At 54.9% G+C, this 123,143-nt stretch overlaps 5 protein-coding genes across 5 annotated transcripts; 2 read left to right on the top strand and 3 right to left on the bottom strand.

Annotated features, from left to right (window-relative positions):
• Nucleotides 1–4,757: 4,757 nt before the first annotated feature.
• GPR32 (G protein-coupled receptor 32) lies at nt 4,758–32,570 on the bottom strand. The gene is given in 6 exon segments (XM_088829959.1): nt 4,758–4,976; nt 4,978–5,403; nt 5,406–5,581; nt 5,584–5,771; nt 23,909–24,042; nt 32,538–32,570. Coding segments are annotated over 6 exon segments (1,176 nt in total).
• Nucleotides 32,571–32,689: 119 nt separating this feature from the next.
• On the bottom strand, nt 32,690–34,970 carry CLEC11A (C-type lectin domain containing 11A). Its single transcript, XM_055411473.2, has 4 exons — nt 34,682–34,970; nt 34,257–34,446; nt 33,741–33,932; nt 32,690–33,379 (listed from the first exon to the last, which is right to left on the bottom strand). Exons 1-4 carry the CDS (start codon nt 34,826–34,828, stop codon nt 32,934–32,936), a joined length of 975 nt encoding a protein of 324 aa, XP_055267448.2. The 5' UTR covers nt 34,829–34,970; the 3' UTR covers nt 32,690–32,933.
• Nucleotides 34,971–41,362: 6,392 nt separating this feature from the next.
• On the top strand, nt 41,363–86,851 carry SHANK1 (SH3 and multiple ankyrin repeat domains 1). Its single transcript, XM_055411366.2, has 22 exons — nt 41,363–41,709; nt 41,959–42,162; nt 42,876–42,947; nt 44,528–44,636; nt 44,740–44,891; nt 47,538–47,705; nt 48,089–48,205; nt 53,958–54,035; nt 54,251–54,317; nt 54,528–54,858; nt 55,744–55,937; nt 60,200–60,313; nt 60,480–60,555; nt 68,708–68,790; nt 69,024–69,148; nt 69,723–69,858; nt 70,299–70,379; nt 71,152–71,220; nt 71,667–71,785; nt 78,850–78,946; nt 80,637–83,766; nt 85,669–86,851. The coding sequence occupies exons 1-22, from the start codon at nt 41,455–41,457 to the stop codon at nt 86,384–86,386; spliced, it is 6,495 nt and encodes a 2,164-aa protein (XP_055267341.2). The 5' UTR covers nt 41,363–41,454; the 3' UTR covers nt 86,387–86,851.
• A 1,838-nt stretch (nt 86,852–88,689) lies between these two features.
• Nucleotides 88,690–100,505, bottom strand: C22H19orf81 (chromosome 22 C19orf81 homolog). The gene is made up of 5 exons (XM_055411522.2): nt 99,968–100,505; nt 92,528–92,600; nt 92,304–92,424; nt 91,066–91,205; nt 88,690–89,286 (listed from the first exon to the last, which is right to left on the bottom strand). The coding sequence occupies exons 1-5, from the start codon at nt 100,503–100,505 to the stop codon at nt 89,091–89,093; spliced, it is 1,068 nt and encodes a 355-aa protein (XP_055267497.2). The 3' UTR covers nt 88,690–89,090.
• A 6,905-nt stretch (nt 100,506–107,410) lies between these two features.
• Nucleotides 107,411–121,468, top strand: SYT3 (synaptotagmin 3). The gene is made up of 10 exons (XM_055411422.2): nt 107,411–107,542; nt 108,951–109,116; nt 111,903–112,428; nt 114,559–114,946; nt 115,075–115,293; nt 117,577–117,697; nt 117,998–118,169; nt 118,589–118,721; nt 120,737–120,805; nt 120,973–121,468. Exons 2-9 carry the CDS (start codon nt 108,966–108,968, stop codon nt 120,800–120,802), a joined length of 1,776 nt encoding a protein of 591 aa, XP_055267397.2. The 5' UTR covers nt 107,411–107,542; nt 108,951–108,965; the 3' UTR covers nt 120,803–120,805; nt 120,973–121,468.
• Nucleotides 121,469–123,143: the final 1,675 nt, after the last annotated feature.

Genomic DNA, 123,143 nt, shown 5'->3' on the forward strand with positions numbered 1-123,143 from the left:
GAAGCTTCAGGGCCCAGAGCAGGCTGAGTGAGCACTATACCAGGAGTCCAGAGATACCCACCTCCTCATATGACCAGATGACTCATCCCTGAGCCCCAGTTTTCTCAGTTGAAAAAAAAGGTCCATAGACAATCGGGTAGTGAATAATAAGCACATCACAGGGACTTGCCTGGAGGCCCAGTGGTTAAGAATCTGCCTCCTGATGCAGGAGACGCAGGTTCGATCCCTAGTCAGAGAACTAAGATTCTATAAGCTGCACAGTGCAGCTGAAAAACCAAAAATTAATAATGGGCTTCCCTGGTGGCTCAGTGGTAAAGAATCTGCCTATTAATGCAGAGGACATGGGTTCGATCCCTGGTCTGGGAAGATCCCACATGCCCCGGAATAGCTAAGCCCATGCACCACAACTGCTGAGCCTGTGCTCGAGAGCTGCCACTACTGAGCCCACAGACCGCGACTGCTGAAGCCCGGTGCTCAAGAGCCTGTCCTGCACAACAAGAGAAGACACCGCGGTGAGAAACCTGCGCAGCCGCTGGAGATGGGCCCGTGCAGCAGCGAAGACCCAGCACGGACAAAAATAATTTAAAAAATTAATGATAGATGAAGATGCTACCTGCCGGCTTTGAAGACAGAGGAAAGACCCATGAGCCACGAAATGAGGGCAGCTCTGGGAGCTGGGAAAGAGAGAAAGTGGATTGTCCTCCAGGGCCTGGAGACACCCACCTCGGACCCCTGGCCTCCGGAATTGTGACATAGACGGATGCTGTTTTAAGCCACTAAGTAGGCATTTGTTACACTGACCGTAGGAAAATAATACCCTCCCTTTGTAGACCAGCCCCTGGAGGCTTGCTGAGGGCCACACAATCGCTGAGTAAGAGGGGGTAGGAAGTTGGGGAGAGGCCTGGAGGGGATGGTCAGGCTGTGGTGGGAGGGGTGGGGCTGGCCATGGGGAAGGAAGAATAAGCAGGAGGCAGGGAGGCTGGGTAGGGAGGTGGGGGTACCCTACTCTGCCAGGCTTCATCTTGTGGCTCCTGTGGGCTTCAAAGTGCCCAAGACTGGGAGTCGGGGTGAGAGGAGGAAGAGGAGGGGGTCTTGGATCAGAGCCCACTGCCAGCCTCTCCCTCCCTCCCGCCTCCGGCCCTGTCTGTCCTGACCCCTCCACCCTCTTCTCCATCCCCGCCAGCCGGTCCCTGCTCAGGCTGCCTCCTCCATCCCCGGACCTTCTCCCGGTTAGTGTCACGCCCACAGGACCCCAGATGGGCCTTTCTACACCCAGGGCTGGCCTCACCCCTCCCCTGCTCACCCTCTGTGGCTCCCCAGTGCCCCTGGACAAAGTCCCAGCCCCTCAGCCTGCTCTTCTCCCACTGTTGCCCATCAGAGCCTTCGGTTTCCCCACCCACGGCATCACCCTAAGCTCTGGGCACTGCTTCCCTGGTACCTGCTCTGTCACAGCCATGACCACCGCGGTCCCCACCGTCTGTGCCCATCTCTGCGGCGAGTCATCTCCCTGAGACCAAGGGCCCTGGCCTGACTCCTCCAGGGTCCCCAGCATCACCCGCCACAGGGGAAGCATATGAGAGGAGTGGGTCCCCATTTTCAAGTGAGCGAATCCTTTAACCCTCTATAGACCCAGGTCTAGGGCTTCCCTGGTGGCTCAGTGGTAAAGAATCCACCTGCCAGGGCAGGAGACGCAGGTTTGATCCCTGGGTGGGGAAGATCCCCTGGGGAAGGAAATGGCAACCCACTCCACTATTCTTGCCGGAGGAGCCTAGTGGGCTACAGTCCATGGGGTCGCAAAGAGTCAGACATTACTGAGCAACTAACACAACAACAAAAGCAGAGCCCAGGTCTCGGTCAGCGCGCGTCTGAGGTGGCGGGGAGGGGCAGCACAGCATCACAGACCACGTCCAGGCCTGGAGGACCCTGCTGCTGCTGCTGCTCAGTCGCTTCAGTTGTGTCCGACTCCATGTGACCCCATGGACTGCAGCCCCCCAGGCTCCTCTGTCCATGCGGAGTTGCCAGGCAAGAGTACTGGAGTGGGTTGCCATGCCCTCCTCCAGGGGATCTTCCTGACCCAGGGATCAAACTCGCATCTCTTCTGTCTCTTGCACTGGAAGTCAGGTTCTTCACCATTAGCGCCCACGGAGGACACAGGAACAGTGAAACAGACAAGGGTGTAAGACCGTCACGTTGTCGTCCCTTTGTTTTATTCCACACAAATGGGCGCCTGGAGACCCACAGCACGGCTCACCATGTCGCCCACGGTGCCGGGTTTGAAGCCGATCCTTGACATCCTGACCCCGGCTGGGGCCTCGGGCGAGGAAGTCTCTACCCCAGCCAGGCTGCACAAGGACTGGAAAGGATTCCGGCGCTCAGTCAACAGAACAGAACCTATGACTCTGCAGCCGCGGAGGGAAGGTTTCAGGTGTCAGGGGGTGAGGAGTCTCCTGACAGCTATTTTCCCACATGTGATGACAGTCTGCCTGTCTCCCACGGCTGGGAACATCTCAAACCAGGCCAGATCGGGGGCACCGCCTCCCATCTCTGGGTGCTGAGAGACACAGAGGTACTGATTAACAGCGTGCCGTGACTGCCTCCCTCCTGGCTGGGGGGTAAGCCTCTTTCTGTGCGATCCTACTATTCAGGCTTGTCTTTCCTAGGCTGGGAGCTGCGTGAGGGCAGAGGCTGCGGCCTTGGCAGCATACGCGAATCCCTGAGGATGCTAGAAATTTATACCTACTGTGCGCTTGCTCGGTACTTTGTAGGAACAGGGTATGGCATGGAAGTGGAGGCTGTGGGCTCTGAAGGGCGGAACCTTAGCCCCTCCCCTGGAGTGTTGGCCCCTCCCCTTTGAATGTCAGCCCCACTGCCTGCCCCCAGGAATACCTGTGCCTTCACAATTTAGGAAGAAAAAAAAATATTTATTTATTTGGCTGTACAGGGTCTTGGGCTTCCCAGGTGGCACTAATGGTTAAGAACCCACCTGCCAATGCAGGACATGTACGATTTGTTGGTTTGACCCCTGGGTCGGGAAGATCCCCTGGAGGAGGGTGTGGCAACCCTCCCCAGTATTCCTGCCTGGAGAATCCCCATGGACAGAGGAGCCAGACGGGCTACAGTCTGTAGGGTCGCAGAGTCAGACACGACTGAAGCGACTTAGCACACTCGCAGGTACGGGGTCTCAGTTGTGGCAGGTGGGATCTAGTTCCCCCACCAGGGGTCAAACCAGACCCCCCCCACTGGGCACAGAGCCTTAGCCCCTGGATGACCCGGAAAGTCCCTCTACTTCACCTTTTATTTTTAGTGCCTAGACCCACGCCCTTCATCTGACAGGCATTCAATAAACATAAGCCGGCGGACTCATGGAATCAGACGGCTCAAGTCTTGAGTGTCATTTACTTGCTGTGTGACCTCTGGTAGGTTACTTTACCTCTCTGAGCTTTGTTTCCTCATCAAGGGGCATAATCGTCCGACCACCCTCTAGGGCCAAGTCGCTGGAAATCTCTTGTTTGCAAAGCTCTTCACTAGGACCTCAACACCTGTGAGCTTGTACTTATGGCATGAATCAAGGGGTGAATCGCCTTCTTGGATCCTCATAGAAATCTTTTTAGCAGGATTTTCAGTCCCTGTTTGGCAGAGTGAGAATCCGAGGCTTGGGGCATCCTCCACTTCCCTCTGCCCTTCTTCACGGAGGCTGAACAAGGAAATGCCGATTCCTAAGCCGGGCCTCGCCCCCAAAACCTATCTCGCCCACCACGACGGGCTCTCCCGATCAAAGACAACAATCTCCCCAGGAGAGTCCTGCAGCTGCTGTGAAAACCGCAGCGTCTCCTCAGAAGACTGCTTAACCGATTTCATCAGGAAATCAATGCAAATTACAAACCGCGCCCGGATCCCACTATTCTCCTCTGAGAAGGCGGAGATCAAAGAGAAGCTCCAGGAAACCGCATTTCCGAGCGCCCGGTGGAGGAATCTTGCTAGCAACATCTAACACGCCCTCCGACCCTGCCCGTCCCCGAGGAAAGATCTAACAACAGATGACAAGATAGATGACAGCAAATAAGTCACACCCCCGCGGTGCCAGGCACAGACCTGAGCGCCTTACCCTCAGTAACGCGCCTAACCGACGCAGTGACTCTTTGAGGATGGTACTGTTCTATTCCCATTTCACATAGACAGAAACTGAGGCGTAGGGAGTGAAAGCGACTTGACGGGTGTCACCCAGCTATGATCAGCCCGTCCCTGGTGGCTCAGAGTAAAGCGTCTGACGGCGATGTGGGAGACCCGGGTTCGATCCCTGTGTCGGGAAGATCCCCTGGAGAAGGAAATGGCAACCCACTCCAGTATTCTTGCCTAGAAAATTCCATGGATGGAGGAGCCTGGTGGGCTACAGTCCATGGGGTATCGAAGAGTCGTACACGACTGAGCGACTTCACTCATGCCACTCTGCCTTCATGGAGCGTTCACCAACCTACACAGGTACGCGTGTAACAGGATGCTGTTGTAGGAGAAATAAAAAGAACCAATTTATTTATCAGTTCAGTTCACTTCAGTCGCTCAGTTGTGTCCAACTCTTGACCTTGTGATTAACCTGAAACAAGTAGGAGTCTCAGTATAAAGGAAGGTAAAATAGATACTAGGAGGGAAACTAAATGTTTCTAATGGAGAGATTTAGACAGATTGCTGGGAAGACTTCCTCAAAGAAGAGGCAGGATTTAGCAGAGTCTCGGAAGTCAGCCTGGGGAAGGGGCTGCAAGCTAAGCCGGAGGGCTTCCAGCTTGTATCTGAAGCTTCCCATCATCCTCTGGGGGCTTCACCTTGAGGACATACTGATTGAAAGACCCCTCCTCACCAAATGCCCGGGCCAAGACAGAAGGTCAAGACTGGAAAAACTTCTCTTGGAAATCTCTGCCAATGAAGACGTAGAGAAAAGGGTTGAGGCAGCTGTTGAAACAACCCAGAGAGAAGGCACCCAGAGGATAGGCCACAACTTAAATCTGGTTTGCCATTGCCACAGTCGGGCCACAGCACGGTGTTAAACAGGAACCAGAAGGCGAAAAAGGTGCTCACCGGCACGAGCAGCAACCTCTTTGGCCGGCGGGCATGGGCAGAGCCCTCCTGCCGAAGCCGGGTGCGGTCGAGGAGGGCACAGGTACCAATGATCGCCAAGGGTGCCACGAAGCCCAGCAGGACGTGAAAGAGGGTCTTAGTGACTCTCCTCTCCACAGCCTTGGAGTCACGCCTGGCCCTTGCGGTAACCTTGAAGCTGCAGTATTCACATCCCTTCTATTTCTCAACGTCTCGGAAAATCAAGTTTGGAGAGCAAGTGACAAGAGCCAGGAGCCATACACACACAGCCAGCCAGACTGCTCGCTGCACGGCGCGGTAGTTTCGGGACCAGACCAGGGGTACATGACAGAGATGCAACGGTCCAGGGAGATGAGGACCGGGAACCAGGTGCTGGTGAAGAAGCTGGTGGCCAAGAAGGCCATGTAGAGCTTGCAGGCTGCAGCTGTGAGGGGCCACTGGCCAGGGACCATGCTGTATATGGTGATCGGCAAGGGCAGTAAGGCCATGAATCTGCAAAGGCCAGGTGGGAGAACCAGATGGTGGTAGCAGCGCATGGCGTTCGGAAAGCCGTCATCCAGAGCACCAGCCCGCTGGCCACCACGTCGGCCGCAAAGGACATGCACAGCATGGCGACGGTCAGCTGGTGGAGGCCCTGGATCCTCTCAGGCTGGCACTCGGGCTCGGAGGTAGAATTCATCTTTCTGGAGGACAAAGGACCACACGTCAGAGCTACGAGTTACCTTTCACTGCTTTTCAGAGCCCCAGAGTCCCCTCGGAAACCCCTCCATTCATTTCTCTGATTCAATACATTTTTCAAAAATTTTTATTTATTTATTTAGGCTGTGCCAGGTCTTAGCTGTGGCATGTGGGCTCTAGTTCCCTGACCAGGGATCAAACCTGAGCCCAGTGCAGAGTTTTATCCCCTGGACTACCCTGGAAGTCACCCAATTCAATATGTATTTAATTGACTGCCTGTCATGTCACTTTGATACCAGTAGATATTGGAACTGAGTCACATGACAGAACAGACCATCATAGAACTTACATCCTAAAGGGGGTGTCAGAATGGAAACACGATACATAGACTAAAGAAATCCGTGATGTGCTACTTTAGAAGACTGCAAACCCTGTGGAAAAAAGGACTACAAAAGAAAAAAAAGAAGTGGCCCCTGACTTTCGGTTATGTCAGAGTAGCTTCGTCAGACAGTCTGACATTAAAAAATTATAACATCTCGCCAAAAACATTAAAACATCAGTCCATTGTTTGAAGACATTGGAGAGTGATCAAAATCAAGTATAAACTGGAGGAGAGTCTAACCCTTGATGGGGGAATCTGGGTGAGGTCCCCGATGTGAGTTTGCATCTTCTGGGTGTGAACCGTTTGTAATTGCTGCATCCTCGCTGGCTTCAGGTATGAGAGGAGAGAGTTGTAAGCCGGCAGATGAGTCGGAAAGTGAGAAGAGAGGGAACTGTGGAGGGAAGGGAGGCCCAGGGCAGGTAAAGTCCAAAATATGCGTATGACTCCATCCAAATCCTTGCCTGACTAAATTATTTAAGTTTGAGGGAGACCCCAGGATGCCTGGTGAGAAAGCAGGAGCTGGAATTTACCAGAATTAAGCAGAGATTTCAGGCGTTTGCGTTTGCAGTTTTGAGCAGAGGTTTGAAGGAGGCGAGGAAGAAAGCCGTGAGAATATCCAGACGAAGAATGTTGCAGGCAGCATTAACAGCTGTGTGGAGACCCTAAGGTAGGACCATGCCTTCTGAGTCCAAGGAGCAGTGGGAAGGCCAGTGAGCGATGGGGAGAGGGGTCGGAAGTGAGACGAGACGGGGTGGGGTCGGTTCATGCAGCACCCTGTGGGCCACGGGGGGAACTCCCCCAGCTTTTACTGGGAATTAGGTGGGAGCCACAGGAAGACTCTTGGCAAGTGGAGGGACTGGTTCTCAGTTAGATTTTAACAATTGCTGCAGCTTCTAAGTTGAGACTAGACTGAAGGGGGCTAGGATGGAAGCTAGAGGCCAGTGAGGAGGCGTCTGCAGAAATCGGGGTGAGCGATGGTGGTGACTGTGATCATGGCGAAGAACATCACAGGAGGTGTGTGTGTCTGTGTATGTGTGTGTGTGTCTGTGTACGCGGGCACTGTTTGCTACCTGAAAGAGTAGCCCAGTCTACAGTAGCCCACCAGGAATTTTCCAGGCAAGAATACCGGAGTGGGCCGCCATTGGCTACTTCAGAGGATCTTCCCGACCCAGGGATCGAACCTGTGTCTCTTGCGTCTCCTGCATTGCAGGCGATTCTTTACCACTGCGCCACCTGGGACGCCCGTCAGAGGAGGCAGGGAGAAGCTTATCTTGGATGCATCCTGAAGGCAGAGCTGACCAGATTTGCCAATGGGCTGGGTGTGCACAGTGAGAGGAAGAGCAGAGTCAGGGGTGACCGCAAGCCGGCTGAACAGCTGGAATCCCGAGCTCCATAACTGATGGGGAAGACATTGTTGAGTCGGGGCGGGGTGGCGTGGTGCAAGTTTAGGGTGAGACCAGGAGCTGAGTGTCGGACACCCTGAGTTGGCCTGTTGGACACCCAAATAGGCACTTAGATACTGGCAGTCAGATTACAGGAGACAGTTTCCAGCTAGAGATGTGTGGGCATCACTAAAATCTGTGTTCTTTTTTTAAATGCTTTTTATGATTTATTTAACTGAAGGATAATTACAATGTTGTGTTGGCTTCTGCGGCACATCACCATGGATCAGCCATATTGAATTTCTTGTTCAGCCGTGAGCCTGACTGTGAACATCAAGGGTTAGTGTAGAGAGAGCAGACATCTAAGTGCTGGAGAAAGCATGTGAGCTTAGACGCAGGACAGTCATAGGCTGAAATTCTGGTTGAGAGGCTGGCTGTGTGATCTTGGGCAAAGAGCTTTCCTTCTCTGAGCCTCAGTTTTGCTTATCTGAGAAAGGGGTATAGAATCCTCGAACACCTTTCCCTCTTCCCCTAACTCCTACTCACCACAAAGCCTGGTTGATTTTGCCTCCAAAAAGCCTCTTGTATCCGTACACTTCTTCCTGTCTCCCCAGCCCCTCCATTCAATGGAGGGCAGTGGATCCCCAGCATCTCCCACTTATTACCGATCTTTCTGCTCCTATACTTTGGTCCCCTGCAAGCCATTTGTCACAGTGCAGCCAGAATGATCCTTCAAAAGCCCAACTCAGGGACTTCCCCTTTGGCCCATCAGTTAAGACTCAGGGCACTTCCACTGCAGGGGATGTGCGTTCAGCCCCTGGTCAGAAAACTAAGATCCCACATGCCACGCAGTGCAGCCAAAAAGGAAAAAAAAAAAAAAGTCCAACTCAAAAGCTGTGCTTTGGGGCTTTCCTGGTGGCTCAGTGGTAAAGAATCCACCTGCCAATGCAAGAGACACGAGTTCGATCCCTAGTCCTGAAAGATCCCACACACCTCAGAGCAACTAAGCCCATTCGCCGCAAGTATTGAGCCTGTGCTCTAGAGCCCACAAGCTGCAACTACTGAAGCCCTCACACCCTACAGCCCATGCTCTGCAACAAGAGAAGCCCACACACTGCACCTGGAGAGTAGCACCTGCTCCCCGAAACCAGAGAAAACCCTGCTCTCTCATGCTTAGTCATGTCTGACTCTGCGACCCCACGGACTGTAGCCTGCCAGGCTCCTCTTTCCGTGGGGATTCTCCAGGCAAGAATACTGGAGTGGGTTGCCATGCCCTCCTCCAGGGGATCTTCCCAACCCAGGGATCGAACCCGTGTCTCCTGCATCTCCTGCATTGCAGATTCTTTACCTACTGAGCCGAATGACTGGCAGCAATCAGACCTGAGTTTGTGGGACTCTCTGATTTGCATCTGTCTCCCCCACAAGATTCTGAACTCCATAAAGGCAAGGCTAGTATGTGACTCATTCACGAGCCCCTCGCACATAGTAAGCACTCAATAAATAATTGAAAACTGATTGTCTAAGGAGGACAGTCTCTCCTTGTCCCCCAGAGGATGGAGTCATTCATTGAAAAGTCTACGCATTGAGCCCACAGTGTACGTCACACGCTCTAAGCACCAGGGGAGCAGCAGTGATGGAAACAGGTATCTCTCTCTTGGTGGAGCTGACATGAAAGGCACGAGAAAGCTCTTCACCTGGAGGAAGCATTTCAGAGCTTTTTGTCTCTTTTGCCGCCACCACCTCCTCGAACCCCGCTACTGCACTGCCCCTGTCCTCGCTGTCACACCTCCCACCCTCTGAGCTCCCTGAGGCTCCAAATACAAGTTCCACGTGACCATTTCCTGTGTCCAAGGGCAGGGGTGTTAGGCTGAGGAAACTCTGTCTGAACCCTCCATCTGTGCTGGGAAGTCTCCAGCCTTGAGCCTGTGTTGGAGTCAGGGGGCATATGGCCAGAAGACGGTCAGTGCATTTGGAGCAGATCAGATCCAGGAAACAGTCTTGAGCAAGAATTGTGGTGGCCCCAGAGATCGACATCAGAGTCCACAAAGCACCAGTAGCTGTGGGTCCTGATAGACCGTGGAGGCTGGGAGCTTGGTGGGACTAAGGGGAGAGGGGCTCCATACAGATCATTTTGCTGCACCACCCCAGTCACCCTCGTCTGTCCTTTCTAACACCCCAGCCCCCTACCCCATCTCAGGAAGAAAACTCAGCCTGCTTATCCCTACTTTGGGGAGCTCCAGTTGACCTTCTCTTAGGAAATAATAGCGGATGCAGTGATGGGTAAGGTTTTACCTTGTGGTTGTTCAGTCACTCAGTCATATCCGACTCTTAGCGACCCCATGGACTGTAGTACCCCAGGCTTCCCTGTCCTTCACTGTCTCTTGGAGTTTGCTCAAATTCATGTCCATTGAATAAGTGATGCTATCTATAACTATCTCATCCTCTGCCACCCCCTTCTCCTTTTGCCTTCCATCTCTCCCAGCATCAGAGTCTTTGCCAATGAGTTGACTTTCTTCGCATCAGGTGACCTTTAAAGTATTGGAGCTTCAGCATCAGTCCTAATGAATATGCGGGGTTGATTTCCTTGAGAATTGATTGGCTTGATCTCTTTGTAGTCCAAGGGACTCTCAAGAGTCTTCTCCAGCACCACAGTTTGAAAGCATCAGTTTTTCGGCGCTCAACCTTCTTTATGACCCAAATCTCACATCTGTCCATGACTACTCGAAAAGCCATAGCTTTGAACATACAGACCTTTGTTGGCAAAGTGATGTCTTTGCTTTTTAATACACTGTCTAGTTTTGTCTTAGCTTTCCTTCCAAGGAGCAAGCGTCTTTTGATTTCATGGCCACAGTCACCGTCCACAGTTGGCTTTGTGTAAGCCAACATAAAAAATACGTGTCCTTCCCCCTAATTTTCCTGATGCATGGGGTTGGTGGTCCATAGAATCCAAAACTCTAAGAGGAGTTCCCTAGATTCCTAGGGTCAATAGGGATTTGTAGCAAAGCCCAACACATCAGAACGTCCTACAGAACCATGAGCAGGAGACATGGTTGTTGTTTTAAGCCTCTAAGTTTTGGGGTGGTTTGTTTGGTGGTAAAACTAATTGATACACATGGGAAACAGCCCCCCTTCATTCAAACTTCACTGACTATGTGCTAAGCACCTGCTATGTGACAGGCACTGGGCTGGATGTTGGGGAGAACAGGATAGACACACAAATTCTGCCTCCAGGAAATTCTGAGTACTGAGAGAGAAAGAGACATGAAATAATACACTGACAACAAATGTATTTATTTACAGATGGGGTTAGAGTTCTGAAGAAACACTTGTTGGAGATGGTCTCAGGGCTGGAGGACTGATGAGGAAGTGACACTCAGGGTGCGATCTGAAAGCTGATAGGTTTTTGACAGCCATAGAGGGAGGGAGCAGTGTCCCAGAGAGTGGAAACAGCATGTGCAAAGGCCCTGGGAATGGCAGAACCTTTTCTCTTTTTTATCTTGCTGAGGTTTCTTTTATTAGCAGTTTGGGACAGCTGGAATTTCCAAAACCAAGCACCAAAATTGCCTTAGTTGAAAGTGCAAGAAAATAGCAGACCTATAAAGCTGAAGACATAACTATGGAAAAGAAACATGCAAAAGGGATTCTCAGCAAATAGAAGCATGAAATGTTTTCATCCACCCAGAAGAAAGTCAAGAAGTCAGCCTTGGGAAGGTCCAGTAGTTTAAAAAATCAATTGCCTTTCAGCAGAGAGAAATGTTGAATTGGGATAACCCCAGCCAACAACAAAACACATGAAACCTTGTCAGTCTGTCAAAAAAATAAATTCCATTGAGGTTTAATTTACATATAATAAAATTTCCCATTCCTAGCATACATTCTTTTTTTTTTTTTTTCCTAAATACCTGCATCCATGTGAAAGAGAAACTGTTAGTCATTCCATTGTGTCCCACTCTTTGCAACCCAATGGACTGTAGCCCACCAGGCTCCTCTGTCCATGGGATTCTCCAGGCAAGAATACTGGAGTGGGTTGCCATGCCCGCCTCCAGGGGATCTTCCTGACCCAGGGGTTGAACCCATGTTTCCCACATTACAGGCAAATTCTTACCGTCTGAGCCACCAGAGAAGTAACCAGCACTATAATTAAGATCTAGAACATTTTTGTTCCCCAAGTTCCTCCAGGCCCCAAGTGGCCACTAATCTGTTTTCTAATATTATAGATAATATCAGAAAACTTTTTCTAAGTTTCATATAAATATATAATCCTTTTAGTGTTTCCAAATTTAACAGGTGAAAATACAGGATGGCTCAGTTCAGTTCAGTTGCTCAGTCGTGACCGACTCTTTGCGACCCCATGAATCGCAGCACGCCAGGCCTCCCTGTCCATCACCAACTCCCGGAGTTCACTCAAACTCATGTCCATCGAGCTGGTGATGCCATCCAGCCATCTCATTCTCTGTCGTCCCCTTCTCCTCCCGCCCCCAATCCTTCCCAGCATCAGAGTCTTTTCGAGTGAGTCAACTCTTCTCATGAGGTAGCCAAAGTATTGGAGTTTCAGGTTTAGCATCAGTCCTTCCAATGAACACCCAGGATCGATCTCCTTCAGAATGGACTGGTTGGATCTCCTTGCAGTCCGAGGGACTCTCAAGAGTCTTCTCCAACACCACAGTTCAAAAGCATCAATTCTTCAGCGATTAGCTTTCTTCACAGTCCAACTCTCACATCCATACATGACCACTGGAAAAACCATAGCCTTGACTAGACGGACCTTTGTTGGCAAAGTAATGTCTTTGCTTTTTAATATACTATCAAGGTTGGTCATAACTTTCCTTCCTTACATTTTAATTTCAGGTAAGTAAAAATAATCTATTTAAAGATTTCATGGGACATGTTTTTTAACAAGTTGTTTATCTGAAATTCAACTTTAGCTGGACATTTTGTATTTTATCTGGCAATGCCTTTATCTTTATGGCCAGTTTCTTTCACTCAGTACAATGTTTTGAGGTTTACCCATGCTATGTATCAGGAAACGCTTCCTTTTTCATTGCTGAGTGGTATGCCATGTGTGGAGAAGGCGATGGCACCCCACTCCAGGACTCTTGCCTGGAAAACCCATGTATGAAGGAGCCTGGTAGGCTGCAGTCCATGTGGTCACTAAGAGTCAGACACGACTGAGCGGCTTCACTTTCACTTTTCACTTTCATGCATTGGAGGAGGAAATGGCAACCCACTCCAGTGTTCTTGCCTGGAGAATCCCAGGGACAGGGGAACCTGGTGGGCTGCCATCTATGGAGTCACACAGAGTCGGCCACAACTGACGTGACTTAGCAGCAGCAGCATTCCGCTATGTGGACGTAGCACAGTGTGTTTAGGCATTCTCTTGTCAGTGGATGTTTGAATTGTTTTCAGTTTGAGGCTTTCAATAGGCTGAGCATTTGTGTCCTCCCAATTTTCTTAAGGGCTTCCCAGGTGGTGGGAGCGGTAAAGGACCTGCCTGCCAGTGTAGGAGAGATAAGAGACGTGGGTTGGGTCCCTGGGTCGGGAAGATCCCCTGGAGGAGGGCATGGCAACCCACTCCAGTATTCTTGCCTGGAGAGTCCCAGGGACAGAGGAGCCTGGAGGGCTATGGTCCGTAGTGTGGCACAGAGTCGGACACAACTCATGCATTATTCTTATCTTGAAATCCTAGCCCCCAGCGCGATGGTATTAGGAGATGGTAAGGTCATGAAGGTAGCATGCTCATCAGTGGGATTAGTGCCCTTACAATAGAGACCACGGAGGGAGCCGCCCCCCCGGCCCCTTTCACCAAGGGAGGACACAGTGAGACAATGGCAGAGCGTGAACCAGGAGGAAGCGCTCACCAGACGCTGAATCTGCTGGCACCTTGATCTTAGACTCCCCAGACTCTGAAATTGTGAGAAATAGATTTCTATTGTTTATAAGCCCCCAGACTATGGTATTGTGGTACAGCAGTCCAAGCAGACTCAGCTCTGAATTCGGCTCTGAATATCCAAGCTCAATATTTAATATCTTTCCCCCGCCCCCCAGACGATGCTGGCGCCCTTGAACTTGTGGCGACCACAGACACAGGTTGTGGAGGACCTGGGTAATTGCAAAGACAGTGCCTAGAAAGTACACGTGTGACTGTTCTCCTGACAAGCTCGTCACTCCCTCTGGCAGGTGCGGCCCTCCCTCAGTCCTGCATCCGCTTTCCCCTGTCTCTGTGCTTCGCGGGGCTGTCCTGACCGTGAAATTAATTGCCTGCAGAGCGCTCGAACAGTGTCTGGCACACAGAAAGTGCTCAAAACTTGTCAGCTGTCATGATTCACACAAATGTGTCTTCTGCAGAACATTTCAGCAGCTCTAATAGAGATCATTTTTTTAAGGTTATACCATTTTACCAACTGGCCAGTTAGCTCAGTTGGTTAGAGCGAGATACTAAGAACCCATGGTCCAGGTTCGACCCTTTCTGAGCAGTCCAGGTGGTGCTGGCAGTAAAGAATCTGCCTGCCAATGCAGGAGGTGTAAGAGACATGGGTTCGATCCCTGGGTTGGGAAGACCCCCTGGAGTAGGAAATGGCAACCTACTCCACTATTCTTGCCTGGAGAATCCCATGGACAGAGGAGCCTGGTGGGCTGCAGTCCATGAGGTTACAAAGAACTGGACATGACTGAGCAAATGTTTCAGTTACAGGTACAGTTAGCTGGGCTCCATGAAGAATGAAAAGACATAGCCTGTAAAATAACAAACACAATGCTTCTTACCACCACCAGGGAAGCCCAGACTCAGAATGTTACTTTATATTTATTGAAAGATCTCTTCTAGATGAATTTCACACTTGCAAAGGAAAATATAAGAGAAATTAAGTGTTTGTAGTATTTCTTCCTGATTGTTTCTTTTGTTGTTTGAAAAATTTCAGACACATTAAAAGTAGTCAAAATAGTATAATGACCCTCGCATGTGCTGATCACTCAGCCTCAGCGATCTCGTTTCATCTGTATTCCTGTCCATTCTTCTCCAACCGGATTATTTGAAAGCAAATTCCAGATATACCATTTTACTACAAAAATTCCAACTTACATCTCTCAAAGGAAGAGCACCTTTAAAAATATGTAATTGCACCATCACACCTAAAAGTAACAAAAAACTCCTCAATATATACAAAATAAGTTCTTTCAGTGTTCACATTTCCAATTAGCTCCTAAATATTATAACATTTTTTTGAGGGGACTCAATTCTTCCGATGCGAAGAGCTTACTCATTGAAACGACCCTGATGCTGAAAAGGATTGAGGGCAAGAGGAGAAGGGAATGACAGAGGATGAGATTGTTGGACGGCATCATCAACTTAATGGACATGAGTTTGAGTAAACTCCGGGAGATGGTGAAGGACAGGGAAGCCTGGTGTGCTGCAGTCCATGGGGTCACAAAGGGTCGGACACAACTGAGCAACAACAACTCTTATGGATCACCAGAGTCAGTAATGTCCATATATTATAAACAACACCATCCTCTGTCTAGATTTGGTGAGGCAGTGTTTCTTTAAAGATGACCTGGGAAAACTTAAAAAAACCCGTTGCTACCGGGCTCTTGAGGCAGCTTTGCAATTACATATGTTGGCCCATTACTGATTTCTATTTCCAGGGCATTTCCAAACACGACTTGTTCATGACTGATCCCCCCACGCACACCCAGCTGGGTCCTGGGGGCTCAGAGTTGCCCTGCAGGACTTTCTTCCAGGCTTCAGACAGTCCTTCTGCAGGAGTTCGTGCCTTGCCAAGAGCGATCCTGCGGTGCCGGTCGTTGGAAGATGCCTCCCGGTTTCAGACGGGTCAAGATGTGAGGCAGTGTAATTCTTAGAATAGATCAAATACGATACCTTTCTGATGTTCTGCTTTATCAAAGCCAGTTCCTTTTCCCAAAGGGGAGCACTGCGGGCAGCTGGTAAGATGCTAATTGTCCTCACCAGGTTGCTCTCTGCCTGGATTAGGGACTGCTTCCTGCAGTGGTGAAATCCTGTATAATATATTCAAGTGGGTAACTTTGTTCTACATAAATGATTTCCAGAAGTAAGTGTTTCCCCCACTGCTATAGATGCTTCAACCTTAAAAAAAAAAAAAAATCAGAGTGTCCCATGCAGTGATGGTGACATTCTCACGCAATTCCATCCCAGCACAAATTCAAGTTTTTCTCCCTGTCCCTGCCCCTATACCACCATCACAGCCACACCATGGTTTGTTTTTCTTGGCCAGCCCTGCAGCTCGTGGGATCTTAGTTGCTCAACCAGGGATCAAGCCCGCAGCAGTCCTAACCACCGGACTGCCAGGGAACACCCAAACAAACATTTCCCCCCCCACAATGTGTTTTGCTCTTACAGATACTGCTGCAAACAACCTCTTCGGGGATAAAGCTTTTTCTCCATATTTAGGATTATTTCTTTGAATTCCCAGAAAGTGAAAGAGGCTCAGTCGCGTCCAACTCTTTGCGACGCTATGGACTACACAGTCCATGGAATTCTGCAGGCCAGAATACTGGAGTGGGTAGCCTTTCCCTTCTCCAGGGGGTCTTCCCAACCCAGGGATCGAATCCAGGTCTCCCACATTGCAGGCGGATTCTTTACAAGCTGAGCCACCAGAGAAGACCAACAATACTGGAGTGGGTAGCCTATCCCTTCTCCAGGGTATCTTCCCGACACAGGAATCGAACCAGGGTCTCCCTTATTGCAGGCAGATTCTTAACCAACTGAGCTATTAGGGAAGCCAGATTGCCCGCTAAGAAGAAAAGACCTCACCTTTGTTTTCCACAAGGATGGATGTACAATAGAGCAGACCTCTCCTACCTGCTCTGGGTCTTCTAGTTTTAACCCTGAGGGCTTGCTTCCCCGGTGGCTCTGTGGTTAAGAATCCACCTGCCAATGCAGGCGACTTGGGTCTGATCCCTGGTCAGCAAGGATCCCTCTAACTGCAACTACAGAGAAGCCCTCGCAGCAACTAAGACCCAGCACAGGAAAAAAATAAATAAAATTATTAAAAAAAAAAAAAACCTTTTTCCCTGGGTATTGACTTATTGGAATTTTTTAAGTTATTTGCTTGTTTTAAATTAATTATTTATTTGTGTTTGGTTGTGCTGGGTCTTCGTTTCTGCAAGCGGGCTTTCTAGTTGCTGTAAGCGGGCTTCTCTTTGCAGTGACTTCTCTTGTTGCAGAGCACAGGCTCTAGGGCTTAAGGGTTAAGCAGTTGCGGTACACGTGATCAGTTGCTTCATGTCACGTGGGATCCTCCTGGACCAGGGATCGAACCCGTGTCCCCTGCATTGGCAGGCGGGTTCTTAACCACTGGACCACCAGGGAAGTCCCCAGAATTTCTTGATTTCTTGTGTGATACACTGTCTTCCTGTAAGACTGGTTTACTGCCTATATATACTCTTTGAGGAACTGTTTCTTTATGTATTTTGCCCACTTGCATCCTGGAATCTAACTGTTGTGTTCCCTTTTTCTGTCACTTTGTATGATAAGATTATTAATGTTATTTCTGTCACATGTTATTTCTGTACAATTTTTTTCAAGTCTGTTTCTTCTCTTTTAATTTTAATGTGAGCTATTTTTTATACACAGAGCTTTTAAATTTAAGGTTGTCAAATCTGTATCCCTAATACGAGGAGGGGGGGAAGGAAAAAGTCTACTGTAAGTATTTTCATGAACTCCCTATTGCCAAATTCAGACTTAAATTGAAGAAAGTAGGGAAAACCACTAGACCATTCAGATATGACCTTAATCAAATTCCTTATGATTATACAGTGGAAGTGAGAAATAGATTTAAGGGACTAGATCTGATAGATAGAGTGCCTGATGAACTCTGGACGGAGGTTCGTGACATTGTACAGGAGACAGGGACCAAGTCCATCCCCATGGAAAAGAAATGCAAAAAAGCAAAATGGCTGTCTGAGGAGGCCTTACAAATAGCTGTGAAAAGAAGAGAAGCGAAAAGCAAAGGAGAAAAGGAAAGATATAAGCATCTGAATGCAGAGTTCCAAAGATTAGCAAGGAGAGATAAGAAAGCCTTCCTCAGTGATCAATGCAAAGAAATAGAGGAAAACAACAGAATAGGAAAAACAAGAGATCTCTTCAAGAAAATTAGAGATTCCAAGGGAACATTTCATGCAAAGATGGGCTCAATAAAGGACAGAAATGGTATGGACCTAACAGAAGCAGAAGATATTAAGAAGAGGTGGCAAAAATACACAGAAGAACTGTACAAAAAAGATCTTCATGACCAAGATAGTCACAATAACGTGATCACTGACCTAGAGCCAGACATCTTGGAATGTGAAGTCAAGTGGGCCTTAGAAAGCATCACTATGAACAAAGCTAGTGGAGGTGATGGAATTCCAGTGGAGCTATTTCAAATCTTGAAAGATGATACTGTGAAAGTGCTGCACTCAATATGCCAGCAAATTTAGAAAACAGCAGTGGCCACAGGACTGGAAAAGGTCAGTCTTCATTCCAATCCCAAAGAAAGGCAATGCCAAACAATGCTCAAACTACCGCACAATTGCACTCATCTCACACACTAGTAAAGTCATGCTCAAAATTCTCCAAACCAGGCTTCAGCAATATGTGAACTGTGAACTCCCAGATGTTAAAGCAGGTTTTAGAAAAGGCAGAAGCACCAGAGATCAAATTGCCAACATCCGCTGGATCATGGAGAAAGCAAGAAAGTTCCAGGAAAACATCTATTTCTGCTTCATTGACTATGCCAAAGCCTTTGACTGTGTGGATCACAATAAACTGTGGAAAATTCTGAAAGAGATGGGAATACCAGACCACCTGACCTGCCTCTTGAGAAACCTGTATGCAGGTCAGGAAGCAACAATAAGAACTGTACATGGAAAAACAGACTGGTTCCAAATAGGAAAAGGAGTACGTCAAGGCTGTATATTGTCACCTTGCTTATTTAACTTATATGCAGAGTACGTCATGAGGAACGCTGGGCTGGAAGAAGCACAAGCTGGAATCAAGATTGCTGGGAGAAATATCAATAACCTCACATATGCAGATGACACTACCCTTATGGCAGAAAGTGAAGAGGAACTCAAAGGCCTCTTGATGAAAGTGAAAGAGGAGAGTGAAAAGGTTGGCTTGAAGCTCAACATTCAGAAAACAAAGATCATGGCATCTGGTCCCATTACTTCATGGGAAATAGATGGAAAAACAGTGGAAACAGTGTCAGACTTTATTTTGGGGGGCTCCAAAATCACTGCAGATGCTGATTGCAGCCATGAAATTAAAAGACACTTACTCCTTGGAAGGAAAGTTATGACCAACCTTGATAGTATATTAAAAAGCAGAGACATTACTTTGCCAACAAAGGTCCATCTAGTCAAGGCTATGGTTTTTCCCGTGGTCATGTATGGATGTGAGAGTTGGACTGTGAAGAAAGCTGATCACCAAAGAATTGATGCTTTTGAACTGAGGTGTTGGAGAAGACTCTTGAGAGTCCCTGGTACTGCAAGGAGATCCAACCAGTCCATTCTAAAGGTGATCAATCCTGGGTGTTCATTGGAAGGACTGATGCTAAAGCTGAAACTGCAATACTTTGGCCACCTCATGTGACGAGTTGACTCACTGGAAAAGACTCTGATGCTAGGAAAGGTTGGGGGTGGGAGGAGAAGGGGACGACCGAGAATGAGATGGCTGGATGGCATCACCGACTCTGTGGACATGAGTTTGAGTGAACTCCGGGAGTTGGTGATGGACAGGGAGGCCTGGCGTGCTGTGATTCATGGGGTCGCGGAGAGTCGGACACGACTGTGCGACTGAACTGAACTGAACTGAAGTATTTTTAACACAAAGGCATTATTTGCATACAGTACAATCCATGCTTTTAGATTCAGTTCTAGGGTTTTGACAAATGCATACACTGTGTAACCAGCCCAGCCAAGACGCAGAATGGTTCCATCACCCCCGAAATCCCTTGCACCCTTTTTATACTTGTAAGTATTTTAAAACCCAAGAAACTGAAATGAATTGACATGATAAGCAAGTCTTATCTCCTAAACACTTTATGTTTTTAGATATTGAACCGAGGACTTCCTTGGTGGCCAGTGGTTAAGAATCTGCCTGCCAATGCAGGGGGACGCGGGCTCAATCCCTGGTCTAGGGAGACTCCACCCACCGTGGGACAACGAAGCTTGGGTGCCCTAGAGCCTGTGGCTGCGCACTGAAGTAGCCCCGCTCGCTGCGACGAGAGAAAGCCCAAGCACAACAAAGGCCCAGCACAGCCAGAAGTAAATGAGTAAAAGTTTAAAATACTGAACCCGAGGATCGAGGATCGCTAGTAGACGTCATAACAGTCATTGGTGTCGACGCCATTACAGAGGTCAGGAGGAGAGGAGAATGGAAAAGAGTTGGACGCGACTCAGCGATTCAACCACCATCACCACCGACTATGTAATTATTGAAGATAGTACAGATGCATAGTTTTTCTCCTGTGTTCTCTCAACTGACAGTTAAAAACAACTATTTAAAGTGATACGTATCTAATGTGTTGTTGGCTTATCACAGATAGAAATGTAGTATGAAGTGCAGCGGAGTGAAAGTCACTCAGTTGTGTCTGACTCTCTGCGACCTCGTGGAATAGTCCAGGAATTCTCCAGGCCAGAATACTGGAGTGGGTAATACTGGAGTGGATTGTCAGTTTCTTCCCCAGGGGATCTTCTCCAGGGATTGAACCCCTGTCTCCTGCACTGCAGGGGATTCTTTACCACTGAGCCATCAGGTAACATCATTAGTCATCAGATAAATGCAAATCAAAACCACGATGGGGAAACCACTTCATACCATTAGGATGGCTAGAAGAAAAGGTCAGTTAGTGACAAGTGTTGGCAAGGTTATGGAAAAACTGAAACACTCATACACTGATGGCTGGAATGTAACCTGTAAAGTGGTGCCGCCACTGTAGAAAACAGTTTGGCAGTTCCTCAGACAGCTAAGCATAGAGGGGCCATGTGATCCAGCCCAGTGGTAAAGAATCCACCTGCCAATACAGGAGACACAGTTTCAATCCCTGGGTGGGGAAGATCCCCTGGAGAAGGGAATGGCAACCCACTCCAGTATTTTTGCCTGGGAAAACCCATAGACAGAGGAGCCTGGTGGGCTATGGTCCAGGGGGGTCACACAAAAGTTGAACACGACTTAGCAACTCAGAACAACAGGCATAGATCCAAGAGACGTGAATACAAATGTTCACAGGAGATCTTGTAGACTTGTTATAGCAGTGTTATTCATAACAGCCCAAGAAAGGGAAGCAACCGAAAGGTCCATCAAATGATGAATGAATAAACAAAATGTGATACGTCCCTACAATCAAACGTCATTCAGCATAAAAAGGCGTGAGGTACCGACACACTGACACCTGGATGAACCTTGAGAACATTACACTAAGTGAAAGAAGCCAGTCACAAGCGGCCACATATTTATATGACTCCAGCATATATATGGAAATATCCACAATATGAAAATCTACAGAGACAGAAAATAGGTTAGTGGTTTCTTAGGGCTGGGAGAAGACAGGGGGATAGGGAGGTGACTGCTGAATGAAACAGGTTTTCTTTTGGGATGGTGAAAAGTCTTCTAGTTCACAGTGGTGATGGTTGTACATACCTCGATATACTAAGAACCATAGAATTGTACACTTTAATTGTGTGAATTGTATGATATGTGAATCTCAATTTTTGTGTTCAGCCGCTAAGTCATGTCCCACTCTTTGCCACCCCATGGACTGCGGCACCCCAGGCTTCCCAGTCCTTCACGATCTCCTGCAGCTTGCTCAGATTCATGTCCACTGAGTCGATGGTGCTATTTAACCATCTCATCCTCTACCGCCCCCTGCTCCTTTTGCTTTCAGTCTTTCCCAGCATCAGGATCTTTAGCTGTTAAAATAATCTGAGCAGAAATTTGCTTGCAACTGTATTAAATCTATAAATTATTTGTGAGGTATTGACATCAGTATAATATTTAATCACCTCAACCAAGAGCCTAGCATGTTTTTGCTTTTATTCAGTTCATGTTGGGGCCCTTTATTGGAGTTTAAGTTGTCTCCAGAACATCTTATGTCTTCTTATTTGTTAGTTCCTATGTGGCTTCTGGCTCTAGGTGAGTGATCACGCCATCGTGATTATCTTGGTCGTGAAGATCTTTTTTGTACAGTTCTGTGTATTCTTGCTACCTCTTCTGCTTCTGTTAGGTCCATACCATTTCTGTCCTTTATCGAGCCCATCTTTGCATGAAATGTTCCCTTGGTATCTCTAATTTTCTTGACGAGATAATCACGATGGCGTGATCACTCACCTAGAGCCAGACATCTAGGAATGTGAAGTCAAGTGGGCCTTAGAAAGCTTCACTACGAACAAAGCTAGTGGAGGTGATGGAATTCCAATTGAGCTATTTCAAATCCTGAAAGATGATGCTGTGAAAGTGCTGCACTCAACATGCCAGCAAATTTGGAAAAGTCAGCAGTGGCCACAGGACTGGAAAATGTCAGTCTTCATTCCAATCCCAAAGAAAGGCAATGCCAAACAATGCTCAAACTACCGCACAATTGCACTCATCTCACACGCTAGTAAAGTCATGCTCAAAATTCTCTAAACCAGGCTTCAGCAATATGTGAATGAACCGTGAACTTCCAGATGTTCAAGCAGGTTTTAGAAAAGGCAGAAGCACCAGAGATCAAATTGCCAACATCTGCTGGATCATGGAAAAAGCAAGAGAGTTCCAGAAAAACATCGATTTCTGCTTCATTGACTATGCCAAAGCCTTTGACTGTGTGGATCACAATAAACTGTGGAACATTCTGAAAGAGATGGGAATACCAGACCACCTGACCTGCCTCTTGAGAAACCTGTATGCAGGTCAGGAAGCAACAGTTAGAACTGGACATGAAACAACAGACTGGTTTCAAATAGGAAAAGGAGTACGTCAAGGCTGTATATTGTCACCCTGTTTATTTAACTTATATGCAGAGTACATCATGAGGAATGCTGGGCTGGAAGAAGCACAAGCTGGAATCAAGATTGCTGGGAGAAATATCAATAACCTCAGATATGCAGATGACACTACCCTTATGGCAGAAAGTGAAGAGGAACTAGAAAGCCTCTTGATGAAAGTGAAAGAGGAGAGTGAAAAGGTTGGCTTGAAGCATAACATTCAGAAAACAAAGATCATGGCATCTGGCCCCATCACTTCATGGGAAATAGATGGGGAAACAGTGGAAACAGTGTCAGACTTTATTTTTTTGGGCTCCAAAATTGCTGCGGATGCTGATTGCAGCCATGAAATTAAAAGACGCTTACTCCTTGGAAGGAAAGTTATGACCAACCTAGATAGCATATTAAAAAGCAGAGACATTACTTTGCTAACCAAAGTCTGTCTAGTCAAGGCTATGGTTTTTCCCGTGGTCATGTATGGATGTGAGAGTTGGACTGTGAAGAAAGCTGATCGCCGAAGAATTGATGTTTTTGAACTGTGGTGCTGGAGAAGACTCTTGAGAGTCCCTTGGACTGCAAGGAGATCCAACCAGTCCATTCTAGAGGAGATCAATCCTAGGTGTTCATTGGAAGGACTGATGCTAAAGCTGAAACTGCAATACTTTGGCCACCTCATGCGACGAGTTGACTCACTGGAAAAGACTCTGATGCTGGGAGGGATTGGGGGCGGGAGGAGATGGGGACAACAGAGAATGAGATGGCTGGATGGCATCACCGACTCTGTGGACATGAGTTTGAGTGAACTCCGGGAGTTGGTGATGGACAGGGAGGCCTGGCGTGCTGTGATTCATGGGGTCGCGGAGAGTCGGACACGACTGAGCGACTGAACTGAACTGAACTGATGTGGCTTCTCAGTTTCATTTGGACGGTGAATGGTATCTTTACACTGTATGTTTGTTTATTGTTGGTGTAAAGCAAAGGAACTGAGTTTGTAGGTTGACCGTGCAGCTGGAGATTTTGCGATGTCTCTTCTCATTTGTTCTCACAGTTTGATCACTCCATTGGTCTTCCTGGGTATGTGATTACATCATGTTCAAATAATGACAGCTCTCTCTATTCCCTTTTAGTCTTTACAGCTCCACTTTCTTTTTTTTATTTGAATATAAATTCATATGCTTCATTACTTCTCGGTTTATTCAAGTTCTTTATTTTGTGTAACTTTTAGCATGTTATGTTTTTCCTTTACTTACAGTGAGTCATGATCACTATTGTGTAGCTTTTTGTATCTCGGCCCAGGCCCGTGCTATTCAATCTGACAGTCTGTGTTCTATCTGCAGCGTGCCTCCTATTTTTAAATCTATTTATTACTTCATTTTTGGCCTTGCGGGGGCTCTGTTACCGCGGGCTGCGTCCGGCTGGGCGTGGCGGCTGCTCTCTGTTGCAGTCTGCAGGCTCCTCGTTGCAGAGGCGTCTCCTCGTACAGAGTGCAGGCTCTGGGGGCGTGGGCTTCACTAGTTGCAGGCCCCGGGCTCCCTGCACCAGGGATCGAATGTGCCGCCTGCATCGGCAGGTGGCTTCTTAACCACTGGACTGCCAGGGAAGTCTTGGCCTACTTTTTTATTCCTATTTGGCTTTGCCAAAAGTTGATTTGTCTTAGTAATTTTTTCAAAAATTAAACTAGTTTTTGGTTTTGTTAATCTTTTCTTCCCCCATTCATTCCATTGATTTTTGCCCATTTTTTTTGCATTTTCAGATGATTTTTTAAGTTAATTAATTTATTTTAATTGGAGGCTAATTACTTTCCAATATTGTAGTGGTTTTGCCATACATTGACATGAATCAGCCATGATGTACATGTGTTGCCCATCCTGAACACCCCCTCCCACGTCCCTCCCCATCCCATCCCTCAGGGTCATCCCAGTGCACCGGCCCTGAGGGCGCTGTCTCATGCATCGAACCTGGACTGGTGATCTGTTTCACATATGATAATATACATGTTTCAATGCTATTCTCTCAAATCACCCCACCCTCGCCTTCTCCCACAGAGTCCAAAAGTCTGTTCTTTGCATCTGTGTCTCTTTTGCTGTCTCGCATACAGGGTCATCGTTACCATCTTTCTAAATTCCATATATATTCATTAACATACTGTATTGGTGTTTTTCTTTATGACTTACTCCACTCTGTATAGTAGGCTAATTTTTGCCCATATTTTTAAAATCATTTCTGTTTTGCTTGTTTCTGTGGTTTTGATTCATGGCTTATTTTTTCTCCCACTATTTGAGTTAGATGTTTAACCCATTGCAGAAAAATATATGTATTGAATAAAGTTTTTTTTCTTTTTTTCTTGAATAAAGTTTTATCAAATGCTTTTTCTCCACCTGTAGAAATATATTTTCCTTATTCATGCTGTTTTTGACATTTTTGTATTAACACTGTGTCACCTGGGACAGGGAAGGATTTTTTAAATGAACCCCCAAACGTACCAAGCAAAAGCACTTGGAAATTTGACTGCACTGAGTTTAAGGACTTCTAGCCAATAGACAACACTATCAAGAAATAAAAAGTACAAGTCACAGATTTGCAATGCAAAGTGAAAGTTGCTCTGTCAAGATGTTAGCCTTGGGAAGATCCAATACTTTAAAAAATCAATTGCCTTTCAGCAAAGAGAAATGTTGAATTGGGATAAGCCCAGCCAACAACAAAACACATGAAACTTTGTCAGTCTGTCCAAAAATATAAATTCCACTGAGGCTTAATTTATATATAATAAAATTTCCCATTCTTAGCATACATTCATTTTTTTTTCTAAATATATGCATCCACAGGAAAATGAAACTGTTAGTCTTTCCATCGTGTCCCACTCTTTGCAACCCCATGGACTATAGCCCGCCAGGCTCCTCTGTCCACAGAATTCTGGAGTGGGTAGTCGTGTTCCCTTCTCCAGGGGATCTTCCCAACCCAGGTATCAAACAGGGGCCTCCTGCATTGTAGGCAGATTCTTCACCATCTGAGCCACTAAGGAGGTCCTGCAATGCAAAACTGGCAAAGGATTAGTATGCAAAATATATAAAGACTACTAATTAGTAAGAAGAATATACCACCATAAAAATATTTCCCAAGTGTATTTAAATTTTTGTCTTCAGGTTTCACTGATATAATTGACATACAGTGCTGCACACGTTTAAGGTGTCAGCGAAATGATTTGAGTTATACACATCATGAAATGACTACTACAATAAGTTCAGTGAATACCCATCATCTCGTATAGATACAAAATTAAAGAGACAGAAAAAAGTTCCCTTGTGATGAGAACTCTGAGGATTTACTCTTTTAACAACTTTCATATAAAATACACAGCTGTGTTAATTATATTTATCATGTTGTACTCTAAAACAGTTGTTTAGTCATTAAGTTACGTCCAATTCTCTTGTTACCGCATGGACTATAGCCTGCCAAGGTCCTCTGTCCATGGGATTTCCCAGACAAGAATACTGGAGCTTGTTGCCATTTCCTTCTCCCAGGGATCTTCCAGACTCAGGAATCAAACCTGCATCTCCTGAATTGGCAGCCAGATTCTTTACCACTGAGCCACCAAGGAAGCTCCACTCTTGAATAGAGATATGGGTTAATAGGTGGTCTTTTTATGCCTCAATATTTACATATCTGTTCTTTTACATGTATCAGATATTACAAAATAGCCAAAGAGATTGTTTCTAAGGCAGAGCTGGTGTTCCATTACCTGTCACCTCTGTCTCCCGATTCCACCCCAGCTGTGGCTTCCTGCCCACAAGGCAGCCAGGAGTTGTCACTGCTCAGGGTCAGAAACCAAAGCCCAGTTGTACTTGGAATCCATGGAGAGATCCAGAGGGGAAGGTTAACCTGCCTTCCCAAGATTTCCAAAACCAACGTTCACACTGCCTCCTGGTCCAGCTCACACAAACCACCCATACTTTGAAAAGAAGCACTTTGCTCCTAAAAATGATGAGACTGGCACTTTAGGAGGAGAACGGGGCGGGGGGTGCTGGGGGCTGGGGCGGGAGAGAGGTTGTTCAAATGATGAACAGGGGGCTAGCCCAGGAAAAACCCGAGGAAGCCAGGAAGGAGTCATGTTCACAGAGAACCACTGAAAACAGAAAAGTAACTTAAAAGACGCCATCCCATGCTTCATACACTTCTCTCAACTGACCCTTAAAAGGAAGGATACACCTGACCTCACACAGTCTGGCGGAAAACATATAAACTGAATGTAATCATCATAAGGAAACACCAGGCAAATTCAAGTGAAGAACTTCTATTTTTTTTTAAAGGGGGAGAGTTGTTCTTTCAAACTGTCAATATCATCAATATGGAAATGTCCCAGATTCAAGGAGACGCAACAACTAAAGGCAATACAGGTAATGCCAGGCCGGGTCCTGACCTGCATGGGGAAATTGGGCCAACTGATGAAACTGGTAAACCACCAGTAGATTAGACAAGCATTATGCAAATGTTACGTTTACTGAGGTTGATTATGGCTGGGTCAGGTAAGGCAATATCTCTAATTCTGAAGAAATACACAGTGAGGTATTTAAGGATAAAAGCTGTGATGTGGGTAACTAACCCTTACGTGCTTCAGAAAATATATGTATTTTGAGAAATGAAACCAGCCGGAACTAAAACTCTGCCGTCCATGGACACAGATAAAGCCAGCTGCAAATTTACCCGGTAACATCTCTCCCAGAGATCTTTCCCACTACATAGCTGTGGTGTCGTAACAACTCCCTCTGTAGCTTACTAGGGCTTCCCTGGTGGCTCAGTGGTAAAGAATCCACCTGCCAAGCAGGAGATGTGAGTTTGATCCCTGTCTGGGGAAGATCCCCTGGAGGAGGAAATGGCAACCCACTTCAGGATTCCTGCCTGGAGAATCCCATGGACAGAGGAGGCTGGCGGGCTACAGTCCATGGGGTTGGAAAGAGTTGGACACGACTAAGCCACTCAAACAACAGCAACAACAAAGGACTATTTTACTCTCTGAGAAACTTAGTTCTCAAAAATCATAAGCTTTTGGAAACTTTGCTATTTGAAAGTATCTCCGTGAGAATGAAACAGTAAATTTCCGGGTGGTCCAGTGGTTAGGACCTGGTGCTTTCACCAGGTGACCTCGGTTGGACCCCTGGTTAGGGAGCTAGGATCCTGCAAACTGTGCTGCATGGCAAAAAGAAAAAAAAAATTAAACATCCTACTCTTGCCTGGAAGATGTAAGTCAGTTTGACACAGACAAGAAGCCTCCATTTCCAGCCCTGACAGAGTTTTAGATAACGTTTCCAGACACAACATGCCACATTTGTCTTAACTTTGTAGTTTCCAAGGAAACAGGACCCTGAGTCCACTTTGCAGTCCAGACCTGATGCTGACTCATTTATACAAACTTCTGCTTTGCTCCCGAGCTATTAAAACACAGCTTCACTTAAATTTCACTCAAATTCCTCAGTTCAGTTCAGTTTAGTCGCTCAGTCATGTTCAACTCTTTGCGACCCCATGGACTGCAGCACACCAGGCCTCCCTGTCTTCCACCAACTCCCAGAGCTTACTCAAACTCATGTCCCTCGAGTCATTGATGCCATCCAACGATCTCATCCTCTGGCATCCCCTTCTCCTCCTGCCTTCAATCTTTCCCAGCATCAGGATCTTTTCCAATGAGTCAGCTCTTCGCATCAAGTTGCCAAAATATTGGAGTTTCAGCTTCAGCATCAGTCCTTCCAATGAATGTTCAGGACTGATTTCCTTTAGGATGGACTGGTTGCATCTCCTTGCAGTCCAAGGGACTCTCAACAGTCTTCTCCAACACCACAGTTCAAAACCATCAATTCTTCGGCACTCAGCTTTCTCTATAGTCCAAATCTCACATCCATACGTAACTACTGGAAAAAACATAGCTTTGACTAGATGGACCTTTGTTGGCAAAGTAATGTCTCTGCTTTTTAATATGCTGTCTAGATTGGTCATGGCTTTTATTCCAAGGAGCAAGCATCTTTTAATTTCATGGCTGCAGTCACCATCTGCAATGATTTTGGAGCCCCAAAGCACAAAGCCTCTCACTGTTTCCATTGTTTCCCCATCTATTTGCCATGAAGTGATGGTGACTGCAGCCATGAAATTAAAAGACGGTTGCTCCTTGGTACAGTCTCAGTCACGGCACATGGGATGTGCAATCTTCATTGCAGTACGTGGGATCATTAGGTGCGGCATGCAGGATCTAGTACCCCGACCAGGGATTGAACCCAGGCCTCCTGCATTGGGAATGCAGTCTTAGCCACTAGACCACCAGGTAAGTCCCTCAACTTCTTATTTACGATGATTAAGAATATTAGATTTTTCCTCCCAGGACAGGAGAGAGGACATGTTTTCACATGTGAATTTCATTTCCTGATTTTAAGAATAGGGAGGAGGGTCCCTCCTTGCCCTAGGAACAATGCACCGACCCCTGTTTGCAGTCAACAAGAAACCACCACCATCCCAAACTCCTGTTCTTCTCCAGTGAACTTTTATTCAAAGCAATCCTCCCAAGAAGACGTAGAGAACAGATTTATGAACCTGGGGAGAGGGGAGGAGAGGATAAGATGTATGGAGAGGGTAACATGGAAACTTACATTACCATAGGTATAATTTTGCTGTATGTCTCAGGAAACTCAAACAGGGGCTCTGAATCAACCTAGAGGGGTGGGGTGGGAAGGGAGATAGGAGGGGATATATATATATATACCTACGGCTGATTCAGGCTGAGGTTTGACAGAAAACAACAAAATTCTGTAAAGCAATTATCATTCAATTAAAAAATAAATAAATTTTAAAAAATCCTCCCCAGTTTTCTCCTGAACCCAAATAAAAGCTGACCGGTTCGTCACCTCTTCAGACTTGCTCACCCCAGCTTTCTTGTTCCAAATTGCAATTCTTCTGCTATTCCCACATAAACTCATTTTGCTGGCAAAATAATTGGATATTTTATGTTTTCAGGTTGAAAACAGATTGATGATGATAAAGCTAAAGCAATGGGATGAACTGTTAACAATAAATACATCTGGGTAAATGGTGTATACAAATACAAAATACTATTTGTGTTTGTGCAGATTATTTGTAAGTCTGAAACTATTTCCAAATAAAAAGTTTTGATTCTTTTAAAACAGGCTAAATTGGTTTGGACTAGTGTTTATCAGATCTTTACCAGGCAAAGGAAGAATTTTTATGTTGTGTCTTATATTGTAATTCAGGACAAACTCAAGAACTCGAATTTTCAGAACTATTTCTTTCCATTTTCCCTGTATTTTGATATTTTCTATGAATTTATTTCACTTTTTAAAGAATGGTAATGATACACTGGTGGAAATTCACCCGTATTTTGAAAAAACTCTCGTGGGAAAGATCTTAGAGCCCACTACATTCTAAGCCTAAAGGAATGTTGCTGCTGAGGCTGCTGCTAAGTCTCTTCAGTCATGTCCGACTCTGTACGACGCCAGAGACGGCAGCCCACCAGGCTCCCCCGTCCCTGGGATTCTCCAGGCTAGAACACTGGAGTATGTTGCCATTTCCTTCTCCAATGCATGAAAGTGAAAAGGGAAAGTGAAGTTGTTCACTCTGCCAATTCGGGTTTTCCTACTGGTTGACTCGGGACCAGACTACATTTCCCAAACTACCTCGGGGCGAGGTCCAGTGGCTGGCAGGGAATGTAGGCAGTCTTCACACTGGAGGAGGGGAAGGAGCTTGCCAGAGGCTCTGCAAGCTCCTGATGGCTTCTAGGAATGTGGTTTTGGGCAGGCCTGCTGCTCAGCCTGCTGGGATTTGTAGTCCTGCCAGGCCCATGCAGGCCTGGTTCATTTTCTTCACGATGGGGCTTCTCAGGTTTGTGCCCTTCCTCCACCACTTCTCTGGAATCCCTTAACTCATCAGTCCCAACCACCTGCTGGGCCGTCTCTGGTCCATGGCTCCAAGCTCTCAAACCGCAGGTGCTCCACAGTGAGCCAGGGAGGTGGCATTGGCAGACTCTGGGCTCTTGAGAGGCCTGGGAGGGCTTCTTGGAGGAGGTGGCAGGGTTCCCCTATGCAGAGCTGAGTCCCGAGTCAGCCCAGAATGCAACATACAGGTTAGCTGATCTGATGCATAAATAGCCCTTGCAAATGCCGTCCAGTCCCAACCTCAGCAATCTCTGTGTACACAACTCCTTGTCTCTGGACTGGTACGACAGACACTGACCAAGCAATGGCACCTAGGGTGATGGAAGGTGTGATGAGGAAAACCCCTGCTCCACTGGTAGCCCAGGAGAGGCGCCGGACTGAGGCCTGCAGGACACCACGGAGGAAGAGAACCAGTAAGAAAGTCATCTCAAGGTTCCCACCACAGCATCACACGGGCATCTTCCTTCATCCAAAGAACTCTCACGCCTGGGATGCTGGGAACAGGGCATTAGTTATACCAGCTCTGCCCCACAGAGGTCCCCAGTATGGCTGATTAGGGCTCGGTCAGGAGAGGAGTCAGCGGTTCTGGAACATCTAAGGCAGTACCTAACGCTGCTGGGAAGGGATGCTAGGGGGGCGGTGACTCATCAGCCAGTTCTTGGAAGGATCTTTGCATATGCAGAGACAGCATCTGGAGAAGGTGAGCGGAGGTGAAGGTGAGGTTGAAATAGCCAACTGAGGATCAGAGCCCATGCTGCAAAGACCCTCTGTGTCTGGCACTATTCTAGGATGTAGATCTTATTACCCCCATTGTACAGATGGGGACACTGAGGAACAGCCAAGTTATGTCTCACTCAAGTTACCCAGTAGGTAAGTGGCCAAGGAAGGATTAGAACCTGGGTCATCTGGCTCCAGAATCTTGACAGGTAACCACTGAACTGTCCCATCCACTGACTTCCCAGAATGTCAGGTCTGTGAGAGTGGAGCTTTCCCAGGTAACAGCAGATACTCATTGTCGTCTGGCCCATCTGCCCTTTGAGATGCCCTTATATGTTCTATAAGACATCCTGCTGCCCTACTGCGACCCTGGGGAACAAGTTTAGAGGGGGATGAATTTGGGGCAAAGTCTTCAGTCTCCTGATGGAAGTCTTCCTGACTGGAAGCCACCCCCGCTTCTGTGACTCCTATGGGGGCAGTGGGGCTGGGAAATGACCCTTAAAGGGAGTGGGTGGCTTGTGCTCCCTCCCCCTACTTGTGGAGATGACACAGTGGTTCGTTCCTCCTACTGGAGGAGTCAATGGTGACACTTTAGGCAGGAGGTGCCATGGCTGACAAAGGGGAAGGGACACAGATGTAAGGACAGACAGGGTCACACTCCGATTCCTGGGCTCCATGATGGGATCTGGGTCAGAATACCATGATGCCCTTACATGGGCAGACACTGGGTGGGTGTTTCCAAAAGAGTTCTTGCTCCAGAGAGTGCTGTCCAGAGTGCTGAGGCCCAAGCTGGGCCTGGGTGTCCTCACTGCCCCAGGGGATTGAGGTATGAAAAACGGTGGGGGAGAAGAAAATGTAATGTATGCCTTATGCACCACCCTTTCCCAAACGCTCACTTTCCTGGGCTCATGTGAACACCTGAAGAGCCATACAAGGTAGGGGTAATAGTGCCTGTGTTCAGATGAGGAAACTGAGGCTCATAGCAGGGAGGGATTAGCTCATGGCTTCAAAGTCAAGGAGTGGAGGGATCAGTTGGGAGGGAGCCTAAGCTTTCAGGCAGGGTAGGTCTTTATGCTTGCACAAGCCCTGGAGTTGGGGGAAGGAAAGGGAGTAGGGCAGTGCCTGACTTTACATGACATTATGGTACCATCTATGGTACCATTTTAAGGTTTGAGACCACTTAAAAAAAAAAAGAAAAAAAATTAAACGGGAGTTTTTCCTGCAGGACTTCTCAGAGCCTTCAGCTCCTTTGTGCTTCCCAGATCTCTTCGATCAGGGACAAGGTCAAGGCCTGGGACAATGACTGACAGGCTCTGAGTCCCAAAGACCTTGAGTGGGGGCACGATGCAGGCGGAGGTGTCAGCCGCCTGTGCATTCCTGTACTCCGGGCATCTGTGCGCAGGAGCTGATGACCATGTGTACGTATGCACATGTGTTCTCTATCACTCTGATCTGGGGCTCGAATAATACCTGTAAGAGGGGGACAGGCCCTGCCCCACAAAAAGATAAAAGGCCAAAAGTGCCTCCACTGCCTGTTCAAGTGAGATTCCATAACGCTTTATTGGCGCGGGATCTAGCCTCGTGCCCACCGCCTCCGGGAAAGACAAGCAAGGAAGGGGTCCCGGCCCCGCCGGAGTCCCCCAGGGATCGGCCAGCCAGGGAAAACACATTTCCATCCGCAGGCGAGGAAGGAAGGAAGGAACGGTGTCTTTGCGGGGAGCACAGCCCAGGCACAGGGCGGGTGGTGGGGCGGAGTGGAGAGGCGGGGAGCCGGCCCCGCTAATAGGGGAACTCGCATACGTAGTAGAGGCGCCGATCGCAGTCGTGGTCCCACCAGGAGCCATCGTCCGAGGCCTGAGCCACGCAGTTCTCGAGCACGCCACCGTTGGGCTGGTTGGGGCTGAGCGGGTGCGGCGCGGCGCTGGGCCGGACGCCGGGCTCAGGGCTGGGGGCGCGGTGCCAGGCGAAGAAGGATACGCGCTGGCCGTTCTCGAAGAGGTAGAGGCCCTCGGCGCGCCGGTCGTGCACGCCCAGCCACACCGGCCAGTTGTAGGGGGCGAGCGCCGCGCGCAGGTAGCGGGTGAGCGTCTCCATCTGCCGACTGTCAGCCGGCTGAGCCAGGCTCCCGCCCCGCGCCACGCACCGCGCCTGCGCCGCCGCCTGAGCCTCGAAGTCGCGCGAGAGCAGGAAGCACTTGTGGCCAAGACGCGCCCCCTTCAGGCAGCCTGCGGGCGGGGCGGGGCGGGGCCGAGCGGAGGCGGGGTTAGGGCTTCGGGGGCGGGGCGAGGCGGAACCAGAGCAGCCCGGAGCCAGTTACAGAGCCGCTCGGGGGCGTGGCCAGGCTGTGGGGGCGGGACCGTAGGGGGCGTGGTGCGGCCGGAGCAGGGTCCGCTCACTAGCGCGGTGGGGACTACGTTTACCCTCCCCACCAGCCAGCACACCCCAAATCCTCGAGGGCCGCCCCCGCTCGCCCCTGACACCTAGAGTCCTCACGTCTCAGACACCCTTCGGGGCTCCCCTCTCCCCACCGCTCCGCGGCCTGACCCAGATCGTCCCTCCTTCCCCGCCCGGCGGGATGCGACTCACCCTCTAAGCGGCCATGCTCGCGCTCGGCGCGGCTCTGCGCCTCCTGCAGGGCTTGCACGGCGTCGCGGGTGTCTCCCGCCACTTCCCTCAGCTGCCGCAGCCCCCGAGTAAGCTCGGCCACGCGGGTGTCCAGAGCGTGCAGACGGACGTGCACCTGGTGCAGGCCTGCGTCCAGGCCGGCCAGGCGACCCACTGCGGGTGGACAGGGCGCACGCTGGACGGGGAGCCTGGGGGCGGAGCCAGGGGGCCGGAGGACCTGGGGGGCACCCGGGACCTACGGCTTCTGGGGCGGAGTTGGGGTGAGGGGTGGGGGCCCTCAAGACTTCTGGAAGGTAGGGGCCGGTGGCCACCCCGGTCTCTTGAGAGGCAAAGCCGGGGACCCGGAGCTCCTGGGTGTGAGGGCTCCGAGCTGGGCGGTGGGCAACTGAAAAATCCTGGGGCAGGGAAAGGTCGGTTCATTTTTGTGAAAATGACCACGGAGACCAGGGGAGCAGGGCGGAGCTAAGGATTACTTACGAATATAAGTGATGGCGTCCTCCGGGGTGGGAGAGGGGCTGGGGCTGACGTGGGGGGTCGGTGTGGGTTCCTCCTCGCCTTCTTCCCCCTGCCCGTCCTCCTCGGTCGCCCAGGCCCCCCTGCCTTCAGAGTTTCCCTCGGGATTTTGATCTCCCCTCCTAACAGGCAGCCCCAGCGCTTCCTGTAAATGCTAAGGCAGGGAGGGTGATCAGGGCCAGGCTGGCAGCTACATTCTGACTCCCCAGACGCCCCTTTCCGGCTGTCAGCTGGCTGTCTGCCCTCTTCTCTGAACCCATCACCTTCGTCCTCCGAGCCTATCCCATCCCTCCCGTTGCCCAATCTTCTAACCCTGGAATACAGCCCTCCAAAGCCCACAGTCGCCCACCCGGGTCCCGCCACTAGAGTCCGAGCAGTCTCCAACTCACCTTCAGCATCAGGGCCTCCCTCTCCCGCTCCTCCTCCTGGGCGCCACCCCAGCCCCCCTCCCACTCTCTCTCAACTCCCCGAGCCCCATGACTGAAGCCCAGGAGCTGGGGTACCACCAGCGCGCCGAGGAGCCAGGCGGCCCGCATCAGGTTGGGCTCAGAGCACCCAAGGCTGCAAAAGGGTGTGTCTCGGAGGAGAAGGATGTTTCTGGGGACCCGGAGTGTGTGCTGATCACCAGCCCCCTGGTCCGCGCCTCTCCCAGCTTCTCTCTGGTCCCTCTCCTCCCCACTCTTGTCTCGGTCTGTTGGTCTCTGCTCCTCTGTGTGTGTCTCTCCCCGCCTCTCTTGGCTCCCCGGAGGCCCTGCCTCTGTGGCCGGAAACCTCCAACGTTCCAAAGCTTGGATCCCGCCTTGGGTCTCCACACACGCCCTCCTCTTCCCACTTTCCAGAGCTTGCTTCCGTCCCTTCCTGCTCTTCCCTTCTGCCTCGGCCAGAAGCTCCAGAAGGTCAGGAGGAGGATGGAGCCAGCTCCCCAAGGGATCCTGGGGGCTCAGCCTCTGCCCAGGAACCTTCTCAGGGAGTTGTCAGGGCTTGGTCCCGCTTCCCTCTCCTCTCCCTGGCCACGCCTCAGGTCAGGGGAGACCTCAAGGTCTTGCTAAGATTGTTATTATCCTGTGGCCACCGTCGCCCACACACCCTGCGGAAGGAGGCTCTCACGGCATTCTCGGGCTCTAGAGCGCCTCCTGCCCCCCAGATCTCCCATCCTGCCCTCCAGGCCCTTGCCCCAGATGCAGATGAGCATCTGTGCCTGTCTGTGGGGATCCATGCAAAGAGCACATGTGTGGCTTGTGTGCAGCCCCCAGAAAGGTGGGGCTCTTGGATACATCTGCCATGCTTTCCTGGAAGCCTCCTGCAGTCTGGGTCCTGGGTGGGGGTGACATGGGGGATTCCAGCTGTTCACAGACCCCGCAGACAGCCCCATCCGGTGAGGGGTTGGGGCAGAGGGGAGCTTGGAGGTTGGGTGGGTCGGGTCCGGGAAGCTTTCTCCAGGAGGTGAAGTAAGCAGCTGCTGGGCTGGGTGCACAGAAAGCTCTGAGCGTTGAGAGCTACTTCATCTCCCGCCTGGACCACTGCAGTCCTCTCCTCCTGCCTCTCCCCCTCCTTCCTCCTGAGCCCCTCCAATCCACGCAGCCTGCCGCAGCCAGAGCAATGCTTCCAAACCGTAAATCAGATCACATCACTCCCCACTCCCCTGCTCCCCCCCCCCCAGCTTCCCATCATGTGCGGGAGTGAAGCCAAAGCCTGGCCTCAGCACAGGCCTGGCCTGCCCAGCCTGGGGGTGGGCAGGGAAGGGTGGATCCTTTGCACCTCTGCAAACTCATCACCCCCACTCCCTTTACCACCCCCCTCCAAGCTCCAGCCACACTGATCTCTTCCCTGCTTCCTGAATGCTAAGCTCCTTCCCGCTTCAGAGCTTTTGCACCAGCCTTTTCCTCCTTCTAGAAGGCTCTTCCCCCCAGCTCCTTCTCATCACTGAGCTCTCAGCTCAGAGAGGCCTTCTCCAGGTAGTTCATTCAAACACCCCCTTTTATCTTTTTGGTTGAATCAAGACCAGCCTTGTCTTGCTGGCTTGTTTACCTGTTTGGCGTCTGTCTCTCGCCAATGAAGGCAGCATCCCTGTTCATGGCCGTATCCTCGGAGCTAGAACAGGGCCAACCCAGCGCATAGGAGGTACTCAGTCAATTGAACAAGGAAAGGAGCCTTCCCTGGCAGCGGGGTCTCTGCTCAGCCAAAAGACTGAACCCTGCATGATTGTGTTTAAGTGGAAACTCGAGTTTCCTATGGCCCTGGGGGTGGGGTGGGGGTGCCTGGCGACCAGGGTAGAGGTGATGAGGGCAGTGGCAGGGAGGCTGCAGAGGCAGGAGGAGCAGAAGGCTGGCCATGCCCACTCCATGCCAGACCCATGAGTCATGTAGGGCTTCCCCAGCTTCAGCCAGGCGGGTGGTGCCAGGATCGCAGGGCCCACTCTTCCAGGGGGGACACCGAGGCTCAGAGAGAGGACAGCTGGGCCTGCTAGAGGTTATCAGCACAGCGGCAGCGGCAGCTAGCAAAAGCTTCTGGCTCCCAGCCTGAGCAGGGCATCCACCCTCAGCTGCCGGGAGCCCCAGGATGGGGCCTTGGAAGTCAACACAGCCAGACTTTTCCATTTTCCAAGAAAGCAAAGGGCAGCATGACCTTGGGCAGGCTGCCCACTGCCTCAGAGCTCGGGCCTCTCTTGGGCACCCACGAGCAGCCTGGGGACCCCTCACCGAGAGCTGGTGGCCAGGCCGAGAAAAGCCCTCGTAAACTGTAGAAAGGGCACACAATCCCCCTCGCTGCTGGTGCCGACACACACAGGCGGCTGCTTTCTCCCCAGGCCCAGCTGCTCACCACCTGGGCTGGTGGGGGTGAATCCAGAACCGGGCCTCCTGGGGCAGCTGGGCTGGCACCTGCTCCCGCTTATCCCGTGGCACCCCAGAGCCTGCAGCTGGACGCACACCTAGAGGCTGCCTGGAACTGCCCTCCGCAGGTGCCTGGGCTCTGGCTGGTGACCCCGGAGGAGCTGTTGGAGCTGGGAGAAGGGTAGGAGCCTGGGCTGTGGCGATGCACTCACCGCTGCCCTATGGGATCAGCCCTCTCTCTGTGAGTGTGTCCCACACGCCGTGCGGAGATGGCTGGGGGAATCATGTGTGATGAAGGTTGTACAGCTATGGAGTGGCCAGTACTGAACCCCAGCATCACAGCAGTCTGAAGACTTTGAGCCAGGCCACCTGTCTCTGATCCTGGCCACCACCTCTTGCTGGCTGGGCCACCTTGGGCAAATTGCTTAACCTCTCTGGGCCCCAGTTTCCCCCTCTGGTAAATGGGGATGGTGCAAGTCCATAGCCCAGAGGACTACGGTGGGCAACGTTGAGGAGTACACCCAGCACAGAGCCGGGCACACAGGAAGTGCTCAAGAAATGTCGGAGATAATTATCGGGAGGGAAGTGATGGTGCAGGGTCGGGCCTCCAAATGGGCATGTGCACACCTGTGTGAGGTTCGGCCAGGGCACGGTGGGTGAACGTGATGGAGGCAAAGCACACGTCTCCCTGTGGTTCTGTGTCTCTGTTTCAGGGTTGCGTGTGAGCTGGAGCTCTGAGCAAGCACAGCGGGCTGCGTGCCCGTGTGTGGGGTGGGTAGACGCGTGTGCTCTGCCGTGTGCATGCTCCGGCACACGGGTGTGATATGTACATGATGTAGCTGGCTGTGCTCATGGTAATGTATCCTGCGAGAGCCCGCACGCCCTGGAGAAGATGTGTGTGTGGAGACGTCTGCAGGGGCAGGGCTGGGGAGCCACTCGCTGCACCTGTGCCTTGCGGGAAGGTGCGTGTGTGTGTGTGTGTGTGTGTGTGTGTGTGTGTGTTGGGGGGACGGGACAGGAATCTATAGCTCTCACCATCCAGTTTGGGGGTGTAGAGTCTAGCAACGAATATTTAATTGCACCCTACTGTGTGTAGAGGAGGTGGCGGCGCCCTGGGAAGGGGCGGTCCTGGGGGGTGCGGGGAGAGGTACCCTTAGGGGGGCGGAGCCCCATTGCCGGGGTACTGGGGCAAGCAGGGGTGGAGTCAGGGTTCGGGGATCTGGCGGCGGAGAGGAGCGGTGGGGGAGGGCAGGGGGAGGGGGCGGAGCCGGCGGGGGGGATGGGCGAGGTTTGGGGGCGCGGGGAGGGGCGATGTCTCCTCCGCCGGCTCCCGGAGGGAGGGGAGAGGGCGGAGGGAGGGAGAGAGAGAGAGACCGGGTGAGGGAGAGGCTGCGAGAGCGAGAGAGCGAGCCGGGAGGCAGAGGAGGCGCGGAGCGGGCGGCGGCGGCGGCCCGAGGCCGAGGAGAGGAGCCGGCGGAGACGCGGCGCCCGGAGCCGGCCGGACCGAGCCGGGGGCGGGCTAGCCAGGAGGGGCGCGGCGGCCGCGGCGCAAGGCGGGGCGCTCTGCGGATGGCCAGGCCCGGCCCGCGGGGGGGGTGAGGTCCGCCGCCCCCCCGCCCGCCCCCTCCCCGGGCCCGCCCGCCCCCTCCCCGGGCCCGCTCGCCCTCCGGGGCGGTGGGGCATGGCCTGAGGGTCCCCCGTCTCCGGGGGGGTGGGGGGTGGGGGGAGGGGGGAGGGGCCGCGGGCGCCGCCGACCGGGACTCAGCAGCCCCGCCAGGCAGGTAAGGGGGCCGGAAACCGGGGGTCTGGGTTGGGGGCGAAGCACCGGCCCGGGGCCGCGGGCGGGGGCGGGGGCGCCCCGGACGTCCTTGGCCGAGCGCCGGGCTCCCGGCCCGGGTGTGCGGTGGGGGGCGGGGGTGAGGAGGGGAGCGTTGCCCCGGGCGACGCCAAATTGGGTTACGCCCGGGTCCCCCGTGCCCCGTCCGGGATCGCGGACTTGCTGGGGGCATGCGGCCCGGTGGCCCCCTGCCCGAACCCGCCTCCCTGCGCTCCGGGGCCGAGGGCTCGGTCGCGGTACCCGCCTCCCGGCCGGGCCCGGCCTGACCACTCCCCCGCCTCGCCCATCGCGGCCCACCTGGGCCCCCTGGACCCCTCCTGCGGCCCCACCCTTCGAGGCCCCTCGCCGAGGTCATCCCGGTGCCCATCCCCTCCAGCGGGGTTCTGGGCCTCGGCCTCCGCCGCCCCCTTCGACCCCCTGTGGCTTCGGCTTCTCCTTCCAGGCTCGTCCAATCCCCTCCCACCCTTTCACGAGCTCCCTGCATCCCAACCCGGTCCCCGCTTCCTTCCCCACCGGCCGGCGCGCCCCTCGGCTCCCGCCCCCAAGTCCTGCTCCCGGGAGCCTCCGCCCCCTCTCCGCGGACCGGGGCTCTCCCCCACCAGTTTCTCGGCCCCAGCCCGGGCTCCCTCTGCCCGCCTCTCCCCGCCTCTCTCCGCCTCCATTCATTCTCCCGGGCCGGCTCTCGGCCACGCCGGCAGCCTCCCCCCGCCGTACCCCCGCAGCCTCCCAGGGCACCCCCTCTCTCCCCTTTCTTCCCCCCCGCCCCGCCGATTCCTCAGCCCGTCTCGGTACCAGCTGCGTGCCAGCTATTCTTAGCCGCGGAGCGTTTGATTCATGCCGCCCCGGCGGAGTGTGCCCGCTCCCTCCCTCGGGGCCTGAGGGGGAGGGGCCCGAGCTGGTCCTGGGGGTTGGGGGCAGCCGCATGCGCCGGGGGACCGGGCGAGCTTTGCTTTCAGGAGTCCTTGGAGGCTGGGGGAGGGGGTCAGCCGGGGTCAGCCGAGGGGGAGTGGCTGCCAGCCCCAGGTCTGGAGGTGGGAGTGGAGTCGCCGGGTAGGAGGAGGCCGGGGGTCTCCGCCGGGGCCAAGTAGGGGAGGCTCTGCTGGGTACCCAGAGAGGGAGGGGGCCTTGGCCACGCTTGGGGAAAGGGGTGGCCAGCCCATGGCTGCAGGCTGGCTCGCCCACAGTTCTTGAAACTCTCCTCCTCCCCCCGCACACATTTTGTCTTCCCTCCCCAACCCCCCCAGCCCATCCCCACTCCCCCAAAGTCAGCAGTACCCTCCACTGCTTCCCATCTCCATGGCAACGTGCAGGAGCCGGGCCTGGTGTGGGGGGGAGGGACCAGACCAGACATTCTGGTTTCCGGTGCTGGGGTGGGAGGGGGGAGAAAACGGGGAAGAAGGGCCCCATCTGGACTCACCCTTATAAGGCCAATTCACGGGCGAAGAACAGTAGGGATCTGAAGAATAGTGGGGATCTCACCCCCGCCCCCCAGACTCTCATCCCACTCCTTAGCCTCCCTCCCGACCCCCCTGTCTCCCTCAGAGTGGGGCTCCCAGGACCAGGCAATGCCCATCCTTCTACCCAGCAGCATCAGGCCTCGAACACACACTCAGGTCACCTACCACCGCCCTACACCCACCCAGGCCATGGCAAGGCTGTCACCCGGACAGCCCTGCCAGGGCCAGTCTCCCCACCCACCCACACACCCTCTCAAGATGCCCCCCAGAAACTTGCATAAGCCACCTCTTGTGATCCCCCCCGGGGGACACCTCATGCGTGGTACTCTTTGCCCTGTGACTCCCCCGGCCGGGTACCCCTGCCTCTTGGGATGCTGGCTCTCCAGCCCTCCGCACACAAGCGGTCAGCCACACTTCAGTGAAGTCACCGGCTCCACCCTAGGCTCAGGGCACCTCCCTCTCCCCCTCACTACATCTCAGCCTTCTCTCGGTCATCTGGTCATCCGGGAGGCACCAGGAGCAGAAGGCAGGGAGGACCTTGGGTGAGGAGGGGCCAGGCTGGGGCCAGGAGGGCAAGGTGCCGGTGGGTCGCCCACCTGTCTGTCCTGGGCTAATTTTAGCTGCATTATCCCTGGCCTGGCAAAGTGGGCCAGTGGCTCCCGCGGTGATTCTGCGGTTTCTGGGACACCACCGCGCTGGGTCAGCGGCAAAGTGGGGCGCAGGAGGGGCGGGGGGCCGCGAGCAAGGCCAAGGGCAGGGAAGGAGACACGTGCAGGCAGCATGGCAGGGCTGGGGGGGGCGTGTGTGCCCGGGAGCTCAGGAGAGAGCTTGGAGGCGGTAGGAGTGTCTGGGGGTGTGTCCAGCCTCCTGCCTGCCTCCCTCCGGTGGCCGGGAGCCACTGCCCTGGACCGTGTTTGTCCACTGAGTGTGCCCGTGGCCTCCAAAGGGCCCGGGCTCCTAGTCTGACTGCCACCCCTGCCCCCTCCCCTGCCAGCCGCCTGTGATGCTGCCGTCCCCCGTCGCCCCGTGGCCCCACGATGACCCACAGCCCCGCGTCAAGCGAGGACGAGGAACGCCACAGTGCCAGCGAGTGTCCCGAGGGGGGCTCAGAGTCCGACAGCTCCCCAGACGGGCCCGGGAGAGGCCCCCGGGGGATCCGGGGCCGGGGCAGCGCAGCACCTGGTAACCTGGCCTCGATCCGAGGCTTCCAGGGCCGCTCCATGTCCGTCCCAGACGACGCCCACTTCAGCATGATGGTTTTTAGGATCGGCATCCCTGACCTTCACCAGACAGTGAGCGACTGCCCGCTGGCCAGCGGATAGGGGGCGGTGGGGGGCTGTGGGGGGAGACGGGGACCACCAGAGTCTGCACAGGGAGGAGGGAAGGGGAGGGGGCCTCTGGTTCTGGATGCCCTCACACATGGCCCCCACTGCCAGGCCCCCATGGGTTTCCCCCAGCTCTCCTCTGTCCCGGGAATCACCCACAGCCCTCCACAGACCAGCTCAAGCCCCTTCTCTCTCTCCTGTTGCCTTCCCCACCAGAAATGCCTGCGCTTCAACCCCGACGCCACCATCTGGACGGCCAAGCAGCAGGTGCTCTGCGCCCTGAGCGAGAGCCTCCAGGACGTGCTCAACTACGGCCTGTTCCAGCCGGCCACCTCGGGCCGGGACGCCAACTTCCTGGAGGAGGAGCGGCTGCTGCGGGAGTACCCCCAGTCCTTCGAGAAGGGAGTACCCTACCTGGAGGTGAGACACCCACAGCCTTCCCAGCCCCTTTGCAGATGCGAGCGGCGTCTGCCCGCTCCCTGTTTCTTCTCCCAGCCCAGCCCTCAGCAAGGGAAAACCCCGTGGCCACTTCTGGATAGAAAAGGCGCCCAAAGAATCCCGGGGCTTCCCTGGTGGCTCAGAGGGTAAAGAATCCTCCTGCAATGCAGGAGACACGGGTTCCATCCCTGGGTCGGGAAGATCCCCTGGAGGAGGGAATGGCAACCCACTCCCGTATTCTTGCCTGGAAAATCCCAAGGACAGAGAAGCCTGGTGGGCTACAGTCCATTGGGGTCTCAAAGAGTCGGACACGACTGAGTGACTGAACACTTTCACTTAACAATCAGAATCAGAGAAGCCTGAGTTCAAATTACCAAGGCATTCTTACCTCTGACCGGCAGGCGGAGTGGCCTTGGACGAGTCATTTCCCTGCCCCAAGTTTCCCCTGGCCTATCAAAGTGGGAAAGGGTTCCCAATGACAGTGGTTATTCTAGAACATTCCCTGCGGGGTCCAGACACCTTAGGGGTTACAGTCCACAGGGCCATAGTGGCCCAGCAGCCCTCTGCCCACCTAGCCAAGACTCTGGGGCTGTTTTTCGTCCTGAGCCTGCACTGGCTCTTTCTTGGCTCAGAATAGGTCCAGACCCCTGACTCTGAGTCCTTTGTCTCTCCTGTCACCCCACCCGTGGCCTCAGTTCCGATACAAGACCCGTGTTTACAAGCAGACCAACCTGGATGAGAAGCAGCTGGCCAAGTTGCACACGAAGGTGAGAGGACCCTGCTGGCACTTACGCCACCACTCCCAGCCTGGGGCCCCCTTCCCTAACCACTTTCTCTCCTTCCTCTTCCCGACAACCCTCCCAAACCTTCTTTTCTTCTGCCAGCATCCCCCACTTAACTTGGGATGCTGTGTCATATTTGGGACAACCCCAAATGCACCTGATGACTCCATCACAGCCGTTTATTTAAAAAACAACTTTTTATTTTGTATTGGAGTATAGCTGATTAACAGTGTTGTGATAGTTTCAGGTGATCAGGGAAAGGACTCAGCCGCACGTATACACGTATCCACTCTCTCCCAAACTCCTCTCCCATCCAGGCTGGCACATAACGTTGAGCAGAGTTCCCTGTGCTATCCCTCCTTGTTTGTTATCCATTTTAAACACCACAGTGTGTACGGGACCGTCCCAAAGTCCTTAACTATCCCTTCCCTGCTCCAGCACACATCATAGTCTTCCTTATCTTCTCTCTTTGCGCTTCTGCCCAGGCTCCTGCCATTTCCACCCGGCTCCCACCTTCTTCATCCTTGGATTCTCCCCTCTCATCTCCTGGGGCCCCTATATCCATGCAGGAACCCCCCCACCCCCGCCAACGTGGCCTGAGACTCTGGCATCCAGTGTCCCTCTGTCTAGGGCAGTTTCATAGACACCCTGCAGTTCACACAATTCCAGAGCCTGAATCTCTACCAGATCCAAGGATGCGCTCCTCCGCAGCCATTTTTCCTCCTGGCATCTTGCTCTCTGGGGCTTCCCTGGTGGCTCAGTGGTAAAGAATCAGCCTGACAAGGCAGGGGGCACAGGTTTGATCCCTGGGTGGGGAAGATCCCCTGGAGGAGGAAATGGCCTCCCATTCCAGAATTCTTGCCTGGAGAATCCCATGGACAGAGGAGCCTGCTGGGCTACTGTCCATAGGGTTGCAAAGAGTTGAACACAACTTAGTGACTTAGTTGTGTACTCACACACCTTGCCCTCCAGTCCTCAGACTGTATGTCCCTGAGTCTCCTCTGGTCCCCTAAAAGCTGGGAGGAAGTCAGGGGGCTGCTTCGGTCAGAAGTGAAATGAACGATCCTTGACACTTGGGAAGAAAGCTCCCTGGCTGCTTCTTATCCTCACCCCCACGCCACCATGCACTTGTCTCTGTCCGCCCTGAAGAGTCCATTCATCCAGACCTGTACCATCTGCGGGAGCTGCCAGCCACATATGGCCCCCCAGGTACCTGCAGTGTGCCAGGTCCAAACTGAGCCTCACTGTGAATGTGAAATACACACTGGATCTTGAAGACTGAATACCCCTGAAAGTATCTCAGTAATAAATTTCATGTGGATTACCTTTTGAATCAGTAATATTGTGGATGTATATGATAGACTAAAAACAGATAGGTCATCAAAGTGAATTCCAATATAATTGGAAGGTCTTCTTCCTTTAAAAAAAGTATTGGCTACTAGGGGCTTCTCGATGACACATGTGGCTTGCTACGCGATTCAACTGGACAGTGCTGCTCCAAACCCAGCCTTGCCCCCTTCCTCCCTGACCGCCTGTCTTCTCTCTCTCTCTCATCTGCGGCTCAGACGGGGTTGAAGAAGTTCCTGGAGTACGTGCAGCTCGGGACATCCGATAAGGTGGCACGGCTGCTGGACAAGGGGCTGGACCCCAATTATCATGACTCAGATTCAGGAGGTAGGGAGCGGCCGGCAGGGTGGGGTGCTTTGGGAGGGCTGAGGAGTCAGGGACCACGAGGCCCAGGGGCTGCATGTGACCAGCCTTTCCCCCTGCCTTCCAGAGACCCCCCTGACACTGGCTGCCCAAACCGAAGGCTCCGTAGAGGTGATTCGAACTCTGTGCCTGGGCGGGGCGCACATCGACTTCCGGGCCCGGGATGGCATGACCGCGCTCCACAAGGCAGCCTGTGCCCGCCACTGCCTCGCTCTGACGGTGAGGTTTCAGATCCTCCCGGGGCCTCCCCAGAGCCCAGAGACACCCCCGAGTGATCGTGTGCTTCGCCCAGACCGCGTCTGGCCAATATCCCTGGCCCGTCCGTCCACCTCCCTGCTCCACAGTCACTCCTCTGACTGCACCCAAGACCATCCTGGGACCTCAGGGAGCCCCCACCCTCCCCAGCTCAAGGCTCGTGATCAGCTATAGCTGATGGTCACGTGGACGCTTACCCTGCCCCCAGGTACATCATGTTACCTTCCTGACACCCAGAACTTCTCCAGTCCCGCTGAGCCAGCAGTCCACACCCACCTCTGTCTCCCCGAGGTGTAGACTCTTCCTGGTGCCCTTTATTTTTTTTATTTTTTGGCCACATGGCACAACATGTGGGATCTTAGATCCCTGACCAGGGATTGATCCCGTGCCCCGTGCACTGGACGTGCAGGGTCTTAACCACCAGACCACCAGGGAAGTCCCCTGGTGCCCTTTTAAATACAGAGAGAGCTCCCCACCGTGCCCCCAGACACCATTCCCCCAGCTGCTCCCCCCAGACACTGGTCCTCCCGCTTCCCAACTCAGCCCTTCCAGTCACTCTTCTCAGCCTGCAGCCCGCACCCCCAGTGCCCCACCGTCACTCACCCGAGACACGGCCCTCTACTCCAGTTGCTGTTCAGTCGCTGAGTCCTGTCCGGCTCTGCGACCCTATGGACCGCAGCACACCAGGCTTCCCTGTCCATCACCAACTCCCGGAGTTCACTCAAACTCATGTCCATCGAGTCGGTGATGCCATCCAGCCGTCTCATTCTCTGTCGTCCCCTTCTCCTCCTGCCCTTAATCTTTCCCAGCATCAGGGTCTTTTCCAATGAGTTGGCTCTTCACATCAGGTGGCCAGAGTATTGGAGCTTCAGCATCAGTCCTTCCAATGAATATTCAGGGTGGATTTCCTTTAGGATGGACTGGTTGGATCTCCCTACTGCCCCAGGATAGTGCCTAAAATGTGCCTTTACAAGCAGATGGACCTTGTAGACCCTCAGTAAATATGCATGGGGGCTCAGAGCTAAAGAATCCTCCTGCAATGTAGGAGATTTGGGTTCTATCCATGAGTTGGGAAGATCCCCTGGAGAAGGAAATGGCACCCACTCCAGCATTCCTGCCTGGAAAATTCCATGACTAGTGGAGCCTGGTGGACTGCAGCCCATAGGGTCCCAAAAGAGTCTGATACCACTGAACGACTGAGCATGTACACATACCTTCATGGCATCAGTTTGCCCAGTCTTATTTTAAAATGTTCTTTCTCTCCTCCTACCCAAGGGCACTTGATCCCTCTTCATCTATAGGTCAGGATAGAGCACCCTGGAAGTTGTTGGTAAACTCCACAGTTCATAGATGATCCAGCCTAACCAGCCTTCCCTTCCCTTCTCCAATCCTTCCCTGAAGAACCCTGAAGGCAGTCAGACACCAGTCCAAAGGTCTGCCTCACAGCCCTGGAATTGACAGACCCTCTTCATGCACCTCCCTCCCCCAAACCCCTTGTCCCACCTGCTTCCCAGGTGGCTCTAGTGGTAAAGAACCCTCCTGCCAAGGCAGGAGACATAAAAGATGTGGGTTCCATCCCTGGGTCGGTAAGCTTCCCCTGGAGAAGGAAATGGCAACCCACTCCAGCATTCTTGCCTGGAGAATCCCCATGGACAGAGGAGCCTGGTGGGCTACAGTCCATGGGGTCGCAAACAGTCAGACAGGACTGAAGGGAATTTACACATACACACATACCCCAAACCCCACTCCTGCTCACGCCCAACCCTTCCCTCCCAGGCCTGCGCTTGTGCAATCCAGCAGCCACTAGCCACGGGCAGGGGAGGGGGGGCTGTTTAGATTTAAATAGAAGAAAATGAACTAAAATTAAAACTTCCGATTCTCAGGCTTACTAGCCACCTTCCAGCGGCTCGGTAGCCCCCCACGCGGCTGCCATGTTGGATCGTGCAGTTGTAACTATTTCCATCACCGCAAATGTTGGAAATGTGCTGTTGGACTGCGCCACCGCTGACTCTGTTCGCACGGCGCTGGCGCCGCCAACACTCCTCACACGATCGAAGCTGCCAGTCTTCCAGGCCCAGATCCGTTCCTCGAGGGGGACCACTCCCTGCCCCCACCCCAGCCCCCAGCCCCAGTGAGGCTGAGCCACGTCGCTTTGACCGGAGCTTGTCCCATTGCAGACCGCTTTCCCTGCCTCTTCTTGGGATCCCGGACCTCACCACACCTCCCACTTAGCCGGGGGCCCTCCTGCCTCCAGGCGCCCTTCTCTGATTGGTTCCCCACCACCAGCCTGTTGAGTAGGTGGGCACTGAGGCATTAAGCGTCTTCAGTGGCGCAGGCCGCATGGCTCATGGGGGAAGGCTGGGCAGGATTTCAGAGAGGGAGGGAGGGGTCCTCTGGAGGCATCGCCCCAGTCCCTCCGTTGTTCACAGGGATGAGAGGCCCCGACAGGGCAAGGGTCAGCCTCAAGGTCACTCAAGGGCATCGTGGCAGCATCAGCTCTGGCTCTGATCCCCTGTGGGGTTACCCAGGGTCTCTTCGTCCAACTGGCTCTTGATAACGAGCCACTACTTGTGTGATTGTCATCTTTTTTTTTTTTTTAACTTTTCCTAGGCGCTCCTGGATCTTGGGGGCTCCCCCAACTACAAGGACCGCCGAGGGCTAACTCCCCTGTTCCACACGGCTATGGTGGGGGGTGACCCCCGCTGCTGCGAGCTGCTGCTGTACAACAGGGCCCAGTTGGGCATAGCTGATGAGAACGGCTGGCAGGAGATTCACCAGGTGTGCCCGGGCGGCCTAGACAGGTTGGGGGTGGCGTGGGTGGCACGCAGCCCAGAGGGTGGGCGGGAATCAGGAATCCTAGTCCAAGGGCCTAGGGCTGCAGGTGCTGGGGTCCTCCCAGGGGATGGAGGTGGGAGTAGCATGGTCCCCAAAGAAGCACAGAGGTGTCACCACCGGGACTCGAAGAAAGTAGCCTGGAGCCCTGGGCCTTGGAATGACTGGAGACATTGACAGTGTGGGTCCCTAAGCAAAAAGGGGGCCTCAGAGGAGAAGGCAGGGGGAGTGGCGGATGGAGGGCTGCCTGACCTCCAGGTGAAGGAGAGAGACCGACGCTGTGGCCAGGTGGGTCTGACCCGGGCTCTTTGGCCCCCGGTCCTCTCCAGGCCTGCCAGCGGGGTCATTCTCAGCATCTGGAACATCTGCTCTTCTATGGAGCTGAGCCTGGAGCCCAGAACGCCTCGGGGAACACGGCCCTGCACATCTGTGCCCTCTACAATAAGGTCTGCTCTCCTCCTGACTCCAGTCTCCCGGGCCCCCCGGTGTCCCCCACCCCGCTCTTCCACTATTTCATTCATTTGTCCGTTCATTCATTCAAGAGAGGTTTCCTGAGCTCCTCCCCTGGGTCAGGCTCAGAGCCGGGGGCTGAAAGGACAGTAGTGAGCAAGACAGACAACCTCCCATCAAGGGACACACCCTGCCAGTGCGAGCCCAGGTGTTCAGAGGGAGGTCACCAGGAATCCAGGTCTCCATGCGGGCCCACATCTGGGCTTGGCCTTGGGGCTGGGTCGATGGAGGTGGCTCTCAGGAGGATGTGCCATCTGAGCTAAGATGAGGAACAGGTGGTCATGTACAAGAGGGCAGAAGGGGCGTTCCCGGCAGAGGGTACAGTCTGAGCCAAAAAACCCAGAGGGGAGAGGGTCAGGGTGGTTACTGGAAATGCAGGAAACTACAAAGGTCCTATTTTCTTTAAACGTTTTTTAAGGTGTATTTATTTATTTATTTATTTTTGGCCATGCTGGGTCTTCGTTGCTGCGCGCAGGACTTTAGTTGTGGAGAACAGGCCCTGGAGCACCGGCTCAGTAGTTTTGGCGCACAGGCTTCGTTGCTCCACAGCATGTGGGATCTTCCCGGACCAGGGATCGAACCCGTGTCCGCTGAATTTGCAGGCAGATTCTTAACTGTTGCTCGACCACTGGGGATGTCCTCCTTTTTTAAAAAAATTTTATTTTATACTGGAGTATACCTGATTTACAGTGTTGGGTTAGTTTCGGGTATACAGCAGTGATTCAATTACATGGAAACATATATCCATTCTCTCTCAGGTCTTTTCCCATGTAGGTTATTGCAGTCATTGAGTAGAGTCCCCTGTGGTATACAGTGGGTCCTTGTTGATTATCTGTTTTATATATAGTGTGTATATGTTGGGCTTCCCAGGTGGCACTAGTGGTACACGCTCCTATGCAGGAGAAATAAGAGATGCAGGTTCGATCCCTGGGTCAGGAAGATCCCCTGGAGGAGGGCATGGCAACCCACTCCAGTATTCTTGCCGGGAAAATCCCATGGACAGAGGAGCCTGGTGGGCTACAGTCCATGGGGTGACAAAGAGTCAGACACAACTGAAGCGACTTCACACACATGCACGCACGCAGTGTGTATATGTTAATCCTCAAGGGTCCTATTTCTCATGGGTCTCCATTCCGCTGCCAGTGAAGCACCTACTGCAGGGGACAAGGGACAGCCCCCGAGGCGGACAAGAGGGTGTTGCAAGTTATAGCGATTCAGGGCTGGGTGGGCAGTCCCCAGCTCAAGAGCGCTGAATGGAGGTGAGCGGTGAAGAGCTGCATACCCGCTGCAGCTGTGCTGTTGTGGCTGGCTGGGCTGGTGAAAGCTGGGGCTTTTAGCCTGATGTCCCCAGCTGGTTTGTCACCAGCGCACCAGGGGATCCTCGGCAGACGAGCCCAGTCCCCGAAGTCCCAGTCTCAACACCTGCTTCCCAAGGCGCTCTGCCCTTGGAGTGTCTCCCTGCCCTTGGACAGTTGCCTCGGGGTCTTAGGAGGCCAGGGCCTGGCATGGTGCGGCTGATCCATCAGCCTCTTCCCCCCTCCTCCAGGAAGTCTCCCAGAACAGCCCCAGCCCCTTCTCTCTCACCAGAACGCGCAGTGCCAGGATGTGGCAGGTAGCCACGTGCTGCTTTGTGGCAGTGAGCAGTCTGCTCGCTCGGCGCCCGCCGAGCAGGGAGAACGCAGTGTTTGTCAAATTGCCTGTACTTCCCCTCCCCAGTGCGTCTGTCTCTCCTGCTCCCGATGTGGGCCTCATTCCGGATTTTCTGACCCCACAGCTGGTGCGCAGGCCAGGGCACCCCGAGCAAGTCCCCTCCCTCTCTGAGGTTCCATCCAGCTCCCTGAAGTCAGGATAACAGCAGCTGATTGAAGGGGATGAAAGATCATGCGTGATAAGTGCTCATCCCTAGGAGGCAGCTATGCTAATAATAATGATTATTATCATTATCATTACTGTTATCAGTCAGGATCTGGTCAGGAGACAGAAACCATACCGGCAATTTGAAAGGGAAAATGTAGTGGAGAGAGAGAGAGGCTTCTCAGGTGGCTCAGTGTAAAGAATCCACCTGCCAAGCAGGAGATGCAGGTTCGATCCCTGGGTCAGAAAGATCCGCTGGAGGAGGGCATGGCAACCTGCTTCGGTATTCTTGCCTGGAGAATCCCATGGACAGAGGAGCCTGGTGGGCTACAGTCCATAGGGTCCTATAGAAAGGGAACAGTTACTCCGAGTGGGTCAGATGAGTCAGCCATTTCCCTCGCCTTGAGCTTCTACTTTCTCATCTGTAAAGTGGGTCAGTAACCTCTACCTCGCAAAGGATCAAGAGTGTGAATGTTTGGCTCACTCTCAGCATGGCGCTTAATGAACAGATGCTTGACAGACACAAGTTCTTCTCCGACTTTCTCTCCCCTCCTCTTCCCTCCCATACTTTAAACTTCCCAAGGCCCAGAGCTGGGTCTGAAAAATTTCCTCACTCTCTGCCCCTCTGGGCTCCTGGTCAGCCCATCTAGCCTCTGGCGGTGAGGGTCAGGGCCATGTCCGGGTTGTGAGCTCCTCAGGGGTGGGGCTTAAGTCTGTCAAGCACTCAGCCCCAAGGCCACGGCGTGTAGTAGGCTCAGATGCGTCTTTGTTGAATGAGTGAGAGCGAAGGAATGGGTGACGGGTCAGACACCCTGAGTCCCCGCCAAGACCGTCACAGCGTCTGGCTCAGAACGCGCAACAGGTGTTTGCTTCGAGGAAGACTGAACGACTCCAGGAAGGAATGAATGATGCGAACGAATGGTCTTTGCGTGACTCAACTCCACACCCTCACCCCTTCCAGGCCCGTTTCCTGAGCATCTACCTGGATGTGAGATGAATGCCCGGCCCCGGGAGGGCGGAGTGGGGGAACAGTCTGGCACAGAGGCGGATGTGTAAACCAATAGTTCAGTCCAGTGGGATGCGTGCTTGTGCTCCAGCACATACAGGGTGTTCGGGGGTGAAGCGAACTGCCGGTTGAGATGGAAGAGGTGCTCTTGGGCCTGTGCGAGGCAAGGTGACGGTGGGGGCAGGCAGATGTGCAAACACACACCCAGCACCAGTTTATCCTCGAGTCAGAAAGACAGCATCTGCACGCAGGGACACACACTCACACTCACAAACACGCCCGGAAAACGAGCCAGGCTAACTTTGCCGTCCAATCGGGGAGCCATCAGACTTGGGCGAGCAGAGTTGTGCTTTCACAGTAGACAGAGGAGCGCTAGGATCAGAAAGCTTAGTTTGAGTCCCAGCTGCCCCACTGACTGGCTGTGTGACCTTGCCCTCTCTGAGCCTGTCCCGTAGGATGGACCCGTACAAGCACCGTTGATGGGTCTGTCACATGAAGAGGGTGAGGCCAAGGACGTGTCTGGTGAATGCTGGTTAGGCTGGCATCTGGGGGATTTGGAGTGGAGCTGAGCTGGAGGCCAGGTTGGGTTTGGCCAGGCCAAGACAGAGGAGGAGGACTCCCCTCATCCAGCAGCTGTTTATTGAACAGTTCTATGGGCCAGGCACCATGCCAGGCCGTGGGTGCCACAGACAAAACCTTGCCTCTCCAAAATAGACAATGGGGTGGGGGAGAGATGCTGGAGATGAATAAAACCGAAATGTAATTTCAGGGAGGCAGTATTATAAGGAAAACGAGTTAATTCTGACTTAGAAGAATGCCCGGCACACACTAGGTATCATACAAATTAAAATAAAGCCAGGAACAGGTCAAGGGCTTATTTTTGACGGAGTCATCAGAGGGACCTTTTCTGAAGAACTGGCCGCTGTGCAAAAATGTGAATCCAGTGAGAAAGTGAGCTGAGTGGAGAGCTAGGGGCAGAGACTCCCAAGTCGAGGAAGCAGCAGGTGCAAAGGCCCTGGGGCAGGAGCATGCCTGCCAGAGAAGGGAGGCCAGTGTGCCTGCAGAGCCGGGAGTGAGGAAAGGTGGTAGCAGATGAGGTCAATGAGGCCGGGGCTGGGGGTGGCAGGGCAGGCAGATCAGCAGGGGGCCTCCCAGGCCAGGGCAAGGACGCTGGGTCTGTTGTGACTGACACTGGCAAGGAATTGATCTGGACTTGGATGGCATTGTCTCCCACCCCCACTCCCGACCATCCAGCCCTGGCCCCCACTGCCTCCTGCCTCCTTCCTTCCGGGTCTAGCAGAGTGTTCAAGTAAGGGCTCAGGACTCAGACATACCTGGGTTCGAATCTGAGGGTTGATCATCACCATCCCCCTTGGAAGCCTTATTTTCCTCATCTGTAAAATGGGGACAGTCATTTCCATCTCACAGAATTGTTGGGCTAGTCAGTGGCTACTGCCGCTAAGGTGCTCTGATACACAACATAGTAAGTCCCCCACCCCAAGAGGTCTGACTTGGCGGCTGTCACGCCGGATACTCCTGCAACCTAGGGGACATTTGGCAGTGTCTGTGGACCTTCTCTGCTGTCACCACTGAGGAGGGAGAGCTACTGGCATCTAGTGGCAGAGACCAGAGAACAATGCTCAATGCAATGCACAGGATGGCCCCGCTACAGAGACTTGTCTGGACCCTAAGTGTCAGTCGTGCTAATGATGAAAACCCCTGATTGGGAGGTTGGGGCAAGCAGATGCAAGCTATTATATATAGAATGGATAAGCAACAAAGTCCTACCATAGAGTACAGACAGCTATAGTCAGCCTCCCATGATAAACCATTAACCGGGCTTCCCAGGTGGCGCCAGTGGCAAAGAACCTGCCTGCCAGTGCAGGAGACATGAGACAGTGGGTTCAATCCCTGGGTCGGGAAGATCCCCTGGAGGAGGGCATGGCAAGCCACTCCAGTATTCTTGCCCGGAGAATCTCCATGGACAGAGGAGCCTGGCGGGCTACAGTCCGTGGGGTCGCAAAGAGTCAGACATGACTGAAGCGACTTGGCACACATGCAGGGAAACCATAATGGAAAAGAATAATTTCAAAAAATGATATGTGTGTGTGTGTGTGTAGAACAGAGTCACTTTGCTCTATAGCAGTAATTAACACAGTGCTGTAAATCAAGTATACTTCAGTAAAATAGTAATAATAAGAAAACCCTGGTTTAGTTTAGTAGCCATCCAATACACTATAACCCAAGTCACATGTAATTTTAAATATCCCAGGGACACTTTTTTAAAAAATGAAAAAAACACAGGTGACGTTAATTTTAGTAGCATATTTGCTTCAAAAATACTCTCCTTTCAAGTAATCAGTATAAAAACTATTGTGCTGTGCTCAGTTGTGTCCGACCCTTTGTGACCCCACTGTCTGTAGCCCACCAGGCTCCTCTGTCCATGGGGCTCTCCAGGCAAGAATACTGGAGCGGGTTGCCATCTCCTCCTCCCGGGGATCTTCCCCACCCAGGGATCGAGCTCACACCTCCTGCGTCTCCCGCATTGGCAGGCGGATTCTTTACCGCTGTGCCACCTGAGAAGCCCCCACAAAAACTACTAGAGAGATTTAAACTACACTTTTCAAGTCCTTGAAATCCAGTGTGCACTCTGCATACCCCGCACCCCTCCGTGTGGACCGGCCACGTTTAAAGGGCGAGTGGCCACTGTCCGGAGCAGGGCGGGTTCCCACCAGATGGTTCCAGAAGCTCAGCGCAGTGTCTGTGTCCGCCCGCGGTGACCATGACTGTTTTACTCTCTCCTTTCACCCCGTGCCGCTGACCACCAGGAGACGTGCGCTAGGATCCTTCTCTATCGAGGGGCCAACAAGGACGTCAAGAATAACAGTGGACAGACCCCCTTCCAGGTCTGTTGGGGCGGGTTGGGGGAGGCGTGAGGAACTCAGAGGGGCTAAAGCCTGGGGGGCTGGGAGGGAGGCAGGTGGTCTGGGAGAAGAGAGAGGCTGGACTTGCCGGGGTGAAGGTTGTGGGGGCAGGGCACTGGCCGGCGACCTCACAGTTTGCCTGTTTGTTTTTCCTCTCTCTCTCTCCTACCTGGGCCCCCCGTACCCCCTCACACTAGGTGGCAGTGATCGCTGGGAATTTTGAACTCGGGGAGCTGATTCGAAACCATCGAGAACAGGACGTGGGTGAGCGAGCTAAGGGGAGAAGTTGGGGTCCAGGGGGGTGCATGGTGGGACTGGGGAGTCAGCGGACCTGATCTGGGGGCCAGGATGGGACCAAAGAAACCTTAGAGGACTGCGAACACCTGGGCAGCGGGAGAGGTCGGGTTCCAGGCGCCCCGCTCTTTCTCATCTGAGTCTCCCCCTCTGCCCCCCCGGTCTCTGTGCCCACCTCAGTGCCCTTCCAGGAGTCCCCCAAGTACGCAGCCCGTCGACGAGGACCCCCGGGCACAGGGCTGACGGTGCCCCCCGCGCTGCTGCGGGCCAACAGCGACACCAGCATGGCCCTGCCTGACTGGATGGTGTTCGCCGCCCCGGGGACCTCGTCCGCGGGGGCCCCCGGCCCTGCCTCAGGGCCCCAGGGCCAGGCGCAGCCCGCTGCCCCCAGTGCCAAGCTCAGCAGTGGGACCCTGCGAAGTGCCAGCAGCCCCCGGGGCGCCCGGGCCCGCTCCCCGTCCCGCGGGAGGCACCCCGAGGAGGCTAAGCGCCAGCCCCGTGGACGGCCCAGGTAGGGGAGAGCTCAGCCCTGGTCCTGCAGACTCCCTTCCCACCCGAATCCCCTCCGGGGAGCCAGGGCTGTCCAACCCCCCCGCCAGGCCAGCCCAGCTGCCCACCTCCTGTCCCAGGGGTGGCTGCCCCCCTACCCTGCTGCATCCGACTCGCTGGTCCCCACCTTGGACCACCAGGTCTCCCCTCCTGACCCCGAGGCAGTGAGGGCTTCGTGAACCTGTCCGAGTTTAGCTCAGTAGCCGCTCCGTGGTCCGGCCGGGACTGGGGAGGGCGCCCAAGAGGAAGGTTGGTTCCAGCCCCTGAGGACAGGCAGGCAGACAGACAGACAGACAGCCTGGCCAAGGTTGAGAGGAAGCTCAGTGGGCGAGGAGGGAGACTGGAGGGGTTTCCAAGCCTGGAGATGAGGTCGCAGGTGGGGAGGATGAGCAGGGGGCATTGAGGGGAGCCGGCTGGAGGGCGACTGGAAGGGGGTGGGCGGAAGGAAGATGGTGGTGGGCTGGGGATGGCGGGAAAGGCGCTGGACCCAGCCCAGGAGGAAGCTGGGAGTTACCGAAGGCTCGTGAGCCAGGGATGACACAGGCAGAGCTCTGCTTCAGGAAGCTGAGTCAGGCAGGGTGTGCAGGCCCGTGGGAGGGGACAGAGCAGGAAGCCAGGAGGCAGGAAAGGGGGCCGGCGGGCCCACAGCGGGCAGGCAGGGGAGCCCCAAACGCCCTCTTCCCCCCACCCCCCACCCCCCCAGAGCCGAAAAAGGCACTCAGACCCCCTCCCCCACCCTGATGCTCCACCTCCCACCCCCAAGGACCCCTGTTCCCCAGAGGCGCCCCTTCCCTCCACGCGCCCCTTCCCTCCACTCCCCCCTGCCTCTCACACCCTCTGTGTGCAGCTCCAGCGGGACACCCCGGGAAGGGCCGGCCGGGGGCACGGGGGGCTCCGGGGGCCCCGGGGGCTCCCTGGGCAGCCGCGGGAGACGCAGGAAGCTCTACTCGGCGGTCCCCGGACGCTCCTTCATGGCCGTGAAGTCCTACCAGGCCCAAGCCGAGGGGGAGATCTCCCTGAGCAAGGGCGAAAAGATCAAAGGTAAAGCGGCAGGGTGCAGCTGGGCTGCGGGCAAGGGTCGGCAGGTGAACTCACCCCGCTCTCAGGGAGGGGGCCGGCCCGCGACCAACAGTTGTCCAGCACCTGGAGTGTCCAGGGCATGCTGGAGACCTCAGAGAGACCTAGGTGCCCCTCCCGCCTCGGAGGAGCAAACAGTGGCGCTCAGATGCGCTGCCAGGAGGCGGGGTCCAGGCAAAAGACAGGAGATGAGCATCTCGGGGACATCTGACCCCATGAGGTCCCATCTCGCTCACCGTCACCCTTGAAGGCGGGTGTCCGGAGCCCATTGTACAGTTGAAGGGGCAGAGCCTCGCACGGGTGAAGCGACTTGCCTGAGGTCCCCAAGCTGAACCCACAGTTCTTCTTGCTCTCTTGTGCAGAGAGTGAGGGACACACCGCCTTGACTTCACTTCCTGCCTCTGCCAGGCGCCTTCATCTGAGACATGGGGTGGCGGTGCCCGCTTCCCCGGGCTCTGATGAGACAGGCAGTAGGTGAAGCCGGTCCCTGCTGAGGGCTTCCTAAACAGAGGCTGCTGTCATGGGGGCTTGCCTCTCTTCTGTTTCCCTGCCTTCCTCTGGAAAACCATGCCAGGATCCCCCGCATGCAGACTTCACAAGGCTGTGGATGTGTGTTCTTGGACAGAATGGTGCTTTGGAGACAGGAAGTACCCTGCCGTAGTTCATTCGAGGCGGGGGAGCGATTCTTTGCCCGACTCTAGGCTGGCAGATGAGCCGAGTTGCACAGGAGTTGAGAAGCAGGCTGTCTGGGTTCAAGTCCCGGCTCCTGCACTTCCTAGCAGGGCAGCCTCAGGCAAGTGACTTCTCCGGGGCTCAGTGTTCTCATCTGTACAATGGGACCTTTGCGAGGATTAAAGGCGTCAGCCCTTGGAAAGCCCACAGAACAGTGATTCATACCTAATAAGGCCAGCTGTCATTATCATACGCGGCCCCCACTAGGGGCACTTAGAAGGGAGAGACCCTAGGCCCTGGGGGAAGCTGAGTCTGGGGGTGGAGGGGGGCTCTTCCCACAGGAGACATGGTTTAAGTGGGCCTTGAAGAGCGTGCCAGGGTCAGAGTGTCAGTCGGGTTGTGTAATTACATCTGTCTTGTAGTCTGTCTCCCTGGTGCCTGAGTTGCTGAAGAGGAGGTCACGTGTCACCAGGGGCCTGGTCATCAGGGCCCAGGTTAATGACCCGGCACACAGAGGGATGAAGGTTGTGTGGGGGGCAGGGTGGGCAGTGCCTCTGGTGGGGGTGCAGCGTGCCAGGGGAGCGTGTGTATGTGTGTGTCCGTGTGTATGGCCGGGTGGGGGGTCAGTTCAGTCGCTCAGTCGTGTCCGACTCTTTGCAACCCCATGAACCGCAGCACACCAGGCCTCCCTGTCCATCACCAACTCCCGAAGTTTACTCACACTCGTGTCCATTGAGTCGGTGATGCCATCCAACCATCTCATCCTCTGTCGTCCCCTTCTCCTCCTGCCCTCAATCTTTCCCAGCATCAGGGTCTTTTCCATTGAGTCAACTCTTCGCATCAGGTGGCCAAAGTATTAGAGTTTCAGCTTCAGCATCAGTCCTTCCAATGAACACTCAGGACTGATCTCCTTTAGGATGGACTGGCTGGATCTCCTTGCAATCCAAGGGACTCTCAGGAGTGGGGGTCAGGTCTGTGCAAAAGAAGAATGGGAAGCTGAGGTCAGAGGTGAGGGACCCTCCCACAGGCAGAGGGCCATGGGCTGCATCTTTTATGTGTCTTTCTGAATGTCAAGCCCAGTCATCAGACGTGCTGCCCTGATTTCATATCCTTTCCTTTCCTTAGAAGTTCCCTGATTGACTCAGAGCATACTCACAACCGTGATGTCACTGGGCTTCTTCATAGCCCGATTAAGGTAGCAGACTCCCTCTGCTCTCAGGACCAAAGCCTAGGGCCTCAGCCTGCCCTGCAAGCCCCTCCTCTGCCCACCCTGCCCCCCACACAACCTCATCACAGGCTACCCTTTCCTTCACCTGCAGGGTTCCAGGGACCTTATCCTCCTCATCCTTCCTCAAACGCCCCAAGTCTTTTTCCACCCTAAACTCTTTGCACATGCTGTTCCTTCTGCCTGGAAAGCCTATTCCCCCTCTCTCTGCTCCTGCACTCCCTGCATCCTTCAGGTCTCAGCCCGTATGTCACATCCTCTGAGACACCTTCCTGATCCCCCCGTGCCATCAGATTTATTTGTTTATAAAGATTATTTTTTTGGTGTGGACCATTTTTAGTCTTTACTGCATTTGTTAGAATATTGCTTCTGTTTTATGGTTTATATGGAATCTTAGCTCCTCAACCAGGGATCAAACCCGCGCCCCCTGCATTGGAAGGCGAAGTCTTAACCTCTGGGACCACCAGGGAAGTCCCCTCATCAGATTTATACACCCCTGTCTGGTTTTTCTCCAAAAACCCTCTCCTTTCCCCCCTCAAGTCCTGACCTCCGTTTTCCAATCCTGGGGTCACCTGTAGAGTTATGCCTCCACTGGCTGCCAGTCTGGAAGCTCTGTGGGGACAGGTACCGCGTGTGCTGTGTCTGAGAGCTCGACTCACTTCCCTGGTGGCTCAGACAGTAAAGAATCTGCCTGCAATGCCAGAGGAGACCCAGGTTTGATCCCTGGGTGGGGAAGATCCCCTGGAGAAGGGCATGGCAACCCACTCCTGTATTCTTGCCTGGAGAATCCCATGGACAGAGGAGCCTGGCGGGCTGCAGTCCACGGGGTCACAAAGAGTCGGACACGACTGAGCAACTAACACAGCAGCTCCACTCGGGCCCTAGCCTGATGTCTGACTCATGACTGGCACAAAATATATATTTGTTTAGTGAACAAATGATTGATTCCCAGATCATCCAGCCGGGCATGGCAGAGTCAGCCAAGAGCCCAGACCTCTTGACACACATCTGCTGTCTTCTGTGACCTTGATCCTGGCTGGGGTTTCCCCAGACCCTCTCAGAGGAGGTGATCAGTGCAGGGCAAAGCATCAGATGGCCCCAACCCCAACCCTAGCATGGCTTGAACCACCCCTGGGCAAAAGGTTTTTCTACTCTAGCTTCAATTTCATCTATAAAATGGGAAATCAGTTGTTACCTACCAAGGTGTAAGGATAGAGTGAGTGAAGGATGTGAAGGGTCCAGTGGGAGCAGAGCTGTGAAAGATGCTGGAGAGGTGGACGGCTGTGGGCTTGTTACTGTCGCTCTCGTCACGATCAGGAACAGCAGCAGCAAAGCACTGGAACAGAGAGGTAGCAAAACAGGAGTGTTCAAATCCAGGCTGCAAAACCAGGGCAAACGAGCCTGAGCTGCTCCGAGCCTCTGTTTCTCCATCAGTAAAATGGGGCGAACAACAGTGCCCCCGCTTAGGGTCCTGGCCCCAGTGAGAGTTGGATAGACGTTAGTTGTCCCTACCGCCCATCATTGTGGGTCAATGCATGCTTGATGTCTAAGAGGTAGGGGTGGTAGGCAGGGGCCTCCGGTAACAAGCAGGGGAGAGGAGAGACGATTCTAATCTCCCGTCTAGAGCCAGAGGAAGCAAAGAGACGGAAGGAGGGATCAGGGAACAGATGACAAAAGGTTAAGTGGCAAGGAGACTGCGGGAGGTGGCAGGGGTAGTGATGAGGTGTAACACGTGACCCAGGAGCCTAGCGGGGTTTAGGGAAGTTACGGAATAACTGAGCTGTGACTGGTTACCAGGGGAGATGAGAGCCAGTTGTGGACATGTCCCTAACTTGCAAGGACCACGTCATGGGACACAGCCCTTCTCCCCAGTGCCTCTTGGTGTCCCCATTGTGTTCAGGAAGCTACTATGCAGGAGTGACTATCTCCCCCTTCCCCCTTGTGGGGCTTCCCGATGGCTAAACAGTAAAGAATCCGCCTGCAATGCAGAAAACAATGCAGATTCAATCCCTGGGTCCAGAAGCTCCCCTGGAGGAGGAAATGGCAACCCATTCCAGTATTCTTGCCTGGGAAATCTCAAGAACAGAGGAGTCTGGCGGGCTACCGTTCGTGGGGCCGCAAAGATTGGGACATGATTGAGCGACTGAGCACACACACACACTTCCCCCTTGCCCCTTCCTAAGGATGCCCTTGGGCCAGGTTCTGGGCAAGGTGCTGAGAATTGTGGAAAGGCTGTGCATCAAGTGTTGGGAGTGGGCCGGGTAGGGGAGGTGTGGGCAGCACGGAAATGCAGAAATGTTTCTATTTTATGTCCCCACTCCCCATCCAGTGCTTAGCATCGGGGAAGGAGGCTTCTGGGAAGGCCAGGTCAAAGGTCGTGTCGGCTGGTTCCCCTCTGACTGCCTGGAAGAGGTGGCCAACCGCTCCCAGGAAGCAAAGCAAGGTAATGAGGAACCCCCAGGTGTCCCCGACTTACTCTAAATTCTTGTGTCCCTTCCTTTCCCCCTCCTGGTGGGGGTGGGAGGTCAAAGGCTTGGGCCAGGACCCCAGGAGGTGAACCCATGATTTCCAGAGTAGAAGGTCCAAGGTCATCCTTTGTCCCCCTGCAGAAAGCCGAAGTGACAAGGCAAAGAGACTCTTCCGGCATTATACCGTGGGCTCCTACGACAGCTTTGATGCCCCAAGGTAAATGTCCTTACACCTTCGGGCAACCCCCCCACCCCAAATCCCTCCCACTCCACCTTTTAAATATTTCCTCCACCTTTTAAATATTTCCACCACCTCAAAGCCCCCTCTTTTGTCTGCTCCCTCTAACGTTTGATCCAGGGTGGAGGGAGGCAGGGTTAGCTTCAGATCACACAGCCCAACCCCAAACCATCCTTGGCAGCCACTGAGACTGCCCAGCTCTGGGGTAGCCAGAGACCAGTGAGGTGGACTGGGGCAAGGTGGGGATGCCTGGGGGGCTGGGGAGCTCACCTGTATGGTGGCTGGAGGCTCCTGTCTCCTTCACGTGCTGCATCTCTGTGCAGTCCTGTGCAGCGGAAGTGTGTGCATCCCATGCTGGCCATGTCGGGGGTGGGTGGGGACAAGCAGAGCAACCCAGGTGGGGTGGGAGCGGGGAGAAGGCACACTGACACCTTTCCCCTCCCTGGCTGCTGGCTGTCTTGCTTCTGAAGCTTGATGGATGGGATTGGCCCAGGGAGGTGAGAGGGGAGGGGAAGGGAGGGAACGGGGTCAGGAATGGGAAGGAAGGGGTGCCTGGGGGCGTATGGATGTGCGTGTGTATCCCTGGAGCTAAAGTTCCCCTGTGCGTGACCGTCTCACACAGTCGACAAGCATCCCTATACAGATTCCCCAGGCGTATTCTTGCCCATGTGCCTCTGTAGGTGTGCATGACACGTGTCTGTGTGCATGTGTGGCCAGAGGCCCTTGGAGTTCTAGCCCCGTGCACATGCCGTGACGGTGAGAGGGTGTGTCCCGCTCGGTACAGATGGGTGCATTTGTGGCTGTCAGTTCTGGGTGCACGATTGTGACTCATTGTGCGGCTGGCTCTCTCTGCACCTCTCTTTCCCCGAATCCGTGTGTCTGAGAATGAGGGCCAGTGTTTTTCAGAGATGTCCAGTGTGTCTGCTTACCACCTGGGGACTGGCGGTGGGTCTCTGCACATGCCTGTCCCTCTTCATGCATGTCGCTGTGTGTGCGCATTAACGCATAAAGTTGTGTGCATGCCTTTGTGTCTGTCCGATTGATCTGGAATTCAGGACCTGGGGTGTTGGGGGAGGGGAGGGAGGAAGCGGGGAGGACTCCAGGGATTGAGCTTTCAGAAGGGCCAGGCTGTGGGGGAGGGATGGTCATAACTGGGCATCTGAAAGATGACATCCCCCCCCACACCGCTCCCCCAAATCCAGGGAAGGGTCTCCTTGTTCGTAGCATCCTTCCATTAAATGTGTCCAAACCTACGTGTCTGTGTTCTGGCCAGTGGGGATGGATGGGGCGGGGGAGGGCCGGGAGGTGGGGGAGGAGAGAAATGACAATATGGGAAGAGAGGGTGGGACTGGGGTGCCACCCTGCGCCCCAAGTGTCCGAGGCGCTTGACCATTGTGCGTGTTCGCCTGGCACGTCTCCGGCTCTGGGCACTGGGTGAGTATCGAGGTCCCCCCCCCAACCACCGGAGTCTCCCCATCAGCCTCTGCTTCTTGTCTCTTGTCAGTGTCTCTTTGGGTCTCCCCTTGGCTTTGGTTTGGGGGTCGTTTGCTCTACCAGCTGGATGAGGGTGGTCGCTCAGCTTCTTCCTCCTCTTTCCTCTGCTTGTCAAGTGCGTTGCCCCGCCTCTCCCTCCCTTCCTGCCCGCTGGCATGTGCTGCCCTGCGCGCGGCACGTCTGAGCTTCTCCTCCCCCCCCACCTCCGCTCTCCCCGGCCCTGCCTGGGGTGGCCTGGCCCGTGTTGTGACCCTGCCTCCCAGCCTGAGCTGTGCCTTCCCGCCGCGTGTAACCCCTCTTGGCCTCTGCTGCCCTCTCTCCGCTCCCCGGGGGTCTGCGGCGCTCTCTCTCTGGCGGGGAGCCGTGGTGCGTGGATGTCCCTCCGCCTGGACTTCTTTGCGGGGAGGGGTGCCTCTCCCTGCTCTGGCGCCCAGTCTAAACGTCCTGGCTCTCCCTTTCCGGCCCCGTCCAGACTGTGTCGGGGTGCATCGTGCGTCTGTCTGCCGCGGGGGGCGGGGGACAGGGCTGTGCGTCCCTTCTCGGGGTCTCTCTCGCCGCGCCGTCCCCCCCCGGCTCGGGAAGTGGGGCTCGGTGTCCGCGCGTCCCTCGCACGCGGTTGCGAGGCGTCTCGTGTGATGTGCGTCCCTCTCCCCGCGCTCCCTCGCTCTGCACCTGCGCGGGAGGGCTCGGGAGGGGGGAGGGGGCGAAGGGGGGCCCAGACCGGAAGTGCCTCCCCTTCTCCTCCCCCCGCGCTCGCCCCTCCCCCGTCTCCCGCCAAGGGGGCCCCCGCGCTCCCCTGCCGGCCCCCTCCCCCCGGCCCGGCCCCCTCCCCCGCCCGGCGCAGGACGCCAAGGGGTTAAGCCTCGCGCCCGCCGCCCGCCTCCGGAGCTGTCCGCGGTGCTGAAGCCGGCGCCGTCCGCGGTCCTCGCGCTCCCGCCGCGGCCCGACCCCGCGGCCCGCGCCCCCGCGGCCCCCCCCCGGCATGTGAGCCCCCGGCCCTGCCCTCCCTCCCGCGGGAGGGCGCGCGCCCCCTCCCCCTCCCCCTCCCGGCGCGGGTCAGCATGAGGCGGGGCCTGGGGGCCCGGACACGGGGGTTCGGCCGAGCGGGGACGGGGACGCGGCGGCGGCGGCGGCGGCGGGGGCGGCCGGCACCGGGACCGGGGCCGGGGCCGGGGCCGCGGCGGCGATGGCTCTGTCAGCGGTCGGCGGCGGCGGCGGCGGCGGGGGTCTCGGGGGCGGCCCCGGGGGGGGCTCCCTGCCGCAGCCGCCCCCCGCGCTCTCCTCCAGCTGGCCGGCCCTGGGGCCCCGGCGGCGCAGCGTCTGGTATATCTACAGGTAACGGAGCGCGCCGCCCCTTTTCCCCCCGCGGCCCGACCCGGAGGCCCCGGCCCGCGGTGACGACCCTCCCCCAGCCGCTGATCCCTCATCCCTGGGGCTCCCTCCCCGTCCCCAAGCCTCCCGCCCCCTCCGCCCTTCTCCCCTAACCTTCCCTCGGCACTCAGCCCTTTCCGGACCCCTCTTCTCTCCCCTTCGTTTTCTCATTTCCCCCAACCCGGGCCTCTCTCCCCGACCCCCCTCCCCCGACACACACGCACACACACACTCCTCTGGCTCCTCATCGGCCCTTCTAGGCCCCCTTCAGCTCCTTCTCCAGGACGTCCCTCCTAAGGAGGCCCTCCAGACGGACTCCACTCCGGGATTCGGGCCCCGCTTGTCCTTTCTGCCACCCTTAGCGCCCCCACTCTAGAGCCCTCCCCTCAGGCATCTGCACCCCAGGCCCGCTTTCCTCTGATCGCTGTGTCCCCGCACCCCTTCACGGAGTTGGCAAGTCCCCCCATTCATACCCCTCGCTCCCATTCACAGTCATCTCCCCCCATCACACACGCATCCCGCCCCCGTTTCCCCTCCCCTCCTGTTTTTCCGCTGCGTGTCACTGTGCGACGGTGCGTGTGTTCCTGTGGCTGTGGCGGTGTGCGTGCGTGTGTGAGACTGCCTGCAGCCCTGTTTGTGTGTGTGTGTGTGTAAGCGAGAGAGAGAGATGGTGGGCTCCCAGCCCACCCCCCCAACTGTGTCCATCTGTATGTCCCTGTTTGCCGGCGTCTATCTCTGTGTGTGACTTGGAGCAATAGCGAGGCTGTCTGGGGACTAGTGTGTTTGCGTGTGTGTAGGGGGGGTCTGTCCCAGGGACTGCGGCTGTGTTTCCCAACACCCACCTTCCTTGACCAGGCCTGTCCCCTCCCCCACAACCACCCTTCAGCGGTCCCCATCCCCACGAACCCCTCTCCCTGCCCCCAGGGGTCCGTGCCTGTGTGGGGCACGTGTGCTGAGACTCGGTCGAGCTTCTGCACGGGGAACTGCATCTGCTTCTGTGTGTCACTTCTCAGCATGGGAGGGGGTTGACTTCCCTGCGGGGGGTGGTAGGACTCTGGGCAGGCTGTGGAGAGGCCCCGTGGAGCTGGGACACGGGGAGGGGCCTAGTGCCAGAGGGGGGCGCTATGTACAGCAGCAGACTCTGGGCTGTGGGATGCTGGGTGTGCGAGAGGGACCTTCGGGGTGGGGGTGGGGGGAGTGGAGGCTGCTGCAGTCCCTGTGTGTGGGATCTGGTGAACAAGAGCCGGCCGCTGAGCTCCAGAGGCCGCCCAGGGTCGCCGAGGGATGGCCTGGGGCGGAGCATTGTGTGTGCTCCTGCAGGGCAGGTAGTCAGCCCTACGGGAGCATGAATGGGGTGCTGCGTGGGTCGCGAACGGTAGGGCAGGGGGCGGAGTTAGAGGGTCTGGGTAGGAGGGTGGCAGGATGGAAAGAGAACAGGGGGGAGTGGGGGATACTGAAGTCGGGGGAGGAATGGGGAACGCTGGAGCAGAGCGTATGTGCCGGGCGAAGGGAGGAATGGGGTAAGGAGGGGGTGCAGGAAGTGTGGAGAGGATTGGGAGGCAGGGATTCAGGCAGTTCAGGGAGAGCACAGAGAGGAGATGCCGGGAATGTAAATGAAATGCAGCTGCCAGTGAAAGGAGACAGAAGGAAGGGCGAAGTGAATTGAGGATGCGAAAGTAGGAGGAGGCTTCCACGGATGAGAATGGGGTGGGGGGGAACTGGAGTAGGAAAGAAACCCAGGATGCTGTAGGGGATACAGTGGGGTTCTATACTGAGACTCGAGGGGCTGTAGGGGGGATGAGGGCAAAGGAGAGGGAGAGCTGGCCTGAGACGGGGTGAGGAGGTCACAGAAATCTGTGGGAGACAACTTTGGGAAAGGGGATTTGGGGTGTGCAAAGGCAAAGTGGGAGCTAGGGGCACAGCCCCGTGGGGTGTAATGCGGGCTTGCAGAGGTGAGAGCTAGTGGGGAGTGGGTTAGGGTCCTGGGGAGCTTTCAGACCACTTTGGGGGGATCCAGGTGCAGAGCAAGAAGGTACACAAGGGAGCAGGGGAGAAGGAATACCAGGTGTAGGGAGCTGTGGGCGCAAGAGGGCAATTGGGCAGTTCAAGGAGGATGGGAGAGACAGCACACACAGCTGGGGGTCGCATGAGCAAGTCATGGGAAGGAGAGGTGTACGTCCAGGATAGGGAGACTCGAGAGGGGGTAGGGGTGATCTGCTGGTGTTTGGATATTATTGGGGTGTATGGTTGCCTCCCACTCCAGTATTCTTGCCTGGAGAATCCTATGGACAGAGGAGCCTGCTGGGCTGCTGTCCATGCGGTCGCACAGAGTCGGACATGAGTGAAGCGACTTAGCATGCATGCATGCACGGGTTGCCTATGGGGAATTCAGATCTTGGCTGTGACGTTTTTTTCTGGCAGGTGTGATCTTGAGCAAATTTATTTCCCTGTGCCTCAGTTTCTTCATCTATAAAATGGGAATCATAACAGCCAACCCCTCCCAGGGGACTTCGTGAGGACTGCATGCATGCATAAATGTAAAATGCTTTGAATGCCATCTGGCATTCAGCAGCGGTTCAATAAATGTTACTTGTGCTACAGGCATAGCCTGGGATAAATTTCAGGAACTGGAGGGGCACGTTCATGGTGAATTGGGGCAAACGTATATGTGTTGGGGTGTTTGGTTTCAGTGGAGTGGAGGGTGTTACTATTGCAACTCCCTGGGTATTTTCTAGGGAATAGTTGAAGAATGTTGCTCATTATGTGAGCTCAGGCAAGTTGCTTGACCTTTCTGTGCTTCTGTTTCGTCCTGTGTAAAGTGGAAATGGTGCTCACGCCTCCCTAGAGGCTGGCCGTGGGAGATGACGCGTTGAGTCACTGACCTGTGAGGGGCCCCAGATACTGGTTGACACAAAGCATGGACTTTTTCTTCGCATGTAATGGATAAAGGAGTCTTGCTGAATTGTATTAGGGGCCAGATGTTTGGGGGAGGCTTATGTATGAAGTGCGAGGAGAGTGTGGGGGTGAAAGATTGAGGGGGATGGGAAGGTAGGGTTTGTGGGGTGGATGAAATGAAAGTGAGACTGCTGTAAATGAAGAATAAAGGGGGTCTAAAGAGCATTACTGGCCACTGGGGGCCCCTGGAGATCCAGAAGGGCTATGGGGGCAGCGGGGGCATGAGGGCTCAGAGGAGGTTGTCAGGCTACACGGTGGGCACAGAGCTGGGGACAGGATGCTTCGGAGTTCACGGTCAGAAGCAGGCAGCTCTAACCTCTCAACCCATTTCTATTGGCCCCATCGTTCACCCACTCAAGGAGCCTTCTTGACCTCTTTCCTCCCCTTCTTCATCACTTTCAACCGCTTCCGTCCTTCTCTTCCAACATTCTCTTCACTCAGATACAAGGTGATCGATCCCTGGGTTGAATATAAGGTCTAGAAGACATAGCGGATATTGTGTAGACATGTTTACTGGAGCATCGCCAACTCTGAGCCAGGGCAGTTGTGGGCTGTGTCTACATGTGCGTGCCTTCTGTTGGGCCCATGGGGTTCTAACAATGGATGGGAGCAGGGCTGGGGCCAGGGCGCATGTGCAGAGCATTGTCCCTATGGTACAAATATATGGATTCAACCGTGGACGTGTCGGGGGTCATGGGAATATCCAGCGGGGCTTGTGTGTGTGGAGGGGTTGGTGCTGAAATACAGTAGGAGCACATTAAGTATTATTGGCGTGTGCTGGTTTGTGTTCGGGGGCGTGTTATGGGAATAGACTGAGATCAGAGTGTGGGGGAGTTATTATTGGAGCATACTGGGATGTGTGTGGGGCGTTGCTGAAATATACTGGAGTATTCGTGGAGGGCTGTTTTGCCAAACCTGTGGGGGTAGGTAATTGGAACACGCAGGGAGCATGCTTGTCTATTATTGGAGTGTGTTGGGGCCTGTGGATATTATCGGGGTATTCTGAGGGGGCTGCGTGTGCACTGGGCCGGGTTTCAGACGTGACTGCAGGGTGTCTGGACGCGGCAAGGCATGTTGCTTCTGGGGCAGGGGTGGGGGGTAGTGGGTATTCTGAAAAGCCTGGAGCCGGGGTGCCTGGGTATTCCTGCTTATACTGGGGCTCCTGGAATGGAATGGATGTGCAGGCCTGATGTACACCGTGGTGACGTCTAGGGTTTGCGGCTGTTACCTGAGTGAGCCCGGGGCCGGTGTTGAGAGACGTGAAATAGGTCTGCGTGTAACGGAACTTTCCTGGCTATGTGAGCATCCCCTAGTACACTGGCTGGCTCTGGTGGCCTTGTAGGGAACTCTCCACGTATTCACACGCAGTTTTCATTTTGCTAGAATCCTCTGACCGCATGAAGGAGATCCATTTGAGTATGCCAGGAAGTAGACGTCATCGCTGCACGCTAGAATTCTCTGTGGCGATGGAGACGTTCCGTATCTGGGCCATCCAGCGTGGTAGCCACTAACCGTGGCTGCCTGGCCCTTGGAAAAGTGGCTAGTGAGGCTGAGGAACTGAATTTTTCCATTTAATTTTTAATTAATTTGCATATAAACAGACACAGGCAGCTAGCGGCCACCATATTGGAGAGCTGCTGAATAAGCAGTATTGCAATTTGCTCAGGGACCTGGGGAGATGTTACTGTAGCATATATATGTGTGTATATGGTCCGGGAGTTTGGAGAGGTATCATCCAAGTGTCCTCTGGACCAAAAGACTTGACCAAAGACCGAACACATCCTATTGCGCATGCGCTATGTATGCATCACTCTGCTGAATACTATACACATTATAGATTAGGGAACTCACACAGTGACCCCGTCAGGTGGGGTCTGTCATCGTCCGATGCGATAGACAAGGCAACCGAGGCCCCAAAGGTTAAAGTCGGGGCTCAAGGTCACAGACAGCAAGTAGCCAGCAGGGCCTCCAGCCAGGCTGTCTGGCGATGTGGCAGTTTACCTCTGAGTTCCTCCCGCCGTGCTTGCTGAATGGATGGGTGGATGGATGCACCGATGGATGAATGAGGGAAGAGTGAGTGGGAGACCGCGCACGCCAGGCTCCGAGGGGGAGAGGCCTGTCAGGGCTGCTGCAAGCGGACGCACGTGGAGTGGGTGAGGAGGCTTCTAGGAGGAGGCGGGGGGGCGGAATGAAGGGTTCCCGAGCTTAGGCTCAGGTCACCAGGTGGCTGGTGGGGCACCAGGTGGCTCCGTGTCTCATGATCCCTTTTCCACCCACCCCACCCCCACCCCTCCCCCACCTTCCCCGCCAGCGATTACATCATCAAAGAGAAGACAGTTCTGCTGCAGAAGAAGGACAGTGAGGGGTTTGGGTTCGTGCTCCGGGGGGCCAAGGGTGAGTGGCAGCCGGGGAGGGGACGGGAGAAGGGCTCTCTGACCCAGGGGGATGGACAAGGGAAGGGACCCCTCGTCTCCCGGGACCCCTCCCCCGACCCGCCCACCACCCCACCCCGGGGTGCTGGTCCCTCAGCTCCGGTGAGGTCTCCGTGACTTGGGTCTGAGCCCCATCCCCTGCTCGGCCTCTCCACCCCCTCCCCTCCGACCCCGCCGGCTCCTCCCCATCTGCAGCGCAGACCCCCATCGAGGAGTTCACCCCCACCCCAGCCTTCCCGGCACTGCAGTATCTTGAGTCGGTGGACGAGGGTGGCGTGGCATGGCGGGCTGGACTGCGGATGGGAGACTTCCTCATCGAGGTGAGTCCTGGCTCCCAGCCTCCCAGGGGCTTCTCCGGAGACCCGGCGCCTGGCCCACCTGCCACAGACACCGCGCTTCCCCCTGGGACACTAGCAACACATCCCCAGAACCCTAGTGATCCATGCCAAGATGCTGCTGCCCAGCACCAGATTCTCCTTTGGCACCAAGCTTTCCAGCCCCCTGCCCTGCCCTTCCCCCCGCCCCCCAGCAGCTAGCCAGCCTCTTCAGTGATTCCATCTGAAAGCCTCTCTGAAGCAGCTGAGAAGATAACAGAGCTGTCCCCTAGGGTGCAGGTGCGCGCACATGTGTGCGTGTGCAGGCAGGCATGCGCGTGTGCGCACACACACACAGCTGGAGGACAAGGAGGGAGAGAGGCAAATAGGGTGGGCCCAGCCCCTTCCCCAACCCTGAGGCCCTAAGAGTTTCAGGAGTGGAGAGGCGGGGGGAGGAGAAGAGTGACCGACAGCGCCGCAGACAGGGCCAGGCAGGAGGAGGCCCCTTCAACGGGGACCTGGAAGCAGAAAGCATCCCACCCCTCACCTGTCGGTGTGGTTGGGGGTGTCTGTGCCACAGGTGAACGGGCAGAACGTGGTGAAAGTCGGCCACCGGCAGGTAGTGAACATGATCCGCCAAGGGGGTAACACGCTGATGGTCAAGGTGGTGATGGTCACCAGGCACCCGGACATGGATGAAGCTGTTCATAAGAAAGGTGCTCCTTCCCCCGACTTGTGTGGTCAGGCTTGGACACTCCCCCCGCCCACCACTGCTGCTGGACTAAGACCTTCTGGAGCCCTAATGACCCAATGGTCCCACCACCAGCAGCAGCCTTACCCCTCCCCAAGGCTGCTTGATCATGACCCTCAGGAGAGGAACTGAGCGCAAGCTTAGCTTGCTGGAAGATCCCCTGGAGAAGGAAATAGCCACTCACTCCAGAATTCTTGCCTGGAGAATCCCATGGACAGAGGAGCCTGGTGGGTTAGCTACAGTCTCTGGGGTCTCCAAAGAGTGGAACACGACTTATCGACTAAACGGCATCCCCAGCATCTCTTCTCTGAGCTCTGGGAGCGCCGCAGTGGTGGGGGGTGGGGTGGTCGTGGAGGGTTTCTGTCCATGGTGCCGATGTCTGACCTCACTGTCATTTTTTTCCAGCACCCCAGCAAGCTAAGCGGCTCCCGCCCCCAGCCATCTCCTTGCGTTCCAAGTCTATGACCTCCGAGCTGGAGGAGATGGGTGAGCTTGTGGGGCTGCGGAGGGAGAGGGGGCCGAGGGCGGCTGGACCACCCCGTGGGTTTGTCAGCGTTGTTAGTGACCAGGGGCTCTCGCCCTCCTGTCCTCATTGCGTGCCCCAGGCCACGGGTCAGACTCCCTCTGACCTGCGTGTGTGTCGCTGGGAAAGGGCGTCTGAGAGTCGGTTTTCCCTGTTTATATCTGTTCTGTGTCGGGGTGTCTCTCTGGTTCCTCTCTGCGGGTCCCGGTTTCCTCTCTAGCCCCTCTCCGTCTGTCCCCCCGCAGCTCCATCCGCATCCTCCATTTATCCCTCTACCAGCTCCCCGCACTCCCACTAACAGCAGGGAAGGCGAGCCCCCTCCCTCCAGGCAAGGCCGAGTGGAGCCGGGGGTCCGGTTTCCCCCGCTTCCCGCGCCGCCCCGCCGGGACGGATCGGGGCAGCTGAGCGCCCCCCAACCCCGGGGCCCTGAGGGAGGCGGGCGTTCCAGAAAGGGGGCCCCTCGCCTCCCCACGAAGTCCTAACTCTTGGCTCCTCTACTGCCTCCCCCCCGGGCTAGTCTCCCCCTGGAAGAAGAAGAGTGGTGAGTGGGCACAGGACTGGCGGGAGGGCCCCCGTCCCGTTCCCGCCGGCGGACTCGCCCCTCCCCGACCCCGGCCCCTCACCGCCCCACTCGCGCTTGCGCACGCCCGCCGGCCACGCCCGCCGCCGGCCGAGCCCGCTCCGCCCCGCCCCCCGGGGGCTGCCCTGGGCTTCATCCGCCTCCTTTGCCCACAGAGTACGAGCAGCAGCCGCCGCCGGTGCCCAGCATGGAGAAAAAGCGGACCGTGTATCAGATGGCTCTCAGTAAGATGGCCCAGCCTGCTCCCCGGGGGGTGGCCCCAGCTCCCCACCCCACGCCCCCTGGGTGCCGCATCCGCCCCCCATCCCTCTCCCTTCTACCCCGCGCCCCCTTCGGTCACTTCCACGCTGATCATCCACACACCCCAGCCGTTAAGGTTAAGCACCCACCTCTGTCTTGAGGCTCTTCGCAGCCCCTTCTGCCTCCGCTCCACCCTCCCTCGTAGCATGTCCTGTTCCCCGCCCTCAGCCCTTTTCATCGCTGCATCCCGCCTGCCCTGCCGGCTGGACCGTGTGTCTCCAAGGAGGCCCACCGGGAGGGAGACAGCGATGCCCTTCCCTGGTTCATACAAGCCACTGAATGGGCCGCCCAGCGGCTCTGTCTCTGTGCCCGCCAGGCCCAAACCAACTTCATTTCGCTGTCTCTCTGCCCCTTTTCCGCCTCCCCCCAGACAAACTGGATGAAATCTTGGCGGCAGCTCAGCAGACCATCAGTGCAAGCGAAAGTCCTGGGCCTGGTGGCCTGGCGTCCCTGGGCAAACACCGACCCAAAGGCTTCTTTACCACTGAGGTAGGCAGCCTCGTCTGCGGGACTGGGGGACTTGGGGGACTTTGGGGGAGGGAGGTTGAGGGGTAGACAGGGCAACTTGGAGCCTTTTCCCCTCCTCCTTTGTGATTCGACTGTGTTGAGTGCTCTGCCTAAGGGGCACCGGATTTTCTGGGGTCCCTCATTGCTCCCCACTCTGGGGCGTCCCCTTTCCTCTCTACCCGTCCGCCTCCTCCTTTTTCCCCCAGATACCATCTCTGTCCCCTCCCCCCACTCCCCATCCCCAAACCTCATTGCTCCCTCTCTCGCCCACCTCTTTCTGTCTATCTCTGACCTGCCTGAAGGATCTCAGGGAAGGTAAATGGAGGTCAGGGATGGCACTCCCTGGCACAGGCACAGCGCATAATAATAGGTGCTCAACAAGTGGTAGTTATTAAAATATTAATTATCATCTCTGTCTCCGCTCTGCCCGCTCACCTACAGTGGGTGTTGATCACATTTCTGACACTCTGTTTTTAACGTGGATTATCTCATTCATTCCTTGGAATCATCCTGGGAGGTGCACTCCGTTGTGATACAGAAGGGAAACTGAGGCTCAAAGAGGGAGCCTGGATTTCAGCCCCAGGCAACCCGGAAACTGGATCCATGCTCCAGCCACGGCCCTGTCATTTCTGGCGCGGACCTGCTGGTCCCTCACTGGATTGTGCCCCTTCACGGGGACACATCCCCACCACCACCCTCCAGTTCTCTGCCCAGGCCCTCCTTGCCCTCTGATCGCACCCTCTGACTCCCTCTCTCAATAGGCCACACCCACCACCTGGTGGCAAAGAGGCCACTGACTCTAAAAAACCCTGTGCTTTGACTTTGGAGGGATTGTGGACCCTTTTAGACTGGCCTAGTCCTCCGAATAATGCTCTGAATTAATACTCTGAATAATGTATAAAATAAAATACATAACCTATAAGGGTCAAGAACCCTTGATAGCTCAGCTGGTAAAGAATCTCCTGCAATGCAGGAGACCCCGATTCAATTCCTGGGTCGGAAAGATCCACTGGAGAAGGGATAGGCTACCCACTCCAGTATCCTTGGGCCTCCCTTGTGGCTCAGCTGGTAAAGAATCTGCCTGCAAAGAGGGAGACCTGGGTTCGATCCCTGGATTGGGAAGATCCCCTGGAGAAGGGAAAGGCTACCCACTCCAGTATTCTGGTGTGGAGAATTCCATGGACTGTACAGTCCATGGGATTGCAAAGAGTCGGACACGACTGAGTGATTTTCACTTCACAAGGGTCAAGAACAGTACATAACCATGGGGAGTGACAATGGAAGGGTGTGGCCCCTCAGGGGCTTGCAGTGCAAGCCTCAGCAAAAAGAATTCGACTCTTGTGAGCAGATGAAGTGAGGTTACAAGCCCCTTGAGCCAAAAATAAAAGTAAAATATAATACATAAGATAACAAAAGAAGCCAGGTACACAGAAAAACAGTTATCAAAGTATTTTTTTAATTTTATTAATATTTATTTTTATTTATTTATTTGATTGTGCCGCGTCTTAGTTGCTGCACGTGGGCTCTAGTTCCCTGACCAGGGATCGAACCCCAGCCCTCTGCATTGGGAGCTCAGAGTCTAAGCCAGTAGACCACCAGAGAAGTCCCTCAAAACACTTTTAAAAGCAGAATTTGTGATACAGTAATGTCAGTGCATTTTCTTCAACATAGCAGCAAGCAAGTTCGAGTGGTGGATCTTGACTACTCTAACTTCAAAGTTTCAAAGAAGCATAAACACTGTTTAGCGAAATGTGCCATGAAGAATGCTCTGCCATGAAGAATGCAGAAATACCTGTGATTTCTGATACAGTCACACGTTTTGCTAAGGCTGGCACGGTCTGTGGCCGACATCCTTAATTAAGGAAATATGTTTTAGTTGAAGGCTAATGAAAATAAAGATGTAGGGAGTTTTCTCCCCATCCTAGAGCACAGCCCCTCCCCACCCCCCAAATCTATCCACAGCCCTCCCAAGGGTTCAAAACCTACTCCGGAAGGGTTAGTACTCTCACAAGAGCCAAATGCAGCTGGCAGATTTTGCATCCAGAATTTCTTTCCTATTTAGAGGCAGAGGGTCCTTGGCCACTTCTCAGGGCTGGGCACAGGGCCCTGCATGCAGGAGGCCCTTGCTTCCCACCTGTCCTTGGTTTCTCAAAGAATCTGAAATCTCTCAGCCTGGGATTTCCCTGACGATCTGCTTGTTAGGACTTCCACTACAGGAAGCGCGGGTTAGATCCCTGGTCAGGGAGATTAAGAACCCACATGCCATGCAGCCAATAATAACCTATAGTGGAAAAGAACCTGTGAAAGAACAGACACATACACATATATGCGAGTGTGTGTATATACACACTGAATCATTTTGCTGTACACCTGAAACTGACACAACATTGTAAATCAAACATACATGAGTTAAAAAAGAAAAGGCACGTGGGCAGTAGAGCCAGGCAAACCTGCCTTCAAAGCCTGACTCCCTCTAACTCTGTCACTTGGCCCACGCTTCCTAATTTCTATATGCCTCAATTTCCCATTCTGTAAAATATGGCTAGAGTCAGCCTTGCTGGCTTTTAGGAGGATTGAATGAGAACAGCTTCTAGCAGAGGCGCTCAAGAGATGGTGAGCACCCCTAGCCACCATAACATAACTGGAGCCCCCCCTGTGACCCCAGCCTGCACAGAGATGAACCCACAACAACATCCCAGGCTCAATATGGAGTCTCTAGTAACAGATTAGGGCCAATCCTGTTTTCACTTACTCAACAAGTGCATGGAGTACCCACCAAGTGCCAGGTCCCAGCCCCTCTTTGCATGAACCTCCGTTGAGGTTCAAGACAGACAAGACAGACAAGATCCTGGCTCCGAAGACACCTCCTCCCCCAGGGCCCAGGCACTAGCCAGTAATAAAACCAGCTGCCTGCCCACCCCCATCACCTAGAAATACAACGCCTGAGGTCTCCATGGGGCCTTCTTTTCTTCTGGGTCCTGGAGGCCAGTGGTCGTTTCCCCTTTTCTTCTCTTTCCTTCTCCCTCCTGGGGTCTGTTCCTGGGCCTCCCCCAAGCCTTCCCTTTCATGTCGCAGGCTGTCTCTGTCACCATCTCTGCCCCCTCCTCCCACCAGCCATCCTGATCTTTCTCAGCCCCTGAGACACAGGGGCTCCTCCATGTCCTTCCTGTGTCTCTCTGACCTTCCTGTGTCTCTCTGACCTTCCTGTGTCTCTCTGACCTTCCTGTGTCTCTCTGCCTCTCTCAGTGGGTGGTCTTGTTCTCATCTGTGTCTCCATCTCCCATCTGTTCTGGCTTCTCTCCCCCTTCCCACCTGGACTCTGCTGCATCTAAACCAGGGGGACAAGCAGGCAGTGTGGAAGCCCAATGCAGACCCTGAGGCTCCTTTTAACGGGGGCCTGCACCACAGTGGACAGAGGTCCCTGAAAGATACACCTCTGGGTTAAACCTAAGGGGGGCTAGGGAGGATCCACCGTGCCAACAGGGGGGCTGCAGACCCCTGGCAGATCCGCTGAAGGTCAAGATCCCTCTTGGGCTCCATCTCTCTGCTGTCTGTCTGTCCTCTCCTCTGTGTGGCCTTGGTTTTCTTGGCTACTGTCTCTGTTGCCTGGTCACTGATCCCCTCTTCCCAGGGGTCCCCTGCTCCCTGTCCCCCACGTCTTGGCCTGGGTGGTCCAGGTTCTAGTTTCAATCTCTCTCTGGACTGTTTCTCCCTCTGGTTATTATTTACCATATCCTGCTTGCATTCTCTGCCTCTCCCCGTCTCGGGGCGTGTCCGACCCTTCTGACTGCATGTTTTCCCCTCCTAGGCTGGTCCTGGCCCTCTGCATGGCAGGACCTCGCAGGACCACCTTTTTCTCCCCGCCTTGCTGTTTCAAGTCCCCTCCTGTCTCTCCCGCGCACCTCTGGACCCCCACCTCTGTCCTTTGTCTAGCTCTGTCTCTCCATCAGCCTCCTACGCCGGTCTCTTTCCCCTCACCCCTTTCCGGGGCTGGTTCCCTAACGTGAATTTCCCAGCCCATTTTCCGCCTCTAGCCTGTGCACAGCGCCCAGGGCACGCTCTCCTATGGAGGCACCGGACCCTCAGCTGACCCAGGAGGTGGCACAGAGGAGGGCGGGACCTCTTGCCGACTTCCTAGGGAGAAATCTGCCAGGCAGCCGGTGACGTCACGGCACCTGGCGCCCTCTGATTGGCTGCCCTCTCTGCGCGGGAGAGGACGCTCCCAGTTTGTTGACCGAGGTCAGCCTGTTCCACCTTGAGTTGGTCCGCCCCTCAAGCAGTCATTCCTAGCTTCCTCAGACGCTATTATGCCTCCTCTGTCAATCAGGCACCTCCTCTGCCACTCTGATCCCTCTTGGTGCCTAACTAACCCATTCTTTGATCCCTCTTTTTCCCACACTTAGGTCTACCAGTGTGCCAGTATCAGACACCTCTCCCTTGAGTCTGAATCCTCTTCGGTTAGAGGAACTCTTCCTCTGTCACCCTAACCCCCCTACTTTTATTCCACCTCCTCCATCGCCTCCTCCCGCTTTGACTTCTCCTCTGTCACTGTGATCCACCCCCCATCAGTCTCTCAGGGGAGATCTAGTGTTACATCATCAGTGGCTTGCCACATCTTGTCAGGATGTCCTTCATTCTACAAATATTTATTGAGCACCTACCGTTTGCTGAACCTGCTGCTCAGTCCTGGTAGTATAGGAGGGAACCTGTCAAACAACGTTACTTCCTTTAGAGAATTTACATTGGCAAAGGGAGTGGGGGTATTTTGGGGGAATCGGGTTCCACGGTAAGAGAAATGTCCAAATAACAGTGGTTTGAACAAGATAAATGCTTATATCTCTGTCATGTTGAACAAGTCAGGAGTAAGGAGTCCAAGGGAAGTGTGGTACCCTCTATGGTCATGAAGATCTAGGATCCTTCTCATCCCAGACACAAAGTTCCCTCATAGTCCACAATAGCTGCTGGAGCTCCAGCTATTGGACCAGCATTCCAGATAGCAGGAACAAGGAAAGTGGAAAGACAGGAGTGCAAAGGAAGGCAGATTGTTGCTTCTTGGGTTACCTCTAGTGAGACTTTCCAGAAATAGCACACAACACTTCCACTTATGCATTTGGATCTGCCTGAGTCCCATGACCACACCTAATTGCAAGGGAGGTTGGGAAATACAGTCTCTTAATTAAGTGCCAAAGAAGATCAGGCTGTTCTTATTGAATAGAATGGATATTGCGTAGGCCACATGCCGAGGAAGACAGACAACAAACAAGTAAGCAAATAATTATAATAACTCTAACCTGGGATGCACGTTATCCAGGCTGAACTGTATTCGACTCCTTCCTATCTGAAAATAAATGAAAATATTTCTCCTCTAGAATCATCATAAGCCCTTGACCCTGTACCCATAGTGCCTGGGATAATGTCTGGTGCCTTCAGGGAGCCAACATTCTAGCTGGGGAGACAGACAGTAAAGAAGTAAACCAGATCATTTCGGATGGAGAGAAGTGCCTTGAAGAAGACAGGACAGGGAAATGCAGTAGGCTGTGGCTGGGAGGGACGTTTGAGCAGAAGAGGTAAAGATGGAAAAGAATCTGTGATGATTAGGAGGAAACCATTGCAGAGAAGATCTAGGACTTGTAAGCGTCCTAAGCAGGGATGGACCTTTTGAGCATCGGAGGAGCAAGAGAAGGTGGGCATGGTGGGACCAGAGCGGGAGATGTAGGCAAGGGCTGGATCATATGTAGTGTCTTAGTTTGGGTTTCCTAGAATCAGAGTCTGAGATATGGATGCCCGAGACAATGATTTCTTAAGGAGGAACCTGTAAGGGCGTGGGGGAGACCGGATGAGCTGCAGAGGTCGGCAAGCCTGATCTCCACTGAATTTCCGATTCAGCCTGAACTCTCACAGAGCTCTGGAGTGTGAATGACAGGATGGAATTAATCCTGCCTATGGGGTCGCACAGAGTCGGACACGACTGAAGCGACTTAGCAGCAGCAGCAGCAGCAGTAGACCTTGATGTCAGTGGGCTGCGGGCTGCTGCTCCCAGAAGTGGGGACACCCAACTGCTTGGGCACATCAGCTCCTTTGGGGGAGGGTGAGTCTTCAGAACAAGGGGCCGCCAAGTGCTGCAGGCAGGTGACACTGCGGCTGGGGACAGGCACAGCCTCCTGGCCAAGAAGATAACTGCGTGAGCACAGGTAGTGCCTACCGCCGGGGGATTTGAAGATCAGACTCGGGAATTTGGATCCCCTCTGAACTGATGTGAGATGTTGTAGTAGGATTTTAAGCAGGGCAATAGCATGATCTGAGTTTCTTTTAGAAAGATCCCTCCCATTTTCTTTCTTTTTTCTAAGATTGATTGATTTTTATTTCTTTGGCTGTGCTGGGTCTTTGCTGCTGCGTGGGCTTTTCTCTAGGCGCGGCACACAGGCTTCTCACGGCGGTGGCTTCTCTTGTAGCGCAGTACCAACTCTAGAGTGCCCTGGCTTCAGTAGTTGCGGTCCACAGGCTCAGCAGTTTCAGTTCTTGGGCTCAGTTGCTCCACAGCATGTGGTGTCTTCCCAGATCAGGGATCAGGCCGGTGTCCCTTGCATTATAAGATAGATCCTTAACCACTGGACCACCAGGGAAGCCTGCCTCTGACTCTTGTGTGAAAAGTAGATTAGAAAGGTGTGTCAGGACAGGGGTGGCAGCCAGGAGCCAAGGAAGAGGCTACTGCAGTCATCCCGGCAGGTGATAACTTGGACCTGAGCAGTGACAACATGAGTGGAGAAAAAGTGCCCAGGTTAGTGATCGGTTGGAAGCAGGGCAGACTCAGTTGATAATCTGCCTCCCCCGCCACCGCCTTTCTTCCTCCCCACTGCTGCCATCAGGATTCAGAAATCTTTCTCTTCCCCGGAATTCCCTTCCATTTCCTTCATGCCCCTCTCCCTTCCTGCAGAGGCTGGAGAAGGGAAGGAGGATGGCCGTGGGGGGAATCCGTGGATTTCCATGCCTTGACTGATCTTCCCCTGCTCTCTTGTCTCTCCCCTCCTCTGACTGCCAACCCAAAGTCGAGCTTTGATCCCCACCACCGCTCCCAGCCAAGTTACGAACGTCCTTCCTACCTGCCTCCTGGACCCGGGCTCATGCTCCGGCAAAAATCTATTGGTATGTCACGTGCAGGGGTGGGCGTAAGGGATGCCGGAGGGGAAAGGGGAGGCTGGGAGGGTGATGGTTTATGGGGAAAACAAGGGAGCCTGGGGATGTTCTTTTCTCCTTCTGTATGTGACAGTGAAGTTGGGCAAAGAGCTCAGGCTTTGTTGCTGGGCAAACCTGGGTTTGAATCATGGTTCCTGTGTGATTGGGGGCAGGTGGCTTCACTTCTCTGGGCCTGGGGCTCTGCATCTAGCAAGTGGGGGCATCCAGCCACAGACTCCGGTTCACTCTGTCATGCCTGACTCCATTTATTTACTCACTCACTCTACAGACGTTTGTTGAGCACTGCCATGTGCCAGGCTAGACTACTGGGGATTTGTCAGGAAACGAAACAGACTAAAGGGCCCTGCCTCGTGGAAATCACCTTCTAGCAGGGGAAGACAGACAGCAGATTTTAAGGATGAGAAATAAGAAAATGATATAGTATGTTAATTGTGGTGAGTGTGGGGGGAAAAAAAAAGAGTAGAATGAGAGAGGTCAGGCTTGCTGGGGGGCAGGTTTGAGCTGAAGCTTGGAGCTGGGCAGGGAGCCGTGGCGATATCTGGAGATAAGGCATTCCAGGGAGCAGGCACAGTCAGTGCAAAGGTCCTGAGGCAGGTGTGGAGGACTGAGCTGCCATTTGCTGAGAGAGCAACTTGGGAAGATCATAGGAGACATCAGGAGCTCAGTTTAGGGTCTGCTGAGCTTGAGATGCCAATGAGCCATCCAAAAGGATGCACCATTTGGATACATGAGCCCAGAGCTCAGGGGCACAGATGGGGTCCAAGACAAGCATGGGAGTCTTCATCCAGGAAGCAGTGAATGAAGTGGGGACACTGGTCAAGGGAGAGAGAGAAGTCAGAGGTGGAGAGAGAGTCAAGGACTGAGCCCTGGCAGCTGGTCAGTAGGCAAGCGATCTCACTCCTCCCGTTTTCTCCAAGTTGTCTTGCTGTTTGAATCTAGCTTTTCCCCAACGTGGTGTCCACAGTCCACCAATGTGTGTCATTTGCCTAATAACAGCTACCCTTACATCCACCTGACATTGCTTACCTGTAAATTGGCTCCCTCTTTTAAAATACTAACCTCATCCCGAGTTCCATCTGTGAAATCACAGATTTGATGTTCTAATTAATTTCTTTTCTGCCTGTACAAGAAAAGAAATCTAGAACTATGCAGATAAAAAAGGTATCTCTTCCTGGCTCAAGCCAGTTTCGCTCACCGCAAGAGACCGCTGGTGGTGGTTTAGTCACTAAGTACTGTTCGACTCTTGCGACCCCATGGACTACAGCTAGCCAGGCTCCTCTGCCCATGCGATTCTCCAGGCAAGAATACTGGGGTTGCCGTTTCCTTCTCCAAAGAGACCCCTAGCCCATACTATACCTTTGGACGCCTTAGAAAAGGCGCCCCCTCCTGGCCCGGGGAGGACGTACATCTGAATTTCGCCCCACCTCTCTTGCTCCCTCTGCTGTTTGCTGTTGTGCAGTGCACAACCTGAATTACTGTATGGAAGGAAGCTTGGACTAATGTTCTTCTTTAACACCCACTGGGTGTCACCATCAGTATCATCATGGCTGTTGTTGTTGTAATACTGTAGCTCCATAGGGTTAGGGGAGACCACCCCTCCCACCCCCGCCCTGCTCCTGGATCCTCTGTGTCTTCCCAGGGGCTGCAGAAGACGATAGACCCTACCTAGCACCCCCAGCCATGAAGTTCAGCCGCAGTCTGTCTGTGCCTGGTTCGGAGGACATCCCCCCGCCGCCCACCACGTCCCCACCAGAGCCCCCCTACAGCACGCCTCCAGCCCCGTCCTCCTCCGGCCGCCTCACTCCCTCTCCCCGGGGTGGGCCCTTCAACCCCAGCTCAGGTGGCACCCACCCGGCCTCGTCCCCGGCGTCCTTCGATGGGCCCGCCCCCCCTGACACCCGGATAGGGAGCCGAGAGAAGAGCCTGTATCACAGTGGGCCCCTGCCCCCAGCCCACCACCACCCGCCCCACCACCACCACCACCACGCCCCGCCCCCCCAGCCCCACCACCACCACGCCCACCCGCCTCACCCCCCGGAGATGGAGACCGGCGGCTCCCCCGACGACCCCCCGCCCCGCCTGGCTCTGGGGCCGCAGCCCAGCCTGCGAGGCTGGCGGGGCGGCGGGCCCAGCCCGACCCCGGGGGCCCTGTCCCCGTCGCACCACGGCAGCGGGGGCGGCGCGGGCGGCCCCTCCCAGGCCCCGGCGCTGCGCTACTTCCAGCTGCCTCCGCGGGCGGCCAGCGCGGCCATGTACGTGCCCGCCCGTTCCGGCCGCGGGCGCAAGGGCCCGCTGGTCAAGCAGACCAAAGTCGTCGAAGGCGAGCCCCAGAAGGGCGCCGGCCTCCCGCCCGCCCCCTCGCCCACGTCTCCGGCGTCCCCGCAGCCGCCGCCGCCGCCGCCGCAGGCCGCGGCCGCCCCGTCGGAAAAGAACTCCATCCCCATCCCCACCATCATCATCAAGGCGCCGTCCACCAGTAGCAGCGGCCGCAGCAGCCAGGGGAGCAGCACCGAGGCGGAGCCCCCGAGCCAGCCCGAGGCCGCGGGCGGCGGCGGCGGCGGCGGCGGCTCTTCCGCGCCCAGCCCCGCCCCGGCCGTGTCGCCCGTGCCGCCGTCCCCCTCGCCCGTGCCCACCCCCGCCTCGCCCAGCGGCCCGGCCACCCTGGATTTCACCAGCCAGTTCGGAGCGGCCCTGGTGGGGGCGGCTCGGAGGGAAGGGGGCTGGCAGAACGAAGCCCGCCGGCGGTCCACGCTCTTCCTCTCCACCGACGCGGGGGACGAGGAGGGCGGCGACGGCTCGCTGGGCCCAGGGGCGCCCCCGGGCCCCCGGCTGCGCCACTCCAAGTCCATCGACGAAGGCATGTTTTCGGCCGAGCCCTACCTCCGGCTGGAGTCGGCGGGCGCCGGCAGCGGCAGCGGCTACGCGGGCTACGCGGCCGGCGGCCGAGCCTACGGGGGCAGCAGCGCCTTCACCAGCTTCCTGCCGCCGCGACCCCTGGTCCACCCGCTGACCGGCAAGGCCCTGGACCCGGCCTCCCCGCTCGGGCTGGCCCTGGCCGCCCGGGAGCGGGCGCTGAAGGAGTCCTCGGAGGGCGGTGGGCCCCCCCAGCCCCCTCCAAGGCCCCCATCGCCCCGCTACGAGGCCCCGCCGCCCACCCCGCACCACCACTCGCCCCACGCCCACCACGAGCCAGTGCTGCGCCTCTGGGGAGCCTCGCCCCCGGACCCGGCCCGCCGGGAGCTGGGGTACCGGGCAGGGCTGGGCAGCCAGGAGAAGTCCCTTCCGGCCAGCCCACCGGCGGCCCGACGCTCCTTGCTGCACCGCCTGCCTCCCACAGCTCCCGGGGTCGGGCCCCTCCTGCTGCAGCTGGGGCCCGAGCCCCCCGCCCCGCACCCTGGGGTGAGCAAGCCCTGGAGATCCGGCGCCCCCCCGGAGGAGCCCGAGCGGCTGCCCCTCCACGTGCGGTTCCTGGAGAACTGCCAGCCCCGGGCCGGGGGGCCGGGTGGAAGGGGGCCCCCCTCGGAGGACGGGCCGGGGGTCCCGCCGCCCAGCCCGCGCCGCTCTGTGCCGCCCTCGCCGACCTCCCCGCGGGGCAGTGAAGAAAACGGGCTCCCCCTGCTGGTCCTGCCGCCGCCCGCCCCCTCGGTGGACGTGGAAGACGGCGAATTCCTCTTCGTGGAGCCGCTGCCCCCGCCCCTCGAGTTTTCCAACAGCTTCGAGAAGCCGGAGTCGCCTCTCACGCCGGGGCCTCCCCACCCGCTGCCGGACCCACCCACCCCGACCACCCCCTTGCCCCCTGTGCCGCCCCCGGCCGTGGCCGCCGCCCCTCCCACCCTGGACTCGACCGCATCCAGCCTGACTTCCTATGACAGCGAGGTGGCAACGCTGACCCAGGGGGCCCCCGCGGCACCTGGGGACCCTCCTCCGCCAGGCCCTCCCGCCCCAGCCGCCCCGGCTCCCCCAGCCCCCCAGCCTGGCCCAGACCCTCCGCCGGGCACGGATTCTGGTATTGAGGAAGTGGACAGTCGGAGCAGCAGCGACCACCCCCTGGAGACCATCAGCAGCGCCTCCACGCTGAGCAGCCTGTCCGCTGAAGGCGGGGGCGGCGCAGGGGGCGGAACTGGCGGCGTTGGAGGCAGTGGTGGCGCCAGCGTGGCCGGTGGGCCAGAGCTCCTGGACACCTACGTGGCCTACTTGGATGGCCAGGCCTTCGGGGGCAGCGGCACTCCTGGCCCCCCATACCCCCCGCAGCTCATGACTCCCTCTAAGCTCCGGGGCCGGGCGCTTGGGGCCGGCGGAGGCCTGCGGCCGGGCCCCGGTGGCGGACTCCGAGACCCTGTCACTCCCACCAGCCCTACTGTCTCGGTGACGGGGGCGGGAACCGATGGGCTGCTGGCCCTGAGCGGTTGTCCGGGATCCTCGACGGCAGGCGTGGCTGGCGGCCCCGTGGCTGTAGAGCCGGAAGGTCCGCCCGTGCCCTTGCCGTCGGCCTCCTCCCTGCCTCGGAAGCTGCTGCCCTGGGAGGAGGGCCCCGGCCCGCCGCCTCCGCCTCTGCCGGGGCCGTTAGCCCAGCCTCAGGCCTCAGCCTTGGCCACTGTAAAAGCCAGCATCATCAGTGAACTCAGCTCCAAGCTTCAGCAGTTTGGGGGCTCCCCGGCAGCTGGTGGCGCTCTGCCCTGGGCCCGGGGAGGCAGCGGGGGAAGCGGGGACAGCCACCACGGGGGACCCAGCTACGTCCCCGAGCGGACTTCCTCCCTGCAGCGGCAGAGGTGAGCAGGGTGCGGGGCTTGAGGTTGGCAGTGGAAGCCAGAGGGGCTGATGCCCTGGGTACTGGAGTCAACTTCCCGCATCAACCCTGTCCCTTTAGGCGGTAGAAAGAAAACAGAAACCAGGCTGGCTTGGAGAAGTTTTCCCTTAGAGAAGCGTGCTTTCCCAGGCACTCGAAATTTCCCTTTATCTCAGAGGCTTCTGTGATCTCCCAACACCATGACAACCCACATTCCATGATGGACACAAAGAGTGATGGACAGAGGAGACGAGCACAACTTGCCCAAGTCCCTTTCCGGGGTTGTCAGTTCGGGCGGCCCCTGAAATCTTCAAGTCCCTTTGAGCCCAGTGTTGGTTCAAGACAAGAGGCTTTAGGGCATGGCGGTTTACAAGCTTGGCTCTGGAGCTAGGTTTTGGGGTTTGGGGGTGGGGTCCTGCTTCCAGCCCCGCACTTGCTAACTGGGTGACCTTCAGCAAAGGAATCTACCTCTCTGTAGAAGGAGGAAGGCATAGAAGTCACCTAAGAGGGTTTTTGAGGCCAATTGTACCATGAGATGGAGGAAGGGAGGGGGTCTCTTAAAAGGCCATCAAGTATAGATGGAGGAATCCCGGAAGGTGCAGGAAGTTTTCCAAAGCAGCTAGCTAGCTGGAATCAGCTCAAAGTTCAAGCCCTTCTAATCTTAGGGAAAGTATAGTCACATTCCTGACTCAGACACACAGAGAGAGTGGAGGGAGGTTTCTTAACCCTCTTGTCCTTCTTCAGAGCTTACTATAATTCTGCTTGAGGGTTTGATATCCTTACAGTGATATTCTAAGGTGGGTTTTAATGTCTTTGAGATCTTAAGGCATCTCATTGATGACAGAGGAAAGGATGCTTAATTTAGTTGACCCATCCACCAATGATTGACTTGCCATCTATTCTGTTCCCGGGTGCCCTTCAGGGGGAGAGGGAGGGACCCCCAAATGGACAAAACAAGCAAAGCATATCCGTTATAGAGCTCACAGCCTGATAAGCAGAGGTGGAGGTCAGAGAGTAAACAAAGTCACTGCCATCATCCTAGGGGAAAAAATAAAATAATGGGATGGTTGGGAGAGGTGTCTCAAATAAAAGGCAAGCTGATCAGAGACTGGAGGAGGAAAGGGAGCGAACTGTACGGCTCCTCGAGGGAAAAGCGCACCAAGCTGAGGGAGCCGTTCAAAGGCCCTGAGGCAGGGACTGTCGCGGAGGGAGCTAAAGGGATGAGGGGAGCCCTCTCCTCCCCTCGTTTCTTCTCTTCCATCGCCCTCTCATCTCTCTCTCTCTGTCCCCTGTCCCCTTCCATCTCTCTCCCCTGAATGCTCCCCGTCTTTTTTTGTTCCTCTCTCACCGTCTCCCTGTCTTCCACTCTGCTGTGACTTGGCCATACCCCGAAAGGCAGTATAGGGTAGTGGTTAAGAGCTCAGACTTTGGTGCCATATAACTGGGCTCTGCCACTTCCTGGCTGTGTGTCCTTAGGCAAGTTACTTAACCTCTCTGTGCTGCTGATAATAATAGTAACCTGCATCAGGGCTGTCACGGGGATCCCATTGAGATGCGGTCTGTAAAAGCACTTAGAACAATGCCTGGCACACGTGAGCATCAGTAAGTGGTGGCGATTATTATTATTATCACTTAATGTCTTTTTCTTTCATCTCTCTCGACTGTCGCCCTCTCCCTGTCCTCTCGCTTCTCTCTCCCTTCATTTTCTGTCCTGACATCCATCTTATCCCCTCGCTGGCTCCTTCCATCTCTTCCCATCTCTCTGCCCCCCCGCCCCGGTCTCTCTTCCTCTCCCCCTGTATCTTGACCTCTGCCTCTTTCTCGCCCCGCCCCTGCCTCCCGCCCCGCCCTTCTCTTCCACCCCCGCCCCCTTATCACATTCCAGACTCTCCGAAGACTCCCAGTCCTCACTCCTCTCCAAACCTGTGAGCAGCCTGTTTCAGAACTGGTCCAAGCCACCTCTGCCGCCACTCCCCACGGGAACCGCGGTGTCCCCTTCAGCCGCTGCAGCCCCGGGGGCCACCTCCCCGTCGGCTTCCTCCTCCTCCACGTCCGCCCGCCACCTCCAGGGCGTGGAGTTCGAGATGCGCCCACCTTTGCTCCGCCGGGCCCCCAGCCCCTCACTGCTGCCCGCCTCGGAGCACAAGGTCAGCCCTGCACCCCGGCCCTCGTCCCTACCCATCCTGCCTTCTGGACCCCTCTACCCGGGCCTCTTTGACATCCGAGGCTCCCCCACCGGAGGGGCAGGAGGCTCGGCCGACCCCTTCGCCCCCGTCTTCGTGCCGCCGCACCCCGGGATGTCCGGTGGCCTCGGCGGGGCTCTGTCAGGGGCCTCCCGCTCCCTCTCACCGACCCGCCTGCTTTCCCTGCCCCCGGACAAGCCGTTCGGCGCTAAACCTCTGGGCTTCTGGACCAAGTTCGATGTGGCTGACTGGCTAGAGTGGCTGGGCCTGGCCGAACACCGGGCCCGGTTCCTGGACCACGAGATCGATGGCTCCCACCTGCCCGCCTTGACCAAGGAGGACTACGTCGATTTGGGGGTGACCAGGGTGGGACACCGCATGAACATCGACCGGGCTCTCAAGTTTTTCCTGGAGAGGTGATGGCTGGCCTGGACGGACCAGCCCGTCCACAGAACCATTGAGCCTGCTGGCCTCTTGACCTCTGACCGCCCCCCTCCCCCAACCCAACCGTCCTTCTCTCCCTGGGCCAGGGACTCTGCTAGAACTGCGCCCTGACCCTTGTCTCCCAAGGCCGGAGGTCACCAGGTGGCCTGATCCCGGCCAGACATTTGCACCTCACAGGAGGGGGCAGCTGACACGAGACTGTGTGTGTGTGTGAAGGGGTGGGGGGAGCGGAGGGGCGCTGGAGGAAATCGCAGAGGGGGTTGGAGAAGGAGGGAAGGGTCGATTCTGGGGAGCGGGGGACAGACAGAGCCATAGAGGGTCAGCCCTGAGCCTGACCGGTTGGGGGTCGTCCCCCAGGCCGCAGAGGAAGGGGACGCCCTCAGATTCCACCATCTGCCGCCCCTCTGACCACCCTTCCCCCCCTCTCCCCAGCTCCTGGCTCCCCCCATCCTCCCCTCTCCCCAGCACACACAGCAGCCCCCCCCCCCAGGCTCTTGCACGCTCCTTTGCACGCCTGCCCACCTCTCTCCCCTCCCTGGGCTACAATTTTGCACAAATGCGCCCTCTGGCTGTCTTGCGCGCTCCGCCTTGGCTTCCTCCGCCTGCCTTTGCTTCCGGCTCACGTTCGGCTTCCCTGGCACACCACGGCGTCTGTCTCCCCACGCTCCACACCCCCCTGGCCTCAGACTCTCACCACGGGCGCCCTCCCCCCACCTTCTCTCCTGAAGAATCTCTGGGCCCTTGCTGCAGACACACTTGGGACACCCTTTCCCTCGCCCTCTCTCAGACCGTGCGCCTCCCCCTAAACTCGCGCCTCCGTTTTCCTGAAGCACCCTCTCCCCTTAATCCTGCACCCCCACATTCTCACTCTGCCCACCCCTGCGTCTCACAGTGACATTCCCACCCCCCTCCTTGCCCCCCCCCACTGTTGCTGCACCCTCACTTCCCAGGAACCGTATCTTCTCCTCTTTGCCAGGCTTCCCCACTCCCTCGCCCCGTCGTTTCCCAGATCCTTGTCCATCTCCACTGTCAACTCTGATGAAGCTTCTTGCACGCCCGCTCTTGCACACGCATCCTCCCCAGCACTTCCCCTGCTCTCTTGAAGCCGTCTTTTCGTCCTTAACTAGGCTCTTGCACCCCGCAGCCCTGCCTTGCACGCTCATGCTTGAATTTCTGGTTGTTCTTGGGTAACTTTTTCCATCTCTCTTGGAGAACTCTGCAGCCTCTTTCCTTTTGCACACTCATCGCATTCCACATGCTCTTGGAACTGTATTGTTTCTTTTCCTGGCACTTTTTTTTCCTGCCCCCAAAGATCAGCCTTATGATCATTTGCACTCTGCCTATTCTCTTAGCTCTACACTCTTTTTCTGGCAAGAGAAGATCCTGTGCACTCTCAGTTCTTGCCCACTTTACTTCCTCGCTTCCTCCTCTCCCTGCCCCAGTCTTTGCCCTCTCAGCTCCTCCCTCTTCCGACTTCCGGTCCATCCATTTTGCACGACGACACCGCCTCCCCTCCCCCCCCCGCCCATCTCCTAAACTCAGTCTCTCCCAAAAACTCCTCCCTCCAGCATGGCTGTTCCTTCCTGCACGCTTCCCTGTCCCTCTATTCCTAGGGCTTGGAAATTCTAAGCCACCCCCTTCCCCTGGAAAGCCCCCTCCCCTACTGTGGGCAAAGAGGGGAGGACATCGCCCCTGGTCCCCGCCATGTTCAGCTGCCAAAGAAGGGAGCTCCCCCTCCTTCCCCCAAGCCCATTCCCCCTCTGCTGCCCCCTACCCCCGAGGGGGGGGCGCTCCGTCCTTGGGGGGAGGGTGCTTGCAACCCTCCCCCCTTACCACGTCAGGGATCTGCGGGGAACCTTGTGGGAGGGTCTTGGGAGGGGGGAGGGGTGGCGAGGAGGGGGGCGGAGGTCGCGCTGGGCCCCTACCCGCCCCCTCCCCCTTGTCGGATGCCCCCCGTCCGCAGGGGGCCTGCGCGGCGCTCGTCTATCAAGGGCTTGTTCATTCTGGATGGGTGCCGCGGGGTTGGGGAGGGTGTGGGGGGTGGGGAGGGGGATAGGAGAGGTTGGGCTGGGGAGGGGGAAGGTACTGGATGGGGGGCAGCGCGGGGCGGAGAGAAGAGACAAAGCAAAAAGAGGTACAATAACAAAAGAAAATACAAAAAAAAAAAAAACCTAGAACACACACAAAAAAAAATCCAGAAAAAAAAAAACCCTGAAATAAAGACCGAGAATTGTCTTCCAAGGGCGGGGGGTGGGAGGAGGAAAAGGAGGGGGCCGGATGAGGACGTCTGGTTCTCGCTGGGACAGGGATCGCACGCGTTCAAACCCACGGCGCCCGGGTCTTCCCTCTCGCGGGCTTCGGAATTCACCCCTCAAGGGATTGCGACCCAGGCGTCCATTCGCAGGGACTGGGGGAAGACTAGGGAGGCGGAATTATATCATGGGGGTTCGTCCCTACCCCCCATCACCACCCTCCCCCTGACTCCCCACCAAGATTTTGCAGAGAGAAATGGCTTTTGTACCAGGTCATTCTTTATAATTAAACTCACAGTATCCACCCCCTCGAGCCGACCCCGCCTCCTTCCTGGGGAGGCAACTCCCCCTTTCCTCTGAGGTTCCGGGTGGGTATCCCGAGCCAGCGGGGCGGTGCGCAAGCGCAGCCGGGGCCCGCCCCCCCAAAGTCAATCTTCTTCGGTCGGCTCCGCCCCCAGAGCCTCGAGCATGCGCCGTCGGACCAGGGAGCGGCGCAGGTGCAGGCGGTAATCGCTCAGCAGCAGTTCGTCGTGGCGCACGAGAGGGTGCAGGTTCCCGCGGAGTCGAAGCCCCGAGCGCAGCAGGCGCGAGCGAGTCTGGAAGTCCGTGACCATGATGAGCCACCTGCGAGGAGACAAGGCCAGGGGGAGAGGAGCGGGGCGGAGACGGAGGGGGAATCTCTGGCGGCCTCAGCCCCACCTCTGGCTTGCTGGAGAGTCCTTGCCTGATCCCTGAGTTCGTTTATCGACTCGTCCCTCAGCCCGTCGCTGCGTCCCTAAACTCTCCAGCCCCGCACTCTCGTCGGGGTCATTCTGTTCTTCGACCCTCACGGGGGTCAATCTAGGCTCTGTCTTCCCTCAACCTGGTTCTGTCGAGGCTCCATATTTCTAAACCGCCACTGCACTGGCCGCCCCGCCCCTTCAGTGTTGTTCTCAGGCCTGGTCCCGCCCGCCACCACAGTCTAGACCACGGGATCACTCTGACCCCGCCCTGCAAGGTGCTCAGGCTTATAGCTGCTGTCCCGCGTTCCGACCCCACACCTCGGTCTTGCGCATCCCCGTCACCACGTGGGTCACTGAAAGTCTGGCTTCTCTCTCCAGATCGCGCCTTCTTTTCCGATCTCACCTGGCCCTGCTCCCCCACCGCACCCACTCTCGGCTTCGCCCCTTCTAGGCTCCCGTGTGGGTGCATACAAAGTCGTTGCAGTCGTGACCGACTCTGCTCCCCTATGGACCGTAGCCCATCAGGTTCCTTTAGCCCGCCAGGCTCCTCTGTCCATGGGATTCTCCAGGCAAGAATACTGGATGAAGTGCGTTGCCATGCCCTCCTTCGAGGGACCGTCCCCACCCAGGGATGGAACCCGTGTCTCTTACTTCTCCTGCATTGGCAGGCGGGTTCTTTACCGTTAGCGCCGCCTTTCAGCCGGGTAGGGAGTCCTTCTATCTACCACAACCTTCTCTGGGCGCTCTGGCCCCGCCCCCTCACTGTCTGTCCCTTCCCCGCCCCGCCCCGCCCCTTGATGCGCTTCCTGTTGGCCTGCACCTCCTCCTGACCACGCCCACCCAAGATCTCCGCCCCGCCCCGCCTCCCAGCCCTCACTCCCGGCCCCGCCCCCTCACGGTCTGTCCCCTCCCCGCCCCGCCCCTCGCTGCGCTTCCTGTTGGCCCGCACCTTCCGTTAGCTCCCGGCCACGCCCACCCAAAAGTCCCCGCCCCGCCTCTCCCCGTCCTCACTCCTGGCCCCGCCCCTCACTGTCCCCGCCCCGCCCCTCGCTGCGCTTCCTGTTGGCCTGCACCTCCTCCTGACCACGCCCACCCAAGATCTCCACCCCGCCCCGCCTCCCAGCCCTCACTCCCGGCCCCGCCCCCTCACTGTCTGTCCCCTCCCCGCCCCCCTCCCCTCGCTGCGCTTCCTGTTGGCCCGCACCTTCCGTTAGCTCCCGGCCACGCCCACCCAAAAGTCCCCGCCCCGCCTCTCCCCGTCCTCACTCCTGGCCCCGCCCCTCGCCGCGCTTCCTGTTGGCCTGCACCTCCTCCTGGCACGCCCACCCAGGGTCTCCGCCCCGCCTCAGCCCTCACTCCCGGCCCCGCCCCCTCACTGTCTGTCCCCTCCCCGCCCCTCGCTGCGCTTCCTGTTAGCCTGCACCTCCGCTGGCCACGCCCACCCAGGGTCTCCGCCGCGTCCCGCCTCTCCCCGCCCTCACCCCTGGCCCCGCCCCCTCACTGTCTGGCCCCGCCCCGCCCCTCGCTGCGCTTCCTGTTGGCCCGCACCTTCCGTTAGCTCCCGGCCACGCCCACCCAAAGTCCCCGCCCCGCCTCTCCGCCCTCACTCCCGGCTCCGCCCCCTCATCGTGTTCACGGTGGGCCTACCACTCCAGGCCCTTCACCCCCGCGAAGGACTCACCGGTCCCGGCGCCCAGCAGTCCCACAGATGACGTTCATGTTCTCAAAGCGGATGCTGCTCACGCGCCCACTCTCCATGGCCCCGGGGAACTCGGCTTCCAGGGCCTCCAGCACCTCCACGTGGGTAAGGTCTTCTTCAGGCTGGGGATGTCGGGGACACCCGAGTTAAGTCCAGGTGCAAAAGTCCCCACCCTAGACCCCACCTGCAGAACCTGCCAGAGCGAGAAGGATAGGAATCTTTCAGGTAGAAAGGCATCTAATACCATTCTAGGTCATTCTCAGAAAAAATCAATCCTCACCAAGCCGGTTTGCCAAAAGTCAATGAACAGTCGGCTGAATGATTCACCAGTTGGCCAACTTTGCCTGTCTATTGAAAACTTTTCCAGCAACCTGTGTTGGATGGTGAGGTTTTGGCAGCCCTTGAAGATTTCCGCAAGGATTTAAGCCGTGCATTTTTCCTTTTTTAGTCATATTGCATTTTAAGGAGTGTTCCTTTGTCAATAAATAAGGATCATAGGGGAGGGGTTGACATCTTGTCAATCTATTTAACATTCAGAAAACACACTGATCACTAACCACGTTTCAGTCTCAGATTACAGTGTGGAGGGTGATACCATATGTCATGTATAAAATTGCAGAGAAGCTACAATGAAATCAAGAAATTGGTCACCTCCAGGAAAGCAAGCCTTGGGTGTATATGTTGAGAGGTGGAGGTGGGGATGGTGTCGTTTCATGTTCAAAGACACAAAGAAGAGAAGCAATGGAGTGTGGATTGGCCTTGTCAACAAGAACGGTGATCCCTGCATCGGGGTAAAGTGACACAGGTCAGCTGAGGGAACATTCCGAGGCTTGTGCCTGGCAAGCCTCATTTAATTCTCAAATTAAAGGGTGAGACCATAATAGCTGCCTCCGCTGAAGCAGGAATGGCCACCGAAGCCATACACGGCGTAACCACTTCACTCAATCTGTCAAACACCTGACCTTTTTTAAAATGAGTTTTTGCACTATCTGTCCATTTTACAGATTTTCCTAGTAAAAGGATTAGCAGGATTCCCTCTATCCTCTGTCTCCCTTCTCTCTGCCTCTCTCAACGATGGCCCCTTTGACATATTCACAATTTATTTTCAGCCATTTATCCTGGTGCCAGGCCCTCAGCTGCTAAGCTGCGGAGCTTGGATTCAAGTCCTGCCCACCGCCCCAGCAGGGACCTGGGTCATGGGCTGGGGGAGGACCACTCACTGAGGTCTCCATGCACAGACAGAGTGGCTGAGCGGCAGGCGGCATGGGGAACTTCCGGATGCACGGGAGCTCTCGGTCCAGCGCCTCGTATTCTGCAATGACCTGACGCAGATACTGTTTCCTGGGAAAACAGCCAGCGGACAGGGACCTCCCAAGGTCAGGGGTCGGTGCCCTCTCACTCAGAGAAGCTGAGGTCAGAAATCACGGGGCCAGGGACCACTCACGAGGATTTGACAGGTCTGCCCAGGCTCCGTGCCTGCATCTCCTCTGGGGTCTCTCGGTCCACAAGGAGCGCTCCTGGGGATGGAAAACCCAAGTACATCGGTTGCCCTGAGCACTCCTCACACCTTATTCTGCTTAAATGGCATCCGCAAGTGACTGGCCACACCACTCCCAGGATAGCTCCTCTGCCAGTTATTCGTCTGTTGTGTCTCAGCCCCAAATTCCACCCTACCCTACCCAGTTGTGGGATACCCCAGAGCTGAGACTTGCTACTAGCCCCATTTCTTTTCTGATTTTTGGGGTCCCCTTAGACTCTGCCTAAAGGGGGCGCAAGAGGGAGACTGCAAGGCAGGAGGAAAAGGAAGGGACCTGCCCCTTTCTGCTTCCTGTTCTAGTTACCCCAGCCTGGCTCCTTCACCACAGCAGCATTTGAATCCGGTCTGTGGTTTCTCCAACACCCTCAGAACTGCCCTCCTGATTGGAGCTTGATAACAGCTCTCAAATCTGAGCTCTTCTACACAACCCCTTCATCAGCTAATTGGTCTGTCTTATGGCCAACTGCTGGTTGTCCCACATAATCCATTTCCTCTTCCTCTTTGCAACCCTACGGACTGTAGCCCGCCAGGCTCCTCTGCCCACGGAATTCTCCAAGCAAGAATACTGGAGTGGGTTGCCAGGCCCTCTGCCAGGGGATCTTCGCGACCAAGGGTTCAAACCCACATCTCACGTCTCCTGCATTGGCAGCCAGGTTCTTTACCACTAGTGCCGCCTGGGAAGCCCCAAGTCTTCTCTAGCAACATTTTACTCAGTCATTGATGAGTAAATGACCATCTCCTTTACTACAATTCAGTAGACTGTGTGTTGTGCTGGTAAGTGTTTTCTCTCTCTCAGCAGGCACCAGTTTTCATGGTGTGGGTACTCCCACCCTGACCAATGTTATGGTACCCATGGTTTTAACAGGGCTTCCCTTGTGGCTCAACTGGTAAAGAATCTTCCTGCAATACGGGAGACATGGGTTCGATCCCTGGGTTGGGAAGATCCCCTGGAGAAGGGAAAGGTACCTACTCCAGTATTCTGGCCTAGAGAATTTCATGGACTGTATAGTCCCTGGGATCGCGAAGAGTCAGACATCACTGAGCGACTTTCACTCATTCACTTGTGGCTTTAACAACCAGCTTGCACACTTCACCACTCAGCTCTCGTGAGCTGGGACAGGCTGTCTCCAGCACACAGCTATGTCCCAGCTCTACTCCTGGCAGTCTTTAGCTTCAGGGTGTCAAGACGGCTCGGCCTGTACCACAGAAAGCGCCCCCTCTGGTCCCGGACCTCCCACCTCCCATCTGTTTTAACAGGGCACCTGGGGTGATCTTTTCCTCTCAGAGGCTCACAAATTTCCAGAGGCTTTCTCTTGCCTTCAGGATAAAGTCCTCCCCTGCTATGGGGACTCATTCCTCAATGTGTGGCCTGGGGGAGCCTCTCAGGGTCCCCTCCAGACCCACAGGATGAGAATCTGCATTTTAAACAGATCCCCTCTGAGAACCACCTGCCCTGCTTCACGTATGGTCCCTCTGCTGACCTCTCTGCGTTTTTGTCTGGCCATCCTGGCCTCCCTTCCATCCTTCCAATGTAGTAATCTCCTTCTCAAGTCTGTCCGCTTAACAATTACTACATGTTTACTGTCCCTTTTGCAAAGCCAAACACCTTTTAAAGTTCTTTCCATTGAATCCTCACAACAACTTCTGAGGTAGTGTAGTTTAAGACGAAACTAGAGACGATGTATCAGTTCAGTTCAGTTCAATTCAGTGGCTCAGTTGTGTCTGACTCTTTACGATCCCATGGACTGCAGCATGCCAGGCTTCCCTGTCCATCATCAACTTCCAGAGCTTGCTCAAACTCACGTCCATAGCGTCAGTGACGCCATCTAAGCCTCTCATTCTCTCATCCCCTTCTCCTCCTGCCTTCAATCATTCCCAGCATCAGGGTCTTTTTCAAATGAGTCAGTTCTTTGCATCAGGATGTATAATGAACCCAAATGTTCCAATACCTAGCTTCTATCAATATCAGTATTTTGCCAATCTTGTTCCCCACCACAGAGAAGCACAGAGAAGTTAAGTGATTTTCCCAGGGTCACACAGCCCAAGCGGTAGAATCATGATAAAAATCGAGCCATCTGGATCCAGAACATGTTCTCAACATGTTGTGGGGAGAACATGTTCTCCCCAGTCTGCTGCCCGTCATCCCACCATTGTCTACACAGCAGCCTCCTGACTTCTCAATCGCTCTCTCCTTCATTCATTCCATCAGAATAGCATTTTTTGCTACTGTTTCTCGGCTGCTTTTATAATTAGTCATTTATTTTGAGCTGTGCTGGCTCTCCATTGCTACATGGGTTTTTCTCTAGTTGCAGAGAGCGCGGGCTACTTCCTAGTTGTGGTGCGCAGGCTTCTCACTGCAGTGGCTTTCCTCGTGGAGCGTGGACTCTAGGCATGCAGGCTTCAACAGCTGCAGCACACAGCTTCAGCAGTTGTGGCCCACAGGCTTAGCTGTCCCAGAGCATGTGGGATCTTCCCATGGGATCCCCCGTGGGGATCGAACCCATGACTCCTGCATTGGCAGGTGGATTCTTTACCACTGAGCCACTAGGGAAGCCTCAGAATACCATTTTGAAATGTAGCTTCGACAACATCACCACCTCTACTTTCCTCAAAACCCTCCCAGGACTTCTCATTGTCTTTGGGATAAATTAAGACCAAGACCACACAGGACCAGACCCTGCTGATGCCTCAAGCCTGACCAGACACCATCGACCTCCTCACTTGCAGCGTTCCAGAAACATCACCCTTCTGTGACTTGAACTCTCCATGCCCGCCTCCTGCCACAGGACCTTGACACATGCTGTAAATCCACGTGGCGCTCTCTTCCCCCTCACTTAGCTCATCACATCTCCTTGAGCATGTGAAGAGTTCCTGTCTTGAATGCATAACACCATGTATTGGCTGTCATCACAGCTGCATTTTTACATTTATTTCTATGAGTCTGTAATTGTAATATGAACAACATGAGGTCAGGGGCTTGTCTTCTGCTCTTGGCATCTAGCAAAGCACCAAGCACCCAGTTGTAAGAAATTATTGGATAAAGACTGAAGGGATATAATCATCAAATGTAATATATTGTCTTTGTTTGGATCTTAATTAAAACAAACCAACTGTAAACAATGAAAGTTTTTAATAATTAGGGAAATTCAAATATATACTAGATGAGATGATATTCAAGAAAAATTTATGAATTTTTGTTGGTTGTGATTAACGGCATGGTAGGTCTGTTTTCTAAAACTTGTTTTAAAACAAATTTGTCCTATAGAATGTCCCCCCAAAAAGTGTGTGTGTGTGGGTGCCTAGGTGCAACAAGATTAGCAAAATATTGATAGTTATTGAAGTTAGGTATTAGAATGTGTGGATTTATAAAACATTTTCTCTATGTTTGTGAATGAATTTTTCCATAGTAGAGAAAAATCTTTTAAATTCCAACACATATAACTTAGAAATAAAATTATATGCCCTGGAAAAGTGTGTGAAATGACTTGGAAAATGGCTCTAGCAACATCAAAGTGATATGTTTAAAATGTGAATAAAACTGTTTCTCATGAAATGTGGCATTAGAAATAAAGATTCCTAAATCACAACCATGATTTTAATATATTTGTTTCAACGTATATACATAACTTAATAAAGGTATACATTTATAAATGAGTACTTATTGAATAATTGAGTAAACATAATACTTTCAAACATCAACAGACACCTCCAAGGCCTCCTGTGTGCCCTGAAGGATGAGGCAAAGAGATTAATGAGGCCTCCACCCTGCCCTCCAAGAGCTTTTGGTCTGGTGGAAAGCGGTCACTGTAAAGTGCAGTACTTGCTACAGTGGAGGTGTCACAAGGTGGACAGTCTGGGGGCAATCAAGGAAGGCTCCTTGGAGGAGGTGATGTCTACCATGAGACTTAAGGGATACAAGAGGAGTTTGCCAAATAAAGAAATGGCAGAGACCCTCCTCATTAAAAAAAGAAGAAGAAATAAATAAATTGCAAAGAAAGGGATATTTTATGCAGAGGCATCACAGGGTGTGTGGGTGGGGCACTAAGGTCTTTAAGCAAAAGAGATTATTCCCAGAATTCTCTTCAGGCCCAAAGCGAAGGCATATTTATTGCAATTGTAGGTTATTAATTATTTGTGAGATGACGTGTGTCATGTCTGCCTTCCTTGCATAAGAACAGGCTGGGTCATTTCATTCATTAGTACAGGCAAACCACCTGGGACCAGGCTTTCTGATGGCCTAAGCCAAAATTCGCAACCTGACAAGCTAAAAATGTTACTGGTTCCAAAACACCACAAAGAAAATAGAAAAACTTAAATGAACAAATATTGATCTACAAAATGGGCCAACTGGTCATCTCATTGCCGCTCAACTTTTTCTGGAGCTATACATAAAGTTTTGATGCTTTTGAACTGTTGGAGTTCTACTGGTGTTGGAGAAGACTCTTGAGAGTCCATTGAACTGCAAGGAGATCAAACCAATCAATCCTAAAGGAAATTAGTCCTGAATTATACATTGGAAGGACTGATGCTGAAACTGAAGCTCCAATACTTTAGCCACCTGATGCGAATAACTGACTCATTGGAAAAGACCCTGATGCTGGGAAACATTGAAGGCAGGAGGAGAAGTTGATGATAGAGGATGAGATGGTTGGATGGCATTACCGACTGAATAAACATGAATTTGAGCAAACTCCAGGCTATTGTGAAGGACGGGGAAGACTGGCGTGCTGCTGTCCATGGGTTGGCAAGGAGTCAGACATGACTGAAGCAAATTAGCACAACAGGGAGAAAACTCTTGAGAGTCCCTTGGACTGCAAATAGATCAAACCAGTCAATCCTAAAGGAAACCATCCCTGAATATTCATTGGAAGGACTGATGCTGAAGCTGAAACTCCAATACTTTGGCCACCTGATGTGAAGAACTAACTCCTTGGAAAAGGCCCTGATGCTGGGAAAGACTGAAGGTGGGAGGAGAAGGGGAGGACGACAGAGGATGAGATGGTTGAATGTCATCACCAACTAAATGGACATGAATTTGAGAAAGCTCCGGGAGTTGCTGATGGACAGGGAAGCCTGGCATGCTGCAGTCCGTGGGGTAGCAAAGAGTCAGACATAACTGAGTGACTGAACTGAATTGATACATAAAGTATACTTATCAGGGGGGTGCCTCAGTCTAGGTTAGAGATGATGTGGGGTGGGGGGGTCTCCAAATGGAAGAGGTTTTCAAGGACACTAACAGAGACTGGAGGACAGAGAAACTGTCCGTTTTGCCACTAGAGCATTTACTGTGCCTAGCCTAGCACCTGGCACAGAGAAGGTGCTTACAGCCAACTTCCAGAAAGGAGACCCCCCTCAATGATTTCCACCCTTATTCCTCACTTGAGGAGTGTCCATTCCCCACCCATGGGAGAGATGGGGAGGGAACTAAGTGAGGCTCATCAATCCCCAGTATCCTCAGAAATATCTCATCCAGTGTAAACCAATGCCTTCGACCCTTACTGCTCATCATAATTACCTGGCAAGCAGTCAAAAACTATAGATGCTAGGGCCCCAGTCCTAGAGATCTTGGTTAATTGGGATCTAAAGTAGGATTAGATATAAATTCTTTAAAAACTTTCTCCCACCTGATGCATAGACCCAATGACTAAAATAATCATAATAATTTAATTCTTTTTGCCAGGCATTGAAACAAGAGTGAGTGGGTGCTTAGTGCCTGCCAATGAGATGTGAGGAGAGATTATTTGGAATTCTTAAGATTAAAAACCTTTGGCAGTGATGCCTGGAACTTTGGCAGCCATTTGGTGACCATGAGGTATGCAAGCTGGTATGCAAAAGGGATATATCCCAGACCAAAAAGCAGGGAAATCGGCTTCTCAATAACATTCACTGAGCTGCGGATCCACCCAAACACAAAGCCTGCTCCACCTATAGTCTTCTTTTACAGTGAGATAATGTCTTTCCTATTCTTTATACTGGGCTTCCCACATGGCTCAGTGGTAAAGAATCTGCCTGCCAAGCAGAAGACGGGGGCTTGATCCCTGGGTTGGGAAGATACTCTGAAGAAGGAAATGGTAACCCACTCCAGTATCCTTGCATGGGAAATCCCACGGATAGAGGAGGCTGGCGGGCTATAGTTCATGCGGTCGCAAAGAGTCAGGCACAACTTAGCAACTGAACAACAATTCTTTATACTGCCTTAAGTCCAATTCTGTATTACCTGCTAGCCAAATGAATTGTCACCAAGATATTAGTTTAGAAATGTTCAATGAGAAAATGAATGATGAATGAGCTGTGCTAAAGTACAGCAGAAACAGGCCGCCCTGGAAGGTGAGCCTGACAGCTGGCGCAGGCTACACAAGGCCTCAAAACCTGGATTGAGGGGCTGCTGCCCCATCCTGGGAGTGACGGGGAACATGGAAGAGCTGCAAGCAAGGGAGAGAAAGGGTCAGTGCTGGGTGTCAGTTTTCTCTGGAGCTACGGAGGGGATGGGCGGGAGGGAAGAAACTGGAGGCCAGGGAGTTATGTGGAGAAAGAGTCCATTGGAAGAGGACAAGCCCTGAGCTGGGGATGTGAGGACGGGGCAGAGAGAATGAGAACGAAGACAGGGTTAGGGGCTGATGGCCATGGGAGGGAACGGGAGTCGGCAGAACAATGCCTGGGGGTCTGCACTGGGTCGGTGGTAGGGTCATTCAAAGATGGGAAGCAAGGAGAAGGAGTAGCTTCAGGAGAAGATGCTAAGTCCGGTGGTGGAGACAAAAAGGGTGTGAGGGACCAGGGGCAGGGAGTCTCTAGGGGCTCATGGCCTCCAGAAGAGTTGTTAAGGCCCCAGAGACTCATGGGAAACGTAGTTCTGGTTCCAGACCATTGGCCGGGGAATTGCAAAGGCTCACGGGAAATGGCGGTTTGCGGTCTTGAAGGCTACGGCCTAGCGGACACCAGAATTTGGGGGTAGCTGTCTCTTTGGAGGAGAAGGCAATGGCAAGCCACTCCAGTACTCTTGCCTAGAAAATCCCATGGATGGAGGAGCCTGGTAGGCTGCAGTCCGTGGAGTCGCTAAGGGTGGGACACGACTGAGCGACTTCACTTTCACTTTTCACTTTCACACATTGGAGAGGGAAATGGCAACCCTCTCCAGTGTTCTTGCCTGGAGAATCCCGGGGACGGGGGAGCCTGGTGGGCTTCCGTCTATGCGGTCACACAGAGTCGGACACGACTGAAGTGACTTAGCAGCAGCAGTCTCTTTGGAAGGCCAGTAACTCACTGACGGCCGCGCCGCAAGGCAGGCTGTGACACAATGCTCGGATGAAGGCCCTCCACCCCCACGCTTGCGTACAAACGCACGGTTACCTGCGCCCCTGTGCAGGCCGGGGCGGCCCATGGCGGAGGAGCACGGGGGCTCCGCCTCCTGCTGCATCCTGGGAAGGCGGGTGGGGGTTGTCTGAGGAGCACGGGGAGGAGAGCCCTGACTGGGCCACCCGCCCCAGCTCTTTCTCCCCGCTGCCTCCTCCCTCTTGTTCTTGAAGCCCCGGGGGAAGAATGTGGACGGCTGAGTCCACAGGGGCATCGGGTGTCCTTTCGTCTCTGGGACGCCCTGTGTGTCCCAGTTCCTTCTCTCCCAGCTCCCTTTCTCTTCCTCGGCGTCTCCCGGCCTCCTCGAGCCGCTCTGCCCACCCCTGTCGCTCGCACTGTCTTCCTCATCTGCTGCCCACGTCTCTGCCCCGCTCCCTGCCTCCCTCTTTCCCCCTTTCTTTACCCTGACTGCTCCTTGTCGCTCGCCCCATCTCTCCTCTACTCTTTCCCTCGTTTTCTCTGCCCTCTTTCTGCCCACATCTCTCCCCTTCCCTGGTTCCATCTCCCCAGTCTCCTGCATCAGTTTCCCCAACATCTCCCCAGCCCCCCAGCCCTCTCGGTCTTCATTGTTTTCTGGCTCTCTCTAACCCTATCACCCCCTCTCTGCCTCCCTACCTCTCTCCCCATCCCTCCCAGTCCCCCTTTTCCCTCTGTCCCCATCTCTCTCCTCTCATAGCTGCCTCTGTCCGGCCCCTTGCCTTCCCCCACTCTGTCGTCCCTTTCCTGTGCCCACTTGCCCTCCGCTCATCCCTGTTTCACGCAGGAACTGGTTAGATACAGGCGACAGTCAAACAGAAACTGGGTTCTGTATAGGGGAGGGAAAGGTGAGCAGGGGGCCTGGTTGCCATGGTACCTCCAGTGAGTGGGGGAGGGGCTGGGAGTGAAGGAGTTTAGCCGCAGAGGTGCCCCCAGGGCGTCTCTTCTTCACGTCTGCCAAGCTCTCTGCGGGGGAGAGGAGCCCAGTCTTTTCCGCTTATTTTGTCTTTCTCAGTCTGTCTGTTACCTGTATCTCAAGCCTTCTCTCCACTTCAGCTGGTCGTTGCATTAACTGTCGGCTGTCCCTGCTTGGTAAGCATTGGTTCTCTGCTCTTTAGTAGTAGCGCCTCGGTTTTCTGAGTCACTGATTATCTGTGGTGTTGGAGAAGACTCTTGAGAGTCCCTTGGACTGCAAGGAGATCAAACCAGCCAGTCCTAAAGGAAATCAGTCCTGAATATTCCTTGGAAGGACTGATGCTGAACCTGAAACTCCAATACTTCGGCCACCTGATTCGAAGAACTGACTCATTTGAGAAGACCCTGATGCTGGGAAAGATTGAAGGCAGGAAGAGAGGGGGACAACAGAGGATGAGATGCTTGGATGGCATCACCAACTCGACGGACATGAGTTTGAGTTGATGATCAAAACACTCTTCGGCCACCTTTTACTAATTACTTTATTTAATTAATCCCTCACCTCTGTCTCCACTCTCCACATGCTGCCTTTTCCTGGTGCCCAAACGCCCTCATCCTTTCAAAAGAAGCTCAAGTGCCCCCTCCTCCAGGAAGCCTTCTTTGACTCCTCCTATCAGTTGTGCTTTCTGTCTCCTTTCTGTGCACATTCTTTACCTGCTTCCCCCCGCCCCCCGCCCACCCCAGGCCTCTGAACATGGTGCACTCTGCCTGTCTTGCTCGGGGATTGAGGTCTTAGTCTGCCTCCCGCTCCAGACCATCCCTGACTCCTGTCTCGGTCTCCAGCATCAGGAAAGTGCGGAGCGTGACCGTCGAAGGAATAAACGAGTGCCGATCCCCCTCTATTACTGTGACCTGCCCTCAGCAGCCGCCAGGCCCACTGCCCGCTCCCTGTCGGTCCACATGGCGTAACACAGAATGAAGAAGTGAGTATGGGCTCTGGAGCCAAACGGACCAGCATCAAATGCCGTGTCCAGGCTGTGCAGCCTTGGGCAAATGTCTTCTCCTCTTAGAGCCTCGGTTTCCTCCTCTCTTGCCAGTAATGCTGCCGTGAAGGGCTAATGGTGCTTAAATAAAGCAAGATACAGCAAAGCCCCGACATGTGAGCCAGACACAAAAGAGACACTCAGTTGAAGGTTGCTCCCTTCCCCAGTTCTTATCTCAGCCTCAGGCTTTAGCGGCCTCTTCTGGGGCTCTCTCTCTTCTCTCTGTGGGTGTCTCTCTCTCTGCTTCTCTGGGCGTCTCTTCTTCCCTCTGGCATCTGGGTCTCTTAAATTCTCATCTCTCCGTGTCTTCATTTTTCTCTGTGATTTGTTCTTCTTTTCTGCCTACCTGTCTATCTCTGGAACCCTGCCTCATTCATCTCTCTGCGTGCCTGAATTTGAATTGCTCTGTCGCATGTCTCTGCCTTTCTTTGTCTGCCTCCCATTCTCTGGGTCCCTGTACTTTCTGCGTGTCTCTGTCTGTCTTTGTGTCTCTCTGTCTCCATCGCTTTATTTGCCGTCTCTCTGTTTATATCTCTCTACCTCCTTCCCTGTGTTTCTGCTTTAGTCCCACCTGTCTGCCACTGCCACTCACCCCAACTCTCTAGGATCATCTCTGTCCCACTCCCTGGCCTGGCATGCAGCCCGGGACACAAATCCCTGAATCAGCATTTTCTTTCTATTCCAGAAATTATGTCAGCGCCGCAGTGGAGGTGGGGCTGGTTGTAGCTCTGGTTAGAGGGTGTGCCTTCCTGGACCCTCGTCCATGCAGGCCCTGGCCAGCATGGTCTACGTCTGTTCTCATCGCTGGTTCTCCCACGGGAGCACCAGGAGAAATGGTGAGCCTGTGTTTACAATCCCTGTGCCTGTCTCTAGGTGTGTGTGTCTGCGTTTGTCTGCAGGCACTTTGTGTGTGGGTCTGTAGGTACTCTGCAAACTCATCTGTTCATTCATGCGTGTGCCTATCCATCCACCCATGTAATGATCCACTCATTCACTCAGCTACCCATCCGTTCATCCAACCATCCATCCATCCATCCATCCACACATCCATCCATCCACACATCCACTGATCCACTGATCCATCCATTCACCCATCCAACTCATAAATACAGACATGAGAGTGTGTGGGCTCAGTTGTGTCTGACTCTTTGCGACCCTGTGAACTGAAGCCTGCCAGGCTCCTCTGTCCATGGGATTTTCTAGGCAAGAATACTGGAGTACCGGGTTGCCATTTCCTATTCCAGGGGATATACCTCACCCAGGGATCGAACCCGCGTCTCTAGCGCCTCCTGCGCTGGCGAGCGGATCCTTTCTCACTATGCCACCTGGGAAGTCCATGTATATACACACCGTTCTCTGTTTATCCATCCACTCGTTCATTCACTCAGCCAGCCAGTATTTATTGAGTGCCTACTGCATGCGAGGCACTGTGTCAGGCAGCAAGGACAGAGCAGGAAACAAAGCGCTCCTCCTTGTGGAGCTTATGTGCTCATCAGCCCTCCTCCCTCTGCCAAACTTCCTCCTCCCAGGCTTTGCACAGACTGATTCCTCTCCCTGGAGGGGCCTCTTCCCTCCCTCATCTTCACCTGGTTTATGCCAACTCGAATATCACTTGCTCAGAGAAGTCCTCCGTGACCTCCTCCTCAGACACAGCACCCTGGACCCTCCTTCATTAACGTTGATCCTCAGATGGTGTTATTTAATGACCATCTGTCTCCACCACTAGACCACGAGCCTGTCCAAGGCTGGGCTTCTCGTTTGCTCTGTTCCCAGTCAGATCTTTAGTGCCTAGAACAGTGCCTGGCGCTCAGAAGATGCTCTGCTGCTGCTGCTGCTGCTAAGTCGCTTCAGTTGTGTCCAACTCTGTGCGACCCCATAAACATCAGCCCACCAGGCTCCGCCATCCCTGGGATTCTCCAGGCAAGAACACTGGAGTGGGTTGCCATTTCCTTCTCCAATGCATGAAAGTGAAAAGTGAAAGTGAAGTCGCTCAGTCATGTCTGACTCTTAGTGACCCCGTGGACTGCAGCCCACCAGGCTCCTCCGTCCCTGGGATTTTCCAGGCAAGAGTTCTGGAGTGGGGTGCCATCGCCCTCTCCGCAGAAGATACTCAGTATCTGGCAAATAGCCGCGTGGGTTGAACCAAATGGGTGTCTCTCTCCGTCGCCTGCTTCCCCGTCCCGCATTCTGTGCTCTTCTGCACCCCCCAGTGGTGACCACAGACAAGGCCCTCAAACTTCCTGGATGCAAACAATGTCGTGGCTGAAAGCGGGGAGTCCAGAGTCAGACCACGTGGCTTTGAATCAACTTCGACACCTCCCAGCTGTGTGACCTTGGCCAGGGCACTTTCCCTCTCTGAGCCTCAATTCCCTCACTGGTAAAATGACATTAAACAGTCCATGAGCAGGGACCTCCTCCTGGTGATCCAGGGGTAAAGAATTCGCCCTGCGATGTGGGTTGGATCCCCGGTTCGCGAAGGAGGATCCCACATGCTGCAGAGCTACCGTGCCCACATATCACAGCTAGAGAGTCCACGCACTGCATTGAAAGATCCCGCCTGCCAAAATAGATAAATAAACCAAGAAAAAAAGACTCCATGAGCCAATGCATGTAATTACTAATTACGACAACAATAACATTAACCATTTTCTCTGAATCGCTGGTGAATTTAATCCTCAAAATAACCTAATGAGGTGGAATCTGGGTTTAAAAAAAGATCACCCTCCCAATAAAAAAAAAAGGAAAAAAAAAGAAGATTACCCTCACTTATAGATGGGGAAATGGAGGCACCAAGAAAGTAAGTCATTCACCCAAGGCCACAAATGATGGGAGAGCAGAGCTGGGATTTGAAGCCACGCTTCCCACTCCCAAAGTCACACACAGTCGATGCACTGCAGCTGTTCCTTGATGCCTGAGGGCCTCTTTGGGAACATGTCATGGGGGTCTGGCAAGCCCACCTGCGTACACAATTCTGATTGTGTGCGTTACTGCATGCTGCGGTGTGTCTCTCCCTGCCCACCCTGGGTGGAGGTCTGGCTGTGAGAGTGGTATTTAGGGTGCTTGTACCTCCATGAACGTGTCTGCGGGTGCACCTCCTCCCATGCAAGCTTTCTTGGGTGCAAATGTAGGTCCGTCTGGGAGAAAGCAAAAAGCACTGAGGATAGGATTTGGAGTGAACTCGAAAGGCAATTCTGGGGGATTCAGCAGTATGATTTGTTGTTGTTCAGTCGCTCAATCATGTCTGACTCTTTGCGACCCCATGGACTCAGCACGCCAGGCTTCCCTGTCCTTCACCATGCCCCAAAGTTTGCTCAAACTCATGTCCACTGAATAGGTGATGCCATCCAACCATCTCATCCTCTGTTGCCCCCTTCTCCTCCTGCCCTCAATCTTTCCCAGCATCAGGGTCTTTTCCAGTGAGTCAGCTCTTCACATCAGGTGGCCAGAGTATTGCAGCTTCAGCGTTAGTCCTTCCAGTAAATATTCAGGGTTGATTTCTTTTAGGATTGACTGGTTGGATCTCCTTGCTGTCCAGTGGACTCTCAAGAGGCTTCGCCAGCACCACGGTTCGAAAGCACCAATTCTTGGGCTCTCAACCTTCATTATGGTCCAGCTCTCACATCCGTACATGACTACTGGGAAAACTTTGGCTAGACAGATCTTTATTGGCAAAGTGATGTCTCTGCTTTTTAATACACTGTCTAGGTTTGTCATAGATTTTCTTCCAAGGAGCAAGCATCTTTTAATCAGCAGTATGATGGTGGTTGCAAAATGTACACATAGGCAGCAATTGGGGGGGGGGTCGTCTAATTAAAGGGAGACATACCTCGGAGACACGTCTTAAAGTGTTTGCAATTTTTCCCTTAGAGATTATATGGGTGTCACTGGGAGGTAGGGGGCAGCACTGAGAAAGACTAGGAGGAGCCCTCCAAATCACCCCTGTGGGCTGCACCCAGACTAGGTAGTTCTGGACCTTCCTCAAGGGATTTCACTTCTGTGGGCCTCAGTTGTCTCCTCTGTGAAATGGGAATAACATAATTGCCCCCCACCTGATAGGGCCAAAGTGAAGATTAACTCAGAGAATGCTTTCAAAGCATTTAACCCCGGTGCAATTGTCATTAATTGCTGCTTTGAAAAAATATTCATTAAGCACTTCGTTGATGCAAATTCTATATACTGACTGGCTTTTCAAATCTCTGGGTCCCTTAGGAAACGGGTCTCTTGTCTGTATTTTGGTGATGAGGAAACTGGAACTCAGAGCAAACAGGGCAAGGTCACAAAGGTAGGAGCAGACCCAGGAAGAATTTGAGTCCAAGTCCTTGCTTCCACCTCCACAGCAGGCTCTGAGGCTCTGCCTCCCCTCCCAGCACCAGCCCTCAGAGCCCCTCCACTGGGAGGACTGGAAGTCCTGGGTCCTGCGGAAAAGCGGGGTGGGGTGTCGGGAGTCCTGCGTCCCCGAGGGAGGAGGTAGCAGGAGAGATGGATTCCCGCATCTGAGAATGGAGGGGGTTGGGAGCTCGGTACCCCGGGTCCTTGGAGAAGAGATGACCAGGGTCCCTGATTTCTCTGTCTAGGAGAGGAGGGGCTGGGGGCTGGGGCCCTTGGATCCTGGGGGGAGCAGAGGGTCCTGATCTCCGATCTCTGTCTCCTCGGCGGTGGAAGTGCGCTGCGTCTCAGACGCCTCGGTCCGGGGAAAGCGCCCTCCTTCTTCTCTGCGGCCGCGCGATTTCGGCTTTCAAGCCGCAGGTTCGAAGGGGAAGAAGGAGGGGGTGCGAGGGGAGGAGCCGAGGACCTGCGACAGGGGCGGGGGGAGGAGCCGAGCTGGCACCGCGGCCGGCGCGCGGGGCTGCGGCGGCGGCGGCAGGGGCAGCTCCGGGTGAGTCCGCTCCTCCCCCTCCCCTGCCACAGCCCCCGCCCCAGCCCCATCCCGGGGGGCGGCCCGGGCGCAGGGGGGCGGGTGTAGGGGCAGAGGTGCGCGGATCTCCGACCCGGGAGTGGGAGTGCCGCAGCGTCTCCTGGCTTCCCCGGGGAGGGGCACGTGGTTCTGGAAGGGGGGGTCCCGAAACACCTGGGTGCACCCCAACCTCGCCCACCGATCCCCCGGGCGTGGGGATAGTTTACCCACTCCATGGCCCCTCCGAACTTAAGACTCCGCGCCTTCTCGAGGTCCCAGACATTATTCCTCTTCCCTGCAGCGCCCTGGGACCCCGGAATCTCATAACCGCCCCCCCACCTCCAAAAAAATTCCCATCCTCTCTGCAGCCGGGAGAGGCACTAAGGACTCCAACTCCCATCAGTCCCTGCAGTGCCTGGTCTATGAAGCCGCAGCAACGCGAGCGCAAGGCCTGCCGGGAATTGTAGTCTTTAACCTTAACGGGAGCTGGGGGCCCGAAGGTGGGAAAGGGGTGGCCGGACCTCCCGGGGGTCGCCTGGGGTCGAGCAGCTGGCCCGAGTAGGACAAGATGTGAGGCTGGGGCTGAGCTTTTTCTCACGGCCACGGCCCCCAGATCCGGCCCCCCCTCCCACCACCTGGTTCTTGGGGACAGTTCCGCAGCCCCTTATTCACCCTACAACCCCCATGGGCTACCGCCAGCCGCCGCCTCCGCTGCCATCCAGGACAAGGCAGGGATAAGCGCAGGTGAGTCTGACTATGCCTGTCTTAGGGTCCTGGCCTTCTGCAGCACCCCACGACACCTGTCCATCTGTCAGCCCCGATCTGTCCGTCCCTAATTTCCCCTGCACCCTCCTTCCAGTCTATCTCTGATGTCTAGCTCCAAACCATGTGTCGCTAATTCCCCTTCTCCCGACAGCCACCTATTTCTCCCTGTCTTTTATGAAGGCTCCCCTCCCAATCCAACCTTCCTTCTGCCCCCATGACTGTCTGCCCAGTCCTCCATCCGCTGTACCCTTTTGTCCATCTGTGATCTCTGGTCATTATTTTTCTGTCCTTTATTTCTGCACCCCATCCATTCTCCTGTCTACTATTTGTCTCAAAGATAATTCGGTCCACTCTCTTGCCTGGCACTTATCACTGCCCGCTCGGTCCATCCATCTCTCACACTCCTGTGAATTACACACCAGCTTATTCTTTATGGTTTGTCCATCCCAAGTCTCAATCCTTGACTTTCCCTCCATCTGTCTGTTAATCTGTCCCTCTCTTCCAGGCCCCAGTTTGCCCTTCCCATTATCTCTGTCTCCCCTTCCCTTATTGCTCCCTCTCTCAACTTGGTGCTTATCTCTGCATCCTTCACCTTCATCTGTCCACAGCCAGCATCAGACAACCATCTCCTATCTCTCTCTCCCCCCATCCGTCTCCGTCTCTCTCCCGCCTCCTCTCCTTGTCTACACCTTCCTGTTCCCTGGACCTCCCAAGCCCTCTCCCACCCTGGGCCATTGCTCATGTTCTCCCCACTGTTTTGAATGGTTTTCCGCACTCCAGCCCCACTGCCCACTGCCCGTGGCTGGCTCCGTCTCATCTTTCAGGTTTCAGCGAACTCCCCCAATGACCCACCTCTGGGTCCCTTTGCGACACATCCTTCTTTTAGGGCCCTTCTCACAGTCTGAGGGCTGTGTGCTTCTGAGAGTGTGTTTGTGGATCTGTGTGCTCCTGTGTCCTCTCGCTGGACTGTGACACCAGGAAGCCGGGGACCGAGGGGGGCTTGTTCCCTGCTGGATCTGCAACAGCCCACACATGCCTCGCGTGTAGTCGGTGCCCAGTGAATATCTGTTGAATGCACGGGAGAAATGGCCGTTCCATTGTCTCTCCATCCCTGAATTCTGTGCCTGCGTCTGTGCAGCCCTAATCTCTGTCTCCTTGTTTGTCCAGCCCTCTATTTGTGCATCCTGAATCTCTGCCCCTTGACCGGCCTTGCCAGTCTCCATCCCCTTGTCCCTCCACCTCCCAATCTCTGCCCCTTTGTCATTCCACTCCCAGTCTCTGCCCCTTGCCTATCCTCTTTCGTTCTCTTTCCACCCCTTATCCACCCCCTGTCTCTCCCCCATCCCATTTCCCATCTGAACCCTTGCCCGGCCCCTCCCAAGCACAGGACTCGCTGGCCGCCATGTCAGGGGACTACGAGGATGACCTGTGCCGTCGGGCGCTCATCCTGGTCTCGGACCTCTGTGCGCGGGTCCGAGATGCCGACACCAGTGACAGGTGCCAAGAGTTCAACGACCTGCGAATCAGAGGCTATCCCCGGGGCCCAGATGCAGGTCAGCACCCCCAGCCATGTTGGTCAGCCCCCCTGCTTCCACCATAGGCAGGATTTTTAGAGATTTAGAGCAGCCTTGCTCAGCTTCCTGTGCCTTATGGAGCCAGTCCCTCTTAGAGTCTTGCTTCCATCCTGCCTGTTGCCGGTCCCCCTAACCTCTAATCTAAGGAGAAGGAGCTATGTGGTCCATTTGACCCATGGCCTTTTGAGTTTTGCCCTGCGGGCCTCCTGTCCACCCTCCCCACCCCCACTCCACTGCTGCGCACACCCCCTTCAAGTGTCTCTGTGCATATCACACAGTGCTTAGAAGCTCAGGCTCTAAATCAGTCTGTCTGACTTGTCTGGGTTCAAATCCCACCTCCCCCACTTACTAAATGTGTGGGTTCTTCTGTACCTCAGTTTCCTCATCTGGAAAATGGGAATAATAAAAGTGACTACTCCATGGAGCAGCTGAGAGACTCGAATGATATAACACATGTGACTTGCTAAGAACAAGCTGGGCGCACAGTGGGCATTCAATAAATGTTTAAATAAACACACCGATTGTGTGCCAGGCAGTATGCAAGGCCCTTCACATATCTCATCAACTACTCATGATGACCCTTTGTGGTACATATAATCCCTATCTTCTCTTTTTTTAATTTTTTAAATTTAAGTACAGTTGATTTACAATGATTCATGCATATGGCAAAGTGACTCAGATATAGATAGATATTGATGTATATGTTCTTTTTCAGATTACTTTCCATTATATGTTATTATAAGACACTGAATACAGTTATAATCCTTATTTTCAATGAGGGAAACTGAGGTTCAGATGGAGTGGTTGGTCCCCCAGCTAGGAAGCAGTAGGGTTCTGAGAGTTAGGGAATATCGTGAGCGCCTTAGTCCAGATGAGAAACCTTCATGAAGCAGGAGCTGGGACGTTAGGTTGATGGTCACACTCGCTGAGCACCAGGGCGAGGCTCAGCTTCTTAAGTGCAGGATGTCCAGGAGCCGGTGTTAAGGGATGAGGCCCAGGGAGCTGCAGCAGCTCACTCAGAGTCTCACGGTCTGTATACAGGAGAGCCCGACTGTGGCCCCAGGACGTCTAGCACACTACTGCAATTTGGTGAGCTGGGGTGTCTCAGGACCACCCTCAAATGCAGTCATTCCTAGGACTCTGACTTGGAGAGAGTCTGGGTCAGGTTAACAGTGGGGACGGCATCTGTCCAACTTTTCTCTCCCTTCTCTTCCAAAATGACCCCTTTTGCTCAGTTCTTTCCATATTCAAAACCCTAGGGAGTCCTTGCTCTGGTTTCTAACAGGCCCCCAGAACTCTAAGTAGGTGCTGATCATTTCAAAACAAACACCCTAAGGGGTTGGGGTGAGGTAGGAAACTCAGAGTCCTGCCACTGCCTGCCCTATGGCCCTGCAGAGTCACTTCCTGTCTCTCTGAGCCTCAGTTGCCTTATCCATAAAAGAGGATCAATCCCCCTCAGGTGGTATAGTGTCATGAGGATGAACATCAGGGACCACAGACTTAGTTTCTCTGGGCAGTTCAGGACCGAAGCACATCTCCTTGTCACCAAGCACTCCCTGAAGGGACAGGACACAGCGCTTCCACCCTGCTGTCCTTGCTGCCAATGCTTTGCTGACCCGCTCCTCCCCCGCGCTCCCCATAACCCACCATCTGTACAGAGCAGGAATTTCCCTCTGTGATCCACTTCATGGAGACCCAAGAGTCAACCCCCAAACAAACTCACATTTCCTGGAGAAACCCCACTCCTGGCACCAGTCACTGAACGAACCTTCGGTTCAAGATCTGGGCTGTCCCGGGTTTCTCTGAAGGGCATATCAGCACACAGCAAACATTCAGAATGTGTTGGGGGTGGGGGTGACAGTGTCGGATGCAGGTGGCAGTACTAGGATTTATCATCCTAACAAAAAGTCCTGCTTTAACCGCCGTTCATCGGGAAACACTGAATTGTGGTAGCCCAGTGGTGAAGATGGTGGGCTGTGGAGCCAGGCGCCCCAGACTCAAATTCTGCCTCCCCCACTCCAGCTACAGGACTTCATGTCTATGGTAACTTCATGTCTCTTGGTCTCAATTTCTCTTTTGTGAAAAGAACGAATGGGCATAATCTTGCTGCCAGGCTCCTAGGGTGCCCGTGAGACATAAGGAAGCTGATGTCCATGCAGCACAGTGACCTCTCAAGAACTGTTTGCCGTTATCTCCCCCAGTTTCCTCTGCGAGCCATTCACTCCCTCCATGCTTTAAAACCGCCATGGCAGGTGGAACTGAGTGTTCCCCATCGGACAAATGGGGCGGGTCAGTCCCAGAGAGGGGAAGATACGTTCCCAAAGCCACACAACCAACGAGCTGGAATCTGAACCCTGACCTACCTAACTGTGCCATGCGTCTCCCCTCCCTTTGATCACCTCTGAGCACTTGGGGGAAGCTTGGTTCTAAATTGGAGGATGTATCCACTTATAGGAGAGGCGGTGAAATCAAGAGAATTAAAAAGAATGAAATCTGAAGACAGACTGCTGATTCAAATCCCAGATCTGTCATGGACTAACTGTGTAGCCTTAGACGAGTCACCCAGTCTCTCAGTTTCCTCAACTTTAAAATGGGTAGACGGAAACACTGACGCCGTGGAGCCATGGAGTCTGTACTGAGTAGTATGTGTAATGTGTTTAGGACGGTGAGAGGCCAACACTAAAGCTTAGCGTTTCGGGGAGAGCAGCGGGAGGCTAGATTCTGACCCCACCCTGACCCCTGACCTTTGTCCTCACTCTCTCCAGACATCTCCGTGAGCCTGCTGTCGGTCATCGTGACGTTCTGTGGCATTGTCCTTCTGGGTGTCTCCCTCTTCGTGTCATGGAAGCTGTGCTGGGTGCCCTGGCGGGACAAGGGAGGCTCAACCGTGGGCGGTGGTCCCTTGCGCAAAGACCTAGGCCCCGGGGTCGGGCTGGCAGGCCTGGTAGGCGGCGGCGGGCACCACCTGGGGGCCAGCTTGGGTGGCCATCCCCTGCTGGGGGGCCCGCACCACCATGCCCACACGGCCCACCATCCGCCCTTCGCCGAGCTGCTGGAACCGGGCAGCCTAGGGGGCTCTGACCCCCCTGAGCCCTCTTACTTGGACATGGACTCCTACCCAGAGGCTGCAGCTGCTGCAGTAGCCGCGGGGGTCAAACCGAGCCAGACATCTCCCGAGCTGCCCTCGGAGGGCGGGGCAGGCTCGGGGCTGCTCCTGCTGCCCCCCAGTGGTGGGGGCCTGCCCAGTGCCCAGTCGCATCAGCAGGTCACAAGCCTGGCACCCGCCACCAGGTGAGACAGGCCACCGGGCTGGGGGCCCACTCTGAACTTCCTTTCCTGTTCGGTGTTGCCTTCCCATCTGTGGCGCTCCGGAGTCCTGGGAAAGGAGGGAGCTTGGGGCGTGGAGTCCTGGATCCTGGAGAAAGACAAGGCTGGGGACCCAGACTCCTGAGTTTGAGGGAGGAGGGGGCTAGAGGTCCGAGCTCTTAAAGCCAGCGGAAGGAGGAAGATAGGGACAGGACTCCGAGATCAGGAAGGTGGGAGAGAATGGAGATTAGACCCCCGAGTCCCTGAGGCACAGAGCAATTCATCACTGGTGGGACCTGCAGTTCATTGATCCATCGACCCTGATCCTATGCATGCCTGCTGAGTGCCTAAGATGACCGAGGCCTGAGCTGGGTGTTGGGAGAGGTGAGCGTTGCAGACAGACCCTCATGTCACTTCCAGTCCAGGGGAAGGGGCCCCAGCGCGGCCTGTCCCGAGCCAGTCAGGCCAGGGCTGCAGAAAGGCAGCCTAGGGGACTCGGGTGGGACCGGATCACACAGGGTCTTGGATGCCGGATTGAGGGTCTGGGATGTTGTCCAGGGATGCTGGGGAGCCACGGAGGGCTTGAGCAGAGGCGGTCAGCTCTGGGTCAGCTCTCTGGAGCCACACAGGGGGCAGACTGGGGGCCGAGAGTCCAGGCAGGAGAGGACAAGGCTGAGCTGAGGTCACGGGGATGGCGAGGAGGAGATGAGTTAGAGAGAGAGGGGATAGAACCAGGGGCTGATGGCTGCAGGCAGGAGGGGGTCGGAGGGGTTAAGGAAAGCACCCAGGGGTCAGCCTGGTGATCGAGTGGATGGTGGGGCTGTCAGAGGACCTAGGAAGAGGGGCAGGCTTGAGGGAGACCCTGAGCTTATCTGGGGCTTGTTGGAAGGGAGGGACCTGGGGGAGTTTCTGGGGGAAGCGGCCTTCTCAAAGGATTGTCTCAGGCCCCAGAGGTTCATGGGTGGTTCTCCTCCAGGTGGGGACTGGTCAGGGACTCATGGAAAATGTAGTCTGAGGTCTCTGGGGAAGCCCTCCAGAGGTTGATGGATGCTGGTCTGAGTTCCTCATTCCCCCATTATACAGATGAAGAAACTGAGGCTCAGAGGGTGTTAAATACCTGCTCAAAGTCACTCTGGGAGCAGGGAACGGCACACTGATCAGTAGCTGGAGGCATCTCACCCCGCATCCCTTTTGATGGCTCGGTGCTCCCCCGCTTCTGCCTCTCAGTGCATCTGGCACTGCCCTGTCCAGTCATCACTAGGGGCCCCATCACATGGACTTCACCACGGGTGCAATGGTCCATGCAGGAAAGGATGGATGAGCAGGGACCGTGTGGGTGGGAAAATTCAGGAGACAGGAGGGAAAGGGTTTGAGGGGAGGGAGGAGGTGAGAAAGGCACCAGGTGTCTGACCTGCAGGCCGAGTGGGTCATAGGGGGCTGGGACAGGGAGTGGGTGGGAGAGAAGGGAACGAGCCCGGTCGGGAACAAGAGGAATGTGGCATCTGATGGGGCTTGGGGGGCTGAACCTGGCTGGGGCCCAGGAGACACACTTAGCAGGCAGAGGCTGCTGGTGGTCGTGGAAACCTGGGGCACAGAGGGGCTCGTCCAGGGAAAGCACACGGGTGAGGAGTGGAGACGGTGGCCCAGGTGGTTAAGGATGGAGCCGTGGGCTGTGCCACAAGCACAGAAAAGACAGCTGAGAGAGAAAGAACAGGCCAGGGGGGCGATGGCCAGGTGGGAGGGGGTGAGGGTGGGCGGGGAACTTGGAGAAGGGCAGATGAAGGTCAGGGGGTCAGGCTGCTGAAGCCCCAGGGCTCCACAAGGAAGTTATTCAGGGTCACTCCTGGAGGTCAGATGGAAGCTTTGAGGGGCTGGTGAGGGCCCAGGTCTGATTTGGAGCCATCTTAGAGAAGGGGATGGCCACCTTCCATACAGACAGGGAGACTGAGGCTCGGAGGATTCAAGCACCCCGCTCAAGGTCACAGTGGGCAAAGGTGGGGGTCTGTGGGTCCCTGGCTGTGGGGTTTGGGGAGGGCTGGGAGGGGTCCCCCAGGTCTTCAGGTGCAGTCAGAGATCAGAGCCGCTGACTCCATCTGTCTTCCCCACCCCCTGCAGGTACCCTGCCCTACCCCGGCCCCTCACCCAGCAGACCCTGACTCAGCAGCCAGACCCGGGCAGTGAGGAGCGGCCGCCCGCCCTACCCTTACCCCTGCCGGGCGGAGAGGAAAAGGCCAAGCTCATCGGACAGATCAAGCCAGAGCTGTACCAGGGGACTGGACCCGGCGGCCGGCGGGGTGGCGGGGGCCCTGGCTCTGGGGAGGCCGGCGCAGGGGCGCCCTGCGGCCGCATCAGCTTCGCCCTGCGGTATCTCTACGGCTCTGACCAGCTGGTGGTGCGAATCCTGCAGGCCTTGGACCTCCCGGCCAAGGACTCCAATGGCTTCTCAGATCCTTACGTCAAGATCTACCTGCTGCCTGACCGCAAGAAGAAGTTTCAGACCAAGGTCTGGAGTGGAGGACTGGACGTCCGGGTCCGGGGGAGGGAGGGGCTGGGGGCCCGCACCCCCGGGTCCCAGGGAGGAAGGACCAGTGGGCAAGATGTCTGTCTCCCTTCCTCGCCCACCCCCTCCAGGTGCACAGGAAGACCCTGAATCCCGTCTTCAACGAGACGTTTCAGTTCTCGGTGCCGCTGGCTGAGTTGGCACAGCGCAAACTGCACTTCAGCGTCTATGACTTTGACCGCTTCTCCCGGCACGACCTCATCGGCCAGGTGGTGCTGGACAACCTCCTGGAGCTGGCCGAGCAGCCCCCCGACCGCCCACTGTGGAGGGACATCGTGGAGGGCGGCTCGGTCAGTGGCTCCCGCACCCCCTTCCGCAGGGGACCCAGGACCCCTCAGCTTGCCGTCTCCTTGCCACCCACCCCCCTACTACTTCACAACCTCATAACTCCTGGATCCTGGAGTTTTCTTTTTAACTTTATTTTACGACAAAATATTGCAAACAGGAATAGAGAATGGTAAAATGGGCTCCCACTCCCCCTCTGCACTTAGTTAAATATTAACATCAGAACCAGGCCCCAGATTTCCCAACTTCTGACCCCACCTTGACATCTGATGGTAACCATTAAGAAAACTATAACAGACGCCACCCCTTTTATCAAAACTCCAGGCTGTGACCCCATGACTTCTGCCCTCTGACCCCTGATTCCTGACCCTCCAATTTCCCAAGCCTAGAACTCCCGGCTTTTGTTTGTCAAACTTCCTTCCCCCTTACAACCTCCTCATTTTTCAATTCCCAGTCTTCCTGAGACGCCCCCCCGCAGCCCCTCTGATCTCTGAACATTTTATTTCCAAGCCCTGACCCTCAAGCTCTCTAATTTAATCTAATCTTCTGTGTCTTCATGGTCCCCGCCAGAACCCTGATAGTGTGATGCCCCCAGCACCGCCCACTGGCCCCTTCCTCCTGTCTTACAGCCTCCTTCTCCTGTAAATCCAATCCTTCCCCGAGCCCAGCTCCTAGTCTTTGTTTGGGTGTCCTGACCCCTTCAGCACCCCGAACTTCACTCCCTCCCAACTCCTCAGCCCTCTCAGTTCCAGCCCGTGGGTTTCCCAACACTCGGGCTCTCTGTTGATCTGGGGAAGCTGTGTGTGAGTGGGGAGGGGTGTGAGCTCTGTCCTCGTATCTTGAGAGGGCTGGTTTTGCCCACCCGATGGCCCGACTCAAGCTCCTTCCCATCTCTGAGCCTCCGTTTCACCCTACGTACAAAGACATGGTTGAACCAGGCGCGTGTGGCTCTCCCTAAGGTCCCCTTCACCTGGGGGGACCACACCCGCTTGCTCCATCCCCCAAGCTCAGGCTCTGAGAACCACCTGCCTAGCTGTGGGGTCCTGGCCCTGCTCCCTGCTGTTCCCCGAGGCCGCCCCGCTCGAGGGCCCCCTCCTGCATGCGTCCTTCTCTCCTCCATCACCTCACATTTTCTCTTCTCCTCCCGACCTGGGTCTGGGTGGTCACACAGAGGCCAGCATCATGGGGACGCCTGGGGGGAGTCTTTGCTCAGGGCGGCAGGGAGTCTGGGAGCATGTGGGAAGAGGTGACAGTTAAGCTGAGGCTTGATGACTGACAAGTGACAGGGAGGGTGAGTACTCTCGCTGAGGACACAGCCAGGGCAGAGCCTCAGGGGAGCCAGTGGGGAGTCTAGGGACCTGGGCTCCAGCCGCATGGCTGGGGGGTGAGGTGCTGAGATGAGGCTCAAGGCAGCCGGGGCGTAGGGCCCCTGGCCCTGGCCACCGCTCCAGGTCCTTCTGCGTGTGTCGAGGCAGGGGATCTGCCTCCCTTGGAACCTCGTGCTGGCTCTTGTCTGTCTCCTGCCCCAAGATTGCCCTCTCCAAGTGTCTTTTCTCAGTCCCACCTCTCTGGGTCTCTGTCCCTTCTCCATGTAGGTCTCTGCCTGTGCTCCTCTCTCTCCTCCCGCACCCCTCTCCCCTGCCTTTCCCCCCCCCACCTCATTCTGGGGCTCTGTCACTCGCTGGGTCTCCATCTGTGTTAGTCGCTTCAGTCATGTCTGACTCTTTGCAACCCCATGGACTGTAGCCCACCAGCCTTTTCTGTCCATGGGATTCTCCAGGCAGGAATATGGGAGTGTGCTGCCATTCCCTTCTCCAGAGGATCTTCCCGACCCAGGGATCGAAGCCGAGTCTCCTGCATTGCAGGCGGATTCTTTACTGTCTGAGCCAGGGATCGCCACACCAACCCTCGCCCCCCGCCCCGCCCCGCTCTGGGTCTTTCTGACTCTAGAATTCTGTGGTCTGTCATTCTGACTCTGGGCGTTTGCATCTCTGTCTCAGCCGATTTCTCAGAGTGTTCTCTCTGCCTCCCTCTTTCTGTCCTCCTGATCTCCCCCCACCCACGCCTCTTCCAGTTTTCCCCGCAGAACAAATAGGCTTTGACGGTGGTGGGCCTCTGTGGCCGGGGAGTTTACCAGGCTTTGGCACGGAGTCAGATTGTTAAGTGGATCAGAAACCTGAGCCCTGGAAATCGGGGAGGAGAGCTGGAGGCTGGAGATGGGGAAGTCAGGGAGCGACTGGGGGGAAGGCTGAGACAGCGCATCGCTGGCCCCCTTTCCCCAACTGCAGGAAAAGGCAGATCTTGGGGAGCTCAATTTCTCACTCTGCTACCTCCCCACGGCCGGCCGCCTCACCGTGACCATCATCAAAGCCTCTAACCTCAAAGCGATGGACCTCACCGGCTTCTCAGGTGGGTTCCGGAAAGGCTCAGGCTTCTGAGGGGCGGGGAGTGGGGTGAGACTCCTGGGTCTAAGCGAGGAGGGGGCTGGAAGCCCAGACTCCACAGAGTCCTGAGAGAGGACGGAAGAGGGTCCAGACCCCCTGAGTCTGGGAGACCAGAGTCTGGGGTCTGGGCTCCTGGATCTGATGGGCTAAGAGAGAAAAGGTTGGGGAACCAACCGCTTGGGTCTGGGAGAAAGGTCTGGGGTCCGCGGTGGGGTCCGAGGGCCGAAGACCGGAGTCAGCGCCCTCCCTCCACGCCCGCCCCCAGACCCCTATGTGAAGGCCTCTCTGATCAGCGAGGGGCGGCGTCTGAAGAAGCGGAAAACCTCCATCAAGAAGAACACGCTGAACCCCACGTACAACGAGGCGCTGGTGTTCGACGTGGCCCCCGAGAGCGTGGAGAACGTGGCGCTCAGCCTCGCCGTGGTGGACTACGACTGGTGAGGCGGGGCGGGGCGAGGGCGGGGCGGGGCGGGGCGAGGCGTGGGCGGGGCGGGGCGAGGGCGGGGCGTGGGCCCGGCTGCCGGCCTCCGGGGCGCTGACTGGTGAGGCGGGACGGGGCGGGGGCGGGGCGGGGGCGGGGAGAGGGCGGGGCGAGGGCGGGGCGGGGCATGGGCCCGGCTGCCGGCCTCCGGGGCGCTGACTGGTGAGGCGGGACGGGGCGGGGGCGGGGCGGGGGCGGGGCGAGGGCGGGGCGGGGCATGGGCCCGGCTGCCGGCCTCCGGGGCGCTGACTGGTGAGGCGGGGCGGGGCGGGGGCGGGGCGGGGGCGAGGGCGGGACGGGGGGGGGCGAGGGCGGGGCGTGGGCCCGGCCTGCCGGCCTCCGGGGTGCTCACCGGCCCCCACCCGCGACCCCCAGCATCGGGCACAACGAGGTGATCGGCGTGTGCCGCGTGGGTCCCGACGCCGCCGACCCGCACGGCCGCGAGCACTGGGCCGAGATGCTGGGCAACCCGCGCAAGCCCGTGGAGCACTGGCATCAGCTGGTGGAGGTGAGTGCGGCGCCGCTCGCCCCTGCGTTCGCGCAGCCCCCGTGTCTTTGCGGGCTGCTCAGTCACAGGTGCGAATCCCCGCTCTGCCCTCCTTAGCGCTGTGACTTAGAGCAGGTTCCTTGGTCTCTCTGTGCCCCCAGGTTCCCCAGCTGGGAAATGGGACCGTTAGAAGCGTCTATTGTTAGGACAGATGTGAAGATGCAGTGAGTTAATGCAGGACTAAGTGTCCGCCTCTTAGTAAGGGCTCAGTAAATAGTCAGCTACTCTTATTATTGTTACCCATGATGCGAAGTCCCAAATAAAGGGAAAAAAACAAACTCGATGATAAAATAGAGCAGGGCTTTCTTTATTTGTTATTTAAAGCAGGCTGTGAAAATTGGTGGATTGTGGTTTACTGGGTAGGGATCAACAATTTTTCCTTTGAAATGAATAAGAAAATAAAATTGAAATAGAACAGAACAGAAATTTTCACAGGGCAGGAAACCAAGGATTGTGGTATTATTTTTTTCCCTGGGGGTTGTGGTCCAAAACGTTTGTGAGTCTGGGGGGGAAAGGGAATCCGGAGGGGAGTTTGGGGGTGCCCTTTCAATTAGGGAGTCCTGGAGGGCTTCTCGGAGGAGGAGACATTTGAGCAGAGGCGTGGAGGTTGAGAAGGAATGGGCTTAGGTAAAGAAGCTTGTAGGAAGAGGGTAAGACTGCCAGTTCCTACAAATCATCGAGAAGGGGGGTGTCAGTGGTGAGCCTGGAGCAGAGAAAAAAGGGGACAGGAAGACCCCAAGAAGCCTTGGGGGTCAAAGGAGAACCAGCTTGACAATTTTTAAATTAAAAATTTAAGATCACTTAAGATCCTTAATTGATCAAGAGAAATTTTCAAGCATTTGAATCCAAGAAAAGCAAAGAAGTAAGTTTCAAAAGTATCGATGACTCTACTGTCACTAAAGCCAAGAAAGTAAGATTATACTAAATTCTTGCAGGGTAAAAATAAAACATTTAAGATAGCATGGATTTCAATACACTTACTCTTTGTTTTTTTCTCTCAATATTTTCTCAACTAGCTTAATATTCCGGGGTGGGAGGGACAAAAAATAAGGAAAAATCGAGTACATATTTCTCCTTTTGTCTTTGGTTCCTGAGCCCAGGAACTGGCCTTTACTGACAATTTAAATAAATTTCAATTTTAAATAAATAAAATAAATTTTAAATAAAGCAAGTTTTCTTTAAAATGGCACTGGACTAGCTTTCACTTAAAATTTATATTTTGCTCATCATGGACTATGTTTACATTGATTTTGACTTTTTTTTTAAGATGGTGTTACAGTAGCATTTATCTGGACTGCTGAGCTTGGGTGCACCTTGCATTTTCAACCTGGATTCAGTTCCTCACTTGGAGTTGACCAGTGTGGCCCTGCTTTGAAGTTTTCTCTGGGGTTGGAGTGGGGAGGGATGCAAAGGGCTGAGCGCAGAGCTCAGAAGTGAGTTTTGAAAAGACTGATTATACTTTGCTGAACAGATGGCAGCTCTCCCTCCTTTCATCACTTATCTTCTTCTAATTCACTCACTCGTTTATTCACAAACTTCTCTGGCAGCTCCTGTGAGCCGAGCTCGCCCTGCTCCTCAGTGGAGAGGAGCTGAACCCTGGCAGAGTCTGGCCGTGACCTCGACTTTCAGCCAATGATGTTCTGTGGCTGACCCCAACCATTCTCTAGCTCAGCCCTCCTCTGGCTCCCCAGCACTCTCAAGACTGGGTTTCAGCTCCCCGGGGGCTGTGCAGGGTCTTCCCCATCATCCCAGTGGCCTCGTCATATCTTCTCACATTTGCAGTGATGTCTTCTTCATGCCTCTGTTTTCCCATCTGTAGAATGGGACTGTAGTACCACTTGCCCCATCACTTCAGAGCCGGGCAAAAAAGAGAACTAAAATGATGAAAACAGGTGTGATGCCTTATTAGGTTCATTTCTAGCCACTGTTTTGCCTCTGTCCCCCTCCTCCTGAGCCTTCTGGATTTCCCCCTTCAGGAAAAGACTTTGACCAGCTTCACAAAAGGCAGCAAAGGATTGTCAGAGAAAGAGAACTCAGAGTGAGAGGTAAGGAACCCAGACCATGAGTGGGAGGGGCTGGACTCCTGGATCTGAGGATGGAGGGACATAGCACCAGGATTCCTGGGTCCTGGGCTGTTTGATGGTCACGACCAGCCAGGTCATGGGCTGGCTGTCCGCCATCACTAATGTTTCCTTGCTGCCTGGTCCTGCAGGTCTGGCCAAGGCTTGGAATCAGACCAGGCCCCCTGAGGACCCCATCCCTTCCTGCCCGGACTGTGAATTCATCTCCTCGAAGCCATAACGTCCGAGCCGCGTGGTGCGAGGCAGCCCTGGGCCTGCCCATCCTTCTACCCCTGGAGGCTTGGGGGTGGTGGGAAGCAGGCGGGCCCAGCTCCCTGTTTCAGGGTGGGGGGCATTCAGTCTCCACTGTGTCTGTCTTCCCTCCCCGGGGCTCCCCATCCAGGTGAGGGAGCCATGCATGTCTGGGGGATCCCTGCCCCCCCAAAACCTCCGTCTGTCTGTCTGTCTGTCGTCTGTCTCTTTGCTGTTTGTACAAGACTTAGTGTCCTAACCCTCGTGCTGGCTGTGAATGTCAACGGACCAATCTCCCATGTTCCCCTAGACACGCACACGCCCGTGTCCACCCTTTCTGTTCATCACACCCTGAGTCTGGCCGATTCCCCCCACTGCTGCTGCTATCAACTCCAGAATAAACACATACGTTGGGTCTCACTCCATCTGGGGCTCCTGTCCTTTCTGGGACTGGGAAGCTGGGTTGGAACACCTCGGCTCTGCATTCAAACAAATGTCCCATTCACTGGCAGGATGACCTTTGGCAGCTTAACTGATTTCTCTGAACTTTTCTAAATTTCACATTGGCTAGGACCACTGTAGCCATAGGACACAAAATGCAACCCAGACTATTGTAAGCCACAAGCAGAAATGAAGGACCTCCAGGGAATCAGGCATGGTTAGATCCAGGTGTTTGAGTGATTCTGCTTTGTCCTTTATTGACTTTGTTCTCAGGCAGATCTTTGCGACGGTAACAAATGGTCATTTGGAACTGCAGGCTTATAATGCTGAAGCTGTTATAATGCCTTCAGCTGAAGAAAACAGAATTCCCAATAGAGAGAGCTGAAATGGTAGAGATTTCTTTTGCTCATCTAACATTTTAAAGACACAAAATCCCAGGGTTAGTTCAGCTGCTCAGTGTCAGGCACTAAGTTGGCATCTCTGAGAATAGTTGGCTTTCGCTGCAAGGGTACAAACTGTCTGCAATGGTACCACGCATCCTGTTCCCAGACAGTGATATCTAAAGCAGAAAATGTGGACAAGGGCCTCTCCCTTATGTGTTTGACATTTTTATTTTCTCTCTAGAAGAGTTCTCTTTCTTTCTCATTTGCCAGACTGGGTTCTAGGGGGCCAGACTGGGTTGCAATGCAGTCTGAAAAGTGAGCATCTGTCATTTCTAGTCTATATCGTGGGGTGTGGGCTTTGCCAGCAAGAAAGCATGGAAAGGGGAATGGTTGTTGGGTAGGAAATTAACAGGACCTGCTGCAGTTGCAGAAAAATAGGAAACAAAATTAGGATATTCCCTTTCTCTCTCTCTCTCTGAATCCATATCCTTCAGGAAAAGGAGTCTGATTGGTCCTCCTCAGATCTTAAATGACCACCTCCAGCTTAGCAACTGTCCAGTTGGCAGGCTTGCTCTTGCCCGTTCCCCCACCCCCACCCCCGCCATAGCTGACTCCTCCCCTCCCCATCCCACCCAGATTGGATCAGACTCCCTCAGGACCCCGACCCTTCATGCCCAGTGGTGAATTCATCTCCTGCAGTCATAACATTCTTCAGTGGAGAACACAGGGGTTCCCTTAATTGACAGCCCCAACGCAATAACATGGCAGGGGGGCAGGGGACAGTCCTTCAAAGTAGCCAGTGTCCACTCCATGACTAGTTGACATTAATTCACACTCCCTTGCCCGTTCACACCATTTCAAAAAATTCGATCATGAAAAAAATAGTACAGTTCCTGTATTTGTTGGCGTGGGCTGCCATAACAAATTACCACAAGCCGACTAGCTGAGAACGAAGGAAGTGTCTTCTCTGAGAGTTCTAGAGACCGGCAGTCTGAAGTCAAGGTGTCAGCAGGGTCGGTTCCTTCTGAGACTCTGCAAGAGAGCCTCACGCCTCGCGCCCTGCCTCTCACCCAGCCCCCGGTGACTGTCTGAAATCCCCGGTGTTCCTGCACGTGCATCGCTCCACTCCGCCTCCGTCTGCGCATCACCTGGCCCCGCGCCTACCTCGTACTTCCCTCTCCCTTTCCGGTTCCCTCTCTTCTAAAGCGCATAGCACACTGATTTTTTTTTTTTTTTAATTGTAGCCT

The sequence above is a fragment of the Moschus berezovskii genome, chromosome 22 (assembly GCF_049115385.1).
Source record: "Moschus berezovskii isolate FMDL1 chromosome 22, NW_MosBer_1.0, whole genome shotgun sequence".
In the NCBI taxonomy this organism is placed as follows: Eukaryota; Metazoa; Chordata; class Mammalia; order Artiodactyla; family Moschidae; genus Moschus; species Moschus berezovskii.

Excerpts from the sequence above, each read along its gene's own strand:
- CLEC11A (XM_055411473.2), bottom strand. The coding sequence starts at position 34,828 with ATGCGGGCCGCCTGGCTCCTCGGCGCGCTGGTGGTACCCCAGCTCCTG. Across the intron at positions 34,447-34,681 it reads GGGAGGCCCTGATGCTGAAG|CATTTACAGGAAGCGCTGGG; the intron begins GTGAGTTGGAGA and ends TCCCTGCCTTAG. Across the intron at positions 33,380-33,740 it reads CGAGCATGGCCGCTTAGAGG|GCTGCCTGAAGGGGGCGCGT; the intron begins GTGAGTCGCATC and ends CCCCGCCCGCAG.
- SHANK1 (XM_055411366.2), top strand. The coding sequence starts at position 41,455 with ATGACCCACAGCCCCGCGTCAAGCGAGGACGAGGAACGCCACAGTGCC. Across the intron at positions 68,791-69,023 it reads CGTGCTCCGGGGGGCCAAGG|CGCAGACCCCCATCGAGGAG; the intron begins GTGAGTGGCAGC and ends CCCCATCTGCAG. Across the intron at positions 71,221-71,666 it reads CGTGTATCAGATGGCTCTCA|ACAAACTGGATGAAATCTTG; the intron begins GTAAGATGGCCC and ends GCCTCCCCCCAG.
- C22H19orf81 (XM_055411522.2), bottom strand. The coding sequence starts at position 100,505 with ATGTTGGGGAAACTGATGCAGGAGACTGGGGAGATGGAACCAGGGAAG. Across the intron at positions 92,425-92,527 it reads GGCAGACCTGTCAAATCCTC|GAAACAGTATCTGCGTCAGG; the intron begins GTGAGTGGTCCC and ends CTGTTTTCCCAG. Across the intron at positions 91,206-92,303 it reads GTCTGTGCATGGAGACCTCA|CCTGAAGAAGACCTTACCCA; the intron begins GTGAGTGGTCCT and ends CGACATCCCCAG.
- SYT3 (XM_055411422.2), top strand. The coding sequence starts at position 108,966 with ATGTCAGGGGACTACGAGGATGACCTGTGCCGTCGGGCGCTCATCCTG. Across the intron at positions 114,947-115,074 it reads AGAAGAAGTTTCAGACCAAG|GTGCACAGGAAGACCCTGAA; the intron begins GTCTGGAGTGGA and ends CACCCCCTCCAG. Across the intron at positions 117,698-117,997 it reads GGACCTCACCGGCTTCTCAG|ACCCCTATGTGAAGGCCTCT; the intron begins GTGGGTTCCGGA and ends GCCCGCCCCCAG.